This window comes from Bemisia tabaci, chromosome 6 (assembly GCF_918797505.1).
Source record: "Bemisia tabaci chromosome 6, PGI_BMITA_v3".
NCBI classification, from domain to species: domain Eukaryota; kingdom Metazoa; phylum Arthropoda; class Insecta; order Hemiptera; family Aleyrodidae; genus Bemisia; species Bemisia tabaci.
This window is the reverse complement of record NC_092798.1, coordinates 16,709,618-16,831,513: the sequence shown is the minus strand read 5'-3', so window position 1 is coordinate 16,831,513 and position 121,896 is coordinate 16,709,618. Positions and strand designations below refer to the sequence as shown.

At 38.5% G+C, this 121,896-nt stretch overlaps 5 protein-coding genes and 1 long non-coding RNA gene across 12 annotated transcripts; 2 read left to right on the top strand and 4 right to left on the bottom strand.

The window, feature by feature from the left end:
- Positions 1-270: 270 nt before the first annotated feature.
- Positions 271-13,374, bottom strand: l(2)10685 (5-methylcytosine rRNA methyltransferase l(2)10685). 5 transcript variants are annotated; one of them, XM_019054527.2, is made up of 11 exons: positions 11,270-11,553; positions 9,616-9,721; positions 8,056-8,238; positions 7,287-7,543; positions 5,830-6,164; positions 5,062-5,193; positions 4,296-4,444; positions 3,417-3,541; positions 2,864-3,001; positions 2,219-2,367; positions 271-779 (listed from the first exon to the last, which is right to left on the bottom strand). In XM_019054527.2, exons 2-10 carry the CDS (start codon positions 9,709-9,711, stop codon positions 2,223-2,225), a joined length of 1,560 nt encoding a protein of 519 aa, XP_018910072.1. In that variant the 5' UTR covers positions 9,712-9,721; positions 11,270-11,553; the 3' UTR covers positions 271-779; positions 2,219-2,222. The 5 variants fall into 5 exon arrangements, with proteins under 5 accessions (XP_018910072.1, XP_018910071.1, XP_018910073.1 ...); XM_019054526.2 differs by lacking the exons at positions 271-779; positions 11,270-11,553 and adding an exon at positions 13,167-13,374 and having other exon boundaries at positions 1,523-2,367; XM_019054528.2 differs by lacking the exons at positions 271-779; positions 11,270-11,553 and adding an exon at positions 13,171-13,374 and having other exon boundaries at positions 1,523-2,367.
- A 7,285-nt stretch (positions 13,375-20,659) lies between these two features.
- LOC109039171 (cathepsin K) lies at positions 20,660-37,634 on the top strand. The gene is made up of 8 exons (XM_019054554.2): positions 20,660-20,939; positions 22,195-22,318; positions 25,795-25,944; positions 29,811-29,927; positions 32,029-32,162; positions 33,322-33,457; positions 35,768-35,928; positions 37,170-37,634. The coding sequence occupies exons 1-8, from the start codon at positions 20,908-20,910 to the stop codon at positions 37,384-37,386; spliced, it is 1,071 nt and encodes a 356-aa protein (XP_018910099.2). The 5' UTR covers positions 20,660-20,907; the 3' UTR covers positions 37,387-37,634.
- On the bottom strand, positions 22,688-25,788 carry LOC109039173 (uncharacterized). Its single transcript, XR_002009685.2, has 2 exons — positions 22,970-25,788; positions 22,688-22,796 (listed from the first exon to the last, which is right to left on the bottom strand). It is a non-coding gene; the product is annotated as an uncharacterized lncRNA (long non-coding RNA).
- An 855-nt stretch (positions 37,635-38,489) lies between the features above and the next one.
- LOC109039172 (histone H2B type 3-B) lies at positions 38,490-38,998 on the bottom strand. Its single transcript, XM_019054555.2, has one exon. It carries the CDS (start codon positions 38,957-38,959, stop codon positions 38,576-38,578), a length of 384 nt encoding a protein of 127 aa, XP_018910100.2. The 5' UTR covers positions 38,960-38,998; the 3' UTR covers positions 38,490-38,575.
- A 4,551-nt stretch (positions 38,999-43,549) lies between these two features.
- On the bottom strand, positions 43,550-102,400 carry LOC109039159 (galactosylgalactosylxylosylprotein 3-beta-glucuronosyltransferase P). 2 transcript variants are annotated; one of them, XM_019054536.2, is made up of 7 exons: positions 102,007-102,400; positions 72,665-72,783; positions 64,897-65,108; positions 52,016-52,297; positions 49,695-50,029; positions 48,869-48,982; positions 43,550-47,283 (listed from the first exon to the last, which is right to left on the bottom strand). In XM_019054536.2, exons 2-7 carry the CDS (start codon positions 72,694-72,696, stop codon positions 47,179-47,181), a joined length of 1,080 nt encoding a protein of 359 aa, XP_018910081.2. In that variant the 5' UTR covers positions 72,697-72,783; positions 102,007-102,400; the 3' UTR covers positions 43,550-47,178. The 2 variants fall into 2 exon arrangements, with proteins under 2 accessions (XP_018910081.2, XP_018910082.2); XM_019054537.2 differs by lacking the exon at positions 102,007-102,400 and having other exon boundaries at positions 72,555-72,695.
- A 2,651-nt stretch (positions 102,401-105,051) lies between these two features.
- Positions 105,052-120,436, top strand: LOC109039164 (serine/threonine-protein kinase pelle). 2 transcript variants are annotated; one of them, XR_011900048.1, is made up of 16 exons: positions 105,052-105,348; positions 106,325-106,510; positions 107,953-108,053; positions 109,209-109,374; positions 110,347-110,525; positions 111,283-111,471; positions 112,406-112,521; positions 113,341-113,530; positions 114,200-114,262; positions 115,336-115,555; positions 116,496-116,617; positions 117,187-117,666; positions 118,665-118,865; positions 119,429-119,502; positions 119,883-119,969; positions 120,338-120,436. XR_011900048.1 is itself a non-coding variant. In XM_019054543.2 (15 exons), the coding sequence occupies exons 1-15, from the start codon at positions 105,246-105,248 to the stop codon at positions 119,911-119,913; spliced, it is 2,421 nt and encodes an 806-aa protein (XP_018910088.2). In that variant the 5' UTR covers positions 105,052-105,245; the 3' UTR covers positions 119,914-120,436. The 2 variants fall into 2 exon arrangements, 1 of the variants encoding a protein (XP_018910088.2); XM_019054543.2 differs by having other exon boundaries at positions 119,883-120,436.
- The last annotated feature ends 1,460 nt before the right edge of the window (positions 120,437-121,896 follow it).

Here is a 121,896-nt window from a genome sequence, read left to right as displayed (position 1 = left end):
AATAGTTCTTTGCATTGACACCACTTTGGTGTATTATTGAATAGGGCTATTATAAGGTTTATGTTAAAAATTGGATTATCAGGAAGTGGATGCATGTCTCAAGAGTATATGGATAGTCAGTGTTGAATGATGCATATCTCTGTGCAACATTTAGAAATGTCAGGTTACTTTCAATTTTTTTTTTTTTAGAGTAATATTAGGCAAAATATTTTCTAATTTTCTGTTAATTTTTTTCAAACGAGTGAAAAAAATGAGGAAAAAATATTGGTCGGTTTCCTTTCAAAATATAAAACATGATTAAAGACTTGCACTAACACAATCAGACATACATGATAAAGTTTTGAAGGTAATTGGCCCCCAAAAATGAAGACAAAAGTATAGAGAAAAAATTTCACAGATCGATCCATGAAAAAGCTATTAGTGCTTGGTTCTCAATGCTCCAGATGATATTTAATATTTAGTAATGCAAACATAATAAGAGCTTTAGTGTTGATTCGAGAAAAACGAGGTCATCTTAAGCTTTGAGCAGCAAAACAGAAATCCTGAGAAAGTCTGATTCGCAAACTGGAATGTAGGAATGATGAGAGATGAAGCGAAATTTACAAAAACATGAGGAATCGGAGGGCAGAAGCTTGATAAAATGGACTATGTTGGATTTTGCTTGAGGTTATTTTTAAAGTTCATCACAAAAATCCTCTGCATCCCTGCTCTTCATAGGAATCCGTTCATTTGCTGTGCTTCTATATCAACTTTTGATAATCCATGCTTATTCAGTGTATCTGTAATTTAGACACCCTATACTTCAATTTTTGTAAAACAAACCAACAATTCTCTAGTACAAAATTTGACTGGCGGAAATTTTTGTTTCTTCGTACGACGTTTGAATGTGAAAAATGTTGAGATCTCTTACAAGGATTACTTTGAGAAATTTTCAATGTGCAAACTTCATTTTCATGAAGTCTTGATGAGAAATCACAAAACGTAACGCGCTAAAAATTCTCTCTCTGCAGGTTAGAATACCCTGAATTTTCAAGTTTAATTTTTGAGCTGACTAAAGATACCTAAATCTCTACAAGTGTTTTCTATAAAGTCTATACAGGTACAGATGTCATTAGTGAGTGTTTTATATTCTTTTTTTTTGTTTTTTTGTTATTTGTTTATCAGCTTTATTGTATACTTATTTGTACTTAGACGAAAATAAATTGAATGCATCCCTTCATTCAAGGTTCTTCCTGAGAAATGCCCCCTTCCCACCGTAAATTATTGAGTTTCATCACTTGTTATCAATTCAAAACTATTCACAAAATTGTGCACAAATTGCGTTATTTATTATACACTAATCCCTCTGATTTAATACATGCACAAGTATTGTAAGTGCCGGATGTTTGCGTCTAAATTTCGAATTTTGCCTTTCTCACATTGATTTTTGGGCAAAAATGATTCTATAAAAAAGAAAAACCTGCAACAGCATCATATGATAGACCTCAAAAAGTTTCTGGGTACAAATGAATAAATAAATTAATTTGTGAAAGCACGGTATAGCTCAATTTATTTTTGGCAAATAAAATTTGCATCCAATTAAACAATGACAGAAAAAATGGAACTAATTGATTGATTTGTATTGATGTCGGCTCCGGTTTTAAAACATCGGAGTAATCAGCTGAAAACAGTAGTTGGCAGAAGAAGTCTTTTATTAGAGTAAAAATTCAACTACTGTCAAATAGAAATTAAAAAAGTATTCAATCTGCTTGCCATCCAAAAACAAACAACTTTAATTGTTGAAAAGTTTGGATTTACTACTAACCAAAAGAGCTGGCTTCATGACATTAGCTGTGATCTTTGAGTCACAATCCATTTATTATTGGAAAATCCACACAGCTGCCTCTTAAGCAGAGCTTCAGGGAGAAACAATGATTTAAGAATTAGATAATGTCAGATTTTTGCTTAGGAATTTTAAGACAAAATCTTGACAAAACCTTCAGAATAAGAAGTGGATGTTGGCCTGCACGATTTTATTATGGAGAAGGGGGGAATCAATATTGGTCGTCAACTTCTCGATATTTTAGGAGATCAAAGGTTACTAGCTCATGAGTTTCCTCCTGCTCAGCTCTCGCAAAATCAAATGCAAAAATGAAATGTAAAGTACTAAAGCTGTACTAAATCATGGGAAAATAATAAAAAATTCAATTATGATTTAATAATGAGAAAAATCACCTACTTCCTTATTTTACTCGCACAAGCTTGCAAAAATACATAGGGCCAAAATTTGCTGGTAGGTAAGGACAAACAAGGTGCCCGTATTTTAAATCTAATTTGGTTTCCAATGGGAAGAGCGGTCTTGCTACCTCCAGAACTTTAGACATATCCCTGGGAACATAAGAAGATCAGGGTTACGGTTTAAAATAATTACGAAAAGCATACATTTAAATAAGGGAAGAAGATAAAATCATTATCGTAGAAAGCTATGGTGTGTTTACATTCTCTGGATAGACTGCGCGTAGTTGAACAAAAGGAGAGATCACTTTAAGAGAAAAGAAGAGAATACTTTCCTTAGACAAACAAATTGAACCATTCTATCTGAAAGAGTTTAAGGCAAAACATCAAAAGGAAATTGCAAAATATTCTGTCGGAGGGACAGCAATCATGTACAAATAAGTGAGCGAACAGAAAAACTTGTTCAAAAACTTGTGCCATCTTTTTATCCTCAATAAGATTATACACTGAAGGTATAAGCTGACTACAGTGAGAAAAAAAGAAAGAAAAGAGATTTGATAAATCTTGAAAAACATTAGAAAGTGAGTTATTCAGTTTCGTGCATTAATACTTTTGACTCATCCATTCTGGTCAGAAAATAGAAACTTACTTGATCACAAACTGGAGTTCGGTTTCTTCCCAAATCTTTTTCAAAGCCATATGCACGACACCATCATTCTGGATTGGCGATAGAGTGCAAGTTGAATAAACAACTGTTCCACCTACAGTTACCAGCTTCAATGCATTTCTGTATCAAAGAAAATCAACGATCAAATAAATGATTAAAATAATTTGGAATAAAGATAAATAGAGGCATATGATTACTAAATCTTAAGTATATTGAGGATAATACAAAAATGCATGTTGCTTGAGATGTTCCTCTGTGATACATTATGACAGTTTTGTGTAGAGGTTATATGTTGGTTATTATTATAGAAAACGTTTTAATGTTTTAGACGTTTATGTAAAGTTTTGACCAGTGTACACAGGGCAATTTTGAGATCAATGTGAATTTCTTCCCTGGAAAATAAAAGGCAGGCTTTACACAAAATTTGCTTTCAAAAATTACCGTAAGAATACTGTCGAAAAACTTGAAATTACCAGATAATCAAACAACAATGAAAAATACCAAACTAAATGATTATGTACATTTGAGCACTTACACTAATAATGCAGCCTGCGCTTCTGGTAACTGCAGCCTTTCTTGGATTCTGTTCGGAGCGAAAATATTGTCATCGTTGTCATTCACACTGAGCCTATCAGTTGTACAAGGAACATCAACCAAGATCTAAAAACAGAAGAAAAATAGTACACAATAAAAACAATGCTACAGATTTGTTACTGAACTTTAAAGATCACTTCATTTACAATTAAAGGATTCCAATTATCTCTTTCTTTAAATGACCTTTGACACCAAAACTTTGCTAAATAAATGAAGGGAGAATTACAGTGTAGCAAATGACGAATTATGCTCCTTAAGATGGAGTTTCAAGGACTTTGGCTTTCCTGGCTGTAAAGGATAAATGAAATTTCAAATTGAAAAGGCTCCATACAATGTTGACATCAAATTAAAAAAGGCTAGGAAATTAGTTGGTTTTCACTGCATAACAGCAAATATCTTACCGCAAATGTATAGTAGCGATTGGTTTTTTCATGGATGATATCAATGAATATGATTTATCATCACTTAATCGGTCGATTTAAATTCGAGACACAGATCATGGGAATATCAGGGTGTCTACTAAAATAGGCTGGCCAAAAATCAGTGCTTCTTCAGCACTTTTTCAGTAAATTCCCAAAAAATTCAGTACCTCAACAGAAAAATTCAGTACTTTTTCAGTAGGTACCTCCGTTTGGTAAAATTCGAATAATTTCAAAAATTTGAATTTTTCTCGCTCAAATTGAGACAAAACTGACAAAAAAATGAAAAATATTCCGGACCTCTTGCAGAATTTCCGGACTTGTAGACACCCTGGAATATGCTATGTTACTTCTAAATGATGCAGCAAGGGGGCAAGGGTTCTTACTTCAAACATTCTTACCTTATTATAAAAATTGGTCTCTTCTTGGTATTGTGATCCATTGATATTAGTTACTGAAACTTTGTCATCGATATCCGTGAAATAGTCTTTCAGTATATACCTTAATCTTTTTAATCTTGTTTCAGAAAAATCATTGCAGGTAAGAAATCCTAGAAGAGCAAAAAAAATGTTTTTCAGGATGAAAACAATCCTTACAAAAGCTACGATACTGGAACAGTATGTGTTCCTGTCATGAAACATTAAATGGACCTATTTATGCTAACAGGAACCATATCTCATGCAAACCCTATGCACACAGTTCCTTTAGCATAAATATGTCCAAATGGAATGAGCCATCAATGGCTGTTCAAGAAAAACTGGGCTTAGGCTTGCCAGTTAACCCATGAATTGTAATATCTGTAGTATGAATTAGGCAATTGATGAGGCATCTATCTGTGAGCTCATTGACTAAAATACCATACTAGAATACTGAACTATTCAAAACAGAAAAATACAGGAGTACAAAACAGAAGCCTAAAGTTCAATTCAACTCTTCCTCTCATACTAATATTACTCCCATCTTGGAGTTGGTACTGCATACATGCAGCCCCTAGTAGTGACCTTATTTTATAATGGTATGTTTTCATCACTTCCTTTCCAGTGGTAAGATACACATTAATAGTGTGGGGACCCATTGAATATGAAGAAAAATAATCATTTTAGAATTCAAAATCCAAAAATATATTTTATGTTAGTATCGACTGGAATATCTGCTTCCTTCACTTACTGGGAAACAATGTTTGGAGCATTATTAACGATTTTCCTCCTGGCGCAGCACACAAATCTAGAATCCTGTCATTAGGCTGTAGATTTAATGCAAGGATAGGAAACAAACTGGCTCCGTCCAACAGAAAATAATCTGCAAAGAAAAAAGAAACTAATACATCAAAATCTAGTCGATAAAAACATGAATGGAAATCAAAAGATATCTGTAAAGTCAATGAGAATAATTTTGTGAAGCTTTTAATGACTTTACGTAAAAAATAATAATCTGAAATTTTTCAAATTAGGATAATTTCGTACCTTGTTTCTATGGGTATTTCTAAAATTAACCTAACCTTATCTTACATCAACAGAGCAAGGAAATCATTTTGATGGCAACCACCACCTAAAAGCTTCTCCCATGCTCTTTAAAGCATATTGTCTGTGATTATTTTTCGTTGAAAAGAGATCCGGCATATATACGATTAAAATTCAAATAATAAATTAATTGACCAGGCTGGGGCATGGGCTTTATGGAATAAAAAAGGTAATACAGTTGATAAACGAAAAAAAGCAAAGAAATTGGTAATATTCCTGTTAACCTGTAAAGGTATAAAAAAATCTGCTGTATTACATTCAGGTAAAACTTCTCCACCCCCTATAACCCTGCACGACAACAGCAATAAAACGCATTCTTCAAGAGCATTCTACCATATTCAAATGACCTTTTAAGCTATGAATGAAAGACATATTAAATTGAAAAGAAAGAATAAAGTTTTAGAGAGATACATACCAAAAAGGTCTGTTGATCCTCGCTTTGGGGAGCTGAAATCTTCTATGTTGCCTGTTTCATAGGTGTAAATATTCAGATTAGAGGGGAAAACGATGGGTGCATCTTCAGTGATGTAGATTGGAAACTCACTCTCTGTCTCATAGTACCCATAATGTTTTGATTCAGGAACATAATCCTCTAGTCCCTGAAGCTTGGTTGCAGGCACAAAATCATAAAGAGCATCCGCAGACCGCACAAGACGACTTTTGATCTCTTCTTCAGTGGGTTCTAAATTCCCTCCATCATCAATGGGGCTTGGAGGCTCTTCATCATCTTCGGTATTCATCAGTGCAGCTCTGAAATATAAGAGAGCCAGAGTTAATAAGTTTGGGAGATTCATAATTGCCATGATTTCGTCTTCAAATTCCTTGCTTCTCCCTTATTCCCTAACTTCCCTTGACCTTCAAACAAAATTTCAATTTTTTTTTTTTTTTTTTTTGTTGACTTTGTCTGAACTCAGGCTAAACTTTCCTTGTTTAGAGATCAATTTATGTATGAAGGCATTCAGTGGTAAAAATATGAGAGGCCTTTAAAATGACCAGAAAAGGTAAACAACTGGAAGATTGGTGATGTGTTTCAGTGATTAGTAGATGTGTTAGTGATTCCTTGACTTTTCCCACTAATGCCCGGGCTTTTCCCTATCGTCAAAAATTCCCTAATTTTTCAGACTGCTGGCAACCCTGGAGATTTTATGAAGAAGTACAAAAAGGTCTTCATAAAGCCAAGGGGTTGATTTTTTAAAAAAAGTTCATGGACACAGGAGCAAAGTAAGATTACATTGAAAGCAAGTTGTGTGATTGGTCAGTCATTTCACTTAATTACACTAATTGGACCGCGTTAAACAGAAAGGAACCAAGCCACATCAGCTATTGCCAAATTGAATTTGCTAATTTAATTTTTTACATGAAAACAGTTGTGCGGATTTTCGTGCAAATTTCAGTGAATTTTCTCCATCGTACGAAGCAAATTCCTCAACATTTTCAAAGGGATCCGAGCAAACGTTTTCTCGTAAAAAAATAAATTGCCCAGTTAAAATTGGCAATAGCTGATGTGGCTTGGTTCCTTTCTGTTAAACGCGGTCCAATTCTTGTCTTTCCTGAGTCGAATTGACCCAACCCGACAGATTTTTTCGGCTATGCAACCTAATGAAGCTGCAAAGAGGTGCGCAATATGGTCACAACAAATTGTCATTATTTGAGGGAAGTTGGTGACATTGAGATGGGCTACAGATCAAAGCCCATAATTAGGAAAAGCTGATGGTGAGCCCAAAATGTGAATCAAATCAAATACTTGAATGTAGCCTTGCTAGAGGCAAGGCAGTAATTTTGTCAATTGCACTTCACACTTTATTGGATAGTTAGAAAATTACAGTGTGTTGTGGTAAGATTGAAAGAATAATTATAATTCTCAAAACTCACGGCTTCTCAGCGGCAGGAGACTCAACCTCTACATCAGCAGATTGCATATACGTTAAAGTCTTGTCTAAGGGTACATTTGGAATCTTTTTCTGAGCTTCTTTCTCTAGCGATGAAATCCTTAAGGTGTTCATTTTTGCATCAAGGTCAAGTTTATATACTTCATCCTTCTTTAATGGCTCCAAGTAGTTGCTTGGTTCCTCTGCAAGTTTCTCAGCTCTAAGTTCGAACATTCGCCTTACATTTACAGCACCTTTATTCTAGAAAATTAATGAATAAACCATGTATCATTCATCAAGTACAAATACATTTTAAAAAGTAATCACTTTTAGAGGAATAAATGCTTGAATTAGCAAGAATGGATGTTTATTGGACGATAAAAGTATATTTGTAGCAACATTTTTGTTGAATTGGGTCATAACATTAGGCAAAATATTTTGTTGAATTTGGGAATCTACTTTTCATGTTGAGGTATATTTAAAGAGCTCAGTATTCCTTGCAAGAAAGCAAACTTACCTGCTACGCAAACACCACTCCCTAGCACAACGATCACCGATACCATTAATTTTTTGGAAATTAATTAAATCTAAGAATAAACATTAGGTTGTCTGTGTGGCAAATTCAAATCTTCATGACAGTTATGTTGTCAAACATGAAAAATCTCGAGTGTACAGAGAGTTTATTTTGAGATTTTTTTCTCAACAAATGACAGTTTCATTAAAATGTCAGGGACACCAGAAATCTAGAACAAAAGCCCAAGAATTACACAAACCTCTAATTTATTCATAATTTTGTCTGCATCACTGTAATTATTTACAACTGCACAATATTTCTTCGGGCATAACAGTGCCAGACGCATTGACTTCCATTTTCTTGCACCATAAACATTGGCATAAAAATCATCAAAATGTTCCATGGCATGATCTTTGGGGAATTTTGTTCTCCTTAAAACAGCCTGAAATTGAAAAAATTAAAATGTAGAGATACATGAAAATTTGAAAATTTAGAATTACATAAATTGATACAGATTTACTGATGAAAGGTGTCCCCTCTGTTACAATTCCTGATAATACCAAAACCAGGATCAATTAAAGCATGGATTTTAAAGTGGCCCCCCAAAAAATGAATAAAGGAACAAAGAAGTAAATAAACAACAGGTGATTCAGAGTAGAATTTCATCTCCCCAGAGGAAAAAAAACTGCCTGCAGTGGCAGAAACCTTCAAGAGGCAGACAATCCCCTATGAGAGCGACTTTTTTTGGTCCTGGGGAATTTCCAGCACCTTTCAATGTATTTTCACCTTTTGTAGGCAAACACGGATGGTGAAAATGAGCCACTTCAGCATGAATGATCTCTGTCAGGGACACTTGATACACTTGTCGAGCACTTGAAAACTCATAGCATTTCCCGTTCTGTACGAGGGTTCATGGATCTCTTTTGTTTGCATTCTATTCCAATGAATATAATACGATTTTCAAATTGATATTTTACACAGAAAATTTCATTGCCTCTCAAAAAGTTAATGGGAAACAGATGAAAGTCACTGACTTTATCCATTAATTGATAGATATTTGTGGTTTCAATTTGTAACTCATTGTTTTCTTCTTTTTTTTTTTTAAAAAAAAAGAAACTTGTTCTGGTTTAACTTAAGTTTGATGTAATGTACTATACTAGCTTCATTAAAATATTAGAAAAATGAAGTTTAATCATTAATAACAAGCTAGGTAAGTGCCAATGAAACAAAAATTGAGTTAGACGTGACATATTATTCCAAACACCAAGGACAATACGCTGCATAACAAGCTAAGTGCCGCTAAATCTAGAGTAAGGCTCATGGTGTCTAAAACACAGCATCAGTGGTACAAGCCGTGGCAGTTTTCAGAAAAAGGTGAATATGTAACTCGAAACCAACTATTTGACACCTAGCCTGCTTTTCATGATAAGTCTCCAATTATTGATTAATTTGAAGACCACAGGCATTTTTGTAGTACATATATTTTTTAGTTCTCTTGGTCTGTAAGAAGGTTTTTTTTTTCTTAAAAAAAACTGCCACCACCTCATACCACTGATGCTGTGTTTCAGACGTTTCACCAATCTAGAGTTGGTGGTACTCTGCGTATTGTCCTCTGTGTTTGGGATGATATGTCACGTCTAACTCGATTTTTGATTTATTAGGACTCTTTTAGCCTGTTAATCATGACTGATCTTCATTTTTCTACTATTTGAGTGAAAATAGTGCTATACATCAAATACAAGTTAAATCGAAACAAGCTTCTGAGGTTGAATTCTTCCGTACTCGCAAACTCCATTTTAGAAATGAAAAACCAACTTACCCAATGATTAGGTCCTTGTCCTTTGCATCTAATAGGACATTTCAGGAAGCTTAAATCAGTTTTCAGAAGGACACCGGGCAATTTGTGAGTCATCATTTTTTGTTACCTGAAAAAATGAACATATCTGACTGTCTCAAAGTAGTAACTTGTCAGTGATGAATTAATGATTACACTAACTCCTCTGCAACGGCATCACACAGTTGTTCCTTAATAGCCATCAGTCCTATGATTGTATAGAGAAAAAAAAGGAGGTGTTTGCATTTCAGGCAACTTGGATTTTTTTGATGACATAGGTCGGTCCAAACGATTTATATCATCGATTTTCTTTGAGTTGGTGTAGTTTATGGAAAAATGTCTTTCTGTAATAACTGTTTGAGATTATATCATGAGTTGATTTAAGCAAAAAAATCATACATTATGGTCCGTTTTTCATACTTCGAATTCCGGATTTTGCTGAAGTATCGACGCCATGTTCATCCGACCTATGTCACAGGGTAAACAATCCTCAAGATGCAAACACCTCCTTTTTTTCTCTATGCTAAGATTGAAATGGTAGTGCTTTGTAAAAAGCCAAAATATTTTGCATATGAATAAATTGCTGCAGGATATGGTGCAGAATTTTTAGCGGAGACCTAAGTATATGGATTGCATTTTGCAAAAAGGAACCAGGAGCATTGCAATGTTGCTAAGATTGTGCAACTTCTTTTGTCTTGGAATAATACCTGATTATCCATTGACAGTTTCTACTTTACTCACTAAAAACTGTAAATTTAAGACGAAAATTACCATCTAAAATTTCATATTTTTTCATGATTTCAGTAATATTATTGCAAAGGATGAAAATGCACAATCTTAGCATCATTACAATACTTCTGGTTCCTTTTTGGAAAAAGTAATCCACATGTGAATGTGTAGGTGTGACATCTTCTGAGAAAAATCATCAGCTGTTCTTCATTTGAGAGCATGACTCTGATGCTATTTTCCTGTACTTAATGATACCGAGTGAGCTTTTTAAACACACAGAGAAAACTTTGGGTGAACCAATCAATTCACTTATCAACAGTGTAAGCCGGCAATCACATAACTCAGTTTGCGACGTCGCAGACTTCCTGTCATACTTTATTTTTTTTAACGGAAAACTACTCAATGGCAATTCTTTGAAACTGCCGTGATTATTTTTCTCTGTGCAGGGAAATTCTACACAAACTCCAAGGAATGATGTCACTTTATTCTCCTTTGAACAAAGAACATAGAGGCGGAGATTTTCAGACACCGCAAACGAGATATGTGATTGCCGACCCACACCGTCGTTATATTTCAACAACTAGGTATTCTCAGAGACCACGTAAGTATCTGAATGCGCAACGTTGCAGAGCTCCTGTCTTGCGAGGTTATTGATTTTGGGAGCTACTCAAGGGCATTTCGGGGAATTTTTCTCTTCTGTTTGGGGAAAATGTTCTGAAAATTTCAAGAGACAAAGTTACCACTGTCCCCTTTAAAAGATAAAATCAAGGTGCAGATGTTCTAAAACACTGCAATCAATGGAAATGCATTCTGAGTTCAGCCATCATTTTGCAATGACATGATACCTCCTGCAGGGATTTTGAGATACTGAAAAGAAAGGGATTATGTACGAATAGGGGCAACTACTTACGTTAAAAGGAAGCTGCTAGCAGAGACATTAAGTAAGTTTGTGAAATCGGAAGTGTTCATCCAAATGACTTCAATTCAACGTGTTACTTACGTTCTTATTATTTGGTACACTGAAGTATTTCGCCGAACTTATGTTGCCACAGATACCACATTCATTCAACGTTTTTCTTATCCCAAAAAGCTCTGTCACCTACAAAAACTCTGAAGCTCACCATGCAAGTCGATTTCTTTCATGAGCTCACTTTTAGATTTTCTAGATTTTCTAACCTAAAACCGGCCATAACCAAAACAATCATGCCGTCATTTTAACCAACCTCAAGAATGTAAAAGAAAGAGGGAGAAAAAAGCGAAAGAGAAAGCAAATATCAATATTTGTGATAGGAATAGTTGTAAGAAGTTTTTTTTTATGGTATTCAGGCAAGAAATAATAGTTATATTCGAGAAAAGAGTAGTTTGCGTTTCGAACTCTCGGGTTGTTTTTACGTTGGCAACTTGGAAAGGCGCTATTTTTAATTTGACGCACTTGACCCTTACCGAGCGCAACCCCCTTTACCGAAGTAGATACTATTTGCATCGTTTCAGTATTATTCCAACTTCTTAGTGACAAATCATGACAAAATCATTGCTCATCAAGTAGCCAGAGGCGCACAACTTACATCTCTGAGTTATTAAGTTATTGATTTAAGTCAAAAAACTTGCCTGCCGAATGCGGTCTAGTGGGAAAAGCGTGTGTGTCAACGACTGATGTGGTGTAGATAGCTAAATTCGAAATTTGGGTATCTATATATAGATAGATTCTAAAATTCCAATTAAAAAAAAAATGATTTGACCGAAATATCCGATTAAAATTTCCGAAAAAATAAATGTTACTCTTTCATATAAAATCATCAGAGTCACGCCTAACGTCAGAGGCGCGAAACGCTTCGGGGAGTTGAACCACTAAGCGGACAGGAGGCGTTGCCTCCTAGTTTTTGACGAAGAGCATAAATATGTTTAAAATTTAGGTGTTGATTCCCAGCAAAATTGAAGCTTTAATTATGAGGGGAAGAGGTAGGGGGGCGGGGGGAAATTAGAGGAGAGAATTCTGCAAGCAAGCCGGGTGCAAGAATGTTCATTAGAATAGCTCCTCACGTTACTCTGATTATCTCCCGTATGGTATGCCTCACACTCACTTACAATCTTTACTCGAGTCCTTGGGCGTTCCAGCCCTCTGACACAAATTCAATTTCAGTTCTGTCTAGTCCGTCTAGTCGGGTTATTCAACACTCGAAAATTTTCAAATAATTTTAATTTTTTTTTTCATTCTGTTTCGTTTGGAATTAGAATTCTGGCTCATAGTTCGTGGTCGTGTGTTCAATACTTTTTTCATACACACAACGAAGTTACCCCGTTTAGAATTTAGCTTAATTTCAAAAACTGATCGAGCAGGGAGAAAAAACTCCCCTAGTATTTCTCGGCTTTATGCTTACCCTAAGTTATATTTTTCATTGATTTTTACACTCTCTCCCGCTAATTCTATGCTCTATTTAGCACATGCATTCAACTGAATGTTAGTCATTCCATTTTATGGCGTTCTGAACACTTGCACGCGACACGTAAGTCTGTGAACATCTACTGATTATCGTAAATGAATAAGACTATTTATTCGCGTTTTCACATACGAATCATTTCGCTGAATCAGCAGAATTTGTATTTGTGTAGTGTTTTCGCCTCTAATATCCACTTTTTTGCAGAAGGACATCTTCTTTATCCTACATTATGCCTATTGTTCGGGACGTTCTTTTGGCATAAAATTTTAATTTTCTTTGGTTTACCGTAAAATACGTTTTAATTAATGACGAGTTCTAAGACAAGTTTAATTTTTTTCTTTTTTTTAAATCAAAAATATGTATACGTACCTACCTTATTTGCCAGAGGATTCAAAGGTTTTTAATGCGTAGTTTATTCTGAATGGTAATGTCAAACTTAGGTATGGATCTGCGTTCAGGTGATGCTACTACACCCTCTTGTGGAAGTGAATGACGCGGAGGAATTTACGTTTGCCATGGGGCTGAATCACTAAGTCTAAACTCGGTAATAAAATGCTGCACACTGCTTTGGCCAAATGCGAAGACAAGAGCGTTTCGAAAATTGCGCATCTTTATTGCATTGTATTAATTTATCAACAGAGTCAGACGATGTGGAACAGAGCCATAATTCTCTTATAATAATAGACCCACGTGTGATTTCTCTCAGGGAGTAAACAACCATCGACATATCGATCAGATTTGACTTAAGTTGGTTAGACGGTTGCCATTTTTTTTGTGTCAGAGCGACGTGCGATATATCGCATCGATTCGTTCCATAATTTCAGCTACTTGTCATTTTTTTTCGAATTTTGAGATCGCACTTCTGTTGTCATGAGACTAAAAAATTCATGTACCAAACTTGACGAAGAAAATCAACGTATTAAAGGCAGGGTTTTTTTTGGAGGAAAAATATCGCATCCGAGTGCAGATTCGATATCAGTGTATTTGTCATTTTTTGTGTCAGAGCGACGTGCGATATATCGCATCAATTCGTTCCATAATTACAGCTACTTGTCTTTTTTTCGAATGGTACCGAATTGGACAAAAAAATTCAACTTATTAAAGGCAGGGTTTTTTTAGAGGAAAAATATCGCATTCGAGTGCAGTTTCGATAACAGTATACTTGTCATTTTTTGTGTCAGAGCGACGTGCGATATATCGCATCGATTCGTTCCATAATTTCAGCTACTTGTAATTTTTTTCGAATTTTGAGATCGCACCTCTGTTGTCATGAGACTAAAAAATTCATGTACCAAATTTGACGAAGAAATTCAACGTAATAAAGGCAGGGTTTCCTTAGAGGAAAAATATTGCATTCGATACTGATATCAAAACTGCACTCGAATGCGATATTTTTCCTCTTAAAAAACCCCTGCCTTTAATGCGTTGAATTTCTTTGTCAAATTTGTTACATGAATTTTTTTTGTCCCATAAAAATAGAAGTGCGATCTCAAAATTCGAAAAAAATGACAAGTAGCTGAAATTATGGAACGAATTGATGCTATATATCGCGCGCCGCTCCGTCACAAAAAATGGCAACCGTCGAATCAACTTAACTCTAGTTTTGCATCTCACTCATTGCGGAATAAGAGACAAGACAGAAGAGGCGCGTCCTTCAGCTGGTGAAAAATTTCCTACGAAAACCCGAAATTAAAGTCAAATGAGATTCACAATTAGCACGAAACTTTTAAGTCACATTGACAAATATCGAGGGCGAAAGAGACCCAAAAAGAAAGTGTTTTCACGAAAATGCCCAAAAACCGCCCGTTTTTGGGCTCGCGACATTGGGGTTTGTGTGCGGTTTTTTCATCTTTAGAATGACCTTTTATACATATTGAAATAGCGGTTTGCGGTGATCATTAAGAATATCTGAATATCTGGTGTAATTTCCTGTATTTTTCACGAAGCCTCCTTTGGTTTTCCGGGAGGGGGAGGGGCATGTTATCTATACAGGTTGTGCACAAAATATGGATACTTGTTAATATCTCGAGAGCGATGGCAGATTTTGCCATGCGATTTGAACGAAACTTCTTTGAATGAAAGAGGGTACAAATTACATGGGGAATTATGACTCCCCTTTTTTCCGGGGGAGGGGGGGGGGGTGTGGGAAGCAATTCCTTAATTTCGAACGGGAGCCTCCATCGGGTGACACCTTGTTGAATAGAACGTGAAGAGAGACACAATTTGGCGTTAATCGCAGGTAGATGTCTATCACCTATTCAGAATGGTGACTGATTTCAGACAGAATTCGACAGTGGAATACTCGCAAAAATTAGTGATAATCAGAGTCTTTTTTTCTGCTATGATACGTTGTTTCCAAAAAATGTTAAATGGCGTTTACGGCGTTTTTGCATTGCACGGTAGTATTGATAGATCGACCATTCACCCCTCGCCACTGGTGCGATTCTAAGCATTCCGGTACTTTTCAAAGTCTCCTCGCGGGACCCAAGTACAACGATTCACACATATTGAATGTACCAAGCTTGGTAACCTAGCGCAAAGCACCACATCACAATCTATCAACGTCATTCATCAGGTCAGCCATGGATGGACAGTGTTCGAGACTCTAAGCTAATGTACTGTCAAGTGTTCATAATTTCTTTTTGGTTTGACATTATGCACCTCGACAGTGTGGCAGCTCAGAGAAAATCGGCGATATCCTCAACAAAAAACTGCTGGGAAGGAATGGATACGACAACACTGGACCGAGTCGATGGGAGAAGTCGGACAAAATCTGGAAATTTTGGATGCTATATTTGTAAAAATATAAGACACCGAAGTTTGAGAGTGGTTCCATTGGTTTTTTCGTGAGATTTTCTTTCAGGTACACCCCTTGAAATTTAATTTGCTTAAGTGTTCATAATTTCTTTTTGGTTTGACATTATGCACCTCGACAGTGTGGCAGCTCAGAGAAAATCGGCGGTATCCTCAACAAAAAACTGCTGGCAAGGAATGGACACGACAACACTGGACCGAGTCAATGGGAGAAGTCAGACAAAATCTGGAAACTTTGGATGCTAATATTCGTAAAAATATAAGACAAAAAAGTGTAAGAGTGGTTCCATCGTTTTTTTCGTGAAACTGCCTTTCAGGTCAGGGCCGGATTAAGGGGGTGGCCACATGGGCCGCGGCCCATAGCGGGAAATTCAGGAGGCGGCAAATTTTGCAATTTTTTTAAATGTTGCTATAAAAAAATCGGATTCAGGAAAAAAATTATCAATAAGAGAAGGAAACAAAATATCTTTTTCCTAAGAGTATGGTAATTTCTAATTTTGCCGTTTTTCGGCGACACAAGAGACAGCATCTTTAATTAGTCGAGTTAAGAGAGGAACTTAACACGCAATTTTGCCTGGAGCTCAGCTCTGAGAGGAATGACAACGAGAACTTGAGATGAAAAGGACAAGCCCTCGGCGCGGCGGTCAGCATGTAATACATATTAGCGCCTACAAGACTGCATAAATACTTCACCCATTGCGCCAAACACAGTGCGGTCACGCGGTCAGGAGCGGTTGGCGTGAAATGCATAGCGCCTACAAGACTGCAGGAATACTTCACGCATTGCGCCAAACACAGTGCGATCAGCGCGGCGCGGCGCAGGCGCAGCGGCGGAAGTTAAAATTATTAAACCACATTTATGTTTGTTCTATCATAATTTTTTGGTTCATTTCTTATAAATGGAGGGTCTTGTCCACACAGAGATAGGTTTACGGAACTTAACTTTCGCGTCAAGTTCCGTGAAATTTTGCTAGTAGTGTTGACAGGGCTTTCGCAAAAAAAAAAAAAATATATCCAACACGAGTAGGTAAACGCGTCTTATGCACCTCTCCCCTTCCGGCATGTTCACTTGATGGTTTTTATTGATGTTTCAAAACGAATGAGAAGGGGGCGGCAAAATACAGGTGGCCCATGGGCGGCAAGTAGGTAGATCCGGCTCTTCTTGAGGTACACCTCTTGAAATTGAATTTGTGACGAAATAAGCATCAAAATTTGAAATTTTAGCCGAACATTTCATGTCCGACTTATTCTAGTAGATCATTCCACTCTGCGACAGAACAACTTCGTGAAACCGACTCCTACTGAGGCTTGATCAACAAATATTCACTCGCCGAGAGGTTTTGGACCGTCGATTCATGGGCAAGAGGTAATATTTTAAAAATGATCAACTCCATCGCTCCATTTGTCTACCTATTAACACTACAGCTTACATCCATGCAGTATCTCAGGCGCTAGAACGTAACTGTTCGTGCTTGGGAGTATATAGCGGTATCCCGTGAAATTGAAGGCGGATTGTGAATCTCTCCCTCGTTTGATGATCCGGATCTTGTCTACTGAAGGACTTAGCTCGCCTTCATCACGGAAAATTTTCATTTGTAGTCACACACGGAAGAGGGAAAATTCGTCTACGGATGAAACATTTTAAGAATTGCGATTTTTGTCGAGTTGGGTGGTAAAATCAGATTTTAATACTTATTCTGTAAGAAAACTCTCTCTGGCGACTTGAAAAATAAGTTGCAAACTGTTTATTTTTATTTCAGAAATTTATGTTATAGTTCCCTCTGATTCAAATAATACTTCCACTGTTTCTTTCAGTAAAAACACGTCCGTTTTTGTGTCAATAAAAAGCATAAAAATATGTTGTCACGCAAAAATCTCGAGCTTTTAATACTGAAGAACAGAAGTTCAAATCTCAAAATTGTCGGATAGTAACGTATTTTTATACATTTCGTTGACACAAAAATGGGCGTATTAATACTAGAAGATATTATTCACAAAGTATATACGTCAAAAGGGACTATAGTTGCATGGAATTTGCGTACTTCATAATTAATGTTATTTTCACTCATTAACAGATATAGTTCCTTCAACAAAAATTCGTTAAGTGAGTATAAACCGTTCGCAACTTGTTCTTTCTACTATCAGTACAAAGAGTTTTCCAATACAGTATTAAAATCTGGTTTTACTAATCTGGCTCGAAGAAAATCGCTCTACTTAAAATGTTTCTTCCGGGGACGAAGTAGGTACCTATTCCTCTCCTGTTTGTGATCACAAATGAAAGGTTTCCGTGATGAAGACGAGCTATGTCCTTGAATGGGCAAGATCCGGCTCATCAAACGGGGAATAGGTTCACAATCCGCCTTCAATTTCACTTGATACCTCAAAACACACCGAAGTACGAATAGTTACGTTCTTGCGCCGGAGATACTGCGCGGTTGTTTCGTTTTACTTGAAAATTCGGATGTAGCACCACAATTTCGAAACGGAATTGCTTTCTTGATTTAAAAATTACAAGATATTGTAGCGCTGAGTTTTTCTTCCAGTATAAAAATTTGAAACATACAAAACGGAAGTTATGACTTTCCTTAACTTTTAAAAATTTATAAATTCGGAGATCAATTTATAAATTGGAATTAAATCCTTCGTAATTTGGATGTTAAAAGTTCACAAAATGTGATTACCCATGTCATGCGAAGGAGTCCTTAAAGGTAGGGGGGGGGGAAAAATTGAATTAGATAATCATATCATCGTTTAGAGATCAGTCGATTTGATACAAAATAACTATACTAAAATCCCAAATAATAGACACATTCGATGGCAAAAAACAATTAAATTTGCCAGCCCTTTTACCAGCTTCGGAAAAATTCATTCTAAACGGTCATAACATCATGCATCGTGTAAATTATGGCTTCAAATTTTGACTCAATGCTCTTAAGAGTTTTGGATCAGAGTAAAAAGCTCTTTGGGTTAAAAACTGAAACTTTATATCCTTTGCCCCAAATCAATCGGTTTTCCCGATTTTCCCGCTGTGCTGAACGATTTGGTTTGGGTATACTCCTTTATGGCCTTTTCTCCTGTATCCATAATCAGTCGTCCTCGATATTTTATAGATCTAGTAATTTAAAATTGCATATTCAATAAATGTGTAATTATTTTGATCCAACATCCCTCTTAGTTTGATGTCATAACCTTGCTCCAACCAAAGCTCCATTAATCTCATCGTTATTACTCCTCATATGCATGGCTGATTAATATACAAACTTTTCCAGTTCTAAAAATAGTTTCATTTTAAAAGAATGTGCTCCGTGCTTTTAAATTGAGGCTACTAGTTCCAAAGTGTATAGTGTCCATTTTGGTCGACATCGAGTTAGGAAAGAATTCTTAATCAACCACTAGAGGAGAATCGAAAAATAATTTAATTGTGTGCCAAAACAGCCAAAATCATTTTCAATTAGCAGTATTAAAAAGGTAGGTCACAGCAGAACGTACAGTACTAAGAACAGTTTTTTGCGCTTTTGTGTCAAACCACTTTTATGGACATTGTACACTTTGGAAGGAGTATAGCCTCAATCATCAGTGCAATAGATGACAGGCGACGAGGGCAGCATCGAAGAATCAGTTAATGGAAATTCGACGATGGCAGACGCCAAAGTATGCGATCATTTCAACGATGCACATCGCCCGGGGTTCGACATCCGATGTGCGTTCCTCCAGTTGCAATTTTGATTGAGTTATTCGAGGCTCTCATCCTATCAGGGTCCTTTCGTCTATCTCGTGCACGAGAAACATCACTACTTCTGAGGGATTGTAGAATTATATACAGTGACGGCATTTATTCAAAAAGGCCAGATATTAAACGAAAAAAATTGATCGCATTGCCGAAAACTTGATTTTTTTCTTTACTCATAGGTATCGTGCTAGGGGACATGTCAGCTCACTTGCACCCCAAGGTTTTAGTGAAATGACGTTGCTGATTATAAATGAGATGAGTCAAAACCTTGCTGCTGTCTTTAAATCACGATGAGACGTTGTTCTGACCATTTTGACTCGATGCAGAGATAAAATCCCTCCCCGTAAACACTGCCAACCCTCCCCCCCCCCTTTTTTTTTTAAAACATTCAAGTTTAAACAAAAATTAAGACGTTTAAAATAATACTAAAATACCTAATTAACTTTATGAATTAAATAATTTACGGACTTTGAACTTCCTGATGAATGCGTAGTAATAACAATGATTGGGATCTGGGGTGTTCTTATAATTTTTCATCAATTTGTATTTTTTCAGCTGAAAATGATCTTGCGACGGCTCGAAATGTCGCCTGTCTTTTTAGTTTTTAATACTCTATCGTGTTCAAGAACTAAACTGAGATTACTGTCCCCCATGGATGAGGAACAAAGAATTACCGTCCAGGAATGTTTAGCCATGTATTGATGGAGGAAAAACCCAGGAAAAAGCATACATCAAATCTGCTTTTAAGAATTCATTCAACAGCCGTTTTACTTGTAACAACTACAAATACTTACTGAGTACCGAATGCAGAAATTCATGGTTTATTCTGTCATTAATCTTGTACGTGTTAGTCGTCACTGTTTTCTATTCTAGGCTTTTCAAAAACTGATTTCTTTCGGTCAAAATGAGCAACGACTTCAATTTTCCCCATGGAAGGACCAGTTATGCTGAGGTAAGGAATTTCATGTCAAAAATCTTTATCAAATCGTGTCGAGCAACCTTTTTGGGACAATCTTACTGTCATCGTTGCTGAGTATCTCAACTTTTACGAAAAATTTAAAAATTGTAAAAATTGTTTTACCGGTCTGCAGCTTCTCCTAAACTTTTAATTGCATAGCTATAGTTTCAGCTCACTTGGAAAATGCCGAGGAGGTGGACCAATGTCTTGGAATTTGGACATTAAGTGGCCCTCGCTTCACCATACTGCTTTCAGACTTGAAGCCCAGGTACTGTGCAGATTTTCGCTAAACGGCGCTTACGCTAAAGTCCACTGTTTTCCAAACAAATCTCTCAAGGTGAGTACAAGTTTCGAGAAGTTTGTAACAACAAACAGAGCACGTCATGACTAATGTACGAAATGAGCTTGTTTTGTACAGGAGTGAGAGAGAAGGACGATATGAAAGTTCCATTGGTGAAGGCATATGCTCGCGTTAAAATGTTCATGAAAAGTGAACTAATAGTGAAAAGTGCCGCAGCGACATAGTTCGTGTATTTATTTAGTAATTTTTATCAAAAATAGTTTCAGATCTGTTGGTTGTTTTCTAGTAGTTCTTAAGTTCATCAAAAATGGAATTTGCTTCCGGCAACAAATGGAAGGCGTGAGTACCTATGACATTTAATGATTATTGCATACAGACTGCGATCATTGTAATTAAGATGGGAGGGGAGGGGCTTGTAGATAACCTCCTGGAGGAAATATTAGATGCCTACATTTAAAAATATTATAAAATAAAATGTTTTAAATGTAATATTAAATAAATAGATTCTGGTGCTTTTTTGATTATGCTTGAGATATTTTACAAATTATTTGTACTCAGGGTGGAGCGTGTGCTTAAACATATCCAATGTACGTTTACTTAAAAAGAAAGGGAAAGATAGAGACTTTTGAGCTCTGAGACACCTTCCAGATTGAATGCATGCGTCATATTTTGAGCTCACGGTTCACGACTTTTTTCTTGCATTTAAATTAGGACACAATAACGTACGTTTAAGTGAGATGCTATTAAAACATATCCATTTCTCTCGTGCAGATCTAGTATTGGATGTAACGTGTATTCGATAGTTAGGTCGAAATAGAATTCTTAATATGAAAAAAGGAAAGAAAACATGACTTGAATCCTTTTTTAAAATAAATTGTGTTTGAGATATGTACCTGGAGAGAACTCATACTTGCGAGAAACATGTTAAAATGAACAATCGTATTCACTCGCATATGGATTAAGCATGATGATCTTTTCCGGAACGCTGCAAAGATCGTGCAAGTTTTTTTGCGTTGTGGATACTTGATGTCAGATGATACGTCATTTTCCGCAGGGGAGAATAGTGAGTAGGTATGCGTAAAGTTGATTCATTTTTGAACAGACTAAAACATTACAACACTTCAACAGCGTTTCATAGGAGATGGCACGTTTTTGATACGATTGACTCATTTTGCAGAGACGACATTTAACGTCATCGGTATAAAGACTGTACGGCCAATCAAACGTGCAAAAACTCATTGAGTCGGCAGCTCAAAACAGCAGCTGTTTCTGTTTTTTGTAATGGACTAGACATTCAAAAAAGAAATAAAAAATACATTAATTTTTCCAAAATTGATCTCAAATTTATAAGGGGAAAAAATCCCAGATGCCAAGAAATTCTTTTGCATATAATGCAAAAAATACTTTTATGCATACAAATTAGTTTGTCCTGTTTATAATACCTAATAAAAGATCATTGCTATTCGAGAAGACAATTTTCGGAAAACTGGAAATATTAAGGTATATGTGTCTGGAAATAATGAAGTTAAGTCAAATTTGGTCTTTTGAATTTAGACCTGTTAATATGCCACGACCATTTCATTATTGCGTTTAGGATCATCCCACTTGTTATGGCCTCAGTTTGGAGCCTGTTTAGCCTCACTGAAGAACACCTCACGGAAAAAACGAGAACACCGCAAGTCAACATGGAATTAGATCCACATTGGGATGATTTTAAGGTAATATCATCATCATCAACATCACTTCTATAAATCACCAATATATTGAAACACCCTGTGCAGTGGCTCTCTCACAATACTTCCTTGATTCGCAAAGATACATCACTAAAAACATTAATCCACCATCTCATTTAATTCAACCTAAAACGATTACTATCATTCTATCATCATTAAGTTTCATTATGGCCACATAATACATGATGGTTAAAATGTGCTCGAACAGTCTGTGTATCTGTAATGATTAACGATTGGTTTCGCTAATCATGTTATAAAGTTTGTGATGAGATAATTATTTCGGCACCAGTCAATCTTTTTGAGTCAGGATTGACAAACTGACTAAGGAATGATCGATAAAGGATAAAACAAGAGTTCAGACGAAATAGCTTGTATTGACGTGATGAAGGCACATATCACAGATTTCACAAATTAAATGTCACTAAGTTACACAGCGTTAAAGTTGAAGTGAAGAGTTGCACTACTGATGGAATAAAACCGATGAGAGAAAGAGACACGGGTCATGGGTCGTAGGGATGTTAAAGACCAGAGAGAGAGTTACACGTTTCGTGGGTCATGGGGATGGTAAAAGACCTGAGAGAGAGAGACGTGGGTCGTGGGTCGTAAGATGGTAAAAAGACCAAAGGGAGAGTTTACACAGGTCGTGGGTCGTAGAGATGGTAAAAGACCTCGATTTTTAGGCAACCCACGCTTATATAGTCTTGCTGACGTCACGGGTGGTGAGACAACAAGGCTACGCGTGATTGGTTGGCTATAATCTATGTAGGTATCAGTTGCAAGTCTAGTAATTAATTTTATGGGACATTATTAAAGATTGTACAGGGATAAAGTGAAAAAGTTGAAAATAAGGACTGGATTGACTGAAACTAGAGTTAAAAATGGAAATCGAAAAATGTAAGGGAAAAAATATGCTGAGGTGTTGACAGTATCCAATAGTGTTGCGATTGCCTGTGTAGTAGACAGTGTCATTACATTATCGTATTATTTTTTTCGCTTCCAGGACTTTATGTCCACCTACCTTTCGTCCATTAAATAAATGTCCACCACTATTAATGTCTACCAAACGTTAAGTCCGGTCTTCATTAAGTCCACATGATTTAATGTTCAACCATGAATATGTCCAAAATTGTCCAAATTGTGGACATGTTATGTCCACATTTTTTCCTTCTCATTTAAATGACAGGAACCACCTCAAAAATAAATGCATACTACTACTACCTTCATTCTTAAAAACATTTCATTCATGAATCAAGTCATGAAAGAGAACAGTCTCTAAGAGCAGATAAAAACATATGTTCATGTGTACACTGTACGGATCTGATAAGATGAAAACCAAAACGGGAGCCTAAGAAACGCTTCAATGCCAAATTAAACATTTTTCAGTAATAGATGCAGTCAAAATTGAAAGTCCTCTTTAACTAGTTATTTCGTGCGCCTTCAATATTGTAAGATACTGTGCAACGCCTCTGACGCGAAATAGTTGCTTAAAGCTTTGCGGCGCGGCAGGCAACCAGCGTGACACGCGCATAGGCGCCTACAAACCTAACGGGATACTTCACGCGTTGCGCAATGCGCGAAGTATCCCGTTAGGTTTGTAGGCGCCAGTGCGCGTTCTGCGCTGCTGGACACGCTGCTCCGCTCTGTGTTAGGCTCTAATATTTAAACTCGCGGAGTCAGCGTTTTTCAACTTATGATTTTGAAATGTTTGCACTCTCTGCATTGATTATTCCCTTTTAAACCGATGAAAAAGAAATATGTACTACTGGAAAATATACTGTGTTTTTTGTAAATATAATAGTGGTTCCGTGTCAAATTTAATGATTTTCGAAGCATTCAAATTTATTCTTTTATGTTTTGGGCTTTTACTTTGCTGCAGCGTGGTGTAAGCGCAACTAAACGCTCAAAATTGGACGTATTTGACTCAAGTAGGTCGATGTACAAATAAGTTAAGAACAAAAAAATTGCGTGCTGTGGGCGTAAAAATTGTGGACGAAAAGTCTGTGGACGTAAAAAAAGTGGACATAAAGTCCGTGTACCTTTTTTTCCGTCAATGATTGTAGACGGGGTACCAGTGCCAATACCACGGTTTTTGGTACTACCAAGGGTACATTTTTTTAAAATAAATACAGTGGAATTCTGGATTTTTCTCCAAAAACTATTTTCGTTTGCCAATCGAATCCCACAGTGCTTATTTTGTGAGCACTTGAGTTTGATGCTTGCACATTCAGTTGACAAACAAGATATCAATAATGAAAATTGTCAGATCGCGACAGTTAAATTAAAAACGTCGAGGACGTGATTTTACTGCATGAGCCGTTCAATAAGTTATACCCAATCAGACAATACAGTTAGCCGGCTTAATAAATCCAACATGCTTTGTGCACTAGTGTGCACAGCTAATTTTGTATCGTGCACATTCTATTATAGAATTTCCATGGAACTGGGAGCCGCGGTGTTCTCCTTCAATATTTCAGCTATGCAATTTCACGACACATACGTTAGATTAGTGGCATCGGCGGGAAATTTTAGGAGCTACTTATTCATTAACAGATTTTAAAGTCGTTCCCATCAACTTCAGATCCTTCGGTGAATGCATTTCTCACGACTTACCACCGGTGCTTTTTAACGACGAACTAAACTACACTTTGCGATAGGAGTTTTTCTGGCTCATTCCATAACCAACTAAAGTATGTGCAGTTAGCTTCCCCATACAGATGAGTGCTTCTGTGAGTGAGGCAAAAATATGAGCTTGAAACTTTTCCTGGCTCATTTTCCCCTCTAATATTTCATTTAGTTCCTATCTGTTTGATTCAATCAATTTGGACTACATTTTGCAACGAGGAACTATTATTTCCGGCTTATCATAAAAACACTTATCTACGTAAGGAAACTAATAACTCATATGAGGAGCTTGCATGACAAAGGCGCATGAGTACAGTTTTTGCTTTTTCAAGAAATCCGTGTTAAAGTTTCAAAATACATGGAGCCTGGTGGCAGAAAGGAAGTTTAAACTCACCTTTTGCTGCTTTTAAATTGGATTTTAGTTGTTAATTTTTCTCACAATATACTTTCAAATTAGTTTCAGCTGAGTTCATGAATATCTACATTTTTTAAGAAACTGCACTTATGCCCCTCCATAGCCCCAAGCCCCTCATATGTTATTTCTAAAACGAGCCAAAAGTATTTGTTCCTCACTGCAAAATATAGTCTCTGCATAATTTTTCCAGTTTCGCTAAGCTCTTCCAAATTGCTTCCAAATTTTTGTTGTGCAGTTTTGTCGTTAGGCCAAATGTTCCAATACGAATCTGGGCGTTTCCTTGAAAATTTTAAAACTACCTAATGCAATACCGGAAAAAAAAGTGAGAAACTTCAACTTCACTTGGATTGAAATACGGCACATTCGATAACTTACGACTTCTTCGATTTCTTGTAGTGTTTTAATTCCGCTGTTTTTCTAATAGAGCCGCTACAACAAGACATTCAACAGGAATACAGAAGCAGCCCGGAGACTGGCGTGGGAGCAGAATCTGATTCGCATCATCCAACACAATGAGGAGGCGGCTGCAGGGAAGCACAATTACACTTTGCGCGACAATCACCTCTCGGATATGGTAAGTTTCCGCCACACAGTGGATCGAGTCAATTCGAGAGGTCGTTCATGAAATTTTGACTAAAACTGTAAATTTTGATCTTTATTGCGTTACATTTGAAATTTTAAGGGGTGTTTCTACTTTCTAGAAGGAAATTTGACGAGGGAAAACCAATGGAACCCCTTTAAAACTTCAAAGTTTTATAAAAACGGAGTTGTAAGCGTTTAAAGTTTCCAAAGAGCCTCCCTAAAAAAGGGCCTTTTTTGGCCCCCTTTTCGGGAACCCGGGGATTTCGTTCGTTTGTGGCTTAAATGAAACCTTATGATGAGGTAAGCCTCCAGTAAAAATTTTAGCTTGAGTATACGTCTAGTTTCCGAGATACAGCGTTGCAAAGTTGGCATATTTGAGCTTTAAAATTCTCATATTCTCAGGTATCTTATTTTCTCAGAACGATTCAATTGGATGTTTTATGATATTTTGTGACATTTTATCAAATGTTAGTATTATTATCGAATGCATATTTCAATTGAAACATTAATACTACTAATTCTGTTAAAACAACGTTGCAAAGTTGACATAAAAACCTATAAAAAATGTTCATTTTATCAAGTTTCTTAACTTAAAAACGAACTTAGTGACGGCTAAAAGATATGCTTTTGGGGTTTAGATGCAATTTTATGATAGATTAAGGCTTTTGTTAAAATTTAACTCAAAATGCAAGTATAGTTTTAATGATACAGGGTTGCAAAGTTTATATATTTGAGCTTTAAAAATGTCTATATTTTTGAGTTCTGTGTTTAAGAAGCTACTTTTGTAGAATTTAATCACGATTTGAGGCAGGAAATCAACCATTTATGTCATCTGTAGATGAATGTTTGTATTTGAAGAAGAATTCTTTGACCGGTGGTGATACAGCGTTGCCATGCTTAAAACTTTGAACTCTGTATGGATTATGATTTTTTCTTGTTGAACATGACTTCAATGGGTATCTTAACTCGTATCAAGGCAAAATATCAAGGGCTGATGTCAGTCCCAGGTAACGATTGGTTTTGGAAAAAATACTGCTGCCAAGTTTATTCATAATTCTTTTCAAACAAAAAATAATAAAATGATTTTAAAATAAAGATGCTTCTAATTTAATTTTTTTACTTTTTTTTATTTTGTTTAATTTTTTTTGGTAATTTGTTTAGACTTTTGTGATTTTTTTATATTTATTTATGAATATCCGTGAAAATATTTTTTTCGATTGATACGTGAGTATAGTCTTGCCTTCAAATATATAGCAAGTACCTCAACATGTTGCCGATTTTTTACTTTTACCAAGTATCTCAATTATTTTGAGGCATCTAGATCAAAGATATGTTTTCAACATGCTCTATACATATATGAGCTTGTTATGATTGGCACTGCCAAGACACTGCACCGTTGCGTATTGAGAAAATGCAACTTTTTTCCAGATATATTTCACTGGGAGATGGATGTATTTTTTATCAGAATGGAGGGGTCAGCGAATGCTACCAAGAATTTACATCCAGTGCCGAGATCATAATGTGAATGCTTAAATCCATTTTGAAATACAAGTATGAAACATGACAATAGCCTGGTCCTATTCTCTTCGGAATGCTGTCACTGTGACACAGAGGTCTTAATACTATGAGGACAACCCTCAACAAAAATGGAACTTTAACAACTTATTAATGAAAAAATAGTTAGTAGCTATGCCGAAATAATAATTTTTGACAAATCCATGCAACAATATTTTAATAATTTTAAGTATTTTATTCTTTTAATTTCTTTTTCTATAGATTTATTTATTTAATTTTTTTTTTAATTTTCTCATCATTTGTAATTCTTAAGTCGAAGATATTCTATTCTTTAAGGAACAATGAATGTATTGTCTGTATCAAGATTTATTTGTACTCAAAAAACTGGAGCGTTTCCATAGTTTATGTTCGTTTTTGCATTCTGCCTAAAAAAAAGTAAAATTGACAACCAAGGCAAGGTAGAATTTTTTAGATTTTGAAAGCAACACTGATGCTGAGCCATTCATTGTATGCCATAAATTCACTTGGATTACGTTTTAAAATCAGACAATTATTGGAAGTATCCTTATTTTAAACTTATTTTATAATGGAATGTTAATAGAAACTTAAATAAAATTGGCAACAGTGCCATTTTAATTCCAATTTTCACCTAGGATTGACAAAAGTCCTCCACATTTCTTTGTTTCACAATATCACTTATCAACATTGTTCAATCTTGTCTTCAATAAAATAACACAAAATAGACATTTTCCCAGATACAAGTTGAAAACTTTGCAACACTGTATTATCGTATCCTTTTATAAATTAAACTATGCATCTACGAGTATCACTAATTGTTGATTCTATGCCCCAAAATACAGTTCGATCTTCAGTAATAGCGGTTTGTGAATGAGAAACTTTAAAAAATGAGCTTTTTAAAGCTGAAAAATGTAAACTTAGCAACGTTGTACTGCCAAAACAAGGCTTACGCATGAGTCAAAATTCTTACTGGAGACTTTTCATATTATAATTTATCGTGTGCACCTCGTGTAAGTATTGTAAAGTCATTTTTGAAGTTGGTTTTTGGAAGAAAATCCATAAAAATATGAGAATTTTAAAGCTCAAATATGCCAACTTTGCAACGCTGTATCTCGGAAACAAGACATATACTCAAGCTAAAATTTTTACTGGAGGCTTGTCTCATCATAAGGTTTCATTTAAGCCACATACGAATGAATCCCCGGGTTCCCGAAGAGGGGCATTTTTAGGGAGGCTCTTTTGGCCGATCTCTCCTATTGACTCGATCCACTGTGCGCGGTAAGTATGTGTTTACTAGTCCTCTTGTGCACATTTTAATCGAAGGAACAAGTCGTTGAGCTTTGGATTACAAGGAAAGCGATGAAGACGATACCATTTGGATAAATGCTGCTTTTCTCGTTTAAATGGACCACTTGACACGGTACGAATTCAAGCATTCTGATACATGTTTCTTAACCAGAATTTCACGTAGAACACGATTCGCGCAACGAAAATTACTGAAACCAACTCCTAACGAGAGATATTAACAGTTTTATTTCACATTGGTTACGAGGAATTTGAACTGCCCGCTCACAAGAAACTCAAAGCTCTACGTGAGTCAAATCGCGCACTACAACGGTTTCAGCAAGCTTCTCAATCGAGCAATGTTCATTTCCCACCATGTGTTGTTCAAACTATAAGCAATTTGCTATAGCTGAGCCAAAGCGTCAAGATTGAGGCTGCCAGATTTTTATATCGCAGAGACTGTCATGATAACGTTTAGCGCGCGATGTGAATCACGTAGAGCATTGAGTTTTCATGAGCGGGTGGTTTGAATTTACGCATCAAGAATCATTAAATATCTTCGTAGGAGTTGATTTCGGTAATTTTCGTTGTGCGCATCGTGTTTTACGTAAATTTTGGTAAGAAACATGTATCAGAATGCTGAAATTCGTACCTTGTCTAATGGTCCATTATGCTGAACTTGCTGACGAGTGGGAAGGAAAATGAAGTGAAAAGAAAAAGCTAATAAGTTGCAGGACGCTTGCAGGGCCCGCGACACGTCCATTTTCAAAAATCAAAACCTGATTAAACTATAGCTGATAATTTGTGTACATCTATGGCTCAGCCTCCCATTTTTAGAGCTCGAAAATCCTAAAAATCCCAAAAGGACTTTTGTTCAAAGATACAAGTTTCTTAGACATTATTTTGAACAATATACTGGATGGGTCACTCGAGCCATAAACTTTGTATTATGTACAACTGGAACGTTTTTTCCTTTATTCAATAGACCATAACAACATCCTTCAGGGATTTTTTAAATGCTTATTTTAACATTAATTTCAGGACCCGAACACGTATGCAGCAAAAATGATCAAGCTGAGGCATAGTGGACGTCGTCGAAGACTCCCAGAAGAAACGTTAGGTACTCCAGTTCACGATCCAGAAAAGATACCGGAGGAGGTACGCACTACTCGGCTCTTTTCCTTTCGATAGAGACAAACTGGGGAGCAGGGCCGGATTAAGGGGGTGGCCATACATAGGACGCGGCCCATGGCGGCAAATCTAGGAGGCGGCAAATTTTGCAATTTTTTTAAATGAAGGTATAAAAAAAAAATCGGATTTAGAAAAAAATTACAAACAAAATCTCTCATTTCCTGAGAGTATAGTAATTCCTAATTCTGTCGTCTTTCGGTGATACAAGAGACAGCACCTTTAATTAATCGAGTTAAGAGAGAGACCAAACACGCAATTTGGCCAGGAACGGCGCGACTGAGAGAGAAATGATGACGAGGACTTGAGATGAAAAGGAGAAGCCCTCGGCGCGGCGGTCGGCATGTAACACATATTAGCGCCTACAAGACTGCACGAATACTTCACGCATTGCATCAAACACAGTGCGGTCACTGCGGTCAGCGTGAAACGGATAGCGCCTACAAGAATGCATGAATACTTCACGCATTGCGTCAAACACAGTGCGTTAGCAGCGTCGTGGGAAACTCATAGCGCCTACAAAACTGTCGGAATACTTCACGCATTGCTCCAAACACGGTGCGGTCTGCGCGGCGCGGCGGCGGAAGTTAAAATCATTAAACCACATTTATGTTTGTTCTTTCATAATTTTTTCGTTCATTTCTTATGAATGGAAGGCCTTGTCCACGCAGAGATAGGTTTACGAAACTTAACGTTCGCGCAAAGTTCGGTGAATTTTTGCTAGTAGTGTTGACAGGGCTTTCCCAAAAAATGTTTCCAACACGAGTAAACGCGTCTTATGCACCCCACCCCCGCTGGCACGTTCACTTGATGGTTTTTATTGATGTTTCAAAACGAATGAGAAGGGGGCGGCAAAATACAGGCGGCCCATGGGCGGCAAGTAGGTAAATCCGGCCCTGCTGGGGAGACAAGTATACTTACCTATAAAACTTTCCAAGTGGTGGTGATTGCAATTTTAGTATTCTTTAATTAAACAATGTCAATGGAGATGTTGCATGTGTGAGGAATTTGCGATTTGACTGTTGATTCTAATGTAAAAGTTCTTGAGAAACACGATGGTACCATTGGTTTTCTCTGAAATCAACTCCCAAGCTCAAGTTGAGGCCAAAATGGAGGGAATATCCCACCCTACCCTGAGAGTCCACGTCTACATCAAGACAACTCTCCATGCAAAGATAAGGAGCAAATACATTGACAAGGCTGCCACTTTATTTGGGGACTCTGTAAACTGAAAACACGGCTATCACTACTAATGTATTTGCTCCCTATCTTTGCATGGAGAGTTTGTTTTGATGTAGAGGTGGACTCTCAGGGTAGGGTGGGATACCCCCTCCATTTTGGCCTCAACTTGAGAGCTTTTTTTGAGCTTGGGAGTTGATTTCAGAAAAAACCAGTAGCACCATCGTGTTTCTCGCGAACTTTTACATACAAGTCAACAGTCAAATCGCAAATTCCTCACACATGCAACATCTCCATTGCAGGCAACTGGAGTTACGATATGCTTTTCATTTTAACACACATGAAAAGCGATAATTGGGAAAAGTGCATACCTACCTACCGAGCAGTGTCGAGGTGTGTAACATGGATAATCGATATTCCTCATTTGAAGCTATTGTAAAGAATCGATTATTAAAGTGTTCTTTGCGAACACCCTTGTCCATCGATCTTTTTTCCATAAGTGTAAACGGCAGATCAAGCGATACATCGCAAAGCACACCACGCCACTCCTACCGAGAGGTCTTTTTGGAACACTCCTCGTCCCCTGTATTCGTTTAATCATGGAATCCAAAATATTCATAACCAATAGATCGTATTTGATACATCAAACAGGTGAGATTGTATCAATATCGATTGGTTCACTATGTAAACATGGCCTCAAAAGTCAATTCAGAGATCTAAGGTAATAGGTCTTTTGTGATGAAAAGTGAAATTGTTAGGAATTTTCTCATTTTCAGCTTTCCCAAATGAAATCCTAAAGTTTTTAGTTGACGTTATGTTCTATAGTTTTGGACCAAACGATACGTCGAACCACTATCGAATACGATCTATTATATTTTACGATTTTTTCCAGTTCGATTGGCGAGAGAAGGGCTTCGAGACGCCTGCCTGGAACCAGGAAGACTGTGGTGCATGTTATGCGTTCGCAGTATCCTCCACTGTTTCCGGGCAAATCTTCAAGGAAGCCGGGGTCCTCCGTTATTTGAGGTATTATTCAATTTTTCCAACCATTTATTTATTCTTTTTGGTAAAAATTCCAGCAATTGGACCCAGTATTTTTCTGAAAGTGAGCTTCCCCCATACGTGCGGTCAGCCGGTCACCATGAGAAACGTGACCGACCAGAAGGAAAGGGACAAAATTGTTAGTGTAGTGGTTCACGCCGAGTTGGATGGAGAAATCAAAAATTAAGATCTCCAACAAATACATTGTAAAGTTTCCAACGAAAAAGTTACAATAAGCTACTTAATTCATATTTCCACCATAAAAGGCTTGAAGTTGTATTAAAATGGAGGGGCTTGGAGGACAAGACGCATAAGCGCAGTTTTTGAAAAAAATTGAGATGTTGATGATTTCAAGTAAAACTAGTCTTAATACATATTCTGTGAAAATTTCGCTCCCAAATTCAAATTTTTAAGCATCAAAAAGTGAGTTTGAACTTTCTTTCCATCATAAGGATCCATGTAATTTCGAAACTTCTAACACGTATCTCTGGAAGTCGCAAAAACTGCACTTATGCGCCTTGTCCTCCAAACCCCTCAATTGAGAAATATCGTGCCCTGCACATGATATACCAATGATATTCATGATGTATGGATAAGATCCCCGAAATTGCTAGCAAGAGGCGACTGTCGTCTGCATGATTGTGAACTGATGAAAGTTCACTTTTAAGTGTCAGCACAAAGGACTGCCACTTTCATATTTCAGTATGTTACTCTGTAGTATATTCAGTGCGAGATATAATCATCGTGAGTTATCAAGTATATATTAGAAGATATTTAAAGGAAAAAGTGGTACCTACTAGTCGCTTGCGCTCACATATGAATTGCTGTTTTATGACCGGAAATTTTTTTTTCGAAGAAAGTGGTAGAACTTCCCCATTTTGCGCCGGTCAATCAGGTAAAACCCTCCAAAAATACTTACCACGAGCAAAGACATTTTCTCACAGGGTAGATTATCAAGAGTTGAAATGGGCATACATGACAATATTCTAGAAGCAGGTAAGACAGTTCAACTTTCGACTGAAGTTGGGACCAAAGATAGCCTTTGATGAGACAACTTTTTTTTTTTTTTTTGTGTCATTTTTTAATAAAGTTTAACAGGATGTTAACAACTGATTCACTGATTGTTCAATTTGATTGATTTTAGTGTTCAACAAATCGTTGACTGCTCGGGGAATGTGGGCAATTTGGGATGTGGAGGAGGCTCCTTGAGAAACACCTTGAAATATATTCAGGGCACCGGTGGACTCGAAACATACAAAGACTACCCATACAAAGCCAAGGTAAGATGGGACAAAAATAAGCGAAAGGATTAAAAACAAACCAATATGTTCGATGAAAGTAATGTTTCCCAAAACTGTTTATTTTGGATTAGAAAAAGACAAAAAGACAAGAAAAAGAGAAGAAATAAAATAAGAATCATTTGAAAGAGAAGCCGCAAAGGAACTCATGATCAAATTGCCATTAATGCTAATTAATACTTTTTTAAGACAAATAAAGCAAAAGCCTTTCTTGAGATTCTCTATGTATTTTCCCCGCGAATCCAAAATATGCTTATGAAATTTCAAACGGACAGTTTTGTTAGTTTTTCTCTTGCAGAAATGAGGAATATTTAGTTTTTTACAAGGTGCAATGAAGATACGCTGTTGATGACTTAAAGATAGCCATCGAAACATTGTTCGAAAAAATATTGACTTGAAAGAACGGAGAGGAGTGTAATTTGAAAGGGGGGGGGGGGGGATCGCAGCTAGCGACTCTTTCGGGCCATTTTGAACACAACAACACTCTCCCTTGGAGATCCTCAAAAGTATAGCGAAATACTCCATATTTTGTGTGTAAGTATCCCTAGTAGCAGATTTAAACAAAAAAATTCAACGAAAGTATACCACTCATATAACGGTTATATAACGGTTAAGTAACGGGATGTTCAAAAGAAACCGCCGTCGTATAACCGTTATTAATCAAATAATTTTATAAATTGCGCGAATAACCTTTATAATTAGTTTATAGAAAAGTTGTTTCTAAAAATGTTTTATATAACCGTTATACTTCAGTTATACATCTTTTAAAATACGCTCTTCATATATATTTTATATAACCGTTATACTTTGATTATACATTCTTTATACGCTCTTTATATAACGGTTATACTGTGAATTTTAGCTCTGCTACTAGGGTAATAGGGTACCAGGAACAATAAAGCGGTCGCCTCGGCACGGAACATACACTCTCTCGTCTCTCCTCTTGAAGTCCTCTTGAAGTCTTCTTGAAGTCCTCACAAGTATAGCGAAATACTCCATCTTCTGTGTGTAAGTATTAGGGTATTAGGAGCAATAAAGCGGTCGCCTGGGCACGGAGCATCGCGGCCGTCGCGCGTCGCACTGGGCTGGGCGAACTATTCGTAACTCATTCTCTCTTGATTCTACAAATATCCTCACAAGTATAGCAGTATACTCACTCTTCTGTGTGTAAGTATTAGGCAAGCAGGGCCGGTAAAGCGGTCGGATTGAAATCGGGAGTCGTGCATTAAAGCTTGTGAGTTAGTATGCTATGATGCAAGGGATTCGAAAACTTGCGGAAACAGGTTGAGCATAGTGTGCGTAACACTAGGGACCAAACTGTAGACAATAAAAATGAATCGAATGGAAAAAATAAAAATAAATTAAATCTGTTGTTCAATTAGTTCAATATTGGACTTACCTACTTCTGCCCAGTAGAGACATGCCAAAAGTTTTTCGATGATGGACGAATTTTTTTGGCAACGTGCAATTTTCTTGGAATTTTTCCGAACATTTAACACTCACCTTAATTTCCAGTGTGTATTAATTTCAAGCAAAATGCACAATTTTTTTTTCGGAAATATTTATTAAGTGTGTGTGTGGTGGGGGTGTGGGGGGGGGGGGGGGATTTGGCATAATGCGGGTATTAAATGGGTGCTTTACGTAGCACACTGAAAAAAAGTGTCTTGGATTCAGAGTCCAGACCCTAAAAAAATTCGACAAGGTAATCGTGCTCTTGGTTCGAGTAGATATTTGCTTTGGTCGAGAGCCCAGCCTCTTAATTTACGCGGTTTCCTTTCTGATTCAAACAAAAATTCGATTAAATCGAGAGTATTTTTTCATCTCGAATTCTTTCAGAGTCTTGAATGACTCTGGATCCAAGAGACTTTTATTTCTAGAGCACGGTAGTGCAGCCGGGTTTCTGTCGGGCTCTGATAGTCGAAGCTCAACCATAATAGAGAATTTGCAGGTGTCTGAAATTTGACGAATTTCGTGTTTAAGTGGAAACTACTGAGTGAACTGAAAACGAGGATACCCTTGGCTTATGAATTAAACAATTAGTGGAGAAGATATGACAAAATGATCTAATCTGCTGAAATACGTGTGTTTAAATGGGAAATGCCGCCAGATGACGTCACTAGGCGGTGCATTTTCTCACTTTTAAATATATTTTTATACTATTTCCAACATCAGAAAAAAATTATAAAAAATACGGTGAAATTAGCTCTTTAATAACTTTCCGATGAAGCAATAAATAATTTGCACGCAAATCCTCCATTCAGATGATTCTGACAGATTTTTATAATTTTGCAGCAAGAAACGTGCCAGTTCAAGAAAGACAAAGCTGTTGTTCGGGTCATCTCATGGGCTGTCCTCCCTCCTCGAGACGAACATGCTCTTAAAGTGGCTGTGTGGAAAGTCGGCCCCATAGCTGTGTCCCTCAACGCTAGTCCGGCGACTTTTCAACTTTACCAGTTAGTATCTCTCAAAATCATTTCCAACGAAAGAAAGCTATGAATGATTGGGAACTTCAGTAAGATATCTCGTAAGATTTTACGAAGATGTGAATTTTATTTTTTAAAAAAAAACGCGAAACATTCATTTAAGAAGCGAGATAAGCAAATCGCATTAAAAAAACGCAAAAAACAACAGAAATTCGTTACCTTTTTCATCCTGAAACATTTTTATTTCTTTCCCTCGTGTTGGAAACATGGATGATAAAAACGAGTGAGGTGATGCCTTTCGAAAATTTCGGCAGCGTTTTGATTATTATTTAGCGTGAGCTGATAATCCACGATATGAGATGTTTTTCATTATCTTTTCATGTATTCCTGAAATTTCATGAATTATTTCGATAGAAAAGTCACGATTTTCTTTGTCATGAAATGCCACATTGGGGTGACGAGATCTTGCAAAGTCAGGAAATATCAGGAAAAATCAGTAAATTTTACTTGACCATGAGAGTTCAGAAAAAAGTTCAAGGATGAAAGAAATATAGGAATGAAACTAAAAGTGACGTATCACTATCAGTTTCATTCCTTACCCTGTCTGCGCATAACCGCATTCCACCTTGCTAAGGAAGAACGCCGTAAGAACATTCGAGAGTTGCCGAATTTCCTCAAATGAAACATATATTTTTGAAGAAAGTTATGCACATTTTTCCTTGAAATTTTTTGATGTATTAGATGAAATTGCAAATAAAATTGTCCGACAAATTGGAGGAAAAAAGCGTTCTCTGCAGTAGATTCGTTCGTTTATTGTGGGAAATATGGCAACACCTTAATGCTCGCACGGCGTTCTTCCATAGCACGGCAGCATTGATCCCTATCCTGCCATGCTAAGGAAGAGCGCCGTATGAGCCATCAGACGTCGCCAAATTTCCTTCGATAAATACCGAATTTGCAGGGAAAATTGTGAATATTTTTTCCCAAAATTTTCAGACGATTTCGTACGCAATTTAATCTAAAATATCTGAAAATTTCAAAGAAAAATGTGCATGAATGTCGTCAAAAATACATGTTTATCAAGGGAAATTTGGCAACTCTCGAATGTTCATACGGCGTTTTTCCTTAGCACGGCAGTATCGAACCATAACGCTTTTGAAAATTGAGTACTGTTGCGCATTACTGCATCAATCCCATCTTTCCACCCCCTTGAAAAAATAAAAATAAAAAAAAATAAAATAAAACTGAACTATCTTCGTTTAAAATTTCAGCTCGGGAGTATACGACGATCCAGAGTGCTCATCGGACTTCGTGAACCACGCGATGCTCCTGGTCGGCTACACGAAGGATTCCTGGATCCTCCGAAACTGGTGGAGTGACGAGTGGGGAGAGAAGGGCTACATGTACTTGAAAAGGGGCGCTAATCGCTGCGCCATCTCCAACTACGCCGCCTACGCTCACATCGACAAATACTCCCTTAAGTTATGATCAGAAAGCCAACGGATCCCGTATTTTATGATGAAACTTCGAGAATAGTATCCAAGTTCGTGGCGCTGATTGTGAGAATCTCCTGTACATAGTTAGACATGGATCGCGTTCAGCAGAAAGGAACCTGAAAAATCAGGAAGGAAGCTGAAAATCAGATATTTTTTACCATTTTCCTCCCTTCTATGACGCATCCATCATAACACACCTCTGCAACCCCCTAAAAAATTATACGCGTATATATAACGGTGTGCAATTTGTCTTATTTGACCTCTTCGCGTTTCATGATTAATTTTGGATGGGAAAGGATAATCTCGTGTCGATTTCTCATGGCCAATGGTTTCGACGCGATCATTTTGGGTTGATGCACAACTTCACAGATGACCTTTGTACTTTCTCAGGCGATGGATGCAAGTTGCAATAATTTCTCCTTACACAGGGTGCAACGTAAAAAGGCCAGTATTAATGGAGACTTTTTTGTTCAGCGTGCTTGCAACGCTTATTCAGACGAATTCAACCCAAATCAACCTAACTACAATTCCACATTTTCTGATTTGGAACCCTTAGTTTCTTTTTTTCACAAGAAAATTGCGCAATAAACTTCTTCGAAACTTATTTTAATTTGTCCTGCAATAATAATCTGTCCATGAGAAAAAATAAAAAATCAGATGATGTTTGGTGATGCCCGATCTAGTTAGACCAATTCTCTCCTCAATTATAGTCTTTTATTTTAAATAACCTAAACTAGTCAATTTTATTTATCTTGTTTGTTTGTTTATTTATTTATTTTATTTATTTATTTTTTTTAAATTTCATTATTGCATATTTCGGTAACTTACTTGGAAAAGTGCCTGTAAAAACTGTATACCTACTTACCACTTAAGTGAAAATGTAAAAAGACCCTCCTCTCAGGTCTGAACATTATATTGTTTTATAGATCAATGTTTAATACTTCATAAAAAAAAAGAAATAAAAAAAAAAAAAAAAAAAAAATAGAAAAGACAAATCAACTCAACTTCTTACTTTAGTTCTCTTCAATTTGATCTTGGATCAAGAATATCCAACCTCATTTTTCAGTGAATCACAGTTTGCTCGCAATTTGTTGGCCCTAAAAAGGGCCGTTTTCAGGGGTAGCTCTGCACTCGGAGAGCCTTTCAAAAAATGACCTCGAGAGGTCGGGTAGATATCCGTTCTAGGCTGTTCCCTTGCTAGATACGTACTTGGTGACGGCCTTGGTGCCTTCGGAGACTGCGTGCTTGCACAGCTCCCCGGGTATGACGAGCCGGGTCGCAGTCTGGATTTCTCGCGAGGAAATCGTCCGAGTGTTGCTTTTCTTGCACAGTTTGCCCGCCTCGGTAGCCAGTCGCTCAAAAATGTCAGCCACGAAAGAATCCATGATGACCATCGCCCGTTTTGAAATGCCGACTGCTGGGTGGACTTGCTTCAGGACCTTGTAGACGAACGAGGCGTAAGATCCGTAATCTCGTTTCTTGGCCTTCTTCTTAGGACTTTCGAGAATTCGTTTCTTGGCTTTCTTTTTGGGACTTTTCTCCCGATCTGGAACTGTGCGAGCCATCTTGAATCTAGACAATTGGGATCTGAAGAGCGGCAGATCCGTCGCTGGTATTTATACGTTTATTGTTATCATCGAGTACCCAATCAGATACTAGGAAGGTCCGCTTCGTCTGATATTAAGGTGTTAGATCGAGATCAGTGGAATAATCAGGAATATGATCGCGAGGAACCGGAGTCGAAAGTGCGAGGTTGGGTCGCTGCTGCTTCCGAAATCATGATAACAGGTGAAGACAGTTCGTGGTCAATAGTCCAGCGCATTGCAAGGAGCTTGTCTCCCATTTCAGCAAGGTCGATGCGACTTGCTATCACAATATCACATTAGAAAGTGTTTCAGGTGATTCAACGGTTGTCGTTTTTTGCCGACGTGCGTGATATATCGCATCAATTCGTTCCATAATTTCAGCTACTTGTCATTTTTTTCGAATTTTGAGATCGCACTTCTGTTGTCATGCGACTGAAAAATTCATGTACCGAATTTGACAAAGAAATTCAACGTATTAAAGGCAGGGGTTTTTTTTAGAGGAAAAATATCGCATTCGAGTGCAGTTTCGATATCAGTATACTTGTCATTTTTTGTGTCAGGGCGACGTGCGATATATAGCATCAATTCGTTCCATAATTTCAGCTACTTGTCATTTTTTTCGAATTTTGAGATCGCACTTCTGTTGTCATGCGACTGAAAAATTCATGTACCGAATTTGACAAAGAAATTCAACGTATTAAAGGCAGGGTTTTTTTTAGAGGAAAAATATCGCATTCGAGTGCAGTTTCGATATCAGTATACTTGTCATTTTTTGTGTCAGGGCGACGTGCGATATATAGCATCAATTCGTTCAGCTACTTGTCATTTTTTTCGAATTTTGAGATCGCACTTCTATTTTTATGGGACAAAAGAATTCATGTAACAAATTTGACAAAAGAATTCATGTAACAAATTTGACAAAATAATTAATGTAACAAATTTGACAAAGAAATTCAACGCATTAAAGGCAGGGTTTTTTTCAGAGGAAAAATATCGCATTCGAGTGCAGTTTCGATATCAGTATCGAATGCGATATTTTTCCTTTAAAACGACCGCGCCTTCATTACGTTAAATTTCTTTGTCAAAGGTACATGAATCCTTCAGTCTCATGACAACAGAAGTGCGATCTCAAAATTCGAAAAAAATGACAAGTAGCTGAAATTATGGAACAAATTGGTGCGATATATCGCACGTCGCTCTGACACACAAAATGGCAACCGTCGAAACACCTTAAGGAGTATTTTTTTTTATCTTGGTCTCACCCCTGATTTACCGATTTAATCCTCAAAGAAAAAAAAAATAAATTGAAATGAAACTCAATCGAGGATTTTGAAACGTTGGATCAAAAACGCATTTTTTTTACTCTAAGGGTCGATATGTCAATTATTTTACGTGTATCTAAGTGCGGACAAAACTCAGAGAGTCATTATCGCTCATCATTGGTTTGATCAGTACCGTAGCTAGAAATATTTCATGGCGAGGAGAGAGGTATTTTCCGGTTGAAAATTTCACATGGTGGGAAGGGGGCAAAAAGGTATAATACTCATAAAAACCATGGAATTAATTACATTCATTGGGAAAAATTGACACAGAACTCCTTTACCTCTCCTTGTGGCCACACTACTGAATTTGACTTTTCTTTGGTCTCTTAAGTAACTCCGTTGAATTGTATGTTGACAATTTAATTTTGAATTTTTTATGAGAAATGTGAATGAAAATTTGCGGCCTCGCCAGTTTTTGAAAAGGGTACTTTTGGAAGTTCACTGCTACCATTAAAGGACTTTTGAAAGGTGGCTTTCACAATATCGAGTGGAGCACATAACTCACGAAATCGAGCCATAGACTTTTTCCGTATTCAAACAGTTTTATCTCATTAATATTCATATCCCGCGGCAAAATCCTTTCATTTTCAACTGACCCCCCTCCTATCGCGTGCGCTCTAACTGCCTCAAAACGCAATCAAAACTGTTAGCTTAAATAATACAACAGCTTCCTATTTGCCGATAAAATTTACATTTTTCGGGTTTATGACCGAGAGAGGGAGAATTTACCCTTAAAAAGTCGATAGCGACTTCGAAATACGTTCTTATAGCACACGACGTCAATAACTCTATCTCGCTGAATTTTTCGTTCTAGGCGTTAGAGCTCACGGAAAAAGAACTGTATTAGGAATTATTACTAGATCTCTGACTAGTAATTAAAATTCATGGAAATCCACCAGTCTGTACCTTGTGCTATTGTGCACGTCTGCAGTTTTAATCTAGTTCGGTCTAACGCTCCCTGAGGTCTAGTACTGACAACTAGATATTCCTGAGTTCAAAATGACCGCATATTATACATATAGTAAGTATTATTATCACGTCTCCTTATTTTCTTTCTCATCGGATCTTCAGTTTTTGGTTATCAATTGATTTAGTAGAGTCAATGCAAACAAACTCGATGAAAATAAATTTGTCCTAGCGATGGAGAAATTACTGATACGTACTCACAGAAAAATTCTTGGCAAAAAATATCCACCGAAGTTTTGTCAGAGTTTATTTCAGGGTTGAAAATTAGAAAATCTTTACGTGTAGATATCTCTCGTCATCTTGTTTGTGCACCTCGGTCTAAAATAAGGAGAGGAAGGGCTCAATAAACAGGAATAATGACGCAACCGATCAGCTATCAGCGAGTCGCTCAGTTTTTCCATAGTTGAATTCTCTCTGAATAGTCTCAACCTCGAGTTAAAATTTGATAGGTACTCAGAGTACTTCTTGTCAGATTTTAACTAAAAGATGAATCAAGAACAAATGGTGATTGACGGAGCCCGATTTTTGTTTTTTGCGCCCCCCATCCCCCGCTATCGCCTGAAACATTCCCCCCGCAAAAAAACGGATACTGGAATAGGTGCGAACTACTGTAAGACAGACAAAATGGAAAATATCAGTAATTAAAGGGTCTCAAAGGTAACTTCTAACATTAAATGCATGTTAAGTTGTAAAAGTCAAGTTTTCGTCTTCTTTGGTGAAGATATCACACTCGTAATTTTAATGAATTATTAATAACCAAAGCAAAACAAAATTGATAATATGCCAATCTCTAAAATTTGTTGCCCAGGTGCAGTTATTGCACTTGCTCTAAATCGGGCCTTGGTATTGAACCGGGCCCGAGATAGCAATTCTTTCCCTATGTCGTCAGGGTAGATACTCGAGTAGGTAAACACTAACATTATTTTATGTATTCCTCCTAAGGTCGCATCCTCATGTACAACCTCCGTGGTGCGCTCAGTACAATCTGCCCAATTCCTGGGCCAAATGTTCTCGTCATTATGTGTCCAGTACGTGCGGACTTAATTTTGAAGGGTTCTTGCAATAATACATGTCGCGACCGCCCAGGTTGGCCAATGATCAGCGCATCTGACTTTATTCATGTATTACTATATCATCCAGGCTCTATATTGTTTGACATTCATCCATACTATCCTCCCTCTGCTTCAAAATATATTCCCTCAACCTATTTCATAGTGATGATACGATAAAAATAAATACTTCACTCGAAAAAAAAAAAAAAAAAAAAAAAAAAAAAAAAACTTATTGGATCTACAGTTCCGACTCTAAAATATAGGTTCAAAACAAAATCGGATTCGGAAAACGAGAAAAGGCGGCAAAATCTCTTATCTCCTGAGAGTATTGTAATATCTAATTTTGTCATTTTTCGGTGATGCAAGAGACAGCACCTTTAATTAGTCTAATTAAGAGAGAAACCAAACACTCAATTTGGCCTGGAGCGGCGCGGTGCAGAGAGCAATGATGACGAGGACTTGAGATGAAAAGGAGAGAAGCCCTCGGCGCGGCGGTCGGCATGTAACACATATTAGCGCCTACAAGACTGCATGAATACTTCACGCATTGCGTAGAACACAGTGCGGCCAGTGTGAAACGCATAGCGCCTACAAGACTGCATGAATACTTCAAGCATTGCGTCAAACACGGTGTGGTCAGCAGCAGCGGTCTGCGTGAAACGCATAGCGCCTACAAGACTGCATGAGCACTTCAAGCATTGCGTCAAACATAGTGCGGTCAACGCGGCGCGGCAGAAGTTAAAATTATAAATCGCACATTTATGTTTGTTCTCTCATAATTTTTTCGTTCATTTCTTACAAATGGAAGGCCTTGTCCATTTAGAGAGAAGTTTACGGAACTTAACTTTCGCTCATAGTTCCGTGAAATTTTGCTAGTGTTGATACGGCTTTCACAAAAAAATGTGCCCAAAACGAGTGAACAAGTCTCATGCACACACTGGAAAAAAATACACATTGGATCTAGAGTCCAGGCTCTTGAAAACATTGACAAGAAAAAATACTCTTAATTCAATCAGATTTAAGCTTAAATCAAAAGGAAATCCGCTCAAATTAAGAGGCTTGGTTCTTGGTTTAAGCTTAAATCTGATTGAATCAAGAGAATTTTTTCTTGTCGATGTTTTTATGAGTCTGGACTCTAGATCCAATGTGTTTTTTTCCAGTGTTACATAGTAAGGTAAGAAAAGTCATCAGGTAGAAAAATAATTCATCAATAAAAGGAACAACAGCAGTCATTATGGAAGTTATTCTTTTAATCAAATGAGAGAAGAATAGAAAGTTAATACAAATGAAAATCTTAAAATTAAGTAAAAACCAGGCAACTTGGTGTGCACACGCATGGTGTTTTTCTGATGAGGAAATACCTATAGGATAATCTACTTTATGAACTGATATAAATAACAATAATTACATCACATAAGTAATCAGCGACACCTTCAATTTTCAAACTTTGACTATGCTATAATACCTCATTCGTGAGGAGTAACAACAATTTGATTTTTTCAATAATTTTAGTAGCTGTAGGTAATTATCGTAATTAAATGACACAAAGAATATGAACGTATCTCGCAGGAAATATTTGTAAATTAAAAGTGACCACAATAAATAGCAGTCCATACACAGGTATATCGGCTCTAAAATGGAAGAAAGGGGGAACAACAATTGGACTGCATTTTGCAGTGAGGAACAACAAAATTTGACTCATCTTTAGAAGCACATATCTGCAATTGGGAAACTACTAGCACACATAATGTTTCTAAAATAAGCCAGAGTTTGTAGTTCTTAATTGCAAGATGTGGTCCAATTATAATTCGTTGTTCCTCTGACGTAAGGGCGTATCTTAATTTCCAGGTGAGCCCAGTTCCACATATGAATCCATGCTTTCTGGGGCTCATGCGAGATACGCTTTTACGTGAAAGGAGCGACGCATTGGTTTATGAGAGGATAATTTGACGTATTTCTGCCAAACGGAACTATTAGCATTAAGACAAGAGCCCTGAGACCTATAGAAATATATGCATAACAGGGCTCACGTCACAATGCACACACTGGAAAAAAAAGTCGCTTGGATCTAGAGTCCAGACTCTTGAAAACAGTGACAAGAAAAAATACTCTTGATTCAATCGGATTTTTACTTGGATCAAAAGGAAATCCGCTTAAGCTAAAAGGATTGGTTCTTGATTTAAGCAAAAATCCGATTGAATCAAGAGTATTTTTTCTTGTCTTCGTTTTCAAGAGTCGGGACTCTAGATCCAAGCAACTTTTTTTTTCCAGTGCATAGTTCCATCTGGCAGAAATACGTCCAATGAACTATATCCTTACATTTTATTCCTCTTCGAATGGCTCCGTGATGCGTGAGTTATTTCAGTGTTCAGTTTTAGAAATGCATACCTTCGCCAATTTTCTTCCAAAGATATTTTCCGTGTGTAAGAGGGTGAGGAAGGAAGTGGGTGTGTGTTTTTTTTGTTCGGTAAGTTCATTCTACGGAACGATTTTAAAGATAAGTTACATAAACTTATCTGTATAAAAATAAATAATTAAAACTATCAGGATAAAATACGTAATCCGGGCAATGCGAGGGTGTAAAAACCTGTGAGGTACAAATTGAAAGAAAAGAGTCAGAAAAATCGTCTTTTAGGATGGGGGACAGTAACGCTGATTTTTTTTCCCATCAGTCACTCACAGGTCAACCATAAGTCATGTTGTATCATGGTAACTTGGTAACTTAGAAACCTTTTTTTTTTTAAATCAATGTAAACTTATTTAGACAAGTGCTGACTAGCAAAACACAATATGTAGTAGTAGTATAATCCTCAAACGTAGCCTAGAAAAAATTATTTGAGGTGTAAATCAAACCTGGCATTAGGCATAATTTATTCCCTACAATTGTTATTTTTTTTCTTTCGTAGTTAATAGGCGTTTCGAAGGAGGCAGCGTTTTTCTCTCCAATACCTTTCAAATTATAATGCTGAAATCTCACCTTTTCTTCCCCACCTTTCAAATGTGTGATATAAATAAGTGAACGACTACCTATGAGATATCATTGAAATTTAAAAAAAGACGTTGTATTCGTGAAATCTGAAGGTAATACAGCAAGTTGCCTTTAGCTAATACAAGTAGAGAGCTGATTTCATCCTGCTGTTTCAGCAGTATCGTTCAAAACAACATTCATTAAGCTTTGAACTTTCGTGATCGGATGCTTTCAGATTATATTACAATGAAAGTACATATACATTGAAAATAATCGCCTGCGTTAGAGAGCATCATCAACACTGCGGTAGCGTGGCGTACTTTGCGGTTGCCAATTAAACCTATGGAAAAGGATCGATAAACAGGGTGTTCGTGACGAACACTTTAATAATCGATTCTTTACCGTAGCTTCAAATGTGAAAATATCGATAATTATCGATCATTCATGCCTCGCTACTGTAACTCTGTGTTTCACAACCAATGCATTTCAGATACGTAATTTATTATACTAGGTATGTGGGTTTATTCTCGAAATAAGGCTACATTTTAAAGCATGTTCGATGTGTAAGAGTAAAAAAGTGCCGATCGTAAAACGTAAGAGCGGCGCTCAGCAATAGAGCCACATGCGATATTTTAATCTATACAATATTTCAAATGTACAAAATACAAAAATAGCCTAATATAGAAAGAAAAATAAATAAGAAAACAAACAAAACAACGTTAAACAGAGGCCCCGTGCATTTTGAATGCACGAGAAACCTTGCTGACTAGATAGTGTCATGAGTTCTTGTATGATAGAATTATCACATTAAATGAGTCGAGGCGAACTGAAGGGCTAGAATCATCAAACCTGTTCTGCGATACATCGATCGATCTGCCATTTAAACCTATGGAGAAGGATCGATAAAGAATCGATCTTTTACCGTAGCTTCAAATGGGGAAATATCGATAATCGACTATCCACGCCTCGCCCCTGATTTGTGGGAGAACGGGGAAGCGCTCTGTAACCAATTTTTCTTTTGAGTATCAAAAATAAAAAGGATACCGATTCCAATAAATAAATACAAATAAGCGAACTGATAGTAATGTCGAATTCCGTGCCCTCTTCCCAGAGAAAAAGGACACCTCTCTTTTTTCCTGCATTCATAGCAGCGGTGTACAATGCAGTTAATTTGTAAGTCCATCCTCCAAGTTGTTCATCAACACAATGGTATAATAATGGTTTATCGAGGACAATATTTTCTGATATGCTGTTTATATATCTATATCCATTAAATGAGGAATAAAGCATGTAGCTATCCGATTAACTTAATAAAAGCCTCTTTAAAGTCATTCCTTCTTAGATGAGATCGTGAAGTCAAAACGTAACCAAGTCTGGAAACATCCAGCACGCGTTATTTCAATGGCGTCTCATACCATTCTTCGAAATACGGCGAGTAAAATGAAGAATTATAAAATCGAGTGGGTAAAGCACTCACTCAGATGGCTATGTCATGCACATGTTTCCATAATCTACAATACTCCTGCCAGGGCAAAATTAGGATCGCAAGTTGTTTCAGGAATTTTCCAGAAATTTTGAAAATGGTTCTTATTTCAAAACTAAGTATAATAGTACTGCTTCCTGTGATAATCTTCTTTGTTTGTTTATTCGAGGTTTCATGCATGCAAAAAATAGGCTCGAATGAATTTCATAATATTAAATGAACATCAGCGCATTGGACATTTTACAGCAATATGTATCGTGACTAACCCTGCCAATGTTGCCGTTATCGGGATGGGGGGGATAGGGGATATCACCTTCACGAGCGGAAGAAACCATGAGAAATACAAATCAATGAGGAAATGGGCATCGAACCTATGAAGGCAAGCTTGGATTTAGTACAGCAGCGTGTCATACGATGAACCGCTTTAAATGTAATAAATTCGTGCTGTTGTACTTTGCATCCAACGCTCCAGCCGGTGAATTTTTCTTAGTTTGAGTGTGCCACACGTAAATCTGCGAACATTGCAAATTCAAATTAGAAGTTGAGGCTAGAAAATAATTGGGCGTACGTGCGAAATGGAAATGTGTGTAAATGGAAAGATGGGGTCTGCTTGTTAGTGGTCGGGCCATAAGAATGATTGGGACTTTAAAAGCGCCAGTGACGTTGCAACGGGCCACTTTTACAGGCCAATTGTTTCTTGTGCAGCTTCTACGAGCACACCCCATCTTCCCACTTGCACACAGTTCCTTTTAGCATTAACACGTCCAATTTTGTTGTCACATGCATGTTTGTAAAATGTGTAAATGATCTACGATCTACCCAATACACTCTTTCACTCATTAAGTTTATCCTACGTAATAATTATTCCTTTAGCAACCGCTCCGTTGCAGTGATTTCTTTTTCAGGAGAGGGTTACTTTCCTCTTATTTCCTAGCCTTATAGATAGCTCATTTTCAATTAAAAAACAAGTTATACAGGGCTAACTTTGTTTTTCTCAAATAATTATGGTAAATGGATGAACATATGAGGTATGAATTTCATTGCATGTATAAGGTGAAGAAATCGCTTGAATAAATTAAAATAGGAATTAATGTTCACATGGAGAAAGGATTGTGCAGACCATGAACGAGAAAAACACTTTACATTCGAAGTGAGGACATGGTGTGAATCGGAAAAGAGCGTGTCCAAATGATCTACCTTGCAGAACTGGCACGGTGCGGCGCCTTGATGCCACTATTTTGACCCATGTGAAGCCCGCATTGCATATTTTTTAAATTGAAGGCGCGTATTGTCTGCTACAGCATTGCAAAAAATGAGACTTTCGTGGATACATTTATTCGTTCCAATGTAAACAAATATAATATATTTCTATATTTATTTTTTCCGCATGATTCTCGAAGAGCACAATAATTACTTTCTAGAATCAATTATAAGAGTTGATCCTTAATTTTCTTTTCTTTTTTCGTCAAAAAATTGGTCAAAATCATCATTTACGTGACTTTAACTCTCTAAATGTGAAAGTTCACGGAATAGAGGACCACAGCACTGATACGTTGACACCATCACTTAGAGATGAGGGAGGGTTTTGCGAGAATTTGGCAGCATAAGCGCCTAAAAATATTCAAAGAAGCGAAACTATGACGGTTTGAAGTTGGCGATTCAAAAAAGGTGGTTTTAAAAGAAAGTGATTTGCATTTTCAATCTACTATAAGCAGAGCTCAAAAGTTTTGGGCTATAATGTACTTCCACGCCATTCCTCGTTCAGAAAATGAGCCAAACTGCTCATGTCTCATTATTCTGGGTACAAAAGAGTCTTACATAATTTTGTTAACAATTGAAATTCCGATTTCGCGACTTCTTAGACGGCTCTCCTCCGTCCCCTAAAGCTCCTTTTTCGTGGCATCGGCGGATTTAGCGATCGGCCATTACTGTAAATTAAAACCTGTGGTATAGAATCGATTATTGGAGGGGCTCAGGTGCTCCAACAATAATCGATTTTTCACCATAGGTTTAAATGGAGAGACAACAGTATCACTGCCAACTTGCTAAATCCGCTTCTGTATCGTGAATGGCGCATTATGATGAATGATTACTTACCTTGGTACAGTTATCGGCTCTGAGTTCTATTTCCTTCGGTTCGAAAGGTGCTAAACTTTGAAGAAACCCGTCCTCCTCGAATCCCGGTTTGTAGGGCATTTTTGCTGCTGGCCTCTGCAAAAAAAAAAAAAAAAAAAATTATATCCATTACCGACAGGATTTTGTAATAATTTCTGAGTTATTGCGTATAGAAAGATCTCTGAGTTTGGGGCTGGAATTTTTGCACCGATATGAAAAGTTCATTCTGACGAACTCGGAGTGCAGTCTTGCATAGCTGCTGCACTATTTGGTTCGTGTAATCTTACTCTCAGTGCTAGTAACTGTATGTATACTCAAATCAAAAAACTATTGGTAATATTACGAGAAAATTCCCATTGGAACTCGTGCGGGCCAACGGGTCCCCACTGGCATTCGCGATGGTTCCCATTGGGACATATTGGAATTTCATGGATTCCATTGGGTCCCTATTGAAATTTCATGGATCCTTATATTCCGATCGGATGCCATTAACCATCTATTGGTCCCTATTGGGATTTTGTGAATCCCATAGGGCGCCCATAGGAACTTGATTGGTCTCCATTGGAATCCAATGAGCTCCCATAGGACCGTTTTACCAGGGCAAGATACAGTGGCGTGGCGTGAATTGCGATATATCGATTGTCATGCCATTTAAACCTATGGAAAAGGATCTATAAACAGGGTGTTCGCAGCGAACACCTTAATCATCGATTCTTTACCATAGGTTTAAATGGCATGACAATCGATACATCGCAATTCACGCCACGCCACTGGCAAGATTGTCTCCTCTTCAACCTCTTGACCTCACCTGAAGTAGGAACTTGATGTTGACGGCGAAGCCGGCCATGTCGACGGGGAACTTCCTACCGGCGACCCAACCGTCATAGAACCCCTGGAACACGCCGTTCTTGACGATCGGAGAGCTGACCCCGTAGCCGGTGCAGAGACCGACCGGCCACATGGAGACTTTCTTGGTGAAGCGCATCTCGTGGAAGATCTGGATATCGTAGGTGTTGTCGTCGTCGGCGAAATAGAGGACTCCGTCGGTGGTGTGGTTGCGAACCCAGTTGATGCCCTTCTCCCGGTTGGAAACGCCGCGCGGTTTCAGACCCTTCTTCTTCTTCAAGTCCTCCGGCATTGGCGCTGAAATCAAATGCAGGTCAAATTAGTAATGCCATGTCCGTAGCCGTTCGTAATGAAAAATATTTAATAATTAGGTACCTCCAACCTCCAAGCTGATGCGCTGGATGTTACTGAGGGATAGGATACTGTGGCAGGACAACCGATTCAACCGATGAAAGGATGAAATTGTTCGAGCCGCGGTTGTGCCGTGGCCAACCAGCGGAATCTTCAGTACCAGATCCGCAAGTTATGAAAGAGGCATATTTATTTCTGCTCAATTTGACCGAAATTTTAACTGCATTTTGTTCCTTTCCTCAAATCTAATCTCCATTATTATTTTTTCCCTCTCAAGCGAAGAAAACTTTTGTCAGTTGGAGACAGGTAGTGGAGGGGGCATGAGCGGAACTGGGAACTTCTCGTTGAGGGGGGGGGGGCAGAGGGACACCTCATCAAGGAAGGGTCCATGGAGGAAAAAGAAGACACACCACTAAAGGGTGAGGGGGTCTGCCCTAAGAGGGTCTGCGGGACTCATCTAGCTCAAAGAAAAATTTGAGGTACTTTCCTAACTTAAATGGGGGTTTGGAGGGCCTCCCTCGGAAAATTTGAGAAAATCGAGTCGTCTTGGGAGCAATTTGACGTAGTTCTGTCAAACGGAACTAAGCGCCATCGGAGGAGGAAGGTAGAGGGGGGCTTGGATTGGCGGCGGAATCGGGCGTCGGGCTCATTCCGTCCTATACTCGTAATGCTTTTCCATGGCGCTTAGTTCCGTTTGACAGAACGCGCTATCCGACATTCTAAATTCCTCAAAAGGAACTCAATTTGGCGCTTACTTCCGTTTGACAGACATACGTCCAATTAGAAGCTGCTCTCAACAATAAGTTGATCGAAGTACAATCATTTCTACTATTAAAACCTTTCTTCTTTATTTCAGCCCCCCTGCATAGTAAGCAATAAATTTCCTCTTCCATTCTCTCTGCATATCTCAATATTCCCTCTGTTCCTCCTTCTTTTTTTTCCTCCCAAAAAATGTTGGGGCACTTCACTGATATTTTTTGTTTCAGCAATTGACTCACGATCAAGACTACCAGATTTCGTCGTCTCCCGGTCGAAGGAACGTACCTCCATTCCGAGTTCGCCAAATTGACTCAAATAAATAATTTATTTTACAAAAATGTAACCGTGCAATTTTTATCCTACAATGTTTCTGATTTTTGCATGAAATCCGCGGAAAAATCAGTGAACATTTTCCGTTGGAAATGCCTAAGATTCTTCTGGATAATACGCAATTTGCGAGGGGCAATTTGTCAACACTGAAATGGAGTTACGTTCTTTCGTTAGGGAAACTACGAATTATAAGGGCTGCAGACTGATAGTTGAAAATGATCGACAAAGCGATAGACAAAGAAGACATGAGGAGGATGGAGCGATCCTATTGGTAGAAGTGGGTGGTTCTTATAGACTAAAGAAGAAAATTAAGGACAAACTATAAGGTCTCTCGTGGATTGCCGTTAGTAAGTCTATTACCTACCTCCTTTGTCCATTGCAACCACCGGCTTCCACCAATCCCAAGTAGCAGAGGTTGCAACAACTTGCAACCAAATCGTTTGATTCTTGCAACAAATAGATTGATGTGCAGATTGCCTACTGTCTCCACCGAAGGAGCTATCATTGTTGGAACTAGTTGCAATTAAGTTGAAACATGTTTCAACTTCAAAGTATTGCTGGTTGCCTATCTTTAGATTTTAAACAACTTTGGTTCAGCAATTTTGCAATCTCAGCAGGTTGCAACTTTGTCCTCCGATCAGATCGCCGAAAATCGGCACTTATCGACCAAAAGTTGACCTAAGTTGAAACTTTGTTGCAACTAATACCGACATTGTTTCGACTTGTTGCAACTTTTACATTGAAAAAATGCTACTTGGGATAGCATCCCTTCATATCCTTTTCGTCTTTTTAGTCTATAGTTTTGTTTACCAATTTCAACAATCGGCCCGCTGATGTGCTTACCGATGAGATGTTCGAACTTGATGCCGGTCCTCTCGAGCAGTTGCGTAACCTGCCAGGTTTTTTGCGTTGCATCCTCGATCACCAGCCAGTGGATGTTCTTGACGTGCATCAAAGTCTGCGCCAGTCGGGTGAGCTCTGCGATTTGTTCCGGACGTCGGTACGTAGGCGTGATGATGTAAAGCATCGGCAAGTTCGGATCCGTCTCCATGCAGCCTCTTATTTCATTGCTCAGGACGATCTGCCGACCCAGTTGTAGCGCCATTTCCTTCACCATTTTTTCTCCTGCAAGAAAAGGGAGATTGATTTCAATTCATATGCGAAAAAGATCGTGTGTATTGAGTATTGACTAGGTAGAGCACAATAGAACGATCGAATCAACCATCTTACTCTGCCGTGCTATGGAAAAACGCCGTATGAGCCTTCAGGCGTCGCCAAATTTTCCCTGGCAAATCACTAATTTTCAGGATTAAATATTTGTCTACCAATTTCTCAGATGATTTTGTTTGTAAGTTGATCTAAAACTTCTGAAAATTTCAAGGAAAAATATTCAAAACTTTACTCAAAGATAAACATTTTGTCGGACCGTGAACCTTCAAGCGTTGCCAAAATTCCTTTGATAAAATACGAATTTCCCGGTAAACTTATGAATATTTTCCCTCCAATTTTTCAGATAATTTTTCTTGCAATTTCACCTAAAGTTCCTGAAAATTTCAAGGAAAAATGTTCATAACTTTCTTCCTTAAACATGAACATTTTATCGAAGGAAATTTGGCAACTCTCGAACGTTCACACGGTGTTCTTCCTTAGCACGGCAGTGTAATAGAACGAAACTTCAATTCTGGGTCAACGCCCTCCGTGAGGAGGACGGTGGACAGTAGGTGACTTCCTCTATCTTGCTTACATCATGAACTTGCACTTTCTGCAAATTGCCGTTATTTTCAAAACTGCATGTGTGCAAATAAGCCCCCTGACATCAGCAAATTAAGCCCTGGCTCACTGCAATGCGCCTCGGTTGGCGCTCCAAATTTTTTTTTCGCTCTGAGACATAAAGCCATAACTCCACTATGGAATGACCCACATTTTACGTGTAATTCCATACTTTCCAAAACCCACTTGGAAAAAGAGTTACGCCTTTACATCAGCGGAGCGCTTTCTTTGAGTCGAACTGCGCTGTCGTGTTGAGGAACGCCGTATGAACATGGAAACGTTGTCAAGTCTCCTTCAATAAAATAAGAATATCCAGGGAAACGTGTGAATATTTTCCCCCCAATTTTTCAAATAAGTTTATTCGCACTTTGATCTAAAAGCATCAGCAAATTTCCAAGAAAAATTTTCATAACTTTCACTGGAGAAAAAAAACATATTGGATCTAGAGTCCAGACTCTTGAAAACATTGACAAGAAAAAATACTCAATCGGATTTTTGCTTGAATCACAGCGAAATCCGCTTAAATTAAGAGGCTTGGTTCTTGATTTAAGCTAAATTTTGATTGAATCAAGAGTACTTTTTCTTGTCAATGTTTTTAAGAGTCTGGACAGTGGACTCTAGATCCAATGTGTTTTTTTCCAGTGTTTCATTAAAATAAACGTTTTACTGAGGAAAATTTGGCAACAATCGTTTGATTATACGGCGTTTTACTCAGCGCGGAAACGCTCATTGCAATTCGAGTGAAGCACACACATGCACGAGTGAGTTGGTTTGCTTCTTCTCCTGGGTTAACAATCGATGTAATCCGGTATGTCTTGTGTGGGATGTACAACTCGCGTCACCCGACGATGATCACAGGATGACTTGGAAGAAGAAAAACTAAACTACCGAGAGAGCTCGAGTCCAACGTGATCTATTCCAGCGAGAAGATTTGCAAATTTGAAGTTCTTTATTCAGAAATTGTTGTATTCTACTGGGGCGTTTGCTTTGATCTCGCGAATGCACTTTAATCAAAGGCGAAGGATGCAGAAAGAGCATTCCCGGGTTCGTTTTGCGGTGTAATCTTCGATTTTTACTCCTTGAAGATTTACTAGAGTTTTGCAAGATTTTTTTTATAACTCTTAGGTACCTGAACTAGGTCAAACTGACCCGCAAGACCTGATAAAAACACGTGGCTCGCAGGTTGCACGGGGCCGCTCCTTCCGAGTTTTAGATATGGACCACATTTTGCAATTTAGATCTACAATTCCTGGCTCAGTTTAGAAACAACATATGTACAATTGGTTTCTCTATGCACATAAGTGTTTTTACAAAAGAGCCAGAAATTTTAGTCCCTGATTGAAAAATGCACTGGAAAAAAAACACATTGGATCTAGAGTCCAGACTCTTGAAAACATTGACAAGAAAAAATACTCTTGATTCAATCAGATTTTTGCTCAAATCAAAAGGAAATCCGCTCAAATTAAGAGGCTTGGTTCTTGATTTAAGCTTAAATCTGATTGAATCAAGAATATTTTTTCTTGTCGATGTTTTTAAGAGCCTGGACTCTAGACGCAATGTGTTTTTTTTTCCAATGTGCAGTCCATATGTGGCTTTACAAATAAATTGTGGAATAAGAATAAGACATCAACTTGGGGGGGGGGGGGGGATCGTATGCCGGGGAATTTTCTTTGACAACTATCCCTAATAACCTCAAGCTGGGTCAAGTATACCCGGCCATCTCCTCTGGTAGGAGCAATTGTGCCGGCACATGGGAGCTACAGATAAAGGTCTACAAATACATTCTAAAAAGAATTGGACATTAAATTGAAAAAAAAAAAAAAAAAATCGAATGTCAACTTCCGAAGACAGGGTAGACGTATTCGGGCCTCGTTTTTTAACTTTCCTCCCGAATCAGAGCGAGACCTTGCTAGCAGCAGAGAGCATAGCATTGCGAGTTCACGCCTCGCGCCATCGCGCCTTCAATTTTGCAGACGCAACACGGACATCCATCAAGCACGAATAGTCGTATCTCTGCGCCGTTGTCAGCGTGCGTCGTTTCCCTTGCTTTACTTACATGTTGTGTTGGTTCCGTTTGTCTTATTCGTAGCGGTGCTTCAAAAACTGCGTAATTGACACAGCCGAAGATAGGAGAGACGTTATTGGGAATCGTTTTTTAACAGTGGCGTGGCGTGCTTTGCGATGTATCGATTAAGCTGCCATTTAAACCTGTGGAAAAGTATCGATAAACAGGGTGTTCGCAACGAACGCCTTAATAATCGATTCTGTAACATGGCTTCGAATGTGGAAATATCGATAATCGATCATTCACGCCTCGCCACTGTTTTTTAACTTTTCTCAGTGTAAAAAACTCTCAATGTAATATTTTATGCATAATACTTGGTGTGAATACATTCTCGATATGCTCATGAGAGTTTCTCTCGGTACGTATCAAAAATAGGTTTCGATTAACAAAGCCCTGCACGAAATTCACGATTTTAAGAATATTGCAAATTATACGAACCGAAAGAGTCGAAAACAAACGAAACTAACGGAAAAAAACCGAGGTAACAAACTGTGAGGTAATTAAATGAGAAAACAGAGAAGAATCGGAAAATTAAAAAACTCAAACTCACAAAATAAAATTAAAAAGCCGACGCGTTTCGGGACACCTCGGTCCCTTCTTCAAGGCTAAATTCCGACTCATTTACTACTCATTTACAGTCGGAATTTAGCCTTGAAGAAGGGACCGAGGTGTCCCGAAACGCGTCGGCTTTTTAATTTTATTTTGTGAGTTTGAGTTTTTTAATTTTCCGATTCTTCTCTGTTTTCTCATTGCAAATTATATTGGGCGAAATGGGGTTACCGTGCTGTTTTCCTTTGATATAAAAATTCGGTAAACATGTGATTGAGGGTACAAGGGTTTTTCCGGCCACAGATTTCTACAAATTTATTGGCGCGTATACGTAGTATACCGCCTTTGCGATCGTTTCGAACCCTGCTCGATACAATAACCGAGTCCCTTAGTTCCTTACCGAAAAGTGACTACCGCGAACTTTTGAGATTTTCCAAAGCGTGTAAAAAGTTTATTTATCCATCAATAATTATGATTTAAAGTTGTTTCTCATTCTGGGGGTCGCTAGTTTATGTGCAGTGAATACCAAGAGTCTACGTTACTTGGTTTTTTTAAAAAAAGCCTAAGAATGCGGCGCGCTGATTTAAAATATGCATATATAAGCAGAATCAAGCGAATTGATTCGAGGATGGCTGAGCAGGTCGGCACTCTCGGAATGAGAATCTAACTCCTCCGTTTTGTTCAAAACGTTGCTTTGACAGATCTGTAACCTCGGTTATACTTTTCAAAAGTTGGTACCCGTGCTCTGAAAAACCCAAATAAGCCAAGTTCGTGTAACTATGGTGTCATTGCCTCGACCGGGCTGTGCTGTGTTGCCAATTGTTGGAGGATAGGTTACTTGCCCGGTGGTGGCTACCGCCACTCATGATAGTGCAATCTGTGTAAGTGCAATCTGTGATGAGCCTCGAGACTCATTAGACCATTAGCTAAACGTGGCTCATACAGGAATCCACTTACCCCTCTCTTCCCCACGCTCCTGATCACTGCGTCGGCGTCTCGACGAACAATAGCTAATGACGGTCGCCAAGCGAGGCGGATCCTCAGCCCCTCGCACAATTACTTACGCTTCATTAACCATTTCACCGTCACGCTAGGATTCGTCCAATTTTCAAAAAAAATTGTTTCGCGAGTTTTTAGCAATTTTTTCCTTCCTCTCCGTTAAAACACGAGTTAAAAGAGGTCTCATTCATAAAAATCGGCCAAATAGAAGAGAAGTTACAGTATTCGAAATCCGAAGAAATCAACAAAACTTCTCCAAACAAAAAATAAAATGAAGGGGGAAAAAAAGAAATGTATAAATTACAATTTAATATGATTGACCTCAGAATGTGACAAGCAATTCAATTATAAAAAGGAGAAAAAATTGAGTGACATTACAAAAAATTAGCCTCTTGCAAGGGGCTTTCTTGTATGAGTTTTGACCTGAAGACAAGTAAATCCCGTTATATTATTAAAACGAAATTGACTCCATAGTTTAATGCCTTAGTTTCTTGAATACGATTATTTTAAGCACTCGAAAATTTATACCAGCAATTTTACCCATGGGGTGATTTCCTGAGAGCTGATAATATCACGAATTTCTCATAGAGCCCTTCAAAAATGGCTTGCTTTTTGGGCAGCCGATTCGGCCATCAAACCGGGGTTTAAATGGAAGCTGATAATAACACAAAGCTCTGAGAAAAATTTTGAGATGAGTATAGGAACGGTTTGTAAATTACGAGGAGAGGCGGGCATTCTGTTCAGCATATCGATACATAAGTATTTTCACACGTAGAATTTAATTTTCACGGCAGGGAGTCGACATATTTTGATTTTTTTAATTTTATACGGAAAATTTATGGTTTTTCGGGATTGAAATTACTTACAATTGTTTCATGAAAAATGAATGCACCCAAAATGACTATAGCATTTTGACTTTCACATACGTGCACTCACTAAATTGATTGGTAAATTCAAAGAGTGGGTACATCGACCTGGTATATCAAGTTTCTGCGATTTTTTACGGCAAATCGGTAGATTTTCGGGATGTGGATTGCTTACTTTCAATTCATGAATGAATAAAGCATGGACATGGTTGAGCTTCTTTGCATGAAAAGACGTTTAAAATAACAAAATCAAGACATATTTAAGACAATTGCATTTATATCGAGTCAATTTCTTTTCAATAATATAACGGGATTTATAATACCGGTGATTTGGGTATTTTAGCCCCAAAATACCTTTAAATCGACTTTATCTTCTAGGAGTTCGACAGAATTTTTCCTTTCTTCGCTTAAATTTTTCCGTAGCACTTTTCTTCAAGAATCTGAAAAGATTTTGCTTGAGGCAGATCAAAAAACTTAAATTTGTTCGAATAGCTTTCTAGATTCACAATACACGGTCTCGTGAAGGTGCGTCGCTGACCTTGCAGTGTTGGATCGTGAATTCTCTTGTTGTGCTGCTTGCCTTTTTTGAAATCTCTGTAAATGAAAACTAAAGGGGTTGATATGTGCGAGTTAATGACGCGCCTTATCAACACATTGTGTTGGAGTTCACTGCTTGTTTTTAGGATGATTCAGTTTCCCATATATTGGATCGATAATTTGAGGGTATTTAAAAGGGTATGGTGTAAAAAACCTCAATGAATTTTTTTGGGAATGAAAATTCAGAAATACGGAAAATAAAAAGTCGAGCATCAGTGACAGGGCAGAGAGTGTGCACCGCACACGCAGCACTAAATCTAGCTCTTTATGAATTATCCTTGTGGACTATCGACGCGACCGCGACCGCATTTGAGCATGGTTGAGAGTGACACCGCGACAATAAAGCGGTATTTATGCAACGTCAGCGGAGCCTTCAAATGGAGGGGTATGCACCACGAGTGGCATGTCCATAATGATGGCTTTGCAGTAAATGTCATACTTTCATAAATGTGATTAAACAATTGGAAATTTCAGCGTGCGTTTCCACAAAGTGGAGACCGAATGTAGGTTACAGGGTGTGGAAAAAACCTCTCGACACATATCGCTGCCAACAGACTACACTGGAAAAAAAAAAACACATTGGATCTAGTCTAGAATCCAGACTCTTAAAAACATCGAAAAGAAAAAAATACTCTTGATTCAATCAGATTTAAGCTTAAATCAAGAACCAAGCCCCTTAATTTGAGCGGATTTCCTTTTGATTTAAGCTTAAATCTGATCGAATCAAGAGTCCTTTTTCTCGTCAATGTTTTCAAGAGTCTGGACTCTAGATCCAATGTGTTTTTTTCCAGCGTACGAAACTCTTGGAAAATAAGTCCCGATTAAAAGTCGGCGCGAAAAGTATTTATATTTTTGAAAAATAAAGTATGTAAGAACAATTTAAGCGGGAAGTTACGATTTTAACCCAGAAAAAGTATATGTAACCGAGAACAGTGTTGAGTATAAAGTTGATTGCGTGTTCGCGGATTCGCTGTCCTGTAAATTGTGCCATTTCAAATTCTATAAGTTTTAACCGACATACTGGAAAAAAAGCACATTGGATCTAGAGTCCAGACTCTTAAAAATATCGACAAGAAAAGTACTCTTGATTCAATCAGAATCTAGCTTAAATCAAGAACCAAGCCTCTTAATTTAAGCGGATTTCGTTTTGATTCAAGCAAAAATCCGATTGAATCAAGAGTATTTTTCTTGTCAATGTTTTCAAGAGTCTGGACTCTAGATCCAATGTGTTTTTTTCCAGTGCATTTTGCACCTTAGTGATAAAATTTTCGTAAATAATTTTGTGATTAAATTAGTAGCATCAATAATGTTTAAAGGTAATATTACACTCACTGGGTCATCAATCGGTTTTGCCACATGGACCCTCCTCCGATTTTTACCCCATCCCCCTCTCGCTCCCTTTAACTGTTACTTTCTTTAAAAATTACACAATACAGAATGATCCCTTCTAATTTTTAAAGAAAAACCAGGAAATTTCTCGGTAGCACTGATTTCATTTTAACCTCTACCTTCGACTTCCCAAAATTTCAAACCACAAGTGTTTCGGCCCGAAACGAGGGGTATCAGGCATCTCCGAACTCTCTTCTCTTAACTACGTTAGACAATCATTATGAAAACACACTGATTGTGTTTCCTGAATTTTTCGCTCTCTAAATGGAGATTCCACCAATTGAGAAAAATGGACTACATTTTGCAATTTGGAACTATAAATTCTAGCCCGGTTTTAAAACAACGTAGGTATGTGCCATTAGTTTCCCTATGCACATAAGTGTTTTTCCAGAAGAGCCAAAATTTATTGTTCCAAATTGCAAAATGCTGTCCAAATATAATTCATTCATGATCGACCCTTCAGTCGCGGTTTGACCCATGGCGAGAATCCGTGAAATGTGACAACTACACAGCACTCTGAAATATAAGGTAAAAGGAATTGAAGCAGCGTTCAAAATGATGGCTCGCTTCGGACACTCACTATGGTCATTACATTGACAATCCACAAGTTAAACATTATGCAAATTAAATCACTGAAAAAAGTTCCGCGCGGACTGTCAACCGATCGATCTACACAGCATTATGTTCGAGAAGCCATTCACTGGGCTAATCAAACCGGAGAATAGTCTAAAAAGTTTTTTTCTTTTTTCGATAGTCCATGAGTTACAAGAAAGTAACTGCGAAGAAGGGATCAGCGAGTACTTGATCATTATGACTACTAGTGATTCAAGTAATCACCTAATTAAATTCGCTAAAGTACTTCTGTTTGCAAGTAAAAAATATGTGCAATTAGTTGGTCCACATTAAGTGTTTTTCAAGAACAGTAATTTTCCGTTCCAATTTGCAATATGAGATCGAGTCCATTTCATAATACGTATTTGATTCATTGAATCACCTAAATTATATTCGCTAAAAGTAATTCTGTTTTGCAAGTAAGAAAAAATGGAATAATTGATCAAATTATTTTTTAAAAAAATGTAATTTTCTGTTCCTATTTTGAATATGAGATCGAGTCAATTTCAACTTCATTTTCGAGTCAATTTTGACTAAACTTAAATTCATTTTACTATATTTGACTCTAGTTTGCTCTCTAAAATAACTCCAAATGACGTTAATTACCTTTAAGTTGGAGTCTCATTCGACTCCATCTGCGAGTCGATCAACTTGACTTATCTTCAAAAGAGAACAAAATATCATCATTTTTAACCGAGAAAGTTTTGCTTTGATGAATTGTTTCACTTTGAACCCACATGAAGTCAAGAAAAAAAGTAGGAAGAAAGTATTTTTCGTCTGATCCAGGAACCTCCTTCTATAATCTCTGCATACTTGGAGCCGATTTGATATTCAAATCGAAAATCATCGTTCGCTCTAATTCATCAATTCGACACAAATTTTAAAGTAATTTTTTGAAAATGTAGAAAACCGTGAACACTCTGTTCTACTTTGTTTCTCTCCGTTCCTTAATATCAAGGAAGACCAGTATTTTTCGGCAAAAATCTTGAAATAAAAAAGAATACTCTGTAGCGTGTGATTTGTTTTGAAAATCCCATTTGAATGCAAAAATTGTGTTTTGCGCTACCTCGAAGTAAAATATCCACCTTCTCTCGCCTCTAACTTTATTTCGCGTGTCTCGCGCAACTAAAACTGATAATTCTGAATTCTAAAGTTTCCATCAAACTTTTAACTTTGTCGGGGCTATACAGGATCGTATCACTTTGTCGAAGTTCGTGACTAAACTTGTAACTAGGACTTGGCACAAATTGATTATGGAAACAGAGTAGGAGGTACCTCGATGAGCGACGTTACACGGTTTCTGCTGCAAAAAGAACAAAAATCAAGAAATACACACAGAATCGTGTTTTTTCTTTTCTTTTGTCGTATCCTTATCGATCAAGTCTATTGGGCCTGTTCGTTCTCCTAGCGCATGGTTCGACTTGAACAGCAGACACATTTCATTTGATATGTACAAACCATGAAAAAGAGCAACTGTAGAGTTTCTTGTTTTTACGAGTATGTAATGGGGATCTCAAGTTAGTAGACCCACAGGAACTTTCTATCTGATCTCAAATTCCATTTCTAAAAAGGGGATATTAAAAAAAAAAAAAATGAAAATATAACCCGTGCTTTAAAAATTCAAATGCAAAAAATCAACAATTTTAACAAGCAATATGTTTGGATCCTCGAAGTAAATAACGGGTCGCTTTACACCAAAAATGTTGTCAATTTTGACGTCTGTAAAAAGATGAGTCACAAGAAAAATTATAACCCATGCTTCAAAAATTCAAATGCAAAAAATCAACAATTTCAACAGGTAATATGTGAATCCTCGAAGTAAAGAACGGGTCTCTTTAAACCAAAATTGTTGTCAATTTTGACGTTTTTAAAAAGATAAATTACAACCGAGTGCTAAAGGCTGTGCCTTTATCCAATCAATCTCTCTAAGTAGGAGTTTTGTCAGCAGGAAACAATCTCATATTACCCTTTGGGGTGAGCAAAAGGCATTATAATTCACGGCTAATTTCGTATGGATCGGACTGAAGAGAACCTCAGTAAAAAGGGACGTTAACCAATAATCAAATGGATTAGGGCGTGGGTAAAGAAGACATTTCTAATTGGATTTTTATATTGATTTTACCGGAAAAGGTACTTTCAGATTACAACCTCGCGCATCATAAAGCCACCGACGACGCCGTCCTGGCCTAAATTTTGAAAGGTCACTGACAACCGGGTTGATTTCCTTAATAGTGGTGGCATTTTTCTCAGGTTCCTCGTGATTCATTTTCAGAATTCCGGAGTTCCATACTGCCGTGCCAAAGAAAAGTGCCGTATGAGCCTTCAGGGGTTGCCAAATTTCCTTTGATAAAACACGAATCTCTTGGTAAACTTATTAATATCTTTCTTTCAATTTTTCAGATAGTTTTGTTCGCACTGTCACCTTAAGTTCCTGAAAATTCTGAGGAACGGTGTTCACGACTTCACTTAACAGCAATTCTCAAAACCTGCTGTGATTTTCCTTCTCCGCGCGAAACTTTGTAAACATGTGTTGAATGCAATATTTGTGAAAAATTTTGTCGATCAAATTTTTAAAAAAAGATTAAAAATGATATGCATTTTAGAGGAAAGTTATGCGTATTTTCCCTTAAAATTTTCAGATAATTTAGATTAAATAGCGTTCAAAAGTATTCGAAAATTTTGAGTAAAAAAATTCACAAATTTTCTCGAAAATTCGTACTTTATCTGGAGAGATTTGGCAACGCCTGAAGTTTCATACTGCGTTTGGTTCTGCGACGTGGCACCAATATCCTGCCGTGCCAAGGAAAAACGCCGTAGGAGCATTCAAATGTTGCCAAATTAACTCTCGGAAAATATTTATTTTTGAAGAACTTAATGAATATTTTTCTTTGAAATTGTCAGATACTTTGGATCCAATTACGAACGAAATTCTCTGACAAATCGGAGGAAAAAGTTTAAACACATTTCCCCCAAAATGCATGACTTCTTATAGGAGATTTGGCAATGCTTGAAGGCACATACGGCGTTTTACCTCAGCAAGGCAGTATCGTCTGTGACTACGGCGCACAGTGGACCGAGTCAATCGTTGAGGTCGGACATAAAATTTTTGACTAAAACTGCAAAGTTGGATGTTTAATTCGTCACATTTTAAAATATGAGAGGTGCTTTTGCAAGAAAATTTCACAAGGAAACCAATGGAGCCATTTTTAAAATCTCAAAGTTTTGATTTATCGGAGTCATAAGCGTTTAAAGTTTCTCAATGGAGATGTTGCATGTGTGAGGGATTTGCGATTTGACCATTGATTCTTATGTAAAAGTTGGCGAGAAACACGATGGTGCCACTGATTTCTCTGAAATCATCTTCCAAGCTCAAAAAAAGCTCTCAAAGTGAAGCCAAAGTGGAGGGGATATCCTACCCTACACTGAGAGTCCACCTCTACATCAAAACAAACTCTCCATGCAAAGATAGGGAGCGAATACATTAGCAAGGTTGTCGTGTTTTCAGTCTTGGAGTCCCCAAATAAAGTGGCAACCATGCTAATGTATTTGCTCCCTATCTTTGCATGGAGAGTTTGTCTTGATGTAGAGGTGAAGTCTCAGGGTAGGGTGGGATATCTCCTCCATTTTGGCCTCACTTTGAGAGCTTTTTTTGAGCTTGGGAGATGATTTCAGAGAAAACCAGTGGCACCATCGAGTTTCTCGCGAACTTTTACATGAGAATCAATGGTCAAATCGCAAATCCGCAAATTAACATGTCCATTTCGTCCGACCTCTCCCATTAACTCGATCCACTGTGCGGCGGGGGGAACAGACCGCTCGGCGCGGGATGGCATGTCGACATCGCATCAACCCCTTGGGAATACGCCTCCGGGGGCGAGAAAGCGCGCCACGAGGTCATTGCACAACGCCGCTCCTCTGACGTAAGGGCGTATCTCGATTTATACGTGACCCCTGTGCTCCGTATGAATCTATGCTTCTAAGGCTCATGTGAGAATCTGCATACACCCTTACGTCAGAGGAGCAGACGACAATACGAGAGCCGCGTCTCCACGCCAGACAATGTTGCAGCATCAATTATTTCGCAAATCCAGATTTGATTCGTAACCTTGTTATCCAGCACCCGGATTGTTGAATCGATATCGAATGACTTCGATCGATAGAAAGCATTGCTAGAGATAGCATCCATCGGGGTCATTCGATAAAGATTCAACAATCGACTCGCAAAGCGCGGCTCGTGGGGTGCGGTTTACGAGGGGAAATATAGTACTTGAAAATTGTGTGAGGGGGTTTTCTTTCACAACTCCGATAAAAAAAGCGTTGATTTTTTAACTGGATGAATTCTGTGCGAGTTTATTAATATTGAGCGGTACAGGCCACGACTCACGGTGGAGTGAGTCAATTTCCAGTGCTTCATAATCACTGGAAAAAAACACATTGGATCTAGAGTCCAGACTCTTGAAAACATCGACAAGAAAAAATACTCTTGATTCAATCGGATTTTTGCTTAAATCAAGAACCAAGCCTCTTAATTTGAGCGGATTTTCTTTTGATTTAAGCAAAAATCTGATTGAATCAAGAGTCCTTTTTCTTGTCAATATTTTCAAGAGTCTGGACTCTAGATTCAATGTGTTTTTTTTTTTTTTTTTTTTTTTTTCCAGTGCACCATGGATTTTCGATGGATTAGTTGCGCTATAGCCACAGAATCGGGTTTTGATACCTGATTCCTCATGTACATCAGGTTCAGCTATAGCTGTTTTCAAGAGTCCGGACTCTAGATCCAATGTGTTTTTTTTCCAGTGATCGATTCTTTACCATGGCTTCGAATGGAGAAACATCGATAATCGATCAATCGCTGATTTTGAGTGAAGGATACTAACCTATGATAGAGATGAGATTATCATCGAACTGGATCCTGGCGACGGAAGCCCTGAGGAAGTTGTCGAGACTCCCCGAGTCCGGGTCCAGCGTCGTGGCCTGCTGCGGCTGCGCCACCCATCGCACCGAGAGATGGTACTGCGTGAACACCAGGAACGCCCCCAACACCATCAACAACAGCATCCTCCGCGCCGCCGCTCCGCGACATATGCCTCTGCAACACCACAAAACCCCAACCCAATTAACATCAAGATTCATGAGATTAAATTCCAAGGCAAGGGGCGGGGGAAGTTACGGCTCCTTTGAAGCTCCGTATAGGCAACCGGAACATATCGACGGTGAAACTACCAAACCACGTATCTTGGTTTGCGACGTGGCAGACTTCCTGTCATACTTTATTTTTTAAATAAAAAACTACTTAACATCCAGTCTCGAAAATTTCTGTGATTTTTCCTCTTTGTGCGGAGAAAATTCCGTGAAAATTTCAAGGAATGATATTGATTTGGTCTACTTCAAAAAAATAAAATGTGAGCGTAGATTTTTAAACACCGCAAACGAGATACGTGGTTTGGTACTTTCACCGTCGATATTCTGCCGTACCACAGTGGATTGAGTCAATAGGAGAGGCCGGACAAAATATGGAGACTTTAAAGAAGCTTCAACTAAGTTTATACAAAACTTTGATGTTCTGAAAGTGGTTCCATCGGTTTTCTCGTGAAAGTTTCTACTTGAAGTACCCCTTAAAATGTAAAATGCGACGAGATAAACATCAAAATTTGCTGTCATAGTCAAAAATTGCACATCCAGCCTCTCTGATTGACTAGATCCACTGTGCGTGCAAAGGAAAAACGCCGTATGAACCTTCAGGCGTTGCCGAATTTTCTTTGATAAAACGCGAATTTTCTGGCAAACTTATGAATATTTTCCTCCCAATTGTTCAGATAATTTTGTTCGTTGTTTCACCTAAAGATTCTGAAAATTTAAAGGATAAATATTTATAACTTTCTTCGAAAATAAACATTTTATCGGAGGAACTTTGGCAACTCTCGAATGTTCATACGGCGTTTTTCCTCAGCACGGCAGTATTAGGCTCTTGCTGTCTCCGCAGAGTAAGGGGTATGCAACCAGAGCCACATGAATGGTACAAACTGTTCCAATCCCATATAGTTGCGGTAATACCACCGTGCTGAGAGGGCCAATACATTGGGAGAACGACGTTTGAGTACGCTCGGATGCTGCAAAACATCACATGGTTAAATACATAACTTTACGAAAACTCTCTCATCAGTATTTCCCCCCCCCCTCCCGAAATGCTCAAATAGCCTGCATGAAATTGAAACTAAAATTAGTTTTAGATTATTTGATGATTAATTAGATGTCTATGGATATAAAAGGTCGTAATTACAAATGTTCTTTTAAATGTATTGTATTTGGATGGATCTTGACTTGTCTTTAAAGAAGTGATGCGTTCAAGAAGACCAATGTTTACATTCTAGTTTAAGGTTGAAAAAGTTGCATGAAATTGAAAAAAGGGACAGAATGAAAGTGTAGAGTAAAGTTCCAAAAAACTGCAGAGACATCCTGTTCTGAAACAATCTACCGTGTTTTCAAAAAGTGCGAATACTGCTAATCTACATGAAATAAGCGTGAAACAAAAAAAGAAAACCGCACTGCGAAGCATTTTCTTCGTCGCTCCCCTCTTCTGTCTCCCCCCCCTTTGTTTTTTGCATGTGTGCGAATTCTGGGTCAAGTGATCCTAGAGCCCTGGTCATTTCAATCTGTATAAATTATTTCCCACTCTTAATATTCATAACTTATGAAGAATGTGCTCGGTAGGTCCCGTGTTTTATTTAATAATTTGTTTCCTGTATTATATTGGGAAAAAAAAGAAGTGGGTCACAAATTTTAGAGGAAATTTATTGCTCAGTATGACAGATGAAGCAAAACGTGTTTGTACTAAAAGTACATTATACTGGTCTTTAAGATGCAATCGCTTCGTACGAAAAACGAAGGGCTCACAAAAAATAATTTTTACCCCCCCCCCCCCTCCCTAACTTCCAAAGTGTTTCATATTTTATGAACGACCCCCAATATAACACCTCTCTGCTATCAGCTACTTCCGCACCTATTGACTTGTTACAAAAGGAATTATAATTTGACAGTTCTTAAAATAAAGCTCTACTCTCTCTCTCTCTCTCTTTAATTAAGAGTGGTATATAAGCTCTTTATTTTGTTAACGAACATTCAAGTTAACTAGCGTGTTTAAAAATATTTAATCGATAAGAGTCATCAGAGATCAATTTTACTAGTAGTAAGCTATATTTTGTTACAAACAACTTGTTAATTCATTGCAGCATTCACATAGTGCTTTCGTTTATCAGTTATGCGATGAGAGTGAAATTAAAAATTGCTGACATAATCGAATTCATTTAGATAATAGTTTGATTCGTGGAATGAAAATCTCGACTTCTCCCTTACCTCCCATTGCGCTGATTCGTTGAATTTTTTTGAAAAAAAAAAAAAAAAATTGTACACTTGAAATTCTTTTGTTTATTTTCGTCACGTAAGCTGGTATGACTCGATGAAATCGAAATTTTTCCCGACTAACGTTTCCTCCCCCCCTTCTCCCCCTCCTCCTCTCCCCCAGCCGTTCCCAAGAATTTCAGATGGCAAATTTTAGAATCGACCACACACTTTAATTTCTCTCGCTACCTCCTAGTTATTCATAGTTAAACAGCCAGTGCGTCATTTTTTCCTGGAATCATTTTTAATAGTTTAGCACAAATTATATGAGTGCAAGCTCTGAACTAAATACTGAATCAATTCCGTGTGCCAATTGAACTTTTGACCTCAACACTATCAAAATTAATATTCAGATAGCAATCTTTGAATTTGTAGGACCTAAAACTGGAAAATCTGGACCCTATTACTCCAAAAATTCGTGTTTTTTTCATCCCCTGACACTTCAAAATTTAGTGTTAAAACTTAACACGTGAGAAAAAACAGTATTATGATTGCAAGTTCAACTACATTCTTTGCTGATTTTGGCGCCGACCAGAACTGTATTTACATCAATCAGCAGGGGTAAGATTGAGCCAACTTTAAGCGTGGTTGAACTAACAAAACCTCCAACTAAGGCAGCCTTTTTTCTGGCTGGCGCAAAAGTCAACCAGGAATGTAGTAGATATATATTATATTTTTTCCCGTGTTTATACCTTATAGATAATATTACCGTGCCAAAGGTCCAGTTACACGATCAAATTGAGCCATCAAATTGGTCGCATCTCATTGGTGCGACCAATGAGAGGCCCAATTTGATGGCTCAATTGGATCGTGTGACTGGACCTCAAGGAAGAACGCCGTGAGAGACTCTGGACGCTGCCAAATTTTCTTTAATAAAATATTAATTATCAGAGAAATCGGTGAATATTTTTCGGATGTTCATGCGGCGTTTTTCCTCAACACGGCAGAATACCTAGTTGCTTGGAGCCATTAAATGTGAAACATTATTGCTAACACTACTCACTGTTCATTTATTTTTTCTTTATCAAGTGTATGTGTTCATTGTAGGTGGCAGTAGTCACCGCGGCTCAATCCTTAAAAACTCACCCTAAAACGTGGATTGTTTTTTCGTGGGGGCGGAGTTAAAAACACTCTTTAACTCTTTCAAAAAGTTAGGAAGAAAACCTGGACACAATCATTGATCCGTGAATTAAGAACCTGCCTGTAGATGAGATTAATTAAATCCGCATAAACGCGTTTAACGAGTGTTAATTGAATAATAAATTACGGCCTGCAATTTAAGGACATGAAGCGCACTAGATTCCCTCTCTCCACGGGACCATCCCTGTTGACACCTCCTCCCCCGTCATTCACGAGGAACATGCTATGGGGCCGCCTCCATGGCTATTGCAATTATCCGTCACTCGCCACCTCTCTTTACTTCTAGCTCCAGGAGAGAGGAAGAGACGGGATTTTATTAATGATATGCAATTTTAATTGATGCGCAGATAGAGTGTTCTATACTGCCGTGCTAAGGAAAAACGCCGTATGAAACTTCAAGCGTTGCCAAATCCCCTTTGATTAAAGACACATTTTCGAAAAAACTTATGATTATTTTTTTCCAGTTTTTCAGATTATTTTGTTCGCAATTTCAGCTAAAGTTCCTGAAGATTTCAATGAAAAATATTCATAAATCTTCTTGAAAATACATATTTTATCGGAGGAAATTTGGCAACTCTCGAATGTTCATACGGCGTTTTTCCTTAGCACGGCAGTATAAGTCCCACGACTAAAATCTCTCTTGATGAGGTATGTCGGTGGCAAAAGTTGATAAATGCATAGCTCCATCGCGATGCTTTAAAATATCATGTTTAATTTTTTTAAACTGATGCAAAGCGAGAAATCTCCTTGAGATTCTGGGAAAAAATGTTTGAATGAGTCAGAAAAGTTCAAAGAGAAATTCCAGAGAAACTGTTGGTTAGTTTTCTTTTAAAGGATAAAACATGGTTTCCAACGTCTCAAAAAAAATATACCTATAATTCGACCTTAGCGAACGATATTCACAGCAGTCCTCACGAAAGTTGTTTCTTTTAACAAAGCGACCTAGTAAATGATGCGATCAATGTAGAAAAAGGCTCAAGTGATAAGCAGAAGCCATCTACAGGAAACCAAAGTTCCTATACCCCCCTCCTTCTAGAAATCAAAGTTTTATGCTTTAAGAACCTGACATTTTCTGAGGATTTTCTTCTTTTGTGCAGATATATTTTCATGAAAAAATCTTAAGGAGATGTTTAAGGGATGAGTTAAGGAGATAATTTTAAAAAGTTTAAGGCTTATTCGGCCCTCCTTTTAAAACCATACCTAATACACGAATTTAGTAACAAAAAGATACAATGCACGCAAGAGCAGAAAACAAGGGACGGGTAGAGTTACATGACATGCATTTGGAAATCTGCGCTCGGAATCTCAGAAGCAAAAATACCCGTTACGGGAGCTGTGGAAAAGATGAGGAAATATAACAGAAAAGGTGAAACAAAATAAAACAAAAAGGCGCATTCATTCCATTTTACTATATAGAGCGGCATTCTGAAATCCGAATACCTACACTGCCGTGCTAAGGAAAAACGCCGTATGAACTTGATGAAATGTTTACTTTTGAGGATTATTATGAGTACTTCTCCTTGAAATTTTCAGACTTTTAAGATCCAATTACGAATGCACGGAGAAAAAAAAACTCGTGCGTGGGACCCGAAGTTTAGGTCATATGAATCTCTGAAGTTTTCAGATTGAGCATCTGAACACTTTAGGTCTAGCTGCCGAAGTTCGGATCATACATCTGAAACTTCAGTTCTCACATCTGAAGTACTTCAGATGTGAGAACCGAAGTACTTCGGATGTGAGAACCGAAGTACTTCAGATGTAAGAACTGAAGTTTCAGATGTGTGATCCGAACTTCGGCAGCTAGACCTAAAGCGTTCAGATGCTCAATCTGAAAACTTCAGAGATCCGTATGACCTAAACTTCGGGTCCCATGCACAAGTTTTTTTTCTCCGTGTGGAATCCTCTGTAAAATTAGGAGAGAAATAATCACAAATTTTCCTGTAAATTCGCGATTTGGCGGGGAAATTTGGCAGCGCCTGATGGATCATACGGCGTTCTCCCTTAGCACGGCAGTATAAAGGGGGTGGATATTGTAAATCGAGAGTGTCGATGTGATTAATACTTGGAACAAGGGGTGGAAGGGGCGATGCCTGATGACATAATGGAGCTTGCTAGTGTTTATTTCTAGTTGTGGTGCTTTCATTTCTAAATTATTTACGATGGTTTGGGGAGCCACAAAGTCCGAGCGTTTCCGTTCGGATATTATATTTTTTTCACGATTCCTGTTTCCTTCCGGGTATTGATAAATGATTATCTCTAGTCCCTCTAGTTTTCACGGGAAAAACAAGCTAATGTCTCTGGGACACATCGGTTGAGGCAAAATAATTCACGTTAACCCTCCAAGTCGGGGACGCAGTTTGTATCCTATACTGCCGTGCTGAGGAAAAACGCTGTATGAGCCTTCCAGCATTGCCAAATCTCCCTTAACAATAAGTCATGAATTTTGGAGGAAAATGTGTCTATATTTTTCTTCCGATTTGTCAGAGAATTTCGTTCGTAATTGGATCTACAGTATCTGAAAATTTCAAAGAAAAATATTCCTGAAGTTTTTCAAAAATAAATATTTTCCGAAAGATAATTTGGCAATATTCGAATGCTCATACGGCGTTTTCCCTTAGCACGGCAGTATACCTAATACCTGCTCTGCTAGTGGAACCTACTACCTGTGCTACCGTGCTAAGGAAAAACGCTGTATGAGCCTGTAGACGTCGCCAAATTTCCATCAATAAAAACCGGATTTACCGGAAAAATGTTGAATATTTTTCTTCAAATTTCTTAGAAAATTTTGTCCGCAATTCGATTTAAAATATCTGAAAATTTCAAGAGAAAATATGAATATCTTTCCCTCAAAAATACATGTTTTATCCGGGGAAATTTGGCAACTCTCGAATGTTCATATACGGCGTTCCTCCTTAGCACGGCAATGTGCGTGGAGCTTATTACCCTTTGCATTAGACCTACGACCCCGTGTGTATGTCCAACTAACCTCTGTGTGACACAAGAAATCGCAAGGGTCGCCATACCCTGAATCCGGCACAGACTGTGTCCTAGACGCAGAAGGTTTTAACGTATTAATTTTACCTAACCCGTTTTTCCGTGTCGGTTTTCCAAAATTAATTGAGATCGCCCAACCAGAAACATTGGATGATTTGAGCATTGTTTTTTCGTAGAAAATGTATGTCAGTTAATAGTAGGTAGTAAAATGATGAAATTTCAGGAACGCGTATCTCTCTTGCGGTGTTCCAACATCCTCCTCGCTATTTTACATAGTCAAAAGTGAAAAAACCAATGCTAACGCCTGAAATTTACACAATATTATTCACACAGAGAAGAGAGTCAGGGACATTTTCACGAAATGAAATTGAATATTTATCTAATTGAAAAATAAATTATGTCAAGATGTCTGCAACGTCGTAAATCGAGGTACCCATCTTGCTTACGCACCCCTTGAAACGCCTTTACAAATTAGGCGAACGGAACCAACACGCCAATGAGAGATAGAGCGAGGGAAAGAACGCGCGTTGCTGACGGCGCAGAGATACAACTATTCGTACTTGATGGATGGCCGTGTTGCGTCCGAAAAATTGAAGGCGCGATGACTCGAGGCGTGAACTCGCAGTAATGCTCCGCTCTACGCTGCTAGTGAATAGTCAAATTGACACATTGGAAACACTCAACGTGATTTCTTGCAAATTCTCCTGGTCTTATTCCTCTGTGCGAGGAATAATCTGTAAAAATTTCTAGCAAAAGTTTTGAAATGTTGTCCTTTGATTCAATAAAATGAGAGCTGAGATTTTGAAACACCACAAAATAAAATACGCGATTCTGCAGTCTCACCGTCGATATATTTTTTAGTACAAACTCAAAGCAAACGTGAACTCGAACTAGGAAACGAGCAAAATATAAAACAATAAATTAAATGTTAAAAATAGTAAATGAATAAAAATAATACTTTCAAAGAGGAAAAAAAGAGGAAGAAGGTGAGTGATGAGTATACCTTTAAAGTAAAAGCCAAGGCAAAGGCAAGGGCGAAGGCAAAGCAAAAATCGGAAGCAAATGCAATAGTTAGAGCAACGGACTGCTGCGTGGTCACGGCGGTGTACTTACTGGCAGTCAGAGCCGCGATTTCGAACATTCATGAGCTTGGCTGAGCTCGTTTTTAGCCTTTGTCATCGCCCGGGATCTCTCTGCTTATTAATTAACCTATGTTGATTCATAAATCAGATCTGAAATCACAACAACAACAGATTTAGTATGAAACAGCGCTCCAAAAAACGTAACTCCCAAACTCACTTTACAGCCATAGAGAAAAAAAAGGTGTTTGCATTTCAGGCATCTTGGAATTTTTTGATGATTTGATGACGTAGGTCGGTACAGCGACGTTTAGCGTGAAGGGGACGTCGCTGTACCGACCTACGTCATCAAATCATCAAAAAATTCGAAGATGCCCGAAATGCAAACACCTCCTTTTTTTCTCTATGCTTTACAGCAGTGGCGTGGCGTGAATGATCGACTATCGATTTTTCCCTATTTGAAGCTATGGTAAAGAATCGATTATTAAGGTGTACGTTGCGAACACCCTGTTTATCGATTGTTCCCCCCAGATTTAGATGGCGGATCAATCGATATATCGCAAAGCACGCCACGCCGCACCACTGCTCTACAGTATAAAACCGTAGGCGTAACTTTCGCCCTTCGAAAAAATTTAATGTGTTGCAAAAACTGCAACGTCACAATCCGGACGGTGTTCCTCCATTTTCACATAACCGAGAATTGGACGTATTTCTACCAAACAGACCTATGTGGAGGTGAGAAATATGGGGTGTGCTCTAGAAAGCTGCATAAGAAGCAATGTAAAAAAGGGTGTGATTCCTTTTGAAGAATTGGAAAAGCGGGATTTTACATTCTATCAAACAGACCTATGTGCCAACTGAATGCGAGATGCATGAGCCGCGGGCATGGCAAGAGAGCCTTGTGCACAGGGCTCATGAGTTACAGCGCCCCGACAACGAGCTCCCTCTCGTTCGAGTGCGCACTATCATTGCCGCTGACGTCACTGGCGCTTTATTATTCCCATTCACTCTTACGGCCAGAGAACTAACGAGCACACCCTATATTTCTCACCTCCACATAGGTCTGTTTGGTAGAAATACGTCCAATTCATCCTTTCACGAAATGAACGTATTTACGCTGAGAGGAACTATGCGGATAGGGTTCGCGTGTGACATAGTTCGCGAACAGAAAATGTGCGTTGAACCATGAGGATCTCGAATTTAGCGGACTCAATACATTCTGTGCGAGCTGAATCATACGGACCTCACAATCAGCAGTTTGCCTCACTGACAAGACAAAATCCAAAATTCACATCGGCATATCCCACCGAAACTCAAAATAACCATGATATTCTTCAACACGAAACTGCAGCGTTCAAGGCCCTCAATTTTTTTCCTGTTTCTTTTGCTATTCTTGCATATTCACTATACTTGTCGTAATTTTTTTCATCGGTTTTTTCAATACGATTTTTATTTGTCCAATTGCTCCCAGCCATCGGGAGATTGGACAAATGAGAGTCGGTTATGAATGTCTTTTCATTTTTTTTGGGCTATTCTCATTGAAAAAAATAATGTGCTGTTTTAGCACCTAGGATGTCAAAAATCGACGGTGAAACTACCAAACCACGTATCTCGGTTTGCGACGTCGCAGACTTCCTGTCATACTTTATTTTTTAAATGAAAAACTACTTAACATCCAGTCTTGAAAATTTCTGTGATTTTTCCTCTTTGTGCGGAGAAAATTCTGTGAAAATTTCAAGGAATGATATTGATTTGGTCTACTTCAAAAAAATAAAATGCGAGCGTAGATTTTTAAACACCGCAAACGAGATACGTGGTTTGGTAGTTTCACCGTCGAAATGTGTCTGGTGATCATAATTGCGACGGGGGAGGTCGGACACAACTTGGCACTTCTAAATACTTATGGCTTCATAATAGGGAAAGTTACTTACAGCGGAGTTATTAGGGTAGCTACTATCGTTACTTAGAATTTCTTACTTACTGTTACTAGTATTAGCTTGCTTACTGGTACTTTTTAGAAAGAATTCTGTTCTGTTTATTCCTAAATTTTCATGTCCGACCTCTCCCGTCGATTCGCCCCACTGCGCGCCGAGGGGCCCTCCGCCCATAGAGAAAAAAAAGGAGGTGTTTGTATTTCGGGCATCTTGGAATTTTTCATAGAGTATCTATAGCTTTGATGACGTCATTGGGTACAGCGACGTTTTTATCCTGTCGATTTTCTTGGAAATGGTGTAATTTAAGGGAAAAAGTCATTCTATAAAAAGTGCTTGAAATTATATAAAGAGTTGATTTAAGTAAAAAAATCGGACATTATGGTCCGTTTTTACAGCGTCAACATAACCCTCAACGAGCGTCTTGTTTACATTGATGACGTAGGTGGGTACAAATCCTCAAGATGCAAACACCTCCTTTTTTTTCTCTATGCCCTCCGCCGCAGTGCTGCCTGAACAACGTTGTCGGTCATTGATTATTGTTCGTTTTTTTTTTTTTTTTTATAAGGAAAAGGAAAGAGTAAGAGGGAGGAAAAGAAATGTAAGTTGTCAGACCATTTAGCAACCCTGCAACAGAGGACCTCAGGGAGCGCGGCAGGTTTTCAAGTCATTTAAAATTTGTGTCTATTAACCCTTTGTCGATTCTTGATCGACCTTTCTCCATGAAGACCCACTCCGACAAGGCTCTACGCATTTCTGAGTAGGTGAATTTTTAAGTGAGTGAACGAAGAGGGCGCTTCCGGGACCGTGTCGTATTAATGAGTAGGCGCACCAGTAAACAAGTAGTATAATAAAATTTAAGGGGATTACCCCTATTGACGCACATCCCCTAACAAAAATTAACAAATTTACTTCATCCCCGTTTTACGCCAATGAGAATAAACCAAAAATGTCAAGAAATTAGTACTATTTTAAGTACCATTTTGAGAATCATCAAAAGAAAATTTAAATGCGCGAAAAAATGCGCGCTAAAATTAATTCCCGTATGTTTGATAAGAGTGGAAAGTAATTCTGCGCATTTCATCGTGAAAGGAATTTTCCATCATTCTATATTTTTCATGGTTTTCAGTTTGCATTTCCTTTGCCAAGAGGGGCCGCGCGCAATAAGATATGAGTCGCATTGTGCACGTGGTCCTATGAGGTTCAGGGCTCACGTCTCAATGCTCGCAGCCTCGCTCGGCAAAGGAGATGCGCTCGCTCGATCTTCTTAAGAAATGCTCTGTGCTCTGAAGGTGGTCTTTTCACTACGCTGCCATGGCACTCCGATTATGCTTTCTGATCCTATTTTTCCCGCTATTGCGTAGTTATGCAGTGAGCAAACAGTGGCGTGGCGTGAATTGCGATATATCGATTGTTATGCCATTTAAACCTATGGAAAAAGATCGATTGTCAGGGCGTTCACAGCGAACACCTTAGTAATCGATTCTTTACCATAGCTTCAAATGGCGATATATCGATAATCGATCCTTCACGCCACGCCACTGTGAGCAAAGACACGGCGCAAAGGCGCGTCCAGGCCAGCAACGCAGAGACGACAAATGATATTGCTGGCGAACAAGTTTGTAAGAAATTGTGAATTTTTCGACGTAGATCGACGGGACTGCAGTCTGCAATCCGGACCCACATACTCTTTCTCATTCGGAAAGCACTTATGTGTATAGGAATACTAATGGCGCATATGTCGTTCCTAAACCGTGTCAGAATCTATTTACGCAGTCCAAAGGCACTATGTTTTCTCAGATCTGAAATAACGCATGCGCCCCTAGTCCCTCCCATGCACACAAGTGTTCTCACTGATGGTAACTTTTTATAGTTTCAAGCTACGAATTGCATTCTTATTAAAGAGGTGCTGTTGAGCACGTTCCGAAATGGAGAGTCCAAATTTGAGTCATTGAGGAAAAGTTTAAGGACAATCGGATTGTACTCTGCAAAACAAATGGGCGCTATCTGTGGTTCTCCCATAAAAGCACACATCTGCATAGTGGAACCAATGGCCTGTATGTTGTTTTCTACAATAGGCCGTAAGTATTGGCTTAATATTGGCTTGATTTGGCAACAGCTGTTTAGCGATCAGTTTTTTCTGCTCTCTGCGGGAGGGGGGGGGGGGGGAGGGTGTTCACCCACTAGTCCCTATTTGCTGAAGTTGCACATTTTCTTTCTGGGAATCGGCTCTGTTCTTGGACGGGTAGCTCCCGGTTTCAGTCCGCGTTTCGTTGCGTTGCGTGTATCTCGTTTTGAACAGTTTGGAGAATTCGGAGATAGGAAGGAAGTAAAAAATGTTTCCGTTAGAGTTTCGTGGAACGGGTCATGGGTGGTGGGAAGTCCTGCTTCTCCTCCGCGCGGCCCTCCAATTCTCGTTGAATTGTGTGATTGAGCCTTATGGTGACGGACTTGCTGTGTTTTTCGTGCGGGATGAGGCTCATCCTGACTTTGGTCGGCACTTAGAACGTTTGTGTCGCGATCATGAAGACAGCGTTGTTAGTGAGGTTAGGTACCGGGTCGCCGGCCCTCACGAACGAGAGCATGCCGGGTGTGGCTACCTCAGGTGTGTTGTGGAGTTCGCCCCTGGCGACCAAGAGTTGATAATAGTGTGGGTCATCGAAGTGCATCATCTCCCACCACCCACGGAGTGGTGATTTCTGGGAGTTGGCCTCGGTTTTTTTTTTTTTGGTGTTATTGTAGTGAGGTAGTTTAGTTTTAGGTTAGGTTTAGGTTTTTCATTCTGCTCTGCCGTATCAGGTAATTTTTGTTTAATTATTTTTACTATCTTTTATTTTTGTTTTTGAACTATGATATTGTGCTATTTTTACTATGAACTGCGGTCGAATCATCGACTGCTGCAGAGGAAGGATGTATTGTTGAATGTGTGTTGGTTTGGGGTGGGGGGGGGGGGGTTAAGAGTCACTGATCAGGCGTCTAGCTCTCCCTATGCCGTCTGCTCCCTCAATCACGGTTTCTTTTCATTTCATCTTTCCATTTTTAGTTATGTTCTTAATTTTAATTCATTTGGTTTTCCTTCACGTGTATGGATCTAATAATCCCTTAGGGCTAGTAGGGTCTTATGATAAAGTCTTTTTTTATCCTTATTATGTATTGATGCTGCCTTTACTGCCCTTGCAGTTAACTTTACATACTATGAATGCAAATTCAACTGCGTGTGCAATCAAGGTAGCATGTTAGGATCACTAGACACGTTTTTGACATCCTAGGTGCTAAAACAGCATACCATTTTTTTCAGTGCTTTTATACAAACGGGTCTAAGAGTGCGCAAAGCACCCTTTGGGGTTTGGGTCGCGTAGCGGCCAAGGGGCATAGCCCCCTAGTATTTTATGAGCGGCTCCTCACATGCTTTTTCATGATTCCATATTTCTCTCCAGGTTTTCAAGTTTTATTGGATATCAGGGGTTTTTTTTTTTTTTCAATAATACTCCTGGACCGCATGTTCCTAATGACCCGGAAGGAACTGAACTGGGCGGCGGGTGGGTGAAGATAGGGGGTCGTTGGGCGTGTTAATCGTCTCGGTTGATTAAATCGAGCGATAATGCGACCGGAAGAAACTCGATAACCCTAGAGTCGAGATTATGGAGATCCCTCGGGGCGAGGAAATGACACATTGAAGGGCGCTGGATAGCCCTTGGCTTGATTCCATCATCGTTTACATTCAGGACTTCCGCTGCCCCTCCCAAGGGTGCGGCGTGGAAATGCTCGTGTTTCCAGGATCAATAAAGCGCAATAGAGGTCTCATGAAATGTTTAGAGCGCCTTCGATTCCTCGACCTGCAATTTGCACTCGACTGCAAATAATTTGCTCGTCACCCTCCTGGATTTTATTCATGAACTAAGTGGCGAAATGAGGCTCCTGCATTACTGACGTTGACTCGGGGCACTTAAAGGCCGCGAGAGCCCTCGGGTTGACCTCCTGGTTCAGATTGACACGGTAATTTGACTCCGCAGAGATGCGGATAAATATCTCGATTGCAATACTGTAAAATACTACATCATATCGTACTTTTTTAAATGCTATAAAAAAAGATATTTAATTTCTTAATATTCTTAATTACATATGAGTTCACTTGCTCCTTAAATTTTCAGTTTTTCAGAGTTCGGTCTAGAGATCTACTGAGCCGAATTCCACGAATATCGGCAAGTTAGTAACGCGGCATAGGTTTTAATCCATCGGTAATTGGTGAGAGACAAGGCCAAAGGAGCAGAGCTTTAAAGGTGGATTAAGGGGGGTTTTTTCCCAGATAGAGCAGAAAACATTGGGGAGTTTTGGGGCCGAATTTTTTCGGTTCTTTCACATTGAGGTGCAACATCCATCGATGAGTCCAAACCGCATCACCGACCAATCAGAAGCGTCGAGCCGGACTTGAGGGCAGTAGAGATGTTGTCCTAGATTTATTGAAATACGGCGGAAGGACCAACAAAAGTCGGCTGCTGCCCTGGTCGCTAAACAGCCTGACCTTCGATGAGAACACTGGAAAAAAAAACACATTGGATCTAGAGTCCAGACTCTTGAAAACATTGACAAGAGAAAATACTCTTGATTCAATCGGATTTTTGCTTGAATCAAAACGAAATCCGCTTAAATTAAGAGGCTTGGTTCTTGACTTAAGCTAGATTCTGATTGAATCAAGAGTACTTTTTCTTGTCGATGTTTTTAAGAGTCTGGACTCTAGATCCAATGTGTTTTTTTTCCAGTGGATAGGAAAGCACCCTCAGAAAGTTCATTTTATGGCGATGGAAAACCTGGTCACAACTTGAAGATTTGAAGACAGCGCGATCTAAATCTGGACTATCGACTGAGCTAAAAAAAAAGCTAGTCAAATAAGCTCGTTAAATGTGTGGATGAAAGTTTGGAGCTTTCGAGCGTTTTAAGTAGTGACTGCGGTAACACCGCTTTTTTATTTTTCAAATTCTTGGCAGGAAGCAGTCTGTTGCGGAGTCACAGCCCCTAGCTTTATACCTTAGTCCTGGCCCTAGGAAAGAACGTTGCATGCAATGCTTTTGAGAATACTCTTAATGGGGCAAATGGAAATCACACGAAGTTATGAGCACTATCGGGGGTTGTTTTCATGGCGGGGGAGGAAAAGGGAGAGAGGGGGAGGGGGGAAAAGTGTGACGAGAAAATGAAAACGCAGCAAACAGAGATAGGTGCGTGTTCCCCGGTTTTATTGTCGATTCACGGATTGCGGAAACCACGCGAGTGCATTCCTCTTCGGTCAGAATTGAGCGGCATTAAGTAAACATGATGAACCTACACAGGCCGTTCGGCTCTTCGGTATATTGAGGACGAAATTACTTGAAATAACGCTGAATGTACTGCCGTAACAAAAGACTGTCACACACTTCTTCGTGTAATTCACTTTTCCTGCTCATCAATAAAACACGAGGTTCCGCGCTGTTTCTAAGTTTCCACGAGATCTCGTGGCATTCTTTAAAACCGGCCGAGCTCCAAGACACGTAGGGTGGGAGAATTTCACGAATTTTTACGTGCGATATATCCAGAAATGTCCGATATTCATGAAATAAATCGATGGTAAATGATAAATAATAATAATCGGCCTTTATTTAACATTTATATACATACACATATTATTTTAATTTCGTGACTTCATATACCCATGGCTGGATGCCGTCTGGGCTATTCATGAAATAAATCGATGGCTGAAGTGAAGAAATGCGTAGGTATCTTCGATATCAACGTTCAATTTCTCCGTTTATGTTTATAATTTGCTTTAAAAGAAAACTAATTGACAATGATAATTCTTGAAGTTTTCTGTAAAATTTTCTCATTGATTTCTCATTATTCTCGGAAAACTTCATGTTTTGGGGTTCCTCTATAGAATAAAAAAAAGTCGGAGATTTTTAATCGTTGAAGTGATAATACGCATTCTCCACTTCAGATATCTGTATATCCTTCAATTTTTTCAGTTCCTTAACAACGCCTGATAACTGTGAACATTTTTGTTAATAGTGTTTGGAGGTATCATTCATTTTTAGCACTTATGTTTCACGTCTGAAGGAGGAAAAACTGAACATCCATAGAGTAAATTATTAAAAAATGGTTTTCCGGATTGTCAGGTGTTTTCCTCTTAACGGCTTGCACACTTAACCCTTGCACTGAATGTTTCATATTTATGTTACATTTCGAGATCGTAAGATTTCATGAAATATTTCACGGGAATTCCCAATCTTTCATACATTTCTTCCGGTCCATACCATCACGGCTGCGGCAATATACGCAAGTGATTTCGATCACGCACAAATGATCCATCAAATCATGATGCGTAAAAGCCGGGATTTGTGCCACGCCCTTTTCCTCACTGACACTAACACACCCCTTTTAACAGCGAGGCTATAGAGAGAATACCCACCTGCCGCGTAATGGGTGAAAAACAACGATTGAGCCGCCCTAGTTTAATTAAAATTAAACGGAATTAACTGTCAAGTCCACACTCTGCAGAGCTCCCAATTCCCGACACTAGTTCCGAATTCCGGAACTTTTTAGATTTTCCCGAACTTTTTCCGGAACTTTTGAAATTCCTGAAATTTTCCGTATCTTTTGAATTTTCCGGAAATTTCTCGGAATTTTTGAACAAATCTGAAACGAATCCCGGAACTATTGAAGGCCACGGAGTAGAGGAAACTGGAAAAAAAGTTCCGCATTCCGGAAATTTTGATGGACATAGATGGGAGCACTGACACTCTGGAATTCATCAAATTTACCCCATCCGACAACCCCTGACCCAGAGCTTTCAAAGGCATTCCCTCCCTTAACCCGACTGTGTCGATGCCCTAAAGACAGTTACTGGAAGTTGTGATGAAGGGGGAAGGGGTACATTCTTTGTCGTATCGCCGGGGGAGCACGAATGGTGGTAAAAATTAATTAAAACTTGACATCTAATTTTCATCCCTGAAAATATCCGTCTCAGAACTTTTGAGCCACGGAAGCAAAGCACCTAACGAATCATCAATTCAACGAGTTCATTGATTGTTAGAGCTGTTTTTTTTTTTTTTTTTCAATTTTATTTTCTAGATATTTAAAGAGGTTCCATGGGTTGAAAGGCGTAAATGTCAAAACATGCATTCATTATCCTGAATTTGGCTTCCTGTAACATAATTATCAATTTGAAAGAAGGGGGAGGGGAAAACGAACAAACCAGTGGCGTGGCGTGCTTTGCGATTTATCGATTGTTCTGCCATTTAAACCTATGGAATAGTTTCGATAAACAGGGTGTTCGCAGCGGACACCTTAATGATCGATTCTTTACCATAGGTTTAAATGGCATAACAATCGATACATCGCAATTCACGCCACGCCACTGGAACAAACGAAAGAAAATTGAATTTGAGTTAGCTAGGATGTTTCAATAATGCATTCGCAATGTTTGAGGGTGTCGTGCCTTGTATTCATTGCAACCTCGATAATAGTAATTTCATCATTAACAAACAACTAAGCCACTACATTTATCAACCGAAAATTTAGCCGAGTCTGAATTTTTATAAACATTTTTGACCTAAATATGTTTTAAGAAACTTTAAAGGTAGTGTACAATTTTTTTCTATTACATTCTGTGTCTATTGTAACCACTCACCTCTACTAATAGGATCGCTCCATTTTATCATTGTCCCCTTTGTCTATAGCTTTGTCTATCAATTTCAATAATCAGCCCCCACACAGGACAACTCTCCCATAGTATGACATCCCTCCTTCTTACACGCATTCGAGTGAATCTTACTCTAACTCGGGAGGATCCTGACCAGCGTTCGAGACTCACAGGCGCCAACGCGCCAAATGCGCCGAAAAATTGGTCATGGCGCCTAAAAATTGAAGGCTCTGCGCCACCGTGGCCTCTAAAAATTGCCCCCCAAAAATCTGGATTTTCATATCAGGTGATTATTCGAAATTTTCAGCACTACAAGTGAAAGCTTTCTCTACTCTTCACGATTTCATCCTTTGTGCTTTTGTCTTCCCCAAGTAACAGCTACTTATACTAGTTCTGTCACGAAAACTTCTTGCATCTAACTTTCCCACTAAATGCGCCGTAATATGTAGGCAAAAAGTCAAGTTGGCCCCTAAAAAATCTTCAATGGCGCCTAAAAATCGGGTTTGATGCGCCACTTGGCTCCTGAAACTTTAAAGTGAGTTTCGAACACTGATCCTGACAGAAAGTCACTATGGGCCTCGTCCGAGCGCAGAGTTCGAGTGAAAACCACTCAAATTTATTTCCCGAAGAGTGCAGGATTTCGATAAGCTCACGCCTCACGCAAGATCGATGGGAACCGGTGAGCCAGGTAAGTTGCGAGGAAACCAAAGCCCAAAGCGTGACCCAATGGCCAACAGTTGAAAGCATCAATCACGAAGCCACGGCACTTGCCTCCGGTGTCCGGTGATTCATTCGTAGCACGCAGCAGGCGGGGATCGGGAGGGGAGGGGGGTGGTAGTGGGACATGAAGGGGTGATTCCACCCCTGCCCGGCCGAGATTGTAATGACCCGGGAGGTATTCAGCTTTTTTACTTTTGCGGCACTCTTTTGGGGTTGGAGTAATCGTGCGATGAGCACTGAACAGTGAACATACCGCGGAGCGTATTACACGGTGTAACGAGGGGGGGGGGGGGGGTGAAAGTTTTACTCTGCCATGTTAAGGAAAAACACCGTATAAGCTTCCAGACGTTGCCAATTCCTTCTCGATGAAATATTAATTTTTCAGGTAAGGTATTGCTTACTTTTCCTTGAAATTTTCAGAAATTTCAGATTGAATTGCGAACAAACTCGTACTGAAAAATTTAAAAAAAATTCACAATTTTCCTAGTAAGTAAATTCGTTTTTAATTGGACAAATTCGACAACGTCTGAAGGATCATACGGCGTTCTTCCTTGCTGCCTATTCCAATACTGTCATTGTGCGGAGTAATGTTGTATGAACTAATGACTGTTGCCAGATTTTCTCTGATGAAATATTTATCTTGAGGAAAAGTTTTAAACTTTTTCCTTTGAATTTTCGGACATACTTCAGAATACGATCTGAAAATACCCTCGGTTAGATATGTTCAAAATTGTATTCGCTGTAGTTGTCGCAAACGTGAAAAAAAATAATAAGAATAATCCATCCATTTTTTCCACAAAAATGTTCCACACGTATAATCGAGCAAAGCGTGTAGGGCTGGCATTCATCAAACTCTTTGATAACGACGAAGAGCTGTTGCAAACTACTGCAATGACTATTCATATGTAGATAAGAATACATCCTCCTAGGCCAAGGCCTGTTAAATTTGAAGGGCCCAGTGCATTGACATTCAAGTGACATTTTCGGGAAAAATCGAGATATTTATTATTTTTCAAATATGAAGCTGGTTTCCAATTATTATGTGACAAAAATTTTCTTTGAAGTACAAAAACTCTCTTTTGGAAAAAATCATCTATTTTACTACAGAAAAATTTTGTAAGTGGAAAACATTTTTTTTATATGGGGCAGAGTTTAACAGAAACGCTTTAAGTCGCATTTTTGAAAAAAATGAGTTGGGTTTTGAACTCAACTAGTCGTAAATGTGGTCCTGTCGAAAGTTCAAGTCATGCAAGAAAATATATTTTGAACGTGAAAAGCAGCCGTTGGACTATGTCTTAAACATCAAGTCTTTTGGTGAAAAAACACTTCAAACCTATTTTCATCGAGTCAAACTTGATGCACTTTGACTGCACTCGACGACTTTGTCAATTGCTCGCTTGTAGGTGTAGCATCACGTGATTGAGTGTGCTGCATTTGTTGTTTTTTTAGCTCGTAGTTCGAGGTAGCATCGTTTTTTTTTTCTTGCTTGATGCATCTTTGTACGTTTCTGTTTAAAATTTTAAAAAAAAAATAAGTTTTTTTCTCAGTGCACCATTTCAGTGCACCATATTTCACGTTCCGTTTGTAGGGAAAAAAAGGAACGGACATGACGTGAAATGTCGATGGCTCGAACGACGACAACGACGCGATCTGATAAATTGCAAGTGAATCTGCCGCGATAGCGAAGATAGCGGTAAGCGGATTTCTGTATGAGCCATGATTAACACATGCTTTTACGTGTCTCGAGATTCATCCCAGCATGCACTTACCGCTCTCTTCGCTATCACGGCAGGAATCCACGACCTCGGAAGTGGGTTATTATTCAATTGCGCACGTTTTGCCCTCACCGGGAGCCAAGCTCGCGTCGGGAGCACCAATCATTTTTCCAGGTTCCGGGAAACATCATATTTCACCCGACAACAGAACTATTCAAGGAACAAAGCTCTATCGCCACGCTACAATGACTCTGCGAGCTCCCGTCCAGAACTAAAAGGAGAGAACAAATAACTTGCGCCACAATATAGGTCAAGCTGCTTCCCGAATTATTTCGCGAGGTACATCCCGGAAATGTGGACGTAGCATGGTAATCACGGTTAAAATGAGAATTGCCTATACGTCTTAATCATGGCTTTTTTTTTTTTTTTATATAAAAAAAATTACATTTAAACGCGTTTAAGGTATCTGGTTCTAAGAAATCCACCACTAAGATGCGCTGCTACACAGTCTGAGACTTCGAGAAGCAATGATTAGCATAATCTACAAATTAATGAAAGAAACGTACGAATGAAAACACCCATTGCCCACAACTTTTCGACACCTCTCACTCCCTTTTGTCACTTACATGACTCTGACCTCCATACCTCCTCCTAAAATGGCGTTATTTCAAGCGTATGCCCCCCCCCCCTTTTGCGAAGGTGTAGGGTTGTTGCAAACTTATGCTATAGGTGTATCTCACATTGATTCATATGTTGAAATAACTCGAAAATAACGTTGAGCATAGGAAAAGTATAAAATCAGCTCCGTTTCTCGCTATAACACGGTGACGTCACTTGAGCGTGACCCCCCTCCCCCTTATTCACCTGCATGTCGACTCACCTCCAGACCTCTCGCTTCACGTTGGATGGATGACGTAATTTATGGACCACCCCGAATTCACTGAACTCCACGATGGTAAATTTACTGACCTCGGTATTGTGGCCCATCTTTCTTTAAAGATTGCAAGAAAGTGAATAGCCTTTACTGGGGAGGGGGGCAGGGATGAGGAATAAAAAGGAATGTGTAAATTCGGGGCTGGTGTATTGCGGGACATCATTTGTCATTTCGGAGACGCGTTACACCGTGATGCCCTCCGCGGTGGGGCGCACAGTGGATCGAGTCAATGAGAGAGGTTGGACATGAAATTTTTGGCTTCAACCGCAAAATTTTGATGTTAATTTCGTCACATTTTAAATTTTAAGGAGTGCTTTTAGGAGAGAATTTCACGAGTATACCTATGGGACCACTTTTAGAACCTTAAAGTTTTGTATGAATGGAGTTATACTGCCATGCTAAGGAAGAACGCCGTATAAACATTCGAGAGTTGCCAAATTTACCCGGATAAAACATGCATTTTTGACGAAATTAATGCATATTTTTCCTTGGAATTTTCGGATATTTTAGATTAAATTGTGAACAAAATAGTCTGAAAAATTGGAAGAATGATATTTACAATTTTCCGAAGAAATTCGTATTTTATCAGAGAAAATTTGGCAACGCCTGAAGATTCATACGGCGTTCTTCCTTAGCACGGCAGTATAAGCCTTTAAAGTTTTCAATTTTTGTCCGACCTTTCTTACTCTCGATCCACTGTGAAGCGTCGGGACGCGGAGAGAGGCGTCCGTCGTCGTCGTCATTGAAATGGAAAGTAGCCAACCTCTGGGCCACATAATAGCCTGCTATCTCAACTTTGGATCCCGTTCAAATAATAGCTAAATATTTCCCTCCAGAGCTCCGCATTTTTCCCCTCCCCGAAAAGCGTCTAATTTTACACCTTGTACGTCCCAGACGGAAAGTTACCTGTCGCTTCGCCGCCTGAGATTTATCTCGCCGTTGGAGCGCTTCCCAGGATTTGGCAATTCGTCTCTCTTCTCGCGGAAGAATGGAGTCATACGTCCACGTCTCCTTGCAAGCAGGGGAAGTTTTTTTTTTTTTATTTATTTATTTTTTTTTTTAATTAATTTAATGTTTACTGTCTTTAATACAAAAAAAATTACAATACAGAGGATGTGCAGTGTAACAAAGTTACTTCGTGTAAGCACTCGTCCTGCGTTCAAATATCGGCCGACCAACAGTATAATGAAGTGGTCAAGTTTTTGAACGACTTAATTCCAAAAAAGTTCAAACATTTGTTTCAATAGAGAAAAACAGATTTTTGGATCGGGTGCAACTTTCATTTGATTCTCTAATTTGAAAGAAAAAAAAGAAAAAAAAAATCCATGACCCTTCATGAGGATGGTAAGTGAACATCTTCATTTCAATGGAGCATTTGCAATGGTCTGAAATTTGATGAATTTCGTGTTTAAGTGGAAACTACCGAATAAACTGAACACGAGGATACCCTTGGTTCAAAACTTGAGCAATTATTGGAGAAGATATGACAAAATAATCTAATCTGCTGAAATACATGTGTTTAAATGAGAAATACCGCCAGATGACGTCACTAGGCGGTGCATTTCTTCATTTTTAAAGCTATTTTTATACTATCTTCCATTACAGAAAAAAATTATAAAAAATACTGCGAAATCAGCTCTTTAAGCTCTCTTAGATGAAGAAATAAAAATTTGCGTGCAAATTCTCCATTTAGTTCAGGTCAGGAACAACCTTACTCAGAAGTGTCCGATCCATTGTATTTTTAAGACACAAAAAACGCAAAACTTTGATACCGCTGCCTGATTGTCTCTCTACAACATGCACCAAAAATACTTGTTAAATCATAAAGACAATTTCTCTCATTTTATAAAATCTTTTTCTCCTCAAACTTGGCCATTTTCAAGTTACTAAATCCAATTCGTTTTATCCGACTCACTTTTATTTTATTGTCGATCCTGATCCTCCACAAATTGGCTTTGTTTAGATGATGATAATTTTGAACAACTTAAACGAACGGTATTTTTTTGTCACTGTTGATAAAGTGACACGAAATAATATTTCACAATTTTCAAAGTTATGATCCTCTGAGGGGTGCCTCACAGTTGAACTTTTCACATCGCTCTAGAAAACTCCGCGGGAGACTTTATGACATTCAAAATCAAATGTCACGTGCCGACTCACGAAAAAGACCGAGACACGTGTACCCGAAAGAAACATATCAATTGCTGAATTTAAAAACCACGTATTCCACGCCGTACGATTGCAAGTGCTGAAGCACATTTCTCAGATTTTTAGGATCTTTTGCATGTCAAGTTTCAATTTAAGAAAATCTGCTAGAACGGCTTTTAAGCATAATGTAAGAACAAAAGTGGTATTTAAATTTACCTCCTCAACGAAGGGTTCTATACTTCAGAAAAGAGCAAATATGTCAAAGAAAATATAAATAAATAAGTAAAAATAAAACAACAATGTGCCGAGTATTAACAGAGAGTTTCCTCGTAAGAGGTGCAACAATGAATGCTGAAAGGGTGTTTCTGAGAGCCCCCGAAGACTACGACGCGCCGGCCGTGAGCATGCATACAACTATTTAAACTCCTAGGAATGGGGGCTGCATACCCATCTGGATGAAGGCGAACCGTAATTGCGGAATACCACGCATGCTGACGTCCACCACGCGATAAGTTTAACAGCCGCAGTCGGTAAAAGCAGCGCCTGAGTAAAATGATCCACATTCCAAGAGGAAATTACTATACGTACACTAGTGCCGGTCATTTAGATTTTGCAGGAGGAAAAATCATTTATAAACTCCAGACATTTTTTATCAGAGACCAGTATTGATAGTTACGGTCAAAATGCTATATTTAATCCAATCATTCGAATTGATTTCAGTTTATTTTTTTTTATTTTTTTTTTTTTTTTAGGAAACATAACCGCAAAATTTTTTGGTCATTTTTAAGAAAGTAACAGAAAATTACAGGAACAATTATTTTTCACGAACACGTTGTTAGGCAATACAGGAGCAAATGCTGGTCAGTTGTCTTTTGAATGTAATGAAACGTGGGCATTATTTGCAATGTCAAAACAGAACAAAACACATTAGTCCAGGCAAATAAGCCATGAAAGGGGCTATAGCCTGCAAAAATCCCGGGTAGCAATGTTTTCATCGATTCCTATGTAATTTTTGACGCTGAATCCGAATTTCAACTTTGCGTCATTAAATTCGGACTGGAAAGTTGCCAAATTTGGCAAAAATGGCCTAAAATCGGCCTTTTTCCGGATTATGGCCTGTAACTTGCCAAAAATTGTTCTGACGATAAAATTAGTTATTTTCAGAAATAAAGCTCGTTAAATTTCCTATAAAACAGTTCCTAAACACATTTTTGCTCAGGGCAAAATCAAGCGCGCTAGCGGGCTCCGAACTTTCTAAAATGTGCGAAAATTGCGCATACTGTAATGTGTTGGGTTATCCTTATTATTTACATAAATTCATTTCACTAAGTGCAAATTTTATCATCTGTACTTAATTTGTCCAGAAATTACTCGTCGGACGATTAAAACAGGAGATATCGGGCAAAAACTGCGAAAAACACAATTTTCGCTCATTTTTTAAAGTTCGGAGCCCGCCAGCGCGCTTAATTTTGCCTCGAGCAAAAAAATGTATAGAAACTTTTTTATGGGAAATTTAACGAACTTTTTTTTAAAACAACCAAATTGTCGTTAGATCAATTTTGGACGAGTCACAGACCATAATCCGCAAAAAACACAATTTTCGCTCTGTACTTAATTTGTCCAGAAATTACTCGTCGGACGATTAATACAGGAGACATCGGGCAAAAACTGCGCACATTTTAGAAAGTTCGGAGCCCGCTAGCGCGCTTGATTTTGCCCTGAGCAAAAATGTGTCTAGGAACTGTTTTATAGGAAATTTAACGAGCTTTATTTCTGAAAATAACTAATTTTATCGTCAGATCAATTTTTGGCAAGTTACAGGCCATAATCCGGAAAAAAGGCCGATTTTAGGCCATTTTTGCCAAATTTGGCAACTTTCCGGTCCGAATTTAATGGCGCAAAGTTGAAATTCGGATTTAGCGTCAAAAATTACATAGGAATCGATGAAAACATTGCTACCCGGGATTTTTGCAGGCTCTTTTCCTTGTTTGCCTGGACTACATGTCAAAACACTTTTTTCGACTCTAGATCTCGAAGAACTCAAAATTTAATGTGTTTTCCTGGACCCCGGCGTAAATAGCCATAAATCGTCGAATCCACATCAAACTAGAAGATTTATATGAGAAAATATTGCTTTTTGAACATTTAAACTCATTTTAGAATTATCATTAAGAGTAATACTTGAATGAACTCAATTGATTTTTCAAATTCAAACCGTGCGGAAATGTTGATGAAATAATTCATTCATTGTGGGCTTTCAACACGGAATTGCGCAATATTCACATCAATTAGGAGACCAAGCGTCGTCGTGTCGCGTTTATGCTAGAAATTCGAGGAATTTACGAAGAGAGCCGTTGGCACTCATAGACAATAAGGCTCGGCCTCATTGCTTCCCCTGTGCCGGGTCGTGGTATTTTATCCACCCGCAACTCCCAACCACACACCGACCATTGAGCTGGTAAAACGTTTAACTTCATCAACGTTTAAGTGAAACGCTAAATTTTTTATTTAAATACATTTTACTTTAGAGAAAAATTGTCATTAAAGTATTTAATTAGGCTTCATATGAATTCGTGTTATTGTTGTATTAGGGTTGAGGCTTTTGGCCATATTCCCATTGAGGTATATTATTACTCCAACAATATGGAAGCGTTCGGCATGATGATCTATTGGATAATTGAAATCACAACTCAAAAGCAGAGCTCAGCGTAAGACACAATTACCAATGTGCACGGAGAAAAATGTATCCTTGAATCAAAACTTTTTAATGTCAGAACATGGACTGAGTGTAACCTTTTTTGCCTTCAGTTTACCGTATAGGCAACAAATATACCGAGAGTGCGAATAGTTATCTATTCGAAAACATACACATATCCCTCTCCTTTAAACTTCGATGAGGCCAATTACGCACAATGCGTAAACCTATGGGCGGATATCATCAATTTGAAGTTTTCCTTCAATTTTGCCGTATAGGCAACAAATATATCGGAGAGTGCGAATAGTTATCTGTTCAAGAAGCAGACTGTTCTGTTCTCTATCCTCAAACTTTTGTTAAAACATTAAAGAAAGCGTATACCTATTGGTAAAAATAGCATTGGTATGCATTGATCCTATTGGTAAATAAAGCAACTTGAGGCTGGCCCTCAATTTCGTCGCATGGACATAAATATCCCAGGTAGCGAAAATAGTTATCTATCCGAATAACACACATCTTAACTCTTAATCACAATGCAATATCGGATCTCCCTTGTCAAAAGAGCTGATACAGGGACGACTATGAATGAATGCGGCTCTGTAACTTCAGTTCGTGTTAGAAGTCTGCAATTATAACTGATTTATCGTAAAAAAGAGAAATCGCAATGAAAAAAAATCGAACTCATCCGATGCGATGATTCTGTTCGAAAAATTGTGCAGTTTGCACTGCTCATCTCTATGAATTTGCGAGTCCCGAATGCAATTGGAGTTCATTGACGAATGGGAACCAAAAGGCTGAGTTTTAATGATACGTATATTGGCAGGGTGGTTTGAGGGCGGAGGGTGTCGAGAAGAGTGAGTCACGTAATTTATGAATTATAGCCAGCACGTAGATTGATGAACCGCTATCGAGTCATCCTAATCGATATATAGCATTGCTAAGATAAATAAATCGATGGACGTCATTCGATGACGATTCAACAGTCCTTCACTCTTCTGACATAAAGACATATCTACATTTCACGATGAACCACCTCTTCCATATGACCCGATGCTATCCCGGGCTCATCTCAAAGTGTACTTACGCCATTTTGTCAATCGAGCAATTGGTTTTTACATTGAGGGCTGATTGCTCGCATGTATTTACGCTCTTTGGTCGTTACGACTCGCACGGATGAGATTGTTACTTATCCCCACCACCACCGACCTCGGTTGGACAGAGTTAATCGACTCGTTAGACACGCACGCATCGATAAATAGCTGCTTTTATTTACCTCCGATTAGCTCACCGATATCGATTGGACTTCATTTTTGCAATAAGGAGACACTATTTCTGCCTCATTTTGGGAACGGCATAACGTGCACAGTTTTCCTTTATAAAAAGGCGATTTAATGGATGAGCCAGAAATGGACCCCGTGACCATATTCCCTCTTTACGGAAAGAGTGTTGTCACAGGAGGATCCAATGGAGATGTTGCATGTGTGAGGGATTTGCGATTTGACCAATGATTCTTATGTAAAAGTTCGCGAAAAACACGATGGTGCCACTGGTTTTCTCTGAAATCATCTCCCAAGCTCAAAAAAAGCTCTCGACTTGAGGCCAAAATGGAGGGGATATCCCGCCCTACCCTGAGAGTCCACCTCTACATCAAAACAAACTCTCCATGCAAAGATAGGGAGCAAATACATTTTAGCAGGGTTGCCATGTTTTCAGTTTTGGAGTCCCCAAATAAAGTGGCAGCTCCCTATCGCTCCCTAATGTATTTGCTCCCTATCTTTGCATGGAGAGTTTGTCTTGATGTAGAGGTGGACTCTCAGGGTAGGGTGGGATATCCCCTCCATTTTGGCCTCAACTTGAGAGCTTTTTTTGAGTTTGGGAGATGATTTCAGAGAAAACCACTGGCACCATCGTGTTTCTCGCGAACTTTTGCATAAGAATCAACATTCAAATCGCAAATCCCTCACACATGCAACATCTCCATTGGCTGAACCATCTTAGACTCTATGAAGCTTTAAGAAGAAGAAGAAGAAAAAAGTCAGGCGTTGCTTGCAAATTATTAAAAATGCCAGAAAATGATGTTTACTTGCTTCTATCACCTAAAACTTTACTCATGCACTGAAAAAAAATTTACGGGCTATATTTAGACATACCGTCCATTCCAGGTTCAGAGGCTGGGAGTTGCGGGTGCTGGAACCGTGGCTCAGATTGCTCCAGGTGCCTCTGATGAGCCCGGTGCGCGGACGGTGCGTATATAACCCGTAAACCCGGCTTCCACGGCCGGAGTTTTTTTTTCGGTGTATGACATTGTTTCAGGCGTTTTGTATTTCCTCAGTTTTGAAACCATCCTTGTATTACATACGATAACATCTTTTCAGGTTAGATTTCCTCACTTCCACACGGAAATTTCATGAAACACTTCGAGGAAATTTTCGGAAATTTTCAATATTTCATATCTGTCATTCGCTCGTGCTGTCGTGCTAAGGAGGGTCGCCGTATGAACCTTCTTCAGGCGTTGTCAAATTTCCTTTGCTAAAACCCGAATCTTCTGATGAACTCATGAATATTTTTCTTCCGATTTTTAAAATAATTTTGCTCGTAATCCCAACGAAAAGTCCTGAAAATTTCAAGTTAAAAAAAAATTTATTATTTTCCTTAAAAATGAACACTTTATCGAAGAAAATCTGGCAACTCTCGAATGTTCATACGGTGTTCTTCCTCAGCGCAGCAGCGTGCAACCCTGGTTCTTCATCCTGAAAGAGCGGCGGGCATCGAGCAATCCCGGATTGCACTTGCATGGGAGCTGTGACGTAAGAAACGAACTAGACTTTGCTTTGCATCTGTCTCCCCCTGCCCCCGCCCCCCGCGCACCCCCTCGGCGAGGACGCGATCGGACGGACAAAGCCGGAGGCGAAGGAGGTATTGAATGAGGTGCGGAGATGAAAATTGAGAGCGTCCGCAGTCCGGACTCCGGATTGAGACTCGCGGCCCGTGCGCGTGCCGCACAATCATGATCCGCCGCAATGAAATTTAATTGAAAAATTACTCCTCCCGACCGATATCGCCCGCATCTGAAAACATTTCAAAACGAGACGCGCCCAATTGATCGCGTAGGTAGGCCCATCGATTTGCGCCATCGCCGCCGACTTTGAGGGCTTTCGCTAATAACTTGAACTGAAGGGGGTCGCTTTTATCAATTGAGTCGTTGCGAATTCGCGGTTTTGTTATCAGGACCGTCGCAGAGGGATCGAGTCGATAGGAGAGGTCGGACACAATTTGGAAACTTTAAACGCTTCGCTTAACGTGCTAAGGAAGAACGCCGTATGAGCCTTCAATCATTGCCAAGTTTCCTTCGATAAAAAACGAATTTACTGGGAAAATTGTTAATGTTATTTTCCAAAATTTTTAGACAATTTTGTACGCAATTTAATCTAAAATATCTGTGATATTTAAGTATCTGTGAAAATTGTGAGGAATAATATGTATGAATGTTGTCGAAAAGAAATGTTTAATTGAGGGAAATTTGGCAACTCTCGAATGTTCATACGGCGTTCTTCCTTAGCACGGCAGTATAACACCGTTTATACAAAACTTTGAGGTCATGAAAGTGGCTCCGTTGGTTTCCTCGTGAAATTTTCTTCTAGATGCACTCTTTAAAGTTTAAAATGTGACGAAATAAACATCAAAATTTGCAATTTAAATAAAAAATTTCATGCTCGACCTCTCTAATTGACTCGACCCACTGTGCGTCGCGAGGAAAAAGTGGTACAGACGAAAACAGCCGAAGAACCAAGGCATTATGACCGAATTTCTATCCCCATCCTCTTTTCCTTGTAAGATACCCGTAAGAAAACCACTCAGCTACCAACATTTTTCAGAAAATCAATTTATATTCACAGGAAAATGTTCCCTTTTTTTAGGGAGGGACGTGAAGCTCATGCACCGGAAAAAAACTCCGGCCATTAAAGCCGTACTTACGGCCTATATAGACTTACTGTCCGCGTTTCTGGCTCAGCGGCCGAAAGTTCCGGGCGTAGCGCCCGAAGCAATCAAAGCTACGGCTCCAGCACCCGGAACTTTCGGCATCTGAGTCCGAAACCGAACGGACGGTATGTCTATACAGCCCGTAATTTTTTTTAAATGTACAAGTCTGCCCCCCCCCCCCCCTTTATAACACCCGATCTGAACTGTGTCTTGAAATACTATGTTGGTGAAAGTGAAATTTATCTCATTAAGATTTGTTGGATACTTTAAATTTTCAAAAAATGATTTTAAATTATTATAATGTATTATAATTTATTTAAATTGATTTGAAATTGTTTTAAAAATTATTTATTATTACCTCCGTATTATTTTCAAAAATTATTGACATCAGGGTCAAAAAGGCTCTAAAGGGTATTTCTCCTTCGGGAGCTCGCTTATTCTGCAGTTGTAACTCGAAATTCGCCACGAAGTCATGCGAAATTCGGCGAACTTTAGCCTATGTATTTTCAGTAGTCACAGAGTTACATATTACCATGGCAATAAATTTTCAAAGCCCATTCCCAGTCAACTGGGGCCTCAGCCGTGAGTAATGGGAATGCACGACAGAGAGCAATTATTACAATAGCTAGATGTGATTCGTCGACCATCGATATTATCCGATTTGAAGCTGTGGTAAAGAATCGATTGTTAAGGTATACTCTGATAATCGATCCTTCGCCATAGGTTTAAATGGCATGAATCGATCTATCGCAAAACACCGAGCAATTAGCGGATAAGGGAATCCGCAGACTCCCAAGCCCAATAGTACCCTAAAAATGTTGGTTCGAGCATCCAACTGACGTTATCGCGAATATCAAACGACCGCATTTAAGGTGACGTAATGAAGGTCCGTTGCATCGCGGCATACAATTAAAACCGGAAAAAGGGAATAAAGAACTGAAATTCAATTGCTTGCAATTATCGTGTCAGTGCACAGGCGTGAATACATGGCATGCGCTATTACAAATGAGCTCCATTTTGAACGTGGACGGGTTTACAGTTCTCTGCCTAGTCTGCCTCTCTCCTTTTTTGCGGGATGTTCGAATGAAAATCTTGCTTTTTTGGGATATGGTCCTCTTCCGTTCTTCCCAGGTTGATGCCCCAAAAATATCAAATAACTAATTCGAATGTACTCGATTTGAGAGCGAAATGGAGAATTTGCATGCAAATTTTTTTATTGCTTCATCTGGAAGTGCTAAAAAGCTGATTTCACAATATTTTTTATAATTATTATTCTCTATTTAATTTTTTTTCCTCCTGGCGTATCTTTTCCTTCTGGCGTATCTTTTCCTTCTGGGGTATCTTTTCCTAATGGCGTATCTTTTCCTAATGGCGTATCTTTTCCTAATGGCGTATCTTTTCCTTCTGGCGTATCTTTTCCTCCTGGCGTATCTATACTATAAGCTCCAAGGCCTCCTAATTTTGCATATCTGGTAAATGCTTAGTTCCAGCGTTCTACCGGGCCAATTTTCATGATTTTTGCTGCTATCGACGGGCAATTGTCTCTAGATGAGCCCACTTTGTTCAGATTTTCAAAATATGACCCAGGTTTTTTTCTATTACATGGTAAAGTTCAAAGTTGCGAATTTTTCCATTTAAACAAGGTCAATTTATATTTTTTGTCATAGTTCGTTTGAGCGTTCTACTGAGCCGATTGATAGGTCCTAGATGAGCCCGCTCTAATTAGATTTTGGAAATAGGACCTAGGGTTTTTTTATATAAGAGAAGACTAGGAAGCTTAAAAAGGGGGGCAACATTTGAACTTCCCGCCAATAAAAAATGGTCATTTTTTAATGGCGGGAATTTTAAATTTAGCGGAAAATTGAACTATGTAAGCGGGAAATGCAGAATCTTGGTCTGTTAGTAGGGTAAGGTAGGTGAATAGAAGGTATGCTCCTTTGGCACAGACTATCCAAAAGCGATGGAACGCTTTGTTCCGTTTCGTTTCAGTCTTTGCGAGAAGTTTGAAATAAATGCCGATTTTTTTTTTCGATTCTTTTTTATTCTAATCGCTCCCGGCGAGAGGGAGATTGGACAAATGAAAGTTGAGTAAGTAAATCTTTTCTTTTTTTGGTCGTTCTTTTGTCAAATCGAGCCTAATAGAGCGCGAAGCGTCCTCTGGGGGTTAAATGGTATTAAATGGTTTAAAGTAGGTGTGTAAAAAAAAAAAAAAAAAACTTGGCTGCAATTCTCAACATAGTGTAATTTTTTTCCTCCCTGGCGCATTTTTTTATACTAGTAAAGTCCAAGGGATGGAAGTTCCAAAGCTTCTGAAGTTCTATACTTGATGCGAGATAAGAGACAAGAGATTTTGCGAATGAATGGACTTACGAGACCATTGAATGAAAAATATAATTCCCTACAATAAATGCAGGTTTAATTACCTTAGAGCGTGAAAAAAATGAAAAGTGATGCAATTTTTATAGTCCTTTGTGGTATAATTAAAAACTCCCTAGAAGGACCATGACGTTTTTTGACGTCCATGAATAACGCCAGGTAGTAAGAGAGGAGGGGATTCTAGGACCACCCGACAAACCCATTTAATTGAAGGTACAAGTGGAAGAGAGAATTTGACACGGATGAAGGGGGGGGGGAGATAAAAAAAAATCGGGGGAAATTCTGAGGTTATTTACGGACGGTCCCTCATGAAAATTTCGTGCGAGTGGGGCTATTTGAACACGAGTGCCCTACATATTGTGCATCTGTGTAAATGAAGGCGCACAGCATCTCGTAAGGTTTCACCCCTGCTCTCGAGACTCACCCTTTCGCAATCGTCGCGAACGCTCTTCTCTAGTTAATAAGAACCTTCGCAAATTGCAGTGTTCGCGAGGACTCTCATCGCTGCCACCCTGAGTGGTTGCTTCATTTTGAGCCTGGGTTTTCATTCCACGAGGCAGTGGCGTGGCGTGAATTGCGATGTATCGATTGTTATGCCATTTAAATCTATGGTAAAGAATCGATTATTAAGGTGTTCGCTGCGAACACCCTGTTTATCGATCCTTTTCCATAGGTTTAAATGGCATAACAATAGATACGTCGCAAAGCACGTCACGCCACTGCCACGAGGGGTTCTCCGCGAGTTCATCATGAGGCACCCCACAGTGGAATAAGACTTTGGGAGAACTCGGACATGGATTTTTTTAATAAAACTACACTGCCGTGCTAAGAAAAAACACCGCATGAACCCTCAGGCGTTGCCAAATATCCTTTGATAAAACGCGAATTTCCTGGTATTCATACGCATGTTTTTATTCCAATTTTTCATGTGATTTTGTTCGCAATTTCACCTAAAGTTCCTGAAAATTTCAAGGAAAAATATGCATAATTTGTCTCAAAAATGAACATTTTATCGAAGGAAATTTGGCAACTCTCGAATGTTTATACGGCGTTCTTCCTTAACACGCCAGGACGAATGTTGATGTTCCCTTTAGCAACATTATAAATTGCACGAAGTGCTCCTTGAGGTAAATTTTATGAGTTAGTCGATGGACCACTCATACACGCCAGTGGCGTGGCATACTAAGCGATGTATTGATTGATCTGCATTTAAACCTATGAAAAAGATTCAAAATGCAGAGTGCTCGTATTTCGCAACGAAAACCTCAATAATCGATTCTTTACCATAGCTTCAAATGGGGGCATATCGATAATCGATTATTCACGCCTCGCAACTGATACACATCAACGTTTTGCACTAAGGAAGATATAAGTTTTTGCAGTCTCCAGCTCTCCATAAAATGACCGACCTCCCCGACTGACTTGCCTCACTGTTCGCCATTGGATTTTTGCTGTAAACTTTATTTGGATGCCATTTCAACATTGCATTTTTTCATTTTCATTTCACTGCAATGAAAATGAAATGAGTTCAGGGCCGGATCAAGGGGGTAACCACATGGGCCGCGGCCCATGGCGGCAAATGTAGGGGGCGGCAAAATTTTTTTTTAAAAGTGGGTATAAAAAAAATCGGATTCAGAGAAAAAATTTATCACTAAGATAAGGGAACAAAATCTCTTTTTCCTGAATGTATATTAATTTCTGATTCTGTCGTTTTTAGCTGATACAAGAGACAGTATCTTTAATTAGTCGAGTTAAGAGAGGAACTAAAAACGCAATTTGGCTTGGAGCTCAGCGCAGAGAGAAATGATGACGAAGACTCGAGATGAAAAGGACAAGCCCTCGGCGCGGCGGGCGGCATGTAACACATATTAGCGCCTACAAGACTGCATGAATACTCCACGCATCGCGTCAAACACAGTGCGGTCAGGAGCGGTTGGCGTGAAACGCATAGCGCCGACAAGACTGCAGGAATACTTCACGCATTGCGCCAAACACAGTGCGATCAGCGCGGCACAGCGGCGGAAGTTAAAATTATTAAACCACATTTATGTTTGTTCCTTCATAATTTTTTGGTTCATTTCTTATAAATGGAGGACCTTGTCTACACAGAGATAGGTTTACGGAATTTAACTTTCGCGTCAAGTTCCGTGAAATTTTGCAACTTTTGAATTGTATCCAACACGAGCAGGTAAACGCGTTTTATGCACCCCTCCCCCTCCGGCACGTTCACTTGATGGTTTTTATGGGTGTTTCAAAACGAATGAGAAGGGGACGGCAAAATGCAGGCGGCTCATGGGCGGCAAGTAGGTAAATCCGGCCCTGAATGAGTTGCATTTTTATGCATTAGGAATTGCACACCTTTCTCACACATAAAACTCACTTTATTGTTCATTTAAAATTGGAATTTTATTAAAAAAAGAAAAGAAAAAAGGGGAAAAACAGATAAAAAGAAGAAAAAGAAAAAAGGAAACAAGAAAAAAGGAAAAAACAGGAAAAAATTGCAATTTTATCCAAAAATCGCAAAATTATTTCAATATTTTCTTTGAACTGTGCTACTTGGTGCCTTTATATACCAGCCCTCCGCTCGACAGAGGTTAGATTCCATTACAAGAGAGTCCAAGTATGTACTCAAAAAGCGGGAGGAGAACTGTTGGTGACTTTGGAGAGAGACAAAATAAATTTACGGCATCCGAACGTTCCCCCTTGACAGATTTCTTTGACTCCGCACTGCAGTAATACCCTCCTGGCACCACCAACCCCCGACCCCCAACCCCCGCCCTGCGAAAATGGGACGCTGCAGTATTTTCATTGTCACCGCTCGCCGGCTTCAAGCTCACAGAGAGATGAGGTAGCGCGAAATATAATAAGGAGCAGATAGACGCGGCTCGCTTTTCCTCATTTCAAATTAAATTTAGATCGAAATTAGCCTCAGTGATAAGATAATCCTAACTAGATGACTGTGTGAGAGATGAAAAAAACATTTAATTTGATCGCGTTCAAAGCCGAGTTTGCCGAAGTTTTCATATTAAATAGGTACATTCATAAACCACTGATTAGAGTGTAATCGTTTAGATAATCGTCGTTTTTCAAACGAGGGAACTTAATTCTATTCCGAGATTGCAAAACTGGAAAAAACAGTTGAATGTTTACGAGAGGATAAAGGTGCAATTTCTGTACAAATTTTTGCTTAGGTATTTTTGCGCTCAATCAGAAGTAAAATCAACGACATTTTCATTGTGAGACGCCAATTTCCTGATAAAATTGCGACATGCAAAGGGCAATTTTGCAACACCGAGATGTATGTAGTTACGTTATGGAGCATGTGACATTTGGATGTATCTTTTAATGTTGCAATGAGCTATTTAAATTTGAATAACATTCAAAAGAACCATGAAACATGCAAATTCTAATCACTTCCTTCCTTTTGACTTAACTCAAGTGTGCGGAGTTTCAATTTTTTCTTTTTTGCATAAATGCGTCTATTTAGGCCGATAACATTAAAATTTCATTGTTGATCTAAGAGGTAGCCTGAAAGGAATAGTAAAAGTTTTTAAGCACTTTAAATAAAGCACAGCTCGTAATTTGAGACCCAAACAGAAATTTTTCTTATCAATTTAATCTAAACGGTTGAATTCCGGAATAAAACTTTCGTATAGAAAAGGTAGCAATGAAGCTGACCAAGGTTTTGACACAAGTTATTTGCCCGAGATGTAACTGTGATAGAGTCGATTTTGTCGGCCAATCGACCAAAATCTAAAGGCACGTACGTATTCTCAGGCAAGCAGTAAGTTTACCTTAGATTAGAATTTTAAGGCGTACCTTAAAGTCAGCCATGATTTGAAAACTCCGTGAGGATTTTGCTAGGCCTTGCTATCCCATGGTGTATTATAAAAAGAAATCTGAGCAAAACTACATGCAGGAGAGAGCTAACTCAAAAGAGTGTCTTAAAATCTCGGCCTGAAATTTTCATAGGGAACTGCTGAAAACTACAGCATGTAGCACTGCTTGTGAACATAGTTTTTTTTTTTTTTTTTTGATTACAGGAAACCCGATAAAAGAGTCTATTAACGTGCTGGCCAGACCTCGCTGCCTCTTTTAATACCTATCCAAGCTATCTCGTAGCACACATCACATGTGTTAATGCTTTGACCAGACGTCTGGCAAATTTACATTTACTAACAGCCATTTCCAGGTTACTTAAGTTCTTTGCAATTGTAGTTCCTGCATCTATTTTCCTCAGAGAAATTCTGGAATGGATTATTATTTTGATAACCTAAATTGAAACTTGGGCTGTAAAACAGAGCTAGCATCAAACTCCTTAGATGCATGTTCTATAGCAAGAAAATTTGGATTGCATTTTGCAAAACGGAACCAAAAGCATTCCATTGTTGCTAAGATTGTGCAACATACGTGGTTGCAATAAAATTCCTGGAATCATGAAAAAAATTAAATCGACAGCGGTAACTTACATCTCGAATTTATAGTTTATTGAGAGTAAGATAAAAATTGTTTTGATATTTAATCCGTTTGTATTTGCAATGTAAAAAAAAAGTTGCACGATATTGGCGCCATTGGAATGCTCTTGGTTCCTATCTGCAAAATACAATCCATTTCTAGACAACATGAAACGCGGATCTTCGAGTAAATAACCTATTGCCACTCCAAGGATACCTCTTGGCCTAGCTTCTGAATTGAAGGCGAAATAGTAATGTGCGTAACCACCACACTCTGTCAATTCGGCTTTTCTCGTTTTGTGTCCGATACAGCCTCCAGTCCCTTAGAGACGATGAAGCTGCAACACGATCATAGAGAAAAAAAGGAGGTGTTTGCATTTCGGGCATCTTGGAATTTTTTGATGATTTGATGACGTAGGTCGGTACAGCGACGTTTATATCCTGTCGATTTTCTTGGAAATGGTGTAATTCAAGGAAACAAGTCATTCTATAAAAAGTGCTTGAAATTATGTAATGAGTTGATTTCAGTAAAAAAATCGGACATTATGGTCCGTTTTTCAAATTTCGAATTCCGGATTTCGCTGGCCAGGTTGTGACGACCTACGTCACAGGGTAAACAAACCTCAAGATGCAAACACCTCCTTTTTTTTCTCTATGCACCACGATGTCTGGGCATCGCTCTGAGACTGTTTTCTCCCAAAGAGATGCGAGGTGGAAAAGTAGAAACGGTTCCGGCGTGGGATAGAAACCTACCTTAGATCCGTAGCAGGGAGGTTAACGCTTCAGGGATGAAGCAGGCTGGTTCCCGATTGAAGGTGATTCGCCGGGCGCATTTCTCGGGGGCACGTCAGAAAACAGACGCGGTCATGCTCGTGTTTACAGACGGGTCTCAGACGGTCTCCGCGGGTCTCGGACGTCGCGGTGCGGCGCGGCGGCGGCGGAGCGAGGACGTACACATGGGAAGACGAGAGCCACGAAACTGAACGTCGGGAGGGTGACCTAAAATCTAAAAGAAGCAGCCGAGTTTGAATTCGGGTGTCGTGAGCCGGGCGCGGGCTCCCACTCGCCACTCGCCGGGACGGGACCAATATTGTGACTGCCCGACGCGTCCCGTCCGCGTCAGTCACAACGCCGCCGCGGCCGCCCCGCGCCCGGCCCGGCGCGGCGTCGGTGCCGGCGCTGCCCTGCGCGCCACCCGCCGCCCGCAGCGCAGCGCCACCCCGCGCTGAAAAATCAATCGTTTTCCGCCGAGCCGCCCGCGAGTTTCCCGCGGCGGCCGAGAGGTAGCGGCACCTGTTTCTCGGCCGCTTCAGCCGCTGAAAGTCATTGAAGAAGAGAGGGATCCAGTGGAGACTCTTCCCGCGAGACTCCTCGCTAGGATCTACTTTCCCGGGAGACTTCTCGGAATTTCCCGGCTAAAATCTACTTTTCCGGGAAATTGAGATCTCAAAAATGCGTATCTCGGTTGCGGTGTTTGATATCTCCGCGTCTGAGAGGTAGTGACCAGGGCCGGATTAAGGGGGTGGCCACATGAGCCGCGGCCCATGGCGGCAAATTTAGGGGGCGGCAAATTTTGCATTTTATTTTAAAGGTGGGTATAAAACAAATCTGGTTCAGAAAAAAAAATCATCAATGAGAACAGGGGACAAAATCTGTCTTTCCTGAGAGACAGCAAGACACAAGAGACAGCATCTTTCATTAGTCGAGTTAAGAGAGGAACTAAACACGCAATTTGGCCTGGAGCTCAGTGCAGAGAGAAATGATGACGAGGACTTGAGATGAAAAGGACAAGCCCTCGGCGCAGCGGTCGGCATGTAACACACATTAGCGCCTACAAGACTGCATGAATACTTCACCCATTACGCCAAACTTAGTGCGGTCAGGAGCGGTTGGCGTGAAACGCATAGCGCCTACAAGACTCCAGGAATACTTCACGCATTGCGCCAAACACAGCGCGCAGCGGCGGAAGTTAAAATTATTAAACCACATTTGTTTGTTCTTTCATATTTTTTTGGTTCATTTCTTATAAATGGAGGAGCTTGTCCACACAGAGATAGGTTTATGGAACTTAACTTTCGCGTCAAGTTCCGTGAAATTTTGCTAGTCGTGTTGACAGGGCTTTCGCAAAAAATGTATCCAACACGAGTAGGTAAACGCGTCTTATGCACCCCTCCTCCTCCGGCACATTCATTTGATGGTTTTTATTGATGTTTCAAAACGAATGAGAAGGGGGTGGCAAAATACAGGCGGCTCATGGGCGGCAAGTAGGTAAATCCGGCCCTGGTAGTGACACCTGTTTCTCAGGCGCTTCAGCCGCTAAAAGTTTTAGAAGAGAGGGATCGAGTGGAGACATTCCCGGGAAACTTCTCGGAAATTCCCGGCTGACAACTAGTTTCCCGGGAAATTTGATAGAGGAATACATAACGACCTTCAAAAATGCGTATCTCGGTTGCGGTGTTCGAGAATCTCCGCGTCCGAGAGGTAGCGACACCTGTTTGTCAGCCGCTTCAGCCGCTAGTAGTCAAAGAAGAAAGGGATCGAGTGAAGACTTCCCCGATAGACTTCCCAGAATTTCCCGACTAAAATCTACTTAAGCCGGGAAATTTGATTGAAGAATTACCGACGTTAAAGCTTCAAAAATGCGTATCTTAGTTGGGGTGTTCCGAAATCTCCGCCCCTGATTTGTTTTTTAAAAGGACCAACGTCATCGCCTTGAAGTTTCCACAGTAAATTCTTGATAAAGACAGGGAAATCCCTCGTATTTTCAAAAAATAACGTTCAAGCACTTATAGTTTGCCACTTGGAAAATAAAGAATGATTCGAAGTCTGCAACGCTGCAAACCGAGATTTGTATTTTTGCAGTTTCACCATCGATGTACAGAGGAGAATTCAATTCACACGAGAGCTGATTGAGCTGGGAGCTCCAGATATTCTCGGCCAAAATCTACTTTCCCGAGATTTGATAAAATAGTATTTGATAAAATTTGATAATTTGATAAAATCGATATTTTCAATGGATTTAAATGGTGAAAAAACAGTGTTTCCAATTTGTAAAATCGCCTTTTCACAGAACACCTAAATCACCTTCGCCTTACAGATTTCGCGGACAGATTGTTTTCCAAGTCTCAAAAAGAGGAATTTCCTTGGTATCGCACGAGAGGGACTGGATTACCAAGGTACCTTTTCCCGTTCTCCCTTAAGACTGATTAAAAAAGCTACAGGAAAAGTAGTGATGGAAAGTAATATGCGGCATATGCCATAATGATGAAGTTATTAATGATACCTAGGTTATACTTGTGGTCCAATTTTATTAACATCATTAACAAAGTTGAGTATAATAAGGTTTTCTTTAGTCTCACCTCTTGTGTGTGTATCATGCGACACTCTTCAGTACATACCAAAACGTCCTTTCAAGTCAAAATTGGACTTGACACATTATTGAGAACTGAAAATTCCTTCAATTTGGTAGAACGCAACCGGTAATACTAGTTGACGGGTGTGCTTTGCATGCACAGGTAGCGTGCGGTTTTAACTCCACCCTTATTCTTTGCACGAATGCACTTTTAAATATTGCATTTTCTTAACCCTTAGATGCCTAGATAGAGTGCACTGCACACCGGGCACTCAATGCACAAGGAAATATTCTCGAAAGAATCTCAAAACCTAACATAGAAACCTAAACGGTCAAAAGCAGGGAATCGTGAGTTGACCGTTTCGTTCCTTCGGCACGGACCGCCTTCTGGATTCCATTCCACTCGGCGAGGAACCTCTGCGAGGAACCCTCGTGTTTTGATGAACCAACCAATGTGACTACAAGTGGTTTTCAGCTTCCTGAATTCCTGATAAACTTCCCTGTTTCTGCCTGATTTTGAGTCGCAGTTATCTTTCTAGTGAATTATGTTTCGTATTATCTCTCTTACTTCGCCGTAAGTCCAAAGTCTCATACTCGGAGGTCCTACATCCTTCATTATTTGGTGTCCATTCACTCATGCATGATGTCATCTGAAAATCTCAAGTATATCTATCACCTCCCGTATCATGTTCGGAAAAAACTGTGCACTGTTCTGGATGTCAATGACAAATGGGAAGAGTTAGGTAAGCATACTTAACCAATTTGAATTCAAAATTTATCTCAGGTGACCCTGTATCTTCCATAATTTTCGGTCTCGGTTTTCACCATGATTAAAGCGTGTCCTCAGGTCATTGTGAACATGACTCCGGCAATCATTGAGATTTGACACACCTGAGGAAACTGAGGCATGTATTTTATTTGCAGCAGTCTTCTACTCTCTTCACTTCATTTCAACTACTCCTAGGCAGCCTTTCTTTAGATATGCCATTATAAATCGGGCAACGCTCACATGGAGGTAGAATTCAACTTTCTGTGTGCTGTTACGGAGAGATCCTGTTTTTCACTGAGGCTATTTTTCATCGGTGAAAATGCTAAAAGTTTGAAAATCGTAGTCTATGCTCAAGTTAGAATTGAATGGCTCTATTAACACCTTATAAAAGCTTGAGGTAGCACACTGTGATAGTTCTTGTTATAGTTTCTCCACCTTGGGTTTACCAATTGACAGTGTGTGCATTTGCACCAGTCGTTTCATCCGATTATTATTTTAACTGAAGGTCAGGAGAACTACGATATTGGGATCACAGCATATCCTTAAGATTACTGTAGCTTTTGAGGGGAAATATTTCCATTGAATTAGACTGTAGGAACACTGTATTAGGAAACCTATTTATCATAGAGAAAAAAAAGGAGGTGTTTGCATTTCGGGCATCTTGGAATTTTTTGATGACTTGATGACGTAGGTGGGTACAGCGACGTTTAGCGTGAAGGGGACGTCGCTGTACCCACCTACGTCATCAAGTCATCAAAAAATTCCAAGATGCCCAAAATGCAAACACCTCCTTTTTTTCTCTATGCTTATTTATTGATTCCTGATACAGAATCATCCAAGCATGATTCTGGGATACAAGGAGCTGACAGATTGCTGATTTGTGTTTTTTAAACATAAAAATGTGATCCGCAATTGGTGTTTAATTTCTTATTGTACTGACCTGTTTCAAGGTGGGATGCATATGGAATTGGACAATGCCTGCTTGTATCACATAGGTCAAGCTGTCAAGAGGAAAAGTTCCCCAACTAATGAGTTGCTGCAGTTGTGGGAAACTTACAATCATACAATAGAAGAATTATTTATTCTCCTGTCTCGAATGCAGCACTACCAAGCCATGTCCATTTTGAAGCCTTATGGTGAGTAAATATTTGATTGCAATGGGTAAGGAATAATACGACAGCATAAGTCTCCAATCCTATATCTTGTTTGCGGTGTTTGAAAATCTCCGCCTTTATGATATTTTTTCAAAAGAGAAAAAATTGACTTCATTCCTTGAAGTTTATGCAGAATTTTCTTTGCACAGAGAAAAAAAATCAAGGCAGCTTTAAAAAATTGCCGTTGAGCACTTTCCCATCTGAAAACTAAAGTATGGCAGGAAGTCTGCGACGTCGCTAACCAGGTTATATGATTCCCGACTTACACCATCGAATACTGCCTAACTGAAAATTTTGGTAAAAATGAGTTAAGGACTCTGCGGAATTCTACAGTATAAAATACACAAGCTGATATTTTTAGTTTTTCCAATTCTGCATGGAAGTGCTGTAATGTATAAGTACCTTGTGGTATTCATAAGAAATTAGAAACAAAATATAGGAAATAGCGAGGTGAAATGAATCATCTTTGGCCAAAATCAGTCTATCTGCAGTTTATGTTGCCAAATTCACTCTAGTATTTGATTTTCTTAATGAATCACTGTGCAAAACATTGCTTGCAAATTTTTTTTCTTATGAATTATCACAAGTGAACCTATAAATTTTAAAGGCAGAATGCCACTTTTTCTCATTGGAAATGCAGTGAGATAGGCTGTGGTCCAAGCTAGAGTACCTATATAGTTAGAGTCTAGACAGCTGTGAAACTCCAAAAATCGATCAGACCTTCATCGATGCCTCCGCAAATAAGGTTAGGGCCCAAAAGGGCAGCCAACCTATGAATTCAAATTGCCCAAAGTTGCGCGCACACAGTATTGCATTCTTAAAACTTGTTGAGCGAAGAGAAAATGATAACATACGATTACGGTCTTTTCGCGAGTTTTAAGCTAGCTTTAATCTAGTTTTAATGATATGATTAACAAGGAGGAAGTTGATTGAAACACTCAATGACTGCCATTTTGCAAGTTTCCGATCTGAATGTGAAGTTTGGCAACGAATCGGCTTCGGATATTTCGTGTGGAAAAGTTGGCTACATTTTTGAGCCTAAGCCCTCCATAAAGGGAGCTGTCCTTACTCTCGCTATACAGGCACTCTAGTCCAAGCCACTCAATTGTTATTCATCACATATTGATGAGAGCAATAAAATGAAAGAAAAAATGGCACAGGCTGTCAATGGAGGATGAAGCAGGCCCCCCGACGCCAGTTGTTATATCTCTTTTCATTATCCACCTCTCAGCATTTGGACAGATTTTGCTTTTTATCTGTGAGCTTTAGCCATCTAAAAGCAACTCTGTGACCAGCGCAACCAACTCGTTCTCAACAGATCATGATCAAAAACTAATCTTATCAAAATTTAAGTGTTCGGTCTTAGCAATGTCTATGAAACAGCTTAGACAGTTGTCTTAATTTCGTTGTATTTTTTTTCACAGTCGATCCCAAGTATCATAAACTGATTTTTGAAGGAGAAGAAAATTTAAGCAGGCTCTTATTAGCAGACAAGTGTGAGAATATAGCTCCGCATCTCCAACAGGCAAGTATCACTTTGTTTATATCTAAGGCTACCTTAACTTCCGTGCATTTTATTCACTGCGGGCTGATTATTGAAATTGATAAGACAAAGCGATAGACAAAGAAGACATAAGGAGTACTAGGCGATCCTATTGGTTGAAATGGATGGTTCCTGAAGACCAAAGGAGAAAATGGTGGACTAACTATAGGGTCTCTCGTGGATTGCTGTTAGTTAGTCTATCACCTACCTCCTTTGTCCATCGCAACCACCCGCTTCCACCAACAAGATCCCTTCATATCCTTTGTCTTTTTTGTCTATCGCTTTGTCTACCAATTTCGACAATCAGCCTGCTGGAGGTGCTATGACGGTGTCTAGCTATGGAGCATTAAGAGCATACTCCTAAGAACCCCTTTTGTTACGGCGTACAATTATCCTGTTAATGCCTTTGTATCACTTGTTTATGTTAAGGGCTCCCTCGTCTCTGTCAATTAAAATGTGTGACAACATGCAGAATTGAAGGGCCTGTAAGTTGGCATCTAGTGATCGAATATTTAATTACTGTCTTCACTCTGTAATCTATATACTATCTGCAAAAAGTGTGAAGAGATTATATGTATTGTTCTTTATGTGGACATTAAACATGTCGGTCACGGCATCAGGTGCTTGTGCCTAACAGCGATCTGAAGTTCCAGACAGCATCAGGTTCTTCCAACTACGATGTGAATATTTGACTAAGAACTGAAGAATATTTTAGTGTCAAGCAAAGGTTTCCAAGCTCTGCCTGACGTCTCAAAAACATGTTTTCTATTCCCTGTTCAAACTCTCTCATGATTTCTGACTTCTGTTCAGAAATGAGTAGGATTGTGATTGAAACACCTGTTAGTGTCTGACAGTGCTTTTGTCCCACAGTTATGTTTTCCCGAAGCACCTCTGTGGCCAACACAGTAAATGATTTAAAATTATCCAAATTTAAAGTAGTTGAATTTAGCCCGGCCAAAATCTAGGAATTTGTTTTAGACGAATTTTCTCTCCCTTAAAAATTAAAGTTCTGAACTCAATTTTAACATGTATTCTCAATGTTAGCCGCTGGTTGTGCGTCATTTCCATCTTCAGACATGGTTTCTACCCTCAAAGTTGCAAACATCATATTATGAGATTTTTCCTTGCTGTTCTTAGGGTTACACTGAGACCAATGAGAAGAAGAATCTAGACCTTGATGGTAATCTGAACATCCAAAAAGAAACTGGTGTGAAAGATAAACTTTGTCTTCCGAAAACAGAAAATAAGATAAGTAACAATAATGATCAAGCAGCCAACATCGAAGTCCCCAAAAAAACGACTGGTAAGTATTATCTTTTCAATGAGTTTGTATTTTCTTCAAATGAAGGTTTTCTGAAATTTTTTGGAAGTCAGTTTGATGAGCTAGACAAGTTGACAATTTTTTAATTCTGTATTTAAGCTTTATTTTTCATTTATAAGGTTTGTTGGTATTTTTCATAGTATTTTTTGTGTGTTTACTATGACTGTGATACCATTCTATTAAGATCAGTCTCCTGTCAGTATGACAACCCCATTATCAGCCTTTTTTTTAAAGCTTTGAGTACTCTATCTCAAATTGTTCAATTAAAAAGCTCACCAACAAGCATGGGTCGCCTGATCTCGAAATTCTATCTCTATTTTATGCCTATTCATCTCTCTTGAAAAGGCACCTCTTGCCTTTTGGTATGATCTCTTATCTCTGTATATAAACGTACCCTTTTCATCAGTACATTGTTCTGTCTTCGGCAGAATTGAAGAGTTACTATACGCTTCCCTCTAGCAAATTCTAGAATTGGATGAAATTAAATATCAAAATTTCTCCTTAAGTACTCTGTGAGCACTCTTTCAAAAAAGGAATGTTTTGAAATAAGACAAAACTGATTACCTATTTTCCAAACTTTTTTTGTCAAAGACCTTTTAATCATAATTTCTAAACGTTGTTAAATTTGCTTTGGTGAGCAACGGAAGTTAAAATTTGCTTCTTTCTTGTTATTGTTTCACTTTTGGGAATATTCATCATGAGTGAATTTGCAGGAGCCAAATTGTTAAGTTTTTGATAATTTCCTACCAAAGCAATGGCAAAGGTCTGACCAAGGCTGCAAAGCATTTGATAGCCACTAGAGCTATGAAGGGTTTTCAATGAAGAAAAAATTCAACTACCTCTAGTGTTTGTTAATATTCCTTAATTCAGAATTGTTTTAAAAAACTGTAAATTGATAACTTTAGCGCAATTAGTCATTTGGTTGAACATGACCTGATTACCGTCTTTTTTTAGATTTATCTGCAGCCTCATTCGCAGCTGAGGCTTGTACACCATGTGTTCCGTATAAAGAACTAGAAATTGCGACCAACAACTGGAACTCTTCGAACATTCTAGGTCGAGGTGGCTTCGGGACAGTGTTTGTAGGAACTTGGAAAAGCACCAAAGTTGCCATAAAAAGATTGGAGCCTCATGTAAGTTATATTTTTCTCCATCTTTACATTTTTCCTTCTTTTTTGCCATTCAATCCTCTAATTCACCCATTGTGAACACTGGAAATTAAAAGTTTTGTTCTAATTTTTCCCCCAATCTTTAATTGCTCAAGGATAGAAATTTCATTTCATGATTCATGAAAGTATGATGCAGCCTTCCAAGCAGGGTGAGCAGCCCTCTCAATTACGTGAGTTACATGTCTTTGAGAGTCAATTTATAAGCATATCAAAGAAAGAGGTCCGAAAGGGTCATTTTTGGGCGTAGAGAAAAGTCCTGAATAACCTTGCTGGGTCCCATGTCAAATCACAGTCAGTAGTAAATCACAGTAGTTTTTAGTAAATCCCTGTGCCTAGATATTTTCGGACATGAATGTTCGTATCCTGATTTGTCTTTTCTGATCCTCTAGTAAATGTTTATTTTGTCAGTTTGTTTTTCTGCTGAACTTGGAAAAAGAAGGAGAGGATAGGGGATCTTGGTTCTGCTTTCAAAATGTTGCTTCCCATCCAACCAATTAGAATTCATAGAGAATATGAAACACCACTTTCATTAAATTTTGTCAGAGAACTGCGTAAGCTTTTTACATATGTTCGTCAAATAACTTCTTGCAAATGACAAATTTCCCTCCATCGAAGGATCTAATTTTTTTAATGAAACTACTTAATTAAAAGTAGCAATAACCTCCAACTTGAAAAACGGAATGAATGATAAGAAATTGAATATTTGTTTTGTTTGTTTCAGAAATCTCTAGGAAAAGGAGCAAATTTAGAACTCCAAAAGCAGCTGTCTTATCGAGAATTGAAGTACCTGAATGACTGTAGACACGATAATATTCTCGCATTGTTTGCATTCAGCACAGATGGTGATCGTTTTTGTCTTGTGTACCAATATATGCTCAATGGATCTTTGGAAGATCGTCTCTTGTGCAGAGTGAGTGTATTATTTAAGCCCCTTCAGCATTCCTTGCGCAAAAAAATGGGGGCTCCATATCGTTTAATAGTTTGAAGAAAAATCGGTATCTTGAGCACACCAGCAAAATCCTTTATAAAATATTTTTAGAAACATTTGAGATACTCCTCTATGGCAGGAGACAACACTCTGAGGTGCAAAAAATGTTTTTCCTCGTAATTTTAGTAAGGTGCTTGAGAAAAGCCTCAGAATTTCAAAATCTTAGAGATTGGAACAACAATGATAACTAGAGAAAACTCTCTCAAAGGAGATGTAGAAAATTGGACTCAATTTTTTTTTTTTTTGTGCGTTACGGCTGAAGCTCTCCATATTCTCTCAGTCTGTCTAAATAAAAAAAAAGGAAAATGAATCTGAGAATCAGAATTTTTAACCTGTTCCGTATTTTTAGTAAGTAGGCATGTGAGATAGTAAAAAAAATTATTCTTGGTAAGCGTCAATTCATTTGAATAGCTCAAATCTAACAATACTATTGCTGTGAGAGTTTTCTAGATCATTAAGATTTTTTGGATACACCATTGTTTTTCGTTTATTTGGAAAGGTCAGGTTCTTAGCTCCATGATTCATACAAAGAGGCAGCATATCATCTCTAACACAGGTTGAAGAATTCAGCTGTAGTTGTTGCGTTTAGATTTCTGTTAATCTTCGAAAATGGAAATTGTTTCAGACATTTAATTGCAGTAGCCCGAAATTCGAGATGGAGTGTCTCTTGATGATGTTTTAGCTATTTGGTTAAGGAAAAGATAAGTAGGTAAAATTTTATATTGTCATCATCTGGCCATGTGTTAGTGTCTTCATCAAAGACTGGTAACCCAATTTTTTTTATACACTCTCTTGTATAATCTGTAATTTCCTTTCGCTCGGTTAATTCATTCAAATTTTTTATATCTTTTTTCAGCAAAATACCAAGCCATTGACATGGTCTCAGCGATACAACATTGCTCGAGGAACAGCTCTGGGATTACAGTTCTTGCATGATCGGAAGCCACCTTTAATTCACGGAGATATCAAGAGGTATAATTCAAATTTTATTTGCCTAGTGGCTTCATAAAGATCCTCCTCTCTTTTTCATTCATAAGATTTGGATTATCATAAAAAATTCCAAATTGTTTTGAATAATAGTAATTATCAAGAATGTGATTGACAAATGTAAATTAGTCTGGATGAGTAGAATTTGTCCACTTTTTTTTACTTTTTTTATCTGATCACCAATTTTTCATGTGATACAATAGCCTCTGTATTTTCCATTTACTGGTCTTCCAATCAGTCTGTCCTAGCTGCCTTAAAAAGGATAAAAAACAACTTAATCAGCCAAAAACACATAATAAAATATCACCTTAATTTGGGGGAAAGGCTGCAAAAGGGGGACACATCAAAAGAAAAACCCGGAACTTTTCGAATGGAATGGTTACTTATTTAAAACGTTCCGGGGTTTTCTTTTGATTTGTCCCCCTTTTGCAGCCCTCCCCCAATTTAAATTTTTATCTTAAAAAGGATGAAAAAAGATTATCTCTTCTACTAAAAGGGGCCTAATATGTAGTTGAAACTGAAAACCTCTCTTGGATTTTTATAACAAGGATATAACAAGTTATGAAATGATACATACATCCATGGTTAAAGTTAAGAAATGCATGTGTCCGATTGCAACAGGAAATCACTGCTCATGCTTCTTCTTTCTTGGTCAAATGTATTCGCCAAAAATTTTAAGTAGATATTGTAGCTCTGTTTCATTTCAAAAGATCAAAAATTGTCAGAGATTTTGAAACTTTGGATTACAAAAATGCATTTTTCGATTTTAGCCATTGATCTATTAATTTTATGCTGTGTTTTTAGTGCAAATATCCTCCTGGATAAATCCTTTGAGCCAAAAATTGGTGATTTTGGTCTTACACAAGAAGGACCTTTGCAACATTACACAAGTGTCAAAGTCAGTAAGGTGCATGGTACTAAGGCGTATCTACCCGAAGAATTTTTCAGAGGCAAAAAGTTCTCTGTGAAAGTTGATGTTTACAGTTTTGGAGTGGTAAGTGACGCAACATCCTAATTTAATTTATTCGTGAAAAAGAAGAAACAGTAATTTCCTGGGAGAATATTGCTAATGGAGCAAGACTGATGCGCATAGTACAAATAATTTGTACCATCAAAGCTATTATTATGTCTATCTTTTTTCAAGTTTTCAACTTGAACCAATTTTTTCTTTTGAATCGTTAATTATTATCAAGTCATTGAAACATTGTTTATTCATTTTTCCTATTTAAAATACATGAAAGCAAGTCTAATTATTTTCTTGTGATCTCAAATATCACTAAGTATCCAAATAAATATTGCCAGATAAACTGAGTTTTCCTCTCATGGAACTATTTTTTGGCATTTTAATTTCGGTTTCTTGAAATAACTGGGAGCAGCCCACAAATGTCACTAGAAATTATTTGTATCATATTCTTTTAGCTTCTTGACTTCTCAGAAATCCATCAATTAAAAAATTTTACCAATTGAGAAACAATTAAAACAAGGAGAAAGTTACAACAGCTTCTGGGAATCAAGTCATTAAACTCTCCGAAAAACCTTGGTCTGGGAGACCATGCTCCCTCACAAACATGAACACCTTTTGTCAGGAGGGTCCAAATTCATTGTTTTTCTTTCTTTCTTTCTTAACTTTTCTTCATTGTATCATTTTTCCCTATGGTTTCAGGTTCTATTTGAAATTGCAACAGGACTGAGGGCATATGATGATAAGAGACCTCAAAAATTATTGGTAAGCAGATTCTGATAAATTCTGAGTTAGTATGAAGTCATCAATTGAATGAAATCATTTTTGATTTCTCAAAGTTTAATTCTTTAAAGAAGATTTTTATTATGACAAACCCAGATTGATTGAAAATAAGTTTTGGAATTCATCAGTTAAAATAATGGGTCAGTTGCGCTGGTCACAGAATCGTGTTTTGATTCTCGTAGATTAGCTAAAAATAATGAGATCCGTCCAAACCGCAACTTTCTACATTCAGTATTAACCGAAATATTGCCCTTTGAAAAGTCAGGTTTTTTGACATCATCCGCCGCGGTAGTGGCACCCTTGGTTTCATCCATCTTGCTTTCATCCGGGTTTCACGTTGAATAACCAGAGCTAATGTGCGTCACACCGAATGATGAAAGCAACGTCGAAGAAACCAAGGTGTCACTTCCGTGGTGGATGACGTCAAAAACCGGACTTTTCAAAGGGCAATATTTCTGTTAATACTGAACATAGAAAATTGCGGTTTGGACAGATCTTATCATTCTAAGCTAGTCCTCAAGATTCAACTGTCAAAACACAATTCTATGACCAGCGCAACTGAACCCATTAAATTGCTCTTGAATATACTTTCTTGATTTAGCCAGAACATGCTCAAGGCCAGTGATGACTTTTCTCTCCCAATCCTCTCCTTTAAGGGCATCATAAGCTCGAAACTTTTCAATGATGATTTTTAAGTCAATCTCCACCACCAGGTGAATTTACCAACACTGATACAGTTTTGTCATTTACCGTTCCTCCAAAACTTTGTCTGGGTAAATGAAAGTTCCTTTGTGAAAATCTAGTGTGAGATTTTATTGATAAGTTTTCATCCTCGTTCTCTTAGCTGAACCCTGTAAAATGATTCCATATGTGATGTGAAAGTTTTTGTGCCCTTAGGAAGTTACCTGAAGTGGTGGAATCAAGTCACCAGCTCTGGAGTGGTAAAAAGTTCATCTTTCCTCAGAACTTAGAGATGTTAAATGATAGAAAACTTCATCTCCAACCTTAAAGTTGCGATCAATATTTATAAGTGCTAATGTGTCGATCTTTTTCAGCGGGACTTCGTTCACGAGTATGACAAAAGTAAATTGCATGAGCTTCTAGATCATAAAGCGGAGACCGATGAGTTGAAGGCTAGCACTGGTTTTCTTCAATTGGGTTTGATCTGCACCCATTACTCCGCCAAACAGAGATTAGAAATGTTCACAGTTTTAACTCAAATCGATGCCATAATTGCCACTCAAAAAATCACCTCAAGGGCCCAACAAAACCTCCGTAAGTCAAGTTTTCAAGAATGATTTATACAGTAGCCATAATTATTTCCTGCGTAGATAAAATATTAAAATTAAAAAAACATAAATAAAATAAATTTATAAATTCCTTAGAATAATGTGCCTTATGCTTTGGAGCATAGGTGCATAAATAAAAGAATAACAAAAAGGAAATGACGGAAGAACAAATCTCAAAAGTTTCAATGTATATTTTACAGCTAATCTTGACTGCTCTCTCAAAATATTTCGGGATTGTGGCAGAATCAAGTTTGTGTGATCCAGCATTTTCCGCAGCCCTACCTTGGATGAAGTCAGATTTTTTTCTTTCCATATTTAAGCTGCGCATTTTCATCGCCACACAAGTTGAAAAACTGCCTGGAGGAGAGCTCTTTGAAAAAACTATTAAACTGAATGTGTTCAATTGTGCCAAATTATTTTTCATCTTTTTCTTTTAAGTATGTATAAGAAATTAAATACTTTTCAAGCCTGCATCTGGCCATCATGAAATGGTCTGTCTTTAAAAATGTTGATAAATAATTTAATAGACTGGTATCGTGTTAAAATTTAAAATTAGCTTTACACGTGCCTGAGGTGTCAAACCTCTGAAACGATGTACAGTGAAAATTGGATATTACAACATCGCTTATAACGACATATTGGTTCTTAAAACGTGCTATCTGGCCAGTCCCGTGCCCAATTTATATAATGCAATGTATTTGAGCAATGGATATAACGACCAAATTTGGCCCAGGCCCTAGGCTTTAAGAAGGTCTTTGTATCTGATTTCCACTGTATATACAGCAAATTTTAAATTTTAACTAGGTGTGAGTGTACTATATTTTTTACCAAAATTTTTACTGATTTTAATTATTTCTTTTTCAGTTTTGTTTTTACTATTTTATCCTTGTTTTGTCAATACAGTTCAGGTTTTGTTTTTCTTTCAGACTTAATGCAGATGAATACATTCACGCCTTCAAATCCATATGAAATGCAACTCATGCATGATTTCTTAAGGCAACAGCATCGCCTATCGATACCCTCACCTTCACCCTCCACAAGATCCAGTGTAAGTATTCTTCAATGTTTGTCAGATGTCATGAGTATTCAGAATAGTCTCTCAATTAACTCATTGATTACTATTCAGCAGATGTCATCAGGTCTTGGTTTACTGGTTGAGTGCTTTGGCTGGTGAAATAAAAGAAAGCAGTTCTTATCAAACTGTAACACGCTTAAAGTCGGACTTGAAGTAAAAAATTGAATAGATTCTTTGAATTGATGCGTTTGGTGCGAGATAGGCACTTCTCGATTGTCTCGTTTCAAAATCGCTGCTAATATCTGACTCATTGTAAGGAAAGTGAATATTCTGAATATTCTCTACAATACTAGAAATAATCCAAAGAAAATATTCCAGCAAAATTACCCACTAGAATCTTTATCAAGACATTAATTAGCAATAGAAATTCTAAAACACTGCAACCAAGAAGAGCCAATCTTTGTCACCTCAATTGGTAGCATCTTTCGACCAGGTCTATAATGTAAGAATAATTAAACTTTAAGAGTCATTTTCCAAGAATATTTGTACTTCTCCTTGTTTCTGTCAATTTTTCTAATCATTATTTTTCCTTTTTCTCGCAGAGTCCAGGAACTGTAAACGCTCCGCAAAGACGAAGCTCCTCACCTGCCAAACTGACTCATGTTCAGGGAACCATTTTCGAAGAAGCAGCACCACTCAAACCAGACGATGGAGTCAGCATGCCTACCAATATGCTACTTCAACGAAGAACAATTACTCCGCCGAACACCAATGCTTCCCTCCAACGCAAGTCTGGAGTTGCTTCAATGGAGCAAAGTCCTCGCATGCCCCTCTCGGTCACTGTCGACAGCTCTCTGTCTCAGAATTCAAGTGTCCCTGCATCCAATCTACCCGCTTCGAGTCTCCCTACTTCCAGTCCCCTCGTAGCGAGTATACCTGCATCTAGTCTACCCACAATTAGTCACCCAGCATCAAGTTTACCTGCATTCAGTCTTCCTGCATCAAGTGGCTCGATTCAGAAATCGGAGCCTCCGGTTTCCAGTGAAAATCAAGCACCAGTATCAAGCGATATTGAAGCAAAAGTAAGTTTCTCTGCCCCAACTACTTTTAGGGTGATTGAGGCACTCTGTGGTGAAAGGGTGTAAGGCGTTCTTTTCCTTTTTTGCAGAGAATGAATATTCTAAATCTTTACAAGGTTGCCTTTCAAAAATACATTGTTGGTCAATTAATGCATTTTTGAAAAAAGCTCTCCTCTTACAGAGTGCCCATTTTCCAAATCCATACGATTTTATCTATCTAAAAATAGATGGTTTGTGCACGGTTGTAGGCAAAATAAGAGCTTGAAAGGAATAAACTCTGACGCATCGAATAAACTCTACTGAAATAGCATTATTTGGTAATAAAAGTACATGCAAATTCATTCTGTATTTGCCAATTTCTCATAGAGCTAGTAACTTAGTAAAATCATGACTCATAACCTTCACAGACAACACCTGACGCAGGGTTTTTTACTTATCATGAAATAGTTAAAAGCTTCCAAGAAAGAACATTTTAAACTTTCAATTGGGTTTTTTCAATATGTACTAAGTTTACCTCTATTTGTAAAGTTCATTTCACTGAAAAATACATCAACTAAGAAACTACATTTCCCTCATCTCACTTCAGCACACTTTCAGTACCTATTAGTCATCTACATTCATTCCTTCATTTTTGTTGTTACTGCCAGTGTTTGAACCAGAACAAAATGGTGTAGGTATGACATTTGTGCAGAGATAGTACATATTTATAGAATATTCATTTGTATTTACTCACCAGTCTGTCGATCCGGTAATATTTTTCAAGTATAGCAACTCCTCTCTCCTACCATCCTGAGCTTTAGTAGGTACAGCTATTTTGCACATAGCCGCAATTTTTAGAATTATGTTATCAGGATAGTGTGAAAACTTTTTCTCGCTGATTTTTCTAGAATTTTCTTAGAAGAATCGGTATAAAATACTTTTCACACTGTCTTGATAAATATGACCGATAGAATAAACGCGAGAAGTGATAATTATCTTATCATTCTTTTCATTTGTTTCAGAGTTTACCATCTTCATCGCTACCCTCAATTGTAGTAAATCAGTTGCAGTCGAATCAGTCTATTGCGATTGAACCAAAAGATCTGTTGCCCATCACATCTATATCGACTCTTTACTCCTCCAGCGATGAAATCTCCTCCATCATTGAGCCTGAATCTGACTCAGCAGGAGCTCTACCACCAGTTTATGAAACTGACGAATCTGTAAGTTCAATTACATATTGTTCATTACAAAACTATAAAGCATAAATCCTTATATTGTCAGAAGGAGCTTTTACTCATAATTAAATTCTATCCAAATTTAGAGGTGACTGTTTATCATAAACAGATAGCTAGTAACCTGAAGTATTTGATTCTCAGTTTTGGATAGCCCACTGTCCACAAATGTGATGAAGCAGTGCAATGCCATGAAAGAGAAGAAAAAAATAAGTTTAATCAGCCACTAAATCTTTCAGTTCTTCTTGTATTTCAAATTCAGCAAAGGAAAGTCAACAAATTGAGATTTTACCCCCAATTTCCCAATGATTTTGCTTGGAAACCTGAAAACATAGCTTCTTTCAGAAAGTACTGAAAAATTATGTCTAAAAAAATTTTAAAAATGAATGAATGTGAAAAACCAAATGTATTTATCTTATTAATCAGTGTTTAGGCAAGAGAAGCTCTTACTCATCTGATTAGCTCGAGTTAGGTTAGGGTTAGGTTAATTTCGCAAGGTTTAATTTCTACCTCTTTGTCACCATCATAAATAAGCTTTTTGTTTTTTCCAGAATCGAGGAAGTGAAAATCACACAGGAATTGACAAATCAAATGAAATTATACCTTTAATCTCGGCATTGCTCAAGTAAGTTAATTTAATACATAGCATGTAATATTTTACCCATATCTTTTAACCCACTGGCTTTAATTAAATTTAGCTACAACGTGTTAAAATCAGTAGCTTTTAGCAATTACAAAAGATCTGAAACTTTTTCCCTGGAATTAAAAATCGACATTTCTACCATTCATAGTGAGAAAACTGCTCGTCTGCCATTTCCAAGGTGAGGAGAAAAAAAAAAAAGAAAACCTCATCACTTCTGCCCGGCCCCGCAATGATCGGAAATGGCTTAGATAATTTAAGCCAGGACTGTACACTGCCCATTGTCTAGTGACTGTGATGTTGTTTGGAATGTATTCATATGAGTACCTACTTTGATTTCCTGTTTGGTTTTTTTCTTTTATTAGCTCAGAGGAAGACATGGAGCTGCAGTCTTAAGACTCTTCACATTCAAATTCATGACCATGCTGGAGTGTCAAAGGCCATCTTCAAAGGTTTGCTGAAGAAGTTTAAAATGATAAATTTTTTTCCTGTGTAGGTCTTTTTCTTACATTTGGGCTAAATCAAGTCTGAGTATGTTCCTGATCAAGACATGTGAATGACAATAATGCACTTGACAGTACAAATGGACAAGTGAAAATTATTTCTTGAAGTTGAATCCCTTAAAACCCTGATATAGATTATATCGGAATACTTACCGTCTTCTTGCTCATCTGTCGGAGTGACGAATTTGGTGTTCTCTCACTCCCAATTTTAGATCCTTCGAATTGCTCTCAGGTGCTATTGTTTCTTAGGTATGGTAAGGGTAAATGTGTAAAAATGTATAATTTGATCTGACAAAGTTGAATGTTACCTCTTACAGAACTGTTCTGTAAAAATGAAGGTTGAAGGAACCAGTTATTTTCATCCCAATCAAATTGCAGCCATTGAGAACATGCCATGTGTCCTGGGAAGTCAAAAAGTAACATTGTCTGACTATTCTACTGTCCTCTGTGGAGCTTCACAGGGTCAACGTCCTTTAGGAGTTATATACACAAATTATCACTAAAGTTAAGAGAAATGCCAGATGGAACGACAAATCATCTTGTTTATTTTCTTTAATTCCTCGCATCCTTGCGTAGAATTTACTAATTTTTTGTTTTATTGGTTGTACAGTCTTGTAAGCATTTCCACAACAATCGATAGAATGTCTTCAAAGGCTTCCTGTGAACATTCGTAACAAAAAATAAATTAAATAGACTGTACATTTACTTGAAATTTCGATAAAAATAAGTACAAAGACAAAAGAAAGCAGAGGGTCTCAGCTCTCACGTTTACGCGCAAATTTTAATAAAATTATAAAGATATGTTCATAAGAATGTAGCATGTAATATCTTTAACAAGTAGAACACTGAAATCCGTGAACATCGAAAAATCTGGGACAATAGATCACTCGAAGAGTTGTCCACTGTAGTTGCTGGGGGTTTCCTGAAGTTTTAGGCTCTATGTATAATTGTATAACTGCTGGTGCGGGCCTTCCCTTTTTTTTGGGCTATTTGGTATCTGATTATCGGTGTTTTCTTGAATCACAAGTTGATTGTGTCGCTTGCTCCGGATTTTCTCAAATATCTGACCACACACTCATCATTTTCATGCATGCGGTTCTTGGTAGGTGAATGGACAAAAATCGACCTTTTTGCTCCTCCGTCCGTTTGTTGACTTCGGCAGCTAGATTGCAGTTTTTGAAAAATGGGTCATCTCCTCACCTGATTGACTTGAGTAGGGGTAGGTTTGAAGGAGGGCAGCGTGCTCTTGCTTTTGGTGTCATCATTTTCGGCATCATGATGTGATGTATCATCGTTATCGTGAGTACTCATTTTTGAGGTGGATGGTTGAGAAGAAGGATCTTGTCCTCACCTGATTGACTCTGGTAGGAGGTAAGTTTTGCTCTTGCTTTTGGTGTCATCCTTGAGTAGATTTGACAGCAGTAAGCTTCTTGGATTTTTGGGCCTTAGCATGGGGTTATTTGTGCGTAGATGTAGAGATGGCACTATAATTTTTCCTATCCTCTTCCTACGATAGATAAGCCACGGGCAGTGAGAGGTTGGATGAGCTGATCAACGCGGAGTTAATAGACATTGCTGAGGATGGTATGTAGCATGAATTTGTAGTTAATAGAGATGATAGATCACTCGAAGAGTTGTAGGTCAAGTTGATTAAGAATTAGCGCCGTTGACAACGTTGACACAATTCAACTGCTGATCCAAACATTGCCGCGACATGCAGTCTGTTGCGCCGCGTAGACAACTGTGTTTTACTTCCATCAAAGAAGTCATGAGCATCCAAACATGGTATGTAGGGGAGAGGCGGGCAACGTGGAACGGACGGGCAAAGTGAAATTTTGCCTCTTTTTTTGTATCTCAAGTTCTTAGCGCTTTTTGA

Coding starts and splice junctions, on each gene's coding strand:
- LOC109039171 (XM_019054554.2), top strand. CDS start 20,908: ATGGAATTTGCTTCCGGCAACAAATGGAAGGC. Junction 25,945..29,810: donor ACAATCACCTCTCGGATATG/GTAAGTTTCCGC, acceptor CATTAATTTCAG/GACCCGAACACGTATGCAGC. Junction 29,928..32,028: donor CAGAAAAGATACCGGAGGAG/GTACGCACTACT, acceptor GATTTTTTCCAG/TTCGATTGGCGAGAGAAGGG.
- LOC109039172 (XM_019054555.2), bottom strand. CDS start 38,959: ATGGCTCGCACAGTTCCAGATCGGGAGAAAAGTCCCAAAAAGAAAGCC.
- LOC109039159 (XM_019054536.2), bottom strand. CDS start 72,696: ATGAATGTTCGAAATCGCGGCTCTGACTGCCA. Junction 50,030..52,015: donor CAAGTTCGAACATCTCATCG/GTAAGCACATCA, acceptor ATTTGATTTCAG/CGCCAATGCCGGAGGACTTG. Junction 48,983..49,694: donor ACATCAAGTTCCTACTTCAG/GTGAGGTCAAGA, acceptor TTTTTTTTGCAG/AGGCCAGCAGCAAAAATGCC.
- LOC109039164 (XM_019054543.2), top strand. CDS start 105,246: ATGATGTCATCTGAAAATCTCAAGTATATCTATCACCTCCCGTATCAT. Junction 115,556..116,495: donor AAGGGCCCAACAAAACCTCC/GTAAGTCAAGTT, acceptor TTTTTCTTTCAG/ACTTAATGCAGATGAATACA. Junction 119,503..119,882: donor TTAATCTCGGCATTGCTCAA/GTAAGTTAATTT, acceptor TTCTTTTATTAG/CTCAGAGGAAGACATGGAGC.